Source organism: Podarcis cretensis (genome assembly GCF_951804945.1).
Source record: "Podarcis cretensis genome assembly, chromosome: 7".
In the NCBI taxonomy this organism is placed as follows: Eukaryota; Metazoa; Chordata; class Lepidosauria; order Squamata; family Lacertidae; genus Podarcis; species Podarcis cretensis.
In genome coordinates, this window is record NC_137176.1 from 14,268,112 (window position 1) to 14,412,290 (window position 144,179).

The 144,179-nt window shown below is 43.1% G+C and overlaps 1 protein-coding gene and 4 long non-coding RNA genes across 7 annotated transcripts in view; 3 read left to right on the forward strand and 2 right to left on the reverse strand.

Moving 5' to 3' along the window:
* Positions 1–3,225: 3,225 nt before the first annotated feature.
* On the reverse strand, positions 3,226–96,789 carry LOC307220929 (uncharacterized protein). The gene is made up of 5 exons (XM_079985126.1): positions 96,449–96,789; positions 72,673–72,728; positions 54,963–55,110; positions 8,457–8,635; positions 3,226–3,475 (listed from the first exon to the last, which is right to left on the reverse strand). Exons 1-4 carry the CDS (start codon positions 96,506–96,508, stop codon positions 8,594–8,596), a joined length of 306 nt encoding a protein of 101 aa, XP_079841252.1. The 5' UTR covers positions 96,509–96,789; the 3' UTR covers positions 3,226–3,475; positions 8,457–8,593.
* On the forward strand, positions 30,219–34,644 carry LOC307220994. Its single transcript, XR_013841260.1, has 2 exons — positions 30,219–30,459; positions 31,358–34,644. It is a non-coding gene; the product is annotated as an uncharacterized lncRNA (long non-coding RNA).
* LOC307220947 lies at positions 39,967–52,030 on the forward strand. The gene is made up of 3 exons (XR_013841187.1): positions 39,967–40,683; positions 45,069–45,385; positions 51,335–52,030. It is a non-coding gene; the product is annotated as an uncharacterized lncRNA (long non-coding RNA).
* A 23,297-nt stretch (positions 96,790–120,086) lies between the features above and the next one.
* LOC307220948 lies at positions 120,087–137,191 on the reverse strand. 3 transcript variants are annotated; one of them, XR_013841188.1, is made up of 4 exons: positions 137,102–137,190; positions 135,395–135,934; positions 131,710–131,802; positions 120,087–120,107 (listed from the first exon to the last, which is right to left on the reverse strand). It is a non-coding gene; the product is annotated as an uncharacterized lncRNA (long non-coding RNA). The 3 variants fall into 3 exon arrangements; XR_013841189.1 differs by lacking the exon at positions 120,087–120,107 and adding an exon at positions 128,777–129,071 and having other exon boundaries at positions 131,710–131,831; positions 135,423–135,934; positions 137,102–137,191; XR_013841190.1 differs by lacking the exon at positions 120,087–120,107 and adding an exon at positions 128,779–129,071.
* Positions 137,192–137,274: 83 nt separating this feature from the next.
* The window catches only part of LOC307220941, a 6,999-nt gene continuing 94 nt past the window's right edge, over positions 137,275–144,179 (forward strand). The window contains exons 1-3 of the long non-coding RNA XR_013841174.1: positions 137,275–137,417; positions 142,777–142,978; positions 143,938–144,179. The exon at positions 143,938–144,179 is cut by the window's right edge and continues 94 nt beyond it. This is a non-coding gene — a long non-coding RNA (uncharacterized lncRNA). The remainder of the gene's footprint in view (positions 137,418–142,776; positions 142,979–143,937) is intronic.

Genomic DNA, 144,179 nt, shown 5'->3' on the forward strand with positions numbered 1-144,179 from the left:
GCATGCTAATTTTAAATGCTGTTTGTAATATCTTATGAAATAGATTTTCTAGGGTGTTTTTCCCTCTCCATACACCATACCGACTATGCCAAAGCCTCAGTGCTAAATCCCTTAACAATTTCATTGGCATATCTAATCGAGTTACATAAAGATTTAAGTCATTTGGGGAGCCGCGGTGCCTCATCCGCAGCTTTACAGTAGACGGTAATTCCATTTATTGAAGGCTTGAAAGTATTTAGGTTTAAAATGCAGAAGACAAGAAATGACTCAAGCTACCAAGGCAACACATCTTATGAACTGGTCCAGCGAACATCCAGGCCTCAGGGCAATAGGGGTGGCAGTGGGTGAGTGGCTGCATAGAGCCAACAGATGTCCAACAGCAGGGGGAAAACTAATGGCAAAGAAATGCCCCACAGCTTGGAGGGAGGGTTGCTGAGGAGGTTTAAGGTGTGCAGGAAAGGGAATGGCAATGGAGAAGGCATAGGTGTGTGTGTGTGTGTGTGTGTGTGTGTGTGTGTGTGTCAGAGACATGGCCAGCAGAGAGGAATCTGCAGAGGGGGAGGAAGAGGCAGAGGAAAATAGAAACTTGATTCTTTCACGCAATGAAAGTGAGATACAGTGGTACCTCAGGTTCGTTCCGGAGGTCCATACTTAACTTGAAACTGTTCTTAACCTGAAGCACCACTTTAGCTAATGGGGCCTCCTGCTGCCGCCATGCCACCGTTGCACGATTTCTGTTCTCATCCTGAAACAAAGTTCTTAACTTGAAGCATTATTCTGTTGCTTGGTCCCTGCTCCTGCCAACCTAGCAGTTTGAAAGCATGTCAAGTGCAAGTAGATAAATAGGTACCACTCCAGAGGGAAGGTAAATGGCGTTTTTGTGCGCTGCTCTGGTTTGCCAGGAGCAGCTTAGTCATGCTGGCCACATGATCCGGAAGCTGTATGCTGGCTCCCTCGGCCAATAAAGCGAGATGAGTGCCGCAACCCCAGAGTCGGCCACGACTGGACCTAATGGTCAGTTGTCCCTTTACCTTTACCTTTAGTTAAACTGCCAGAATGTTGTGTCTTGTGTGAGAGAAGTGCTAAACCTGACAGTGTGTGTACACTTTCTCTTTAAAGGTAGACTTTTTGTTATTGGAATTTTTATTGGCTAAGTCAAGCAAACAACGAGAAATGGAGCAACAGAGAAGAACCATAAAACTATATACAGTGGTACCTCAGTTTTCAAATGTAAGCCATTCCGTTCAAGTTGTGAAATGTTCAAAAACTGAAAACTCAATAGCTGACAGCTAGGCCTCAGGATCTTGCACTCAGTGGAAGCCACGTGGCATGTTCGACTTCTGAGTTGTGTTTGAAAACCAAAACATTTACTTCTGGGTTTATGGCATTCAAAAACCAAAATGTTCGTCAACAGAGACGGTCGAAAACCGAAGTACCACTGTACTAAGTCTATTTTTCGGCACTATGTGTACCCTAAATTATGAGATGATTTAGGGAAGCTTCCCATGTTCCTGAGCCCTTCCCGACTCAACTCTGCCCCCTGTTTGGTCTGGTGTGAGTGACCTTCTTCATATTTCATTTTTTCCTGTCATTGCTTAATATCACTATTACTTGTTAACACTATACTTTGCAGTCATCATCACCATCATTTGTTGTAATTACAAGTTGGAAAATAGTACAGCTACAATTCAACGTTTCCCCCTCCTACTTGCAATCTTGTCCTGTATGGCTTGGTGTGAACAGGACGCAGCATACAGAAATCCTTCTCACTGAGCCTCAATATTTTCCCAATATTATCATCAGTGTTATTTACATTTCCTCTACTGTTAATCTGCAAGTTAAAAAGATGCACTCTCTCTCTCAATGTTCTTTCCTTGCTGCTGGGTCTGGCTTTCTGATGTTTCAGCTAGAGAGGTCCTCTTTGCTGTGACTCAATAATTTCCCATCATTCTGATGGCAAACAGGATTGGGAGAGAGTGATTATTCACATTCCAGATTGTGTTTCCTTTTGTTAAAAGATAAATAAATCTGCATGAAAATTCATAGGGAATTTCCATGTGCATCTCTCCTAAAAGACACATTTCCTCTCATATAATGCATTTTGTTCATTGTTTTCATGAATATCAGCACTTGTATCTGTATGTGTTCTTTTCCCTAATATACACATTTTTTTGTACATTGCATTGCAAAAATTCAGCCAAAGACATAATGACTTTTAAAAGAGGCCTTTTTGGACTGTAAAAATATTTTAGCAATATGAAATCATGCACAGAATTTGAGAAATGAGCAGCGTGGGTGGGATGAAATGATGATAAGATGGACTTAGGGGGGTTAGTAACAAGTATAATGCAGCAACTAAGGATAAGAATAAAAACACCAGTGCAGAAGGGGTGGGGAGTCAAAAAGAAAAAGAAAATATAAGTGAATGATACATTGTCTGCGTAGTGATTTTTTTAAAAAGTTTTGAAAAACCCATTCAAAATTAATAATAACAAAATTTGGTCAAGGGTGAATTTTGTGATTCACATCCTGCATTGGTTCAGAAAGTCCAAATTAGGTTGGTTCACGTTAACTCCAGAGTTTACTCCCATCCCTCGAGTGAGCAATCTGCTCCTGCTTTCAGAGCTCTTGAACTTGGCTGCAACATCAAGGGGTTGCTTCAGCTCAGCAATAGCTTTCACCTCAGCCTGTCTTGAAGAATACATTTCCCTATGCATATATATATATATATATATATATATATATATATAACTTTGCATTCCTGACTGAACACTGCTGTCTTGTTTTATAAAACATCTTTGGGGAGAAGAAATGTGCCAGACTTGTTACAAGGCCTGCAAATGAATGTCACCTGAAGGCGTGTCGCCCTCCCTGCTGTCTTTTTTTCTTCTGTTTCAATGCGGCTGCCTTCATGCGTTTGAACCCTTTCACATTACTTTTTCCAATAAATTAATAAGCAAGAATGAGAGAAAACATGATACGCAATCCGTGTGCATCTCACACAGAGAGCTCTTGTTTGGTTACCTCTGCCTTCTTGTGCGAAAAACAAGGAGAGTGTGAAGCCAAACCAGAGAGAATAGCGTAACGAATGTTTCTATGGCTACAAGGGGAGTTGCTGTGCACTGAGCCTTTTCAATGAAGACATTAAGACAGTTTGACAAAGTACCAGTAAAGAGGGGAGAAAGGAAAGCTAAAGAACTGAGAAAGGTCAAACGTGGACTCGACACTTGTACAAAGCATGTCACTTTTATTTGATTACGAAAAGGCCTGCAAATTAATATGCCATTGTGGCAATAGTAACATTTCCAGTTTTAATACTATTCCTTCTCTGAGTTCATGGGAGTCATGGTTAAGAAAAATATGCAAATCTGTGCTTTTTGTTTCTTTCTTTGATATCATACATGATGTCACTTAACAAAAAATTTTACTGACAGTGGCAGATCTTCAGCAAACTGGAAACCCAGAGTTGTGAATCCTATAGGCAAAGAGGAACAGTTGAGAGATCATTTACCAAGCAAAAGGAGACTGGTGAGTAGAATTAAAGTATGTTCTTACTGCTAAGCCGGGTGGGCTTGGGGAGGGGAGAGTATGACAGGCAGCACATTTTCCCCCAGACGCTTCTTCCACAAGTGGCCAAATTTCTTAAGCTTTTTTGTTGCAAAGCCTTCATAAGGCCAAGAGACATGACACACCACGTTCCTTAACATCTCTGTATAATGCCTTCTAACCCTCCTTTCCCCCTTCCAGCACACTTCTTTCCAACCAGTGGCATGAGGTACGGGGTGGTTGCCCCAGCCACAAAATTTCAACCCCTGGTGCTGCCTCAATATAGCTGTGTGCTTCCGTCGCTGGGCTCCATTGAAAATGGTTTCTCGATGCGAACCAGGAAGTGACCTCTCTAGACAATGAAACTACTCTTTTTTAAAAAAATCTCTGTGGCTGCGATCTCCTGGGTGATATGATAGCCATGTTCAAATATATAAAAGGATGTCACATAGAGGAGGGAGAAAGGTTTTTTCTGCTGCTCCAGAGAAGTGGACATGGAGCAATGGTTCCAAACTACAAGAAAAAAGATTCCACCTAAACATTAGGAAGAACTTCCTGACAGTAAGAGCTGTTCGACAGTGGAATTTGCTGCCAAGGAGTGTGGAGGAGTCTCCTTCTTTGGAGGTCTTTAAGCAGAGGCTTGACAACCATATGTCAGGAGTGCTCTGATGGTGTTTCCTGCTTGGCAGGGGGTTGGACTCGATGGCCCTTGTGGTCTCTTCCAACTCTATGATTCTATGATTCTATGATTCTATGACTTCCAAGCCAACTATTGATGTTGCAGAACTCTCTGTTGCCTGGTTTAGAATGTAAGTCTAGCCAGCTTGCCATTCTTTTTTTTTTTTTAAATGATATTTATTAAAGTTTCCAAAAAATCCAGAATAAAAAAGAAAAAAAAGAAAAAAGAAAAAGATAAAATTTACACTTAAAACCTTAATTTCATTAACATCTTTCCAGGACTTCCCCCCCTCCCCCTCTTGTATTCCATTTCCATTGAGTTAGTTCCACAAATTCTTACCCCAAATTTTAAAACCTTATTATAATTATAATTAGCCCATTTATTCAAAATTAATTTATCTTATTTACCCATTTCTCTTTATATTTTTTATACTTCCCTAAGATCGACCCCAGTTCCCTTCCATGAATTCCCCTATTTTTGTCACACAAAGTAAAACAAGAGAAAATAAAAAGATATAATTTTACAGCCTTTGGGTTCCAAATCTCCCTCCCCCCTTTCCCGGTTTTGATCCCCAAAATCCATCCATCTGTCTACTGCCGGCCTGGAGATCCCACATCCATGTCTAAATCTCTCTCGATTCCACTTTGCTGTCTTTTTAGTAGTCTTTAATTTCAGAAGGCCCAATCTTGGAGAAACTCTCAGAAAAGATCATTCTTCTTCCATCCAGACCTCTATATTTAAGGGTATAACTCAAATTCTGTTTCATGATCCTTTTAAAGTCTGGATGTCCCAAATGTTCCAACTTTGAGCTTAGTCCAGTTCTTGTTCCTCAGGTTTCTTTTCCTGTTCCGCTGCAAAACCTTCTAATTCAAAAACTTCTAGTTCCTCTACAGAGGCTTTATTTGTTCAGGAACACAAACTTACGTCAAGTCCCTTCCTTTCTTCAATAGATAAATCCATTGTCTCCTTTAGTGTAAAAACCTCTGTAGACAAAATAATGCTTCGTTTTTGCAGCTTTCCCAGGAGATAACAAGTCCTGTTCAATTCCATGAGTATTTTTCCACTTGCTGCCACTCTTGCAATGTTCCAGAACTCCCTCTAGAGGGAATATGGTAACTTAGTTTCTTTCCAAATCACACCCAAAAGTCAAATAACTTGTTGCCCTTGTTTTCAATAATTTATATCCAAATTGTAACGAATCTCACCAGCAAAGTCATCGTAACAAAGTGCTCTTATTGTTCTCCTACTTTGACAGCTACTTTGACAGCTGTCAAAATTTCTATATCTCTTCACCAGTCTCTCATAACGGATCGCTCCCGGTTCTCGGTGGGTTACATTTTAGTTCTCACAAACCAATCTTCTCCTCCAGCACAATTGCTTGTAATTTCCCTTCGTGAAATTAACTTTTTTCGAATAAACAAATTCTTCTCTCGATCTTAGTTGTCAAATCCTTGCGTTAAAACATCTACAACAGGGGGGTGGACTTCCTTTTTGCACCTCCCCCGCTCGTTCCGAATTCGTAAAACAAATTTTTCCTTTTAAGTCCGATAAATTTACTCACGGGTTGTTCTTTTTAATCCAAATTTTCAAAAGAAGAAGTCGGTGCTCTCCGTCGAATGGCATGCGGCTTCGCTAGGCAGGGGAAGCAGTGGACTCATAGCACCACACACCCCCGTCACCCGCTCCGCAGCCTTTAAAAAGGCTCCTTCACGGGTCGGGGGGCGCAAACGGTGCCCGCCGAGTCACCAAGTCCATGGGCATCACCGCCCATGGTTTTTGAGGGTCCCCGCGTCGCCGGCGCGGCGGGACCCAACCCCTGCCCAGCAGGCTCCCTCCGGAGCTCGGAGGGAGTCCGCCATTCGGCGATGGCGCCGACCCGGACAGCTTGCCATTCTTACATATACAACAAATTGAATGGCTTCCCTCAGAAATTCTTCTACGGCTTAGAAGGATTCCATACAAAGACTTTTCTCTTCATTTTCCTTTTTCTCCAAGACATAGGCAGTATTCGTATCTCAGGCAAAGCCCCACATAAAGCTCCAAGTGAGGAGAGGAGATTAAGCCTAAAGGAACTGTAGACAAACCCAAGAAGAAACAGAACCTTGTGAGGGAAGTAGCTCTACTACTCATGCGTCTCTCCAATCAAGCTCCATGAAGCTTTCCCAGTGGGTGTGGTGCAGATAAAAAGAAACATGACTTTAGAAACTTTCACTGGTGGCCTGATGGATTGACCAAATAAGGAAAAGACAGAAACTGCAGAGTTGAAAATACTGTTAAGCAAGGCAAACAGCACCAAGCATTGCAAAACCTAAGGAATTATTTACAATACAAGAGTAAACAGCTGTGGGCAGTGCAGAAAAACATTCATCCACAACAAGCAGGGATTTCCTGTTGTGTCAAACCCAGGGCCAGGTTCAGTATCTGCAGGTTATTTTCCTTTGTGCATATCCAGTTTTAGCTCAAGCCATCTTCAAAAATCTGGGACTCCAGTTTGGATGTCTTAGTACATATTTATTTAAACCCCACCATTTTCCCTCAAGATGACTTACGTCCCTCAGGAGTGCGCCCACCATGGGCGGCATGAGAGGGTGAAATACTTTGCTAGAAAAATGAAGCTGATATGAGTTGCTCAGTCTAAAGCCAGGAAACCGTTCTAATAACATAATAACCTGTCTCATCCAGCATCCTGTTCTCACAGTGGCCAAGCAGATACCTGTGGGAAACGAGCAATCAGGATTTGAGCATAAGAGCTCTCTCTCTTCCTGTGGTTTCTAGCAACTAGTATTCAGAAGCATTGAAACCAGTACGTTTCCAAGCACAATTCAAAGTGTTGGTGCTGACCTTAAAGGCCCTAGACGGCCTCAGTCCTGTATACCTGAAGGAGCGTCTCCACCCCCATCGTTCTGCCTGGATGCTGAGGTCCAGCGCCGAGGGCCTTCTGGCGGTTCCCTCATTGCAAGAAGTGAGGTTACAGGGAACCAGACAGAGGGCCTTCTCGGTAGTTGCGCCTGCCCTGTGGAACATCCGCCCTTCAGATGTGAAGGAAATAAGCAGCTATTCTATCTTTAAAAGACATCTGAAGGCAGCCCTGTTTAGGGAAGTTTTTAATATTTAATGCTGTACAGTGGAACCTCAGGTTAAGTACTTAATTCGTTCCAGAGGTCCATACTTAACCTGAAACTGTTCTTAACCTGAAGCACCACTTTAGCTAATGGGGCCTCCTCCTGCTGCTGCTGCACCACCGGAGCCTGATTTCTGTTCTTATCCTGAAGCAAAGTTCGTAACCTGAAGCACTATTTCTGGGTTAGTGGAGTCTGTAACCTGAAGCGTATGTAACCTGAAGCGTATGTAACCCGAGGTACCACTGTACTGTTTTTTATCATTTGATTGGGAGCCGCCCAGAGTGGCTGGGGAAACTTAGCCAGGTGGGCGGGGTATAAATAAATAAATTATTATTATTATTATTATTATTATTATTATTATTATTGCTGCTGCTGCTGCAGCCAACTGTGGAGGCAGAGCATCAATACCGCTCTCTTACATGAATGTGTGTGGTCCTTTTTTAAAGCCTTCCAAGTTGGGAGCCATCCCTGCCTCCTGTGGGAAGTGAGTTCCTTAGTTTTATTTTGGGTTTGCGGAAAGTAATAGTCAGCGATGATTTTTATTACATTTAAGAAACCAAAACAAAACAGGAGTGCAATTTCATATAACTTTCTAATGTGAGTGGCTAGATGCTGGAAACTAAGGCAGATGGGCTACATTTTACTAAGAATAATAGTACATCCATCATCTGCAAGTTAGATGTTTAAGGCTTAATGAAATATTCCAGCCAAGGCAAGCAGATTTGTTCATATGTCAATAACTGGAAAACTGATTATTTTGCAAGGAAAATAAAGCAAAGAAATAAAATGACTCAGCCATTAAGACAATCTACGGGAAATTTATGAGTCTGCAAAAAAACCCAGCTTGCTGAGTATTGGAACAAATTGGAAAAATTGAAGAGAAAACTGGATGTGAACCTTTAAATGTGCTTCTGACCTATGCAAAGTGACTTTGCAAACAAAAGAAATAAATGGCATCATATAGTTAATTATTAAATCAGTATACATATGGGGGGAAAAATCTGTTTGCAAACTCACCAGGAGCCCCTACACGCAGTCTGATTTTTTTCTCATGTTAATCTTTCAGTCCCAATTTCATTCCTTTATTCATAAGTCTGAAAGCCCATTACCTTAAAGGGTTTTTTAATGCTCTCAAATTTGTCTTAAGTAACACGGTGCAAGTTAAAGCCAGTCAAGTCAGGTGTGAAAGTCTAGCTGAATGCCATACTAAACGTTTCCTGAGAATATTTTGTCTTTGGAAGACAGGTCAAAATTTCATCAAGCGCTGCTTCAACTGGAAACACACTACCTGTGGGGAGGAGGGAGAATAAGAAACAACAGTTGACTAAAAACATAGCACAAGGCAGTAAGACAACATGTACACCAAACATGGAGAAGACGAGATAGAGACAAAGAACTGAAGAAGCAATAGAAAGTTGGACTGGGAAGAGATGGAAGGGGCTGTGCCTTATTGGGATACAAGAAGCAGACAGGCTAAGGATGGGGCAGAAAATTTAGGATTCATTTTCCCTGTTGATGTTCAGTTCCAGGTCCCCCCCCCCCAACACACACACACACACACACACACACACACACACACACAAATTCCCTCCCATTGAAACAAACATCAGTGGTTCTGGACTTGGCGTAGAGACCATCTTGTCCTGGAAAACCTGTTCCCTGCCTTGCAGTCCTTTCCCCACCTCGCCTGGGAGGACTGACTCCACCTACAAAACCTGAGGCTGCTGAACAGACTCTTCGGCTGAGGTGTTGTTTGGGGCTTTTTGGTGTAGGGGTGGTTGTTGTTGCTGTGGTTGGTGGGTTGTTGTTGTTTTTTGTATCTTTATTTTAGTTCTTGTGATTCATGTGGAAATTGTTTAGTTTGGTTGTGTATTTTTTTGGATGTTTTCCTTATTGGTTTATGACTACTATTGCAATGATCTACAGTACCTTGATCTACCACTGTGATCTACCCTCCCACCAGATGTCAAGGAGATTTATTTATTTATTTATTCTATTCTATTCTATTCTATTCTATTTATACCCTGCCCTCCCCAGCCAAGACTGGGCTCGGGGCAGCCTACCAGTGGCGTAGCGTGGGTTGTCAGCACCCGGGGCAAGGCAAGTAATTTGCACCCCCTAACCCATGGATTTGCGCCCCTAACCCTAACCCCCAGATGTTGCGCCCGGTGCAGCTGGGCCCCCCCTGCACCCCCCACGCTACGCCACTGCAGCCTACATCAAGTATAAAAACAACTGATTAAAATACAACTTAAAAACAGGAATAAAATGCAACTTAAAATGCAGGCTCATTTCAGTGGAAGTCCAGATCAAAAACTGTTTGGGGGGGAGTAAACATCAAATCTTTACCAATGCCAACTAGCCAGACTGGTCCTACGTGGGCCAGAAAAAAGCCAAGGAAGTCCCCAAATAGGGGTTCCATCACAGCAGGAAAAGGAAAGAGGGGGAAGGGATAATAATTATATGACCATCCATAAACATCTGAAGGTGGCCCTGTACAGTGGTACCTCTGGTTACGAACTTAATTCATTCTGGAGGTCTGTTCTTAACCTGAGGTACCACTTTAGCTAATGGGGCCTCCCGCTGCCACCGCCGCTGCGCGATTTCTGTTCTCATCCTGAGGTAAAGTTCTTAACCCGAAGTACTACTTCTGGGTTAGTGGAGTGTGTAACCTGAAGTGTTTGTAAACCTAGGTGTTTGTAACCCAAGGTGCCACTATATTGGGAAGATTTTAATGTGTGGTGTTCTGTTGTGCTTTTGTATATTCTTTTGGAAGCTGCCCAGAGTGACTGGGGCAACCCAAGCAGATGGGTGGGGGTATGAAAAAATATTGTTGTTGTTGTTGTTTTATGTTGTAAGCTGCCTTGAGCATGGTTTGAACTCTGGAAAGGCAGCATGCAATCAAATTACATATGTATATACGTGCCTCTCCTGACATGTCCCCCAGAATGCCTCTTGTTTTCCCTCCAACATGGTAGAGGACTTTACCTCTCTCTCTCTCTCTCTCTCTCTCTGATGGACCTCTTTCTATGCACTGAGAGAGGCAGATCCCATGCACCCTTTGATGCCCTCCCAGGGACCACAAAACTGCACCCTAATACATTTTTGGACAGAATTCTTATGGGAGTTTTACTATCTCATACTATAATCGTCATGGGATATCTTGCTTTATAGTGTTTAAACTGCCTGATTCTAATGATGTGTAATAGAGACCCACAATACCCACACATACATATATATTGAATTCCTCCCCCCAGTCACTGATTCACTTAGTTCTTCCCTAGGCATTCAGAGCTGCTTAGGAATCTAATTGCCCACATCACACCCAGATGAGTTGCTTTTCAAAGTGGCAGCAAAGTCTGAAAATCAGAACCCGAACTTACAAGATTTCAGGCTGTTCCTGTGGCAGATAGAATTCATATTTCAGACCTTAGTTCATCTAATTTAAGGATTTCAGTCACATTACCCACATATATCTCACAAGGAACTCTGTTTTCCTTTTCCTTTTTACAGCTTTCCTTTTGATTTGGGATCTTATTATTTTGAGCTATTGGTCAAAGAAGAACAGTCTGCCTTTCATTGTGAAACATAGCATTTTGAAAGCCACTATAGTATTAAAGACGGTCCTTTTTATTATTGCAATAGAAATAATAGGTCTGGAAACTCTTCTTCTTAAGACTGTGAGATGGTTTCATTTGACATCAAATCAGACTCATTTGGATTCAATAGTAAGAGTTCAAGAGTGAGCTCAACTGCCTATTATGGAAATTAAGACTCCGCCTTCCATGAAGACTGAAGAGTATTATCATATTATAGCATAAAAGCCATAACACTTATGGACTGGTGCAAGCGAACTCTCATGATAGTCTACTACAGGTGCAAGGTTAGGAAACACTGAAGATTTTATTACTTACCATGAGTTTAATAAGAGAAGCAAGGAGAAATGACAAGCATAGCTACAGAAGAGATTGTATTTCTCAGACTTTTTCAAGAATATACAGGATACATATAAACTATATACTGTTGTTGTTTAGTCGTATCCGACTCTTCGTGACCCCATGGACACCAGACACTCCTGTCTTCCACTGCCTCCCTCAGCTTGCTCAAACTCATGCTGGTAGCTTCGAGAACACTATCCAACCATCTCGTCCTCTGTCGTCCCCTTCTCCTTGTGTCCTCCATCTTTCCCAACATCAGGGTCTTTTCCAGGGAGTCTTCTCTTCTCATGAGTTGGCCAAAGTATTGGAGCCTCAGCTTCACGATCTGTCCTTCCAGTGAGCACTCAGGGCTGATTTCCTTCAGAATAGATAGGTTTGATCTTCTTGCAGTCCATGGGACTCTCAAGAGTCTCCTCCAGCACCATAATTCAAAAGCATCAATTCTTCGGCAATCAGCCTTCTTTATGGTCCAGCTCTCACTTCCATACATCACTGCTGGGAAAACCATAGCTTTTACTATACCTGGAGGGGGAACTGGCAAGCCACTCCAGTATCCCTGCCAAGAAAACTCCATGGACAAAGACAACAGGCAACTGTATACTAGGCTTCAGATATTAATAGTGCAAGCACATTGGAGCCAGAGCAAATGGTGATGTGCACTGAGACCTGAGCATGCACTGTTGCCGGGATAATTAGTTGGCATGATGTCACAACTGATAAAAGAGTTCTGCAGTTGCCATGGACTCTTTACTTAGTGCATCTTAGTACTTGAACCTGTCATGTTCACTCAGGAGCATAGGCACATAGTAAACTGTCATATGAGCTCGGACTTTGGTAGCAAAGGGGTGGAAGGAAGAAGTCCCGACAACAACGGATTGGCATAACAAGCTACAAGAATTTGCTGAAATGGTGCAGTTGACAAATAGTCTGAGAGGCAATTCAAAACAAAAATTTATGGCAAAAATATACCATTTGTCTGATAACAAATGTTGGAAATGTAAAGAAAATGAAGGAACGTTCTTTCACCTCTGGTGGACCTGCCCTAGAGTGAAGGCTTTCTGGGAAATGATATATAATGAGCTGAAAAAGGTATTTAAGTATACCTTTCCTAAGAAACCAGAGGCCTTCCTTTTGGGTATTGTCGGCCAGAGGGTGTTAAAGAAGGACCGAACATTTTTTATGTATGCAACAACAGCAGCAAGGATACTCATTGCCAAGCACCGGAAATCCCAAGATTTACCCACACTGGAAGAATGGCAGATGCAACTGATAGACTATATGGAACTGGCCGAGATGACCGGCAGAATCCGAGACCTGGGAGAGGAGACGGTAGAAGACTGGAAGAAATTCAAGATTTATTTACAAAAATATTGTAAATTGTATGAATGTTAAGAAGGATGCTAGATTATAAACAACTTGGCACCATTAAGCTAGATGAAGTGAAGTATGAAGATAAGTTAAACTTAAGAAAAGACAAATTTTGGATAACTATCAGGCTAAATTTAAATTTTTAAGATTGAACAAACGATATCTAAAATTAGAGAGACAACATTGGAAAATTAGATAATAAGATTGGAATTAAGGTGATAAATTGCTGGTTAAATATTCATAAATTAGGAATGCAGGAGCGGGAGATGTGAGGAAGTCCAAAGAAGTTAAGAAAATATGCCTATGATATGTGTTACCTGGTTTCTTTATTTGTATTGTAATTAAAAAAAAACTTTCAATAAATATTTATAAAAAAAACCAAAACAAAACAAAAATTTATGGAAAAGTGGGATAGATATAATATATATGTTCAAAAATACAGTAAAGGTTCGTTACCTATGCTAGCATTCGATTGACGTTGGAGAGAGACTGAGTTGAGAAATAAGACCAAGGGTACAAATTGATATAGGAATGTATTAGATAAAATGTAAAGAAACATACAAGAATAAGAGTACATTCAGTCGTAAAAAAGAATAGAAAAAAGGAATATATAACGGGATAGACAGGAAGTCCAAAGTGTTGGTATATACCTATATGATTTGGGAGTAGTTTTTTGTCCTTTTTTCTTTTTTTCTTTCTTCTTTAAGTATATAAACTTTGTATACATGCTGAAAATTATAGTATAATAAGTTTTGTTATGTAATATGATAATGTTTACCGATGTAACATAAGCATTTTAATAAATAAAACTGCAAAAAAAGAAAAGAAAAAACTGCCATATGAATATCTAGCTCACTAATTATTCACCTGCAGCTGCTCTACAGGACCTCAGATGAGTTTCTTGAAGACCTACCTAGAGATGCTGGGGACTGAAGCTTGGACCTTCACAATGCAAAGCAGTTGTTGTTTAACTGACAGCTAAATTGGTCCTTCCTCAGCTAAGTCCCATTCCCTCACTGGGGGTTACTGTCAAGTAAGTGGCCCCATGATTATAGCATTAGTGTCCTCTGAATTTTATTATTGTGTTGTGTGGTGCTGCCTGCTGAGGACAGGACACTTGTGTTAAGTTGTGGGTGAACATATCAGACAACACAGCGATTCTTCAAACAGTTCTTCTTTATTCCGAGGCCACAACAGAACTGAACTGAAGGGCTGTCATCCTGCTTATATAGAGCTCCAGTACCACGTTACTGTAGCAACTTTCTAATACTATCCAATCACTGAATGTCACTTTCGATCCTTCATTTGCATAACTATCTACAGTATCCCCCTGCTGGCCCAGAGTGAGAACTTCAGTACGTAACACCTTGACCTAGCTTCTGCAAAGGAAGGCACAGCCAGCAGCCATTTTATTCCTAAAACCAGAACACCATTTTTCATAGCAATCTGGTAAAAAGTGTTAGGTTTTCTTAATATTAATGTGGTCAATGGTGCTACTCAGAGAGGTGTGTGTGTTTGTAATCTTAGCCTGCATGGCAGCACACCTGTGAGCTATCGACAATTCAGCACACCTGTGGTATGTTAGCAATTTGCCTAACTAGCAGGGGGAGTTTACCTGCTGCAATGAATGCAGCGATGTGGTAGGATAATGGATTGTTTTGAACACTGTATTTAAGTTGACCAAATGCTTTGTATCATATCTTGCTATCTTACTCTCTTATTTTGTACTCTGTTTGACTTACTAATCAACTAGTGTAGTATTAAAGAATTTGGTTAATGACTGGGGGAGTGTGTAGTGGTGAGAAGGGGTTTTTGCAGCTGTTTGATTATTACTTAAAATAAAGCTAAGCAGAGATATTGTGGGCAAGTTTTTATTCCCTCGTCCCAGCCGCTGTGCAAACTTGGTTGGCAAAGAAAAGTCCAGTGTAAGAGGACAGATAGTTGGATTAAATCACTAGAGATAGCTGGGTTGAAATCCTTCCTCAGCTATGGTGTTTATTGGGTGACCTTTGCCCAGTGCCTAACTCTCACCCCAACCTATCCCACAGGATGTCTTGTATGGATGTTTCAGGGCCGGCCTGCTCATAAGGTGGGCTGAAGCAGCTGCCTCAGGTGGCAAAAGCCCAAGAGGTAGCAGCCACCCTGCTCAGCCACCCTGCTGCCTCCACCACCAGTGGAGAAGCAGTGCTGGCTTCTGGCAATATCTTGCCCAAATCTTTTAATAATAATAATAATATTTATACCCTGCCCATCTGGCTGGGTTTTCCCCAGCCACTCTGGGTGGCTTCCAAAGACTCTCCTCCCTGAAAGAGAGGGGAGTGGTTGTGGGCGGGAGCCTGAACACCGCCCCTAGTGGCTGTCCAACCAGGTGCCGTGGGGGGGCGTGTCCTGCAGCCTTGATGCTGCAGCGTCAGCCTCTCCCCAGCCTCATTTCTCGTTTATATTTCCACTTCATTTTGGCTCACTGTAAAGGACAGCTATTTTCCTTTTCTTCTAAACTTTTCCTTGCCCGGCAGGTTCATTTTACCCCCTCCTCCCTCCCAGCACCCCCCACCCTTTCAGAGTTCCCTTTGCTTCTGGCCTGAGTCATCACAGTTACCAGACAAGTTTTTCAACTTGCTTGCCTGCAGGCTTGATTGCTTTCTGAGTGACCAGCAGTTTGTTAGGCATTGTCTTTAAGCACCTGGCAGTTCAGCAGCTCTAGTTGCATTGTCACTTTAACAAACCAGCAGTTTGACCATTTGCAGTCTTTTGTCTGTTTAAGCACTCTCATGGAGCTGACCAAAAATTTACTTTTCTTTTACAGATAGGTAGCCGTGTTGGTCTGCCATAGTCAAAACAAAAAAAAAAAATTCCTTCCAGTAGCACCTTAAAGACCAACTAAGTTAGTTCTTGGTATGAGCTTTCGTGTGCATGCACACTTCTTCAGATACAACTTCTTCAGTGTATCTGAAGAAGTGTGCATGCACACGAAAGCTCATACCAAGAACTAACTTAGTTGGTCTTTAAGGTGCTACTGGAAGGAATTTTTTTTTGTTTTTACTTTTCTTTGTTTGGCAAAGTTTCCTTTGTTTGGTAGACATTTTCCCAGTAGTGAAATATTCCCCTTAAGAGCAACCTCACCCCTCCTTTTCAGAGGGCCATTGGTGTGGGCCTGGAATCTTGTTGATTTCCTTTTCTCTTAATTTGGCTGCAGCTTCTGGGCATTTCCTAGTAAGCAGTTATTTTCAATTCTGATTACTTGGTGTTGCTATGCACCTAGATTTGCCTATCATTTAAAAGGGGCAACATTTAATTGTAGGCAATTATCTTCCAATTCTGTCTGACTGCAGTTGAGGTTTCTTTGTGTATGGGTCTGTTCCTTGGAGCCAGGTGCTAACAACTAGCTGAGCGCTGCTGCTTGAACTCTTGCTGGGTTGTGATTTAATAAATATAAATAAATACAAGCGGTGCATTTAAGTGACGTATAGCTTATTCTGTATGGGACACCGTGCATATTCCTGCATTGCAGAGGATTGAATGAGATTTTATTTACTGATTGATTTAAAAGGCTCACTGTTCTGCCGAAATGCTGGTAGAAGGACCATCTCCTTAAGTGTATTTTTCCTACATTTTCATTTGATAGCAGTTCCTGTGTCTGTTGTTCTCTGATTGTTCTATGGTACCATCCCTCTAAATCACTAGGAGTTTTACCTGAGGAAGCAGCTCTATATAATTGATTGTGTGCATCTGCCTGAATTGTATATTGACTAACAGATACATAAATTAATAAGGAAGTACGTTCTGAGCATACTATTGCATGGAATTTGCACAGTGTAGTTAATTCAGCTGATGTTAAGAATTTATATAGCCAAGCGTTAATAATCAACTCAAGGAAACATTATATAGCCAAGCGTTAATAATCAACTCAAGGAAGCATTGTTTTTGGCAGCATTTTCCTTCTGCTGGGCCTCCAGCATTACCTTTTGTTTTGCAAAGTGTTAGTTAAAGGACATTTCCCTGAGAGCGATTTTCTTTGATTCCATTTGATTGCAGTATGGGGGCTGCGTTGCTCTGCTGTTCCTATTGTTTCATCACTACATGCTTGTGAGTTGCTCCTCAGGAGGCAGGTCTATCCACCTGACCCATTTGTTTGGTGTCAAATAAATTTATAGACATATACAAACAAAACAGTCAAGTGATGAATAATTATTTCATATCATCGTCACTTACGGTACACAATTGATAGTATCAGTAATTAATTCTACTTACAGTGGTAATTGATTGAACAAATAATTGGATTAGATTCTAGTAAATAACAATAATAATAAATAATAAGAACAATAAATAAATAAATAATAGATAAATAATAATAGAATGATAATAATAATAATATTAAAATAAAACATTAAAATAAAGAATATTAATAATAATATATAATAAAAAATAAATAAAGAGAATAAGTGGAATGGCATCACATACCAAGATTAAATTGATTGATTAATTAAGTAAATCTAAAGATAAATATATAAATAGACAAATAAAACTAATAAAAATAAAAATAAAATTAATAATAAATAATTGACATATATTTCGGAACCCTCAGTTGCTTAGATCATGGTGACAATAATGCCAAGGTTGCAGGTTCGATCCCTGTATGGAAAACTGCATATTCCTGCATTCCAAGGGGTTGGACTAAATGACCCATGGGGTCCCACACAATTCTAGAGAGCCTGGATAGCTCAACTGGTTAGAGAATGGGGCTGATAATGCTTGGGGATCATTGTTTATTATAAGTAAAACAATCATTAATTAGTATATTTGTTCCAGAATCAATAACATGTCCCTGTACAACTGCTTGTAAGCGGTAGCTCATGTCTGTGGCAGTAGCTTTAGCATGTTATCCATGGCGCCTAAGAGGAAGCGCTCTACAACGGAATCAGCTCACACCTCAGGCTGCATGGGTGCCAATAGCCGTAATTCATCGGGGGTGCCACATGGACGGGATAATAACCTATTTCACACTGCCTAAATGCATTTAGATCATTCATTGATGATTATGAGCAGCTTTTTTCCAATCAATCCCCTAACCCCATGCCCTCCACTGCTATCCCTGATATGCTCTTGGACAGTAACTGCAGCAGTGCAAACTAGGTCTCGGGCTCACTCGGCATCATCTGGTCCTCAGAACTGCATTGGGTCGCCTGCGAGGAGGCCGCCGGCCTGTGTCAATAACCCTGTTGTGTCCAGTTCTTCTAGTCCTTCGCAGAATAAGCAGCCCTGGGTCCAGCTTCCAGAATTGGGCACCTCGTCAGCCGGTGAGGAGGAACAGCAGCTGGAGGGGGAACTTCAGACAGCTGAGGGGGACAAACTGTCAGGCAAAAGACGCACCAAGAAGAAGCACGTTTGTAAGAAGAGCAAGTTGAAAATGGGCAACACGGAAGAAGAGTCAGAACAGCCTATGTGCCTTATGGGGGGGCCGCCACCGTTAGCTATGATAAAAGTTCTGAAGGAAGGCTTCCAGGATCCCGCTAGCACGCTGGGATCAATTTGAAAAGGGCATCTGGTCGGTGGCGGTCATCCCGTATGTTGAGAAGAAACCATTAGATTCTCATCGCATGGGTAAGCCGGACTTAAGAAGGGAGCCAAAGCACAAGGTGTGTTGGAAATTCAATAAGGGGTCATGCCAAGGCAGTCTGGTAAGTATCCGCACGAATGCGAGAGGTGTGCAGGGGTACACCCAGCTTCAGCGTGTTACAAAGAGAAGCAGCCCTTTCGGGGAGGTCGGGGGTTCCATCATTCTAGCTCCAGAGGAGCCCCCGCAGCAGGGAACAGACGATAGGGACCCTCCGGGTCTAGCATTTTCACTGATCCAGCTCCCTCCTCTCCGCAACCTCTTGTCTAGCTATCCAGATGGAAGCGCAGCATCCTTTCGTTGGAAGGGTTTTGTCGGAGGGTTTCAGAATACCAGTAACCGACTCTTTAATTCCAAAGGATTTCCCCTAACCAGATGTCAGTAAGGGAAAGGCTTGAGGTTGCAGAAAAAGAAAATAGCTAAGGAAGTGGCCGCAGGGAGGGTGGCTGGTCCATTCGTACACCCCCCTATCCCAAACCTGCATATCTCGCCCCTTGGTATTGTACCCAAAAAGACCCATGGTGAGTTTAGATTAATCCACAACCTTTCTTACCCTAAGGGTCTCGCTCTCAGATGTCTCGCTTCCGGTGGCTAGCACCTGGAGCTCATGGGCTTCAGGTCAGGGATATTGGGGCTTTTGCCTAGCGTGCCACTCACCACGGATTACATTCTGCAATACCTTTCCCATCTTGACGATTTGGGATGGGACCCCAAAACTTTAAAGATACACGTAGTCGCCATCAGCTTCTTTGTTAGAGCCATGTTTTCCTCTGACCTGTGCAGTGACTTCCTGATCCAAAGAGCTATTGAGGTTTGGGGCAGGCTACAACCCCCCCTAGAGCCGTAAGCCAATTTCTTACGGGCTGCTATCTCAGATACGCACAAAGCTTAGGTCAATCTGCTGGGCCAAGTTCGAGGCCCGCCTCTTTTCCACAGCATATGTGATCGCCTTCTTTGGTGCCTTGAGGGTTGGTGAAGTGGTAGCCGAGGTTAACGCAAGTGGGAGGAACTGCAGTTGACTGAAGCTAGCATGACTGTGCGCATACGTCAATCCCAAATGGACCAGGCAGGTAGGGGTTCCCTCGTAAAACTTACAGCTTCAGCGCAGCGGGGCCCATGCCTGGTCAAAGACACTAGATGGTACCTTTACCTCAGACTGCCCGGTCCTGGCCCAGTCCTGGTTCACGAGGATGGGTCACCTTTGTTGAGACACCAATTCACAAGGGCACTCCGCAAAGTTATTGATGCCTGTGGTTCATCTTCCCAGGATTATGCAGCACACTCATTTAGGATTGGCGCCGCCTCAACAGCGGCACGCTTGGGCCTGCCAGTGGATAAGATTAAGGAAATGGGCCAGTGGAATCCGACGCTTATAAAGGCTACATTCGTTAGAATGCGCCCTGCTCCTTTACCTCTACTTATCCGTAATTTTCTTTTCTTTTTCTTCTCCTTTATTTTCAGCCATTCTCAGAAGTGTCTGGATTTGTGGCCATGGTATAGTCCATTGGCCCACGTACGGTCAGTTAGCTGTGGCCTCACCCCTAACCTCGGATTGCTACCTGGAGTGCGAGTTTCCTGGTTTTCGAGACGAGGCATTGCTTATGCCATTGCTGAGAGGGAGAGTTGCCACGTTTGGCCCTCTTGGCAGCCACCTGGAGTGTGAGTTTCCTGGTTTTCGTGACGAGGCATTGCTTATGCCATTGCTGAGAGGGAGAGTTGCCACGTTTGGCCCTCCTGACAGCCACCTGGAGTGCGAGTTTCCTGGTTTTCGTGACGAGGCATTGCTTATGCCATTGCTGAGAGGGAGAGTTGCCACGTTTGGCCCTCTTGGCAGCCACCTGGAGTGCGAGTTTCCTGGTTTTCGTGATGAGGCATTGCTTATGCCATTGCTGAGAGGGAGAGTTGCCACGTTTGGCCCTCCTGACATCCTTATCAGCAGAAGAAGTGTGGACTTGTCGTGGCACATAAAGAGAGATTTGGATGAGGTGGCTGCCTTGTGTCCCGGAACAACGGTGTTCTGGTCCTCCTTCCTGAAGGGAATTGTGTGACGCAGTGTGCAGAACTGTATGGCCATTGAAAAATCCAGGAAACTCTTAAATCGTGCAATAGCCCGTTGGGTGCACTTTTTGTATGGCCGAGTCATTTATCATGACCGTATCCGGATCGGCGACCAAGCTTTATACCGGAATGACGGTGTCCACCTATCGGATCTGGGGAAAGACAGTTGGTTAGCTAGTGTCAGCAAATGCATCTGGGATTGGTTACAGCTTTGAGGGTATTGGCGGCGAGCCTTTCGGCTCGGGTGGCGGTTAGGCATTGGAATAATGTGCTGTGGTGTGTCGAAGTGCTAGGTGTGGCCATCGCCTCTGCCTTCAATGTTTAGGGGTATTCCGTTAAAGGAATCTGGCGGTCGTGTATTCTGTCCGATGCCTGCTTGGCGGGAGGCCATGGCACGACCCTCGGTGACAGCAGGGGTGAGCCTATAGTTGGATTAGCATCAACAGGTGATGAACCCCTGGTGAATAAACCCACTTGTTTCGCGATCCAATGCCTAAGCCAATACCTTTTCATTGCTGTAATCAATAAAGTTGTGGCCTTTTCTAGCCCATTAACCTTATATCACGTGTCCCTGTGTCTTCTTTTCACGTCGCGGTGGTCGGGTCCTCGAACCACAACACAATATTAAAATACAATACTCTATTAAACATTCAAAGCTTCCCTAAACAGGGCTGCCTTCAGATGTCTTCTAAAAGTCTGGTAGTTGTTTTTCTCTTTGACATCTGGTGGGAGGGAGTTCCACAGGGCGGGTGCCACTACCGAGAAGGCCCTCTGCCTGGTTCCCTGTAACTTGACTTCTCGCGGGGAGGGAACCGCCAAAAGGCCCTCGACACTGGACCTCAGTGTCCAGGCAGAACGATGGGGGTGGAGATGCTCCTTCAGATATACTGGACCGAGGCCATTTATGGCTTTAAAGGTCAGCACCAACACTTCAAATTGTGCTCAGAAACATACTCAAGATCTTGCTGAAATCTTGCAAGATCTCGTGGAGTGCATGAGACCAAGCTATATCTCACCGGAGCCTGCCACCACTTCATGTGTGCTGCCACGCAACCCAGGTAAGGGAGGGGTGACACAAAAGTGGCAGGGCAGTTACCGTTTGCCTCAGGTGGCAAAATGGGACACTCCACCCCCATCCATTTATAACAAATGTGATGGAAACTTGAATATATGATTTGGAAACATTATAAACATGCGTCTCAGAAATACGTTGTAATACATGAAATTTAATTGCTCCAGAGTAGGACAAGGGATGCGGGTGGCGCTGTGGGTTAAACCATAGAGCCTAGGACTTGCCGATCAGAAGGTCGGCGGTTCGAATCCCCATGACGGGGTGAGCTCCCGTTGCTCGGTCCCTGCTCCTGCCAACCTAGCAGTTCGAAAGCACATCAAAGTGCAAGTTGATAAATAGGTACCACTCCAGCAGGAAGGTAAACGGCGTTTCCATGTGCTGCTCTGATTCGCCGGAAGCGGCTTAGTCATGCTGGCCACATAACCCAGAAGCTGTACGCCGGCTCCCTCGCCAATAAAGCAAGATGAGCGCCGCAACCCCAGAGTCGGCCATGACTGGACCTAATGGTCAGGGGTCCCTTTACCTTTAATGATAGGACAACATTTCAGAGGGAACAGGTTGAGCACGGTTTGCTTTGGGTTTTTTTGAAAAAGAACTGCACTATGCCTTCATGTCTTTTTGGATTCTTCAAACATTTAACAGAAACTTAGGGGAAGAATCATTCTAGGTTTTGAAACGGTCTCTTTTCACTTTGCCTGAAGATGCCTTCAAGAAGCTGAAATTTAAGATATTCATCTTGGCTCACATTACCAACCTTTCAGAACAGATTATATCCCCAACCAAAAAAAACCTCCATTATTAGGCTTTTTTGTTTGAAGGCTTCTTTTCTTTGGCCCCAAGCTTGTTGAAAATACTAGCCATTCATTTCCTCGTGACATGCTGCAGCATAAGAATTGTTCTTCCCTTCAAGTAGAAAAATTTGATTACCAGTATTTATCACAAAAAGAAATGGAAGAGAGAAATATGTTTTCTGATTTTCAAGAGAAGACCAGTGTTGCCACCATTTTTAAAAAAGGGGGGGGGAATACACTGGATGGCAAGTAGATTTTAATAATTTGGCTTGGAATCTTAAAATGAGGTCTTGTTCCCTGTTCAAAAATTCTCTTCTTGGCTCCCTGAAATAACAAGACTAGCAACGAAAGGGAACTTTAGACTAGTCAGTTCATTGCAATCATTCGGAGAAAGCTTCCTAAATGTTCCACGGTTTAGATTCTACCCATACTATAGCTTTTAGCATAGTGTCACCAGTAGGGAACTAGACAGAGGGCCTTTTCAGTAGTGGCACCCATCCCAGCAGATGTCAAATAGATAAATAGCTAGGTGATTTTTAAAAGACACCTGAAAACAAAGTTTAGGGAAGTTTTGATGCTGTATTGTGTTTTTACTATTATTATTTTTGTTGGGAGCCACCCAGAATGGCTTGGACAACCCAGTCAGATGGGCAGCATATAAATATTAAATTATTATTATTATTATTATTATTATTATTATTATTATTACTATTACTCCTGTTATTAGTTTGGAATGCTGCTCCTACTGAAATAAGACAGTTCTGATATTTCATCATCTGCTGAAAATCTTCTGTTTAGAGAATTATTTTGAATAGGTTTTGGTCTGCTGTGTATTTTAAGTTTTTATACAATTACGAAGTGTTAATAATCTTATTGAACACTGTTCATGAATTGGTGATTCATAAATACTTTTATAAATCAATAAAAACAGGGGATTAGACAAATTCATGGGGGATAGAACCATTACTCAGAATGAGGCAATCACCTCAAGTAGCATATGCTGGTGGGCAGTCTCAATGACTGTGCCTTGGGATGGAAGGGATGAACTTCTCCTTCTAGCATGCTGTGGTCCTGACAATTAGGCCACCCATGCCTGTGATTAATTAACAAACCCACCCCTGAAGCTGATTGTGAAGCTGAGGCCCCAATACTTTGGCCACCTCATGAGAAGACTCCCTGGAAAAGACCCTGATGTTGGGAAAGGTGGAGGGCACAAGGAGAAGGGGGCGACAGAGGACGAGATGGTTGGATAGTGTTCTCGAAGCTACCAGCATGAGTTTGACCAAACTGCGGGAGGCAGTGGAAGACAGGAGTGCCTGGTGTGCTCTGGTCCATGGGGTCACGAAGAGTCGGACACGACTAAATAACTAAACAACAACACACATTTAGCACAACACAAGGCCAATTTATCCCTGAGCTATATGGCTCAACTCTGCAAAGTATTGCTCGCGCATGTGCACACACAGAGACTCCAACTCCTCCAGGACCTGTAGGTCCCCCTCCTATGCATATACACACATTGCCTGTCATAGAGAACATTAAGAAAGTTATGGTATGGACTCTGTTTCTACACTGCTAAACCCATTGCCTGTCAGCTCCATCTTAACTCTCAAAACACTGATTGTTTTATTTATTTATTGAATTTATATACCACCCTATACCCAGAGGTCTCAGGGCGGTTCACAGAAAAGATCACAATATATAAAATCAAAATAAGAACAACATCCCAATAACACCCTCCCAGAAAAAAGCCACATTTTAAAAGGGTATAGGATGTCAACCAGGGCAACCAAAGGCCTGGTTAAAAAGGAACGTTTTTGCCTGGCACCTAAAGGTGTATAATGAAGGCGCCAAGTGAACTTACCTGGGGAGAGCATTTCACAGATGGGGAGCTATTGCAGAGAAGGCCCGTTCTCGTGTTGCCACCCTCCGGACCTCTCGAGGGGGCACATAAAGGAGGGCCTCAGAAGATTATCTCAGGGTCCGGGTAGGTTCATATGGAAAGAGGGGGTCCCTTGAGGTACTGCGGTCCTGAGCCGTTTAAGGCTTTATAGGTCAAAACCAGCACTTTGAATTGGGCCCAGAAACTAATTTGTGGCCAGTGCAGTCAGACCAGGATCACTATATTATATGCTCAAACCATCCTGTTCCAGTGAGCAAGCTGACAGCTGAATTCTGCACTAGCTGAAGTTTCTGAGCTGTCTTCAGAGGCAGCCCTACGTATAACGCATTGCAGTAATCAATTAAATCCCAACACCCAGGAATCAAAGGTGAGGAAGACACCCAGAAACCCAAGGGAGTCAGGGCATCCACAGATCCATTAAACTTCTATTTCCAGTATTTAGGCATGAGTGCCAATGCTTCTGTAAGCAAAACACAAGGGGGAGCTTCGGAGAACCTAATTTTCTTCAGAAGTATGAATGAATGATTTTTTTTTATTTCAGTCACAGACCAGTTCCAGCCCACATACAATATCAAGGAAGTCATAAAACACCATAGGGATTCATTTGAATTTGCAATTAGGTATAATGGGCAATACAGATATAGCAACAGTTAAAAATATATAAATTAAAACTTAGTCACTAACATATAACCTAAAATTACCATTTAAGGCCTTAATCATTATGATAGCACAGCTTGTTCCGTAAGTTTTATGGCAATTGCACAGAATTTGGCTACCCTTAACGTGATCTCAGGATCCTTGTCCTCTACCAGGGATTTTAGACATTGAAGTTCAGATTCATTTGGAGATTTTTGCATAGCAGGGGTAATAAATATTGAGCGCATATCCCCGTAGAAATGGCAGCGTAACAAGGAATGAGAGACAGTTTCTACCTCCATCAAGCTGCAGGGGCAGACTTGTTCCATGTAGAAGTTTGAATATACTGTCCATAGAATGCTGATGGACTATTGTAGATGTGTGAGTCAGGAAAACCAGGTGGAGAAGGGGAATAGTATCATGAAGGAAGTCAAGACTATCTGGCTGGGTGACTGGATACAAGAGAACTCCACATTGCAGCATTTAGTTGCTGGACCCACATGTGTTGTCCAAAGCTGGCAGAATTGGAAGCTTCTATTGAGGAGCGTCATTCAAGAACTATTAACAGAAATGAAAAGATTTTGGAAAAGACTAATGGCATAATTCAGAAAGGATGCTACACCATTTTCCATTTTGGAAAATGGAAAGAAACAGAAGTCCCAGCAATGGATACAAAAACTTATGGAACATGCAGAAATGAAATCAAGACAACAAACTTTTTACAAAAGAATGGAAATGGTTTATTGAATATTTACAGATAAATTGTAAACAGATAAGAACATTGGCAGGAATATTGAAATAACATGCAGTTTTATAAGAGTATGTATTTATAGTAGATGAATAAATGAGCAAATTAAGTTAATTTGGATATGCAGAAGATCTTAAAAACAAATTTAAGGAACCTCAGAAAGAGGGGGAAGGAAGTCAAGTTTGGAAATGTTAACATGATAGTAAAATTAGTGAAACGTATAAGTCTGAAAAGCATAAATAAAATGGAAAGAAAGAAAGAAAGAAAGAAAGAAAGAAAGAAAGAAAGAAAGAGTGGGTCCTACACATTGCTCCCTAAGATATTCAAACCACGGCGGGACAACTGAAGGACGTTTTCATTCCATTTGAATATACGCTTTACATCTCCTTTGTTCCATTTTGTAATTTGCAGAACTGAATGTATGTATATCAAGTAATTTAAGCTTTTCTTTCTTTTATATTTAAGCAATCCAAGCCAGGCCAAAATATAAAATGAGAGATTCATTTTCCGCAAGGGGGAAAAGGGCAATTTAACGAAATTGACCTAAATATTTATCCATGCTCCACTTAAGGATTAGAAGGAAGGATTCAACCACTTCTTATGTTATGAAAGAGCAGTCTTCCACCCCCACTTTTAAGTCCCCTTTAAGCTCCTCTCAGAGATCAAATGAAGTTTGTTTGCCAAATCTCTGTGTAAGGAAACCTGTTCTGTATTAGACTTTTAAAAGAGAGAGTGAGAGAGCAGAAAGTGTACTAAGCTCAGTAAATCCGGTTAGCAGAATAAACCTCCTTAAATCATTTTGCCCCCTCCTCGGATATTCTGGAAGCAGCATCAGCAGCAGTTTTTTTGTAACTTGATCCTATTTTCTTTGTGGTACAGCTTGCAAGCCCTCAGTTGAACAAGGTAATTCAAAGTAGCCGCATTCGCCCAGCACAATGTCCTCTTGCTCGTTGGCACATATTTGGGTTGGGGTTGGGAGTGGGGGCAGCAAACTTCTAGATGTAACAATTTTAGGAATCGGGAAGGAAGGCTGAGCATTTAATACAGCCTTTTGGGTGCACAATCTATAATCGCTGAAACCCTATAGACGGTTAGGCTGTTGAAATCCCAGTGGCTTCGGCGGAATTTAAACAATCCAGCTGTTCAGAGGATTGTTGCAGCCAATCTGGATAAGCTGAAAGCACAATGCAAAAATGCCTTTGGAAATTGTTAAAGTTCTTCCCCCCCCCCCCCCGGCTCCCGATTGCCCAGGCAAACCTTCCCTCCCGCTCTCTCACTCGGCATTAAAACTGGAGGCACGCTTTGCTCTTACATTTGAAAATAGCTTTTTATTTTTACCCTTATTCATGTGTAAGAGTGAATTGCGCTGGCACTCGCTGCACAAGCTGTGTGCAGATGCCTCAAACAGACAGAGGCAACCCCAGCAGAAGGGAAAAAACGCTTGCTCAAGGCTTGTGAACGGAGCAAAATCCATATGTTTACATGCTTGGCTCCAGCAGATGTTCTTTGAAACCATCCTGTTTTTAAAATGAGTAATGACCAAACTAGGATGCGGGTGGCACTGTGGTTTAAACCACTGTGCTGCTTGGACTTACCGATCAGAAGTTTTGCTGTTTGAGGCCCCGCGATGGGGCAATCTCCTGTTTTTCAGTCCCAGCTCCTGCCAACCTAGCAGTTCGAAAGCACGCAGTACAAGTAGATAAATAGGTACTGCTCCAGCAGGAAGGTAAACAGTGTTTCTGTGCACTGCTATGGCTTCGCCAGAAGCGGCTTAGTCATGCTGGCCACATGACGCGGAAAAACTGTCTGCAGAAGCAGACAAACGCCGGCTCCCTTGGCCTGTAGAGAAAGATGAGTGCCGCAACCCCAGGGTTGTTCACGACTGGACTTAACTGTCAAGGGTACCTTTACCTTTAATGGCCAAACTGCATGTGTGTGCTGCCAAATACAGCAGTTCTTTTGAAGGATATCAGGACAAAAGGAATGAGGAGGTGGAAGCAGAACCAAAACAGTTTTATTTACAAATAAATAGCAGGCATGCAAAGCATAAAATAAAACGTACCCGACAGGGGCTACCCAATCTCCCCTTCAGCTGCCCGGAGCCCTAGGTAGAGCAGCAGGAGAAAGATCCTGACTGTCTGTCTCCCAGCATCAGGTCCTTTGAACTGGGTAAAAGCTCACAGGGCCCCTCCCACCTATGGCTTTTATAGCCTGCCTTGATGTAATCAAGTGCACTTGGCATTACTCATGATTAGCCCAGGACCCTGAGATGGAACTAATACAGAGCAGCTGAGAAACTCCCACTACCTGCAGCCGGGCATCCAGCCAGCGCTTGCAACACAGAAGAACCCAAGAAACTCCCGACAGGTGTGTGAAACACAAGAATCCAGCAGACCGCAAACTGGGGATGTTAAAGGGAAAGGGGCGTGCCACCTAACTCCTCAAAATACAATTGTCTTCCACATTCCCACTACAATATTTCCCTAAAGTAACAATGCAATAGACAAGAAGCTGGTGTGAAGCAAGGGTGGCATAAGTTAAGCTAGTGTAAAGTTATCCATACTCCATTCAGCAGAGGAATTGCTGCTGGCTGAGCTAGCCTATTTGACCAAACTGCAGGAGGCAGTGGAAGACAGGAGTGCCTGGCATGCTCTGGTCCATGGGGTCATGACGAGTCGGACATGACATAACGACTAAACAACAACAACAAGAGCTAGCCTAAGCATGGCAGAGGTGAAACAAGCCTTTGAAATAGACTTTGAGTTATGCCATCCATTTTTCCAGTCTAATTTGCAGTGTGCTGTCAGGTCACATGACCGAGTAGAATGGGCTTAATATCCAGAATACGTCCACCACCCTCTGATCTGACCACCCCCACTATGCCTCTCCCTGTCATCTTACAACCAGTCCAGTGGGTAGCACTGCTGTCAGCTTCTTCCTCTTTAGCCTCATTTTTGCCTCTGAAGCTCAGCAGGAAAGAGGGTGTCCTTTGTTCTGGCTCCCTTGGTCTCCTTGCCTTCTGCCCACCAGTCCTAATGGGCACCAACCACCACTAGTTTGGGGATGCTCTATTTCTGAATTTCTGCACTAAGCAGAAGGGATGGCTTAAGCAACCTACAAGACCTCCTCCGACTCTATGATTCTCTGATTCCATGAACTGTGCAAAGGCACAGCAGGCAGACCCTAGATGGGTAGATAATTTGGACTCATAGATGCCTTAGCACACAGTTTGGGGATTGCTGATATATACTTTATACTGCCAGAACTGCATCAGCTTCCCCATAACATATCTACAGCAGGAGTCTTCAGGTTATAAAATTGGCCACTGAAGAAGATTTATTCCCCTAATTGTTCATGAAAACGCAGATAATGAACATAAAGTAGGCAATAACACAGGACCAGGTGTGTTTCTTGGCCAATATATGCCCTCACTTGTCTGAGCCAAGAAGCAAGTTGCAGATGGATAGATGCTTTAACGTGCCCAAAGTGGTTATACAGTGATGGACAAACATACAGCTACTGTCCATATGCAAGCCTACTGAAATAGCCATTTAAAAAGAGGAAATATCATGCAAATTGTGATTTGCCAAGTCTGATAGCTCCTGGGGTGTAGTTATTCCGTGCCATTATGGAAGACGTGCCTGGGCATTTTCTGGATCGTGCAATCATCATTAAAGCAACATTTGAGGATTCTGCAATCATTCTGATCTCTAGAGCAAATGAGACAACACTAACTGCAAAATTAAAAATCTGCCCAGTGTGTCTCTTATTCTGCCTGCTGCATGTTCTAGGTTTCCTCCTTAGCTAGTCCCTCCTTCTACACCCCTCCCATTCTCCATTGATGCTAACTGTCAGTACAGTAAATGGTTTCCCAAGATGAGTACCCAATTACTGTTCTACTATGCACATAGATTTTCCTGTGACAAAGATAAAGAAATTGATGCTTCATTCTCTCCCATAGCCATGATGAAGTGGGCTAGTTTTTATTACAACCGTAGCCCGACATCTCTCCCCCCTGCATGTATGGTGGTTCCTTCACTTCTGGATATCAATAATACAAGAAAAGTTTGTGTGTCTGCTTGTGTGTCGGGTGGGAGTGCTGTTTCTGTCAGCCAGGACTAAGCCACCCAGTCTCAGTTGAGGTGGGCAGGCTGTTCCTTCACTAGAAGTGTCCGTAAGCATTGTCCCTCCCTATCAGTAAAGTAATCTACAAGTCATTAACACTATGAAAGTTCAAGAACTCCCACCCAGGATTTACACACAAAACCGCAGTAATAGTTCAGGAAGAAGCTCTGCTGACCTTTCTCCCCTGTTTAATTCTACCGACAGAACCCACCTCCAACTTTTTACCCCACATCAAAAGCCACAGAACTTGTGTCCACCAGCTTCCATGGTGGGATAATGACTCCAGATCACTTTCCTGCTAAATCACTCTCCCTTTGTCAAGGGTACACGTCTTGGCCAAGGAAGCAGGAGAGTTGTGGTGTTCGTATGGAGCCCCCGATCGTTTCACAGACTATTGACCCGTACACCACTAGTCCGCTGCCACCAACCAGGTTCTCCCCGATAAAACACTTAGTCTCAGTCGGTTTCTCAAGTTAACAACAAAGATTGTAGTTTACTGCAAACACAAATAAACTTTAAATGCATTCGAAACGCTCTTACCCTTTACCCTTTTAGTCTTATTTTATCCTGTCTCTAACTCACTCTAACTCCTCTACCTCCCCTCACACAAGAACCAACTGTCTCTCTAATTCCAACTGTCTTCCAACTGCTTTTTCCCAGCTGTCTAAACCTCTGGCTAAGCCTTTTAAAAACAGGTAGGCTCCACCTCTGGGCTTTTCTATTGGTCTACCTATTAAACCTTTCTCTCCCCCTGTACAGACATTTCCAAAAGAACAGGCAAATGCCACAGTCCTCTCCCCATGAACCCCACAATTCAGTCTTCATGAGATCTCTCCTGGGACAGATATTTCCAGCCCAAGTTAGTTTGGCTCCCCTTTCTACCCAAGCCAGCATTTCCTATTGTCCTTCCATGTTTGTTACTCTGTGTTTTGTCTAGTTAGGAGCCTATGGAAAGGCACCTTGTGTTCTTCCCTTGAACCACTCCCACCAGTTAGGAGGTTCCGGTTGCCTTGTTTTGGACAATGCACTGGGTGGAGTTCAAGGGAAACTCTGGCTGGATGGGAATGAAAACAATCCACAATGGCCCTGCTTCTTGCATTCTTTGAATGTTTTTTTGTCTGGCAGAGATGTGTCCTCAGACTCTGCTCATGGCTCTTAACTTGCCTGGGTAGAGGACAGAGAGGGGTGTCTGAGTATACAGAAACTATCCTACCGTACAATGATAACATTTACATTCATGGATCTGTCCACTTTGCCTCTAACCCATTCTTGACACAAGCCCCCACCCTCCCCAGAAGGCTATTCAGAAGTAAATGTGTCCCTCCGGCTAAAAAAATTCCCTACCGCAGACTTAAATTGGGGAGATATAGCAAATGGGATATTTTCTTGAGCTAGTGCTTTTGCAGACATATTTGCAAGGCTGTGGTAAGTCACCATGCTCAAAGTACTCTTGTGCGGACTTTTTAAAATAAGAAAAACTATTAAAGTTGCTGCTGAAGATTGAATTGAAAATACTACAGTCAGGTAAATATCACCTATATTTGGGATATATGGAGTTTCAATGGAAAAGAATACCAAGAAGGATCAGATTGTCTACTTAGATCAGCCAGTTATCTCACTAGTCTTCTTTTTTTGGTGGGGGAAGAAGGGGGCTTTTAATTTTAAAGAAGACGTTCTTAAGGCAGATGAGTTACATAAGCATACAGAGTAGAGTGGGGTGACAATCCTAACCATATTTTCTTTATTTACTTCCCCAGACATTCTGGGACACAAAGGTGTAAGAAAACCATGGGAGAAGAAAGAAGATGAAATCAAATTTGAAATATAAGTTACAAAGAGAGAAATCTATGGAAATCCCTTCCCCCTCCAACCCTTGCCGATACCTGCATAAGGCAGATAGTGAAGGGAGAAAAGCACTATGTCGTCTTTAGAAGCCAGGCTCCACTCAGTCACTCGTCCTTTCTTATCTATATTCATGGGTTTTTCAGGGGCCCAGCAGTTACATGTCAGAATGATGAGTCTCAACCTTGTTTCAGGATAAAGCATCAATCTGCGGTGCATACTGAGTCTGACCTGATAGAATTTAAGAGGAACTGTAGGCTCTGTGATTCCTCTACAGAATGTAATTTTTGAACTCAGTCCTCAGTGATAGACAAGATATTCTATCAAAGCTGCCTCTCTGAATTGAGGAAAGAGCTGTCCCAGGAGTACATCTCGAAGGTTTTGCCAATCTGTGTTCACGTGGAGACTAACAACCATCTTACAAGTGACTTTTCTCCCTTCTGCTTAGCATGGACCTAGTACGCTCTGTCCTCCCACCTTTCACTTTACTTCCAGACAGATGCAATATATTATTTGTCTGCTATGTGCACTTATTTCCCTGCTGATCTAGGAGCAGCTGTGGAAAAGGGGAATTTCATGTTGGGGGTCGTTTGATAGCAGGAGCTGAAGCGCTTCCTCTGAAGTGTGAGATCAGAAAGAAAGTTAATGATAATGACTGTTAAATCTTATGTAAGCACAGCAGATTTAATGCTTGCTGGGGAGGGTGGGGATGAGTAAGTGTTAATTAAATACCATATTTTTCGCTCTATAGGATGCACTTTTCCCCCTCCAAAAATTAAGGGGAAATGTGTGTGCATCCTATGGAGCAAATGAAGGCTCCTTGGCTTCAGTGATAGCAACGCGAAGCCTCTGAAGCGCAGAGGGAGTGCTCCCTCTGCGTTCTGGGGGCTTTGCGTTGCTTTCGCTGAAGCCTGGAGAGCGAGAGGGGTCGGTGCGCACCAACCCCTCTCGCTCTCCAGGCTTCAGGGATAGCTGCCTGAAGCCTTCAGAGCACAGCAGGAACTTGCGCTGCGCTCCGAAGCCTTCGGGTTCCTTTTGTTGAAGCCAGGAGAGCAAGACTCTCCTGGCTTCAGCAGAGAGGGAGAGCTGCGCAGCGCCCCTTCAGCCAAGCGGGAGGAGAAATAGAAGGGGCTCCGTTTCTCCTGCCACTTCACTGAAGGGGTGCTGAGCAGAGAGGGGAGATTTTTTTTTCTTGTTCTCTCCCTCTAAAACAAGGTGCGCCCTATGGTCGGGTGCGTCCTATAGAGCGAAAAATACAGTATATCTGGGCGCCAGCCACAGGAAAATCCTAATCTATGGTGGCTACCTGTCTGTTTACTAAAGCAGGGGTGCTTGGAGAAAGGTCTCTAGTGACCAATGGTACCATCTCTAAGGGGCTGTGGGTTTCTCAGCCTCCTCAATATTTGTAGGCAGGGGGCCAAGCCCCCAAAATTTTGAGGGGGTAGGGGAGGTCTCATCCCAAAGATATGCACTTGGCTGGCTGCACCACCCCCACCGCTGCCACAGCAACCAGGCCAGGGCCTCTACAGCCCTCACCTCTGCTGCCTCTTTGGCAACGAGGCCAAGACCTCCAGCGCGAGGCCTCCACCGAGTCCCACCACAGCCACAGCCGGACCCCAGGAAGCCAGGCTGCACTTCCAGGAGTGCAACCACATCTGCAGAGGGCCCCAACAGAGGCCACGTGGCGGAGGTGGATGCCCTGGCTCAGTTGCCACCACAGCAGCAAGCCAGCGGAGGCAAGGCAGTGGGCAGCAGCCGAGCATGGAGCCCAGCGTCATGAGCACATGATGCATGAGTAATGTTATGACGTCACGTTGCACGTGCGCCGCTGGACACCCACAGTCTGGGGCGCAGGTCGGTGCCTCTGCTAATGGCTATCACAGCAAATGGCTAAGTTCATACAGGAGAAGCTGGTCCTTCAGAAACATAAGCCATGTACCACCTTAATGAGAACAAGTCCCTAGTCCATTGAATTGTGACATTTATTCCACAAGTTGGACCTGCATCAAAGTTTACGGTTCAGGGTTCCAGACATTATCTTTTTGAGGATAACCCATTGCATTTCCCTCTTTGCTTAGTTTTTCTATCCTCTGCATAACAGTCACCATACTGGGACCACTCGTCATGTTCAGCCCCCTCTAGACTGGACATTTGGGCAGAACCCTTTGTTTGTAAAACCGTTATCCTGCCACCCCCCCCCTTTTATGCATGGATGGTACCACTTCGACTACATAAGGATCCAATTCTATTGGTATATATATCATATCAGCCTTTGCCAACCAGATGTCCTACAAATGGTTTGGATTACAACTCCCATCAGCACCAGCCAATTGTGCTGGCAATCTAGAATTGGACTGGTATTTCTGGTCCGGTGAGTTTGTTTATTTAATTAATTCCATTTAAGAATCACTTCCCATAAAATGAGAGGAAATTTAGGATGGGAAAGAAGGGGGGAATAGTTTTGTTGAACGGCAGTATATAGATGAAATGGGTATATTTATACTATTCCATTCCCCCCACCTTTTAAAAAAATAGTATATGGGTGAATATGTGGACACACACACACACCATTTTACATAATTAAAAAACAAACAGCTTCCAAAATTATTCAGCGCATGAATGTGCCCACTTCGCAAACTTTAGGCAATAGTGCTAATTACAGCTCCTTATGTTCCAAACGATAAACAAGGACTCATCAGTAGGTATGGGGTTAGCTGTTCTGTACCTGTTCATCTTTTGACCGAGTGATCGTTACTCAAACTTGGAAGCTTAACGAAATGGGAATCACAACACACCATGATTGGTGGTTTGCAAAAATAGCATTTTTGGATCTGAACCTTCTTGCAGCATTGCAGCATTTATGCAGTTCTTCACAGTACTGCTGCTGTTATTCATTGCTCGTCATCAAGCAGTAATTTGCATGCCTCTAGGTGTATTGTAATCTGTCTGTCTTGTGGTGTCACATTAGGTTTGATGTGACCCCTTCTTCTGTCCTTATTTTCTTTGGGAGTTTAATGTATCTGCAAACACAGCTGAACAAAGTACTTCATTTTACTATTTTGCTATTTTTCAAGTTGACTCCATCATCGATCTTCAGTTGTGCCATTGACCCATTGTTTTGCAGGAGGGATCTGTATTGTTTATTTTAAGCCTTGTTTGTAAAAATCATTTTCTTTAGAAATAAAAGCCTTTTTTTGACAAATATGCATTTGCTTGATCAATATAAGTAAGCAACATTCACATTTATTATTTTTAGAAAAAATGATACTTTAAATAGGGTTGCCACTAAGCTAGTTTTAAGGAAATTTGGCAAAATCTAGACATCCAATATGGGTTGATATCTGTCCAAATTTTCCCAGACATTTTAGCGATTTCTGCCCAGACACTGGTACTGACAAAAGTATTCCACTATGACAACCCTAACTTTAAACATAAGCATTCAAACATTTCACACATTTAAACATTCGGTTGGGTGTGGAATGGTAGGGGTGGAATTATAATGCAATTATATAGTGGAATTATAACTTTCTCTTTGGAGAAAGTTGTGTGTATTGTTTCCTCATCTGTATGAGAAATAAATGAAAAACATGGTCTTAATATATGATGAACTGAGGATGACAGCTGAAGAGATGAAATCAAATTTATGTAATTCAGAATGACCTAAGTTTTGTACGGCAGCGTATGAGACTAAGTATGTGACTCTGAGAGAGAAACTCAAAAAATCATTCTTTCTTTTAAAGAAAGCTACTGGTACCATTAGGCATTACTAATGTCTACATACATGTAACAGAAAGCTATATAAGTAGGGAGACAGGATAAGAAACATTAACAGTGAATGTTAAGCTACCTTCATTTCATACCCTTCAACTGCCCCGATTAAATTGGGGCATCCCGTTTATGGGTGCTGTTTTCTCAAGAGCAGGATGCCCAAAACCACACATGTAGGGGCACCATGATCTCATGCAGTTCATGTGATTCATGTAGCAGTGTGTCCTGGTTTTCCACAGCAATGTGTTTGTCAGGGACTGGACTGAGGAGGAATGGTGGGAGTCGCCCCACTCCCTTCTCCTGAACCTTCCCAAGGGCAGGAGGACAGTATTGATTTAGAACAGTGGTTTGCAGAGGGGCATAGTCCAGAGGAGGAAAGCTGGGAAATACTGGGTGAGGAACAGCTAGAAGAGGGCACACCAGGAGAGAGACGGCTGACAGATTCAGTATCCTTGGACAGCATTTCTGAGCCCCCTTCACCTAGAACTAGACGGGCTCTGAGAGTGATAGAACAGAAAGCGCAGAGGCAACAAACTCAGATTACCCGGCATAGAAGTTACGTAGATTAATGGGGACGGAGGGGGTGAACCTTAACTGGGAGCAATGTCATTTTTAGAGAGAGATGCATTCCTTTGTCTCTCGCTGTGATTATTAAAGAAACTATCTGGTAAGAATGTTCCTTTCATTTGATCTTCTTAATTACTGCCACCAGGGGAGGGATTCGATTCCCCGAAGCCTGACAGTGTTGGAGGATATATCATTGCCTCACTACACATTTTAGCACATTGGATCCGACGTAAATTCCAAAACAATGACAACAAACAGAGTATTGTTTGTATAATGGCCTGAGTTTGAAAACATTGTTGTTAAGTTGGTGCTATTTTTTAAAAAATCAGTATCGTCCAATAAAGCTAGTGGTCATATGGAAACTAATTGGCTCACATGGTTGGCAAATGAATGGAAAGCACAGAGCCCACATTAAAGTTCAATTACCATTGCACATAGCACATAGAAGAAGACACAAGCTCCTCTTTATTCTGTTGTAAGGACTGTCACAACTGTGATAACCACACCCAAGGCTTTTTTCCCCAGTCAGAACTCACTGGAACTCAGTTCCGGCACCTCTCAGGTACCATTATAATTGCCATTATAAGAGAACAAATGAGGTATTCATGGTGAGTTCAGGCATCTTTTTTTTCTAGAAAAATAGCACTGACCACACTAGGTAAAGGAAAAGGGACCCCTGACCATTAGGTCCAGTCACGGATGACTCTGGGCTTGCGGCGCTCATCTTGCTTTACTGGCTGAGGGAGCGGGCGTACAGCTTCCAGGTCATGTGGCCAGCATGACTAAGCTGCTTCTGGCGAACCAGAGCAGCGCACAGAAATGCCATTTACTTTCCCGCCAGAGCAGTGCCTATTTATCTACGTGCACTTCATGCTTTCGAACTGCTAGGTTGGCAGGAGCAGGGACCGAGTGACAGGAGCTCACCCCATCGCAGGGATTCAAACCACTGACCTTCTGAACGGCAAGCCCTAGGCTCTGTGGTTTAACCCACAGTGCCACCCGTGACCACACCAGACAGTGTATTAAAAAAAAAACCCTCCAAATCTAGGGTACCTGTCTAGTATATTACAATTTTAAACCAGAACCCCAAAGATATGTGACTGATGAACTGAAAGATTCAAAAGCACCCTGAAGAAAACAGGGAAGGTTTTTGAGAAGTGTTTCACTTAAACACTTCATCTGATGTTCATAAAGTATTCATGCTGCACATCATTAACTCCAGACCCAAGTCCATCAGCTGTGAAATTCAATGTTTGCATGCAGAAAACCAAGGCTCTGGCTGGCTTTTATTCATAATATGAATCTGCAGATGCACCATCCTTCTTAAGATGACATAGTGATTCAGAAAATAAAGGATTGTAAAGATTAAGGGAACTTTGAAGAGAAGAATGTCATTCTTTACAGAGTGCACAGCGCCATTGTCCCCAATTATGCTTCTGAAGGAATGTGTTGGGTTTTGGTGTCTCACTCTCCCCCCCCCCCCCCCCGTCCATCTCTGAGGACAAAAGCTGAAGGACAGTTTTAAATGAAAGTCTCCTTTAGGAATACAAAATCATGAGCTAGACAGATCCAGCACTGACTGTGCCATGCGAGTGGTGACAAAGAGAGACGGAATACATGCCAATAAAGGATTGAGAAACATGAAGAGGCCATGAAAACAACCCAAAATTGTAGCAGCAGAAGAAAAGGAGGTAGAATACAGCGAGGAGAAAGAGGTTTGTTTCATGTATTCAGAAATGGACAATAAAATTCTCAACAGAGAACACATTATTCCTGCCATTACAAATACATCTGTAGGCATTGCCATCACATTTTGCATAAGGCAACTTTTTAATGAATGCTTAGGGCCACTATATGCCATGTTACTCACACTTTGGAAGAAAAAAAGGGTGTGCTTAAAGCAGCCACTTTTATTTTTAAAGAAAAAGCCACGGGGAACAATGTCTGCAATCCGGATTGAGGCCTGCACCTAATTCTTACCCAAAATCACCATATCCAGGTGTGATTGCTCAGTCGGTAGAGACTGAGCAGCAGAATTTTAATCTGAGGGTCATGGGTTCAAGCCCCATCTTGGGCAAAATATTCCTGTATGGCGGGGGGTTGGACTAGATGACCCTGGTGGTTCCCTTCCAACTCTGTGAATGGTTCTGTTATTCTGTTGTATCTGCAGGGCTGTTCACAGCGAAGATGGAGCAAATTTGTTTTGTGAGAGATGTTTGTGCTATGATTCCTGCACTGGAGGTGGTTGGTCTACAGGGGGTTGTTCTAGAATTCTCTGATTCTCTCTGATTCTAGGTAAAGGTAAAGGTAAAGGAACCCCTGACCATTAGGTCCAGTTGTGGCCGACTCTGGGGTTGCAGCGCTCATCTCACTTTGTTGGCTGAGGGAGCCGGCGTACAGTTTCTGGGTCATGTGGCCAGCATGACTAAGCTGCTTCTGGTGAACCAGAGCAGTGCACGGAAACACCGTTTACGTTCCTGCCGAAATGGCAATTTTTGATAGAAGACGGCTCTGGGCCAGGATCAGGACCATATTTCAGATCAGGACTATATTTCTCAATCTGGATCAGGACCATATTTCAGACCAGTGCCCCAATGCTGCTTTTTCTTAAAGCAGACCCCCTGAAATCAACTGCACTTAAGTCAGTCCTATTGATTTCTATGGGTCTACTTGAAGTATGACTAAGCCTCGATCTAATGTAGTGAGTTTGACCTAATGTGAAATGTCAAGATGAGCTTCCTGCTTGGGCAAAACAGCCAACCGATTTCAGTAGACCCAGAAGAGCTCTGAGAAGGCTTGGCACATTCCTCCATGGGTCTTGAGATATCCCTGCTCAGAATACTACTTAATGGCGTCTGTGATGTTACATGGAACTGATTGAGCATAGTGACTCTTGAGTGTGAGCTGGAGAGTCCTTCGTTCAAATCTTACTGCGTGGTTTTGGGCAAGCCAAAAATTTCAGCTTAAGACCCTCTATATGCAACACTAGAAAAGTAGTGACTGGCTTACCTTTCAGGGCTATTAAAAGGATTTGTGAGGTAATGTACATGAACTGATTTTAAGACACAAAGTAAGTGCTAAACATCACTGCCATTTGAGCATTAGAAGTGACAACATTTTATGTGAATGCTTTATAGCTAAATTTAAGAACAATAAAACTGGAAAGACACCAATGGATAACCTAGTTCCCCCCCGCCACAGAATGTTTCCATTATATTATATATTTAGCCAATTCCAATCCATCTTTATTCAGCTTTCAGTGTGTACATTTGTCCTACAGTTCATGTAAATAATAATAATAATAATAATAATAATAATAATAATAATAATAATTTTTATTTATACCCCACCCATCTGGCTAGATTTGCCTAGCAGTTAAATAAAAAAAAGGAGGTATATCTTGGGTGTAATCTCCAGATTATGATGGAAAACAAGATGGGACCCAGTTCTCAGCTATAGTTTAGCTTCGTCCTTATGTTCCCTACACATAAATCTGCAGTGCTATATATAATGAATTGAAAAAGATATTTAAGTATAATTTCAGCAAAAAACCAAAGGCTTTCCTGTTGGGGTTAATTGAGGAAATCTAAATGAAAGATGTAAATTTGTTCATGTATGCAACAACGGCCACAAGAATACTCCTGGCCCAGAAATGCAAGCAACATGCATTCCCCACATTGGAAGATTGGCAAGTAAAGATGGTCGAATACGTGGAGCTGGCGAAGCGGACGGGAAAGATTCAGAATCGCTGTGATGATTTGTTCCAAAAGGACTGGGGCAAATTTATACTCTATATGAAAGAAAATTGCAAACAGTTGAATACGTTTGTAGGTTTAAGTTGAAATGTTTGGTAATGGGAAATTAAGGAGCTGATTTACTTATAAGTAGGTGATTGTTAAAATATTGATTTAAGGTAAAAAAGTGAATTTAGGAATGTGGAGAAATTGGTAATGAGATATGGAAGTCTGTTAGAGGGAAGGAAGGAGGTCGATGCTTTATTTAAGCAATGTCTTAAGTTATTTTTTGATACTGAAATGTAATAAAATAGGAAAACTTAATAAAAATTATATTTAAAAAAATAAAAATAAATCTGCAGTGCTTTTCTTCTAGAAAAAAAGATGACAATACCGTGTACCTTTGAGTACCCCCAGGAAAAAGCACGGTTAGGTAGTCCATATTAAAGATCATTGGCAGTGTAATGCTATACATAGGATAGAAGTCTACTCAGAAGCAAGTACCTCCAAGTACAAGAGCCTTACTGTCAGGTAAGTGAGTTTAGGATTGTAGCCTTACTGTGGTTTAGCTTTCTCTTAGCCTCTTTTATGCTGTACTTCCCATTCTCAGCCATCAGAACTGCTGGTTTGCACAGCACACCGAGCAAAGACAATAGAAAATGTCTATGTAAGGTCATCATGGGCTGAACAAGTTCTGGTAGTTCAGCCCCACTCCTTTGCCTTCGCGGTCCTCAGTGAGAATTGTTGCCAGGCAACGGCCAGTTGCCAGCAAGGAAAGACTTGCCTCCATTATGAGCTGAGTGAACTCAAGCTGCTCAGTTCCCACTCCTTTGTCCTCCAAGATTCTCAGTAGGCTTTGCTGCCTCTACGGTTTGAGGGTGAAGGTCAAAATCAGGGCAGACCCAAGAATGAGGGCAGGAAATGTCACCTGAGTTCCTCTGCTTGAAACCAGACTTGCCGTTTTTCATCTGGGAATCTTTTATAAGCCGCTCTGAGAAGTTCTCATAAGGCTATAAAGTGAGCTTCCTAGGGTTGATGGGAGTTGTTGAGTTGAGAGAGCTGGCATCCATCTGCCTTGGGAGATGATGGAAGAAAGTGCCTTCGGGGGTAAAGTCAAACCATTAGAGAGTTACTGTCAGGATTCTGTCAGCAGCTCTCAGCTGGTTGTCCAGGTAAGTATAAAGACAAGGGGAAGTTTCTTACCGTCCTTTTTTAGGACCCTCGTACCTACGAGACCGCCTCTCCCGGTATGCCCCACGGAGAGCCTAAAGGTCCATAAATAGCAACACCCTAGTGGTCCCGGGCCCTAAGGAAGTTAGATTAACTTCAACCAGAGCCAGGGCCTTTTCAACACTGGCTCCAGCCTGGTGGAATGCTCTGCCTCATGAGACCAGGGCCCTGCACGATCTGATTTCTTTCCACAGGGCCTGTAAGATAGAATTGTTCCACCTGGCCTTTGGCTTGGAGACAATTTGTTTTTTTGTGTGTTTTTTTTTATAAAATTTTTATTAGATTTTCACATTTTATACACACACAACAAAAACAAAAACAAAAACAAAACATACAAAAACAAAAACAAGACAAAACATAATTTCATACTCTTACTTTCTTTCCTTGACTTCCCCCCACCCCCTCTTCATACATCCCAATTCCGATAATTAATTCAACAAGTTCTTATCTCTCTTCTTTAACATATTATTATTATTTTTTTAAAAAAACTTAATTCTTTTTACTTATCCACATTTAACTTATCCAGTTCTCTTATAAACATTAAATCTTTTTTTCTAAGGTCGACCTAATTTCCCTCTCACGAATTTCTCCCTTTATATTTTGATTAGTTATATGTCATAATGGCCACATACAAAAATCATAAAATTTTAAGATTCTGTTCTCCCCTCCCTCCCTACCCCGGTTTCCATCCCTCATGTCCACAAAAACAGTTCCTAGCCCGGGTTCCTCACATCCGAGGCCTTTAAGTCTCTGTCAGTCTCTCTCTGCCGATTTTGTTGGTAACCCTTTTTGTTGGTTCTCAGGTCTCGAAGGAGTTCAATCGCGGTCACACCAAATTTTCTTCCATCCAAAATACTTAAAAGCAGTTGCTGCAAAAGGTCGGCTGATCTCCCATACTCAAAGAGGGAGTCCCACTCATATTTCTTTATTCTTTTAAATTCCAGTATTCCAAGTACTCCAGGGGCTTCCTCCTTCATCTTTCTCATCTTTCGCAGATTTGTAATCCAAAGATCTTCTTCTTTATTTCCTGACAATATAGGCTTCTGGTTGGTATTTTCCTGTAATTTTTCCACTCCTTCTTTCCTCCCCACCGATTCCAAAAAAGTCTCTTCTGATTCAGCTGCAGATTTCTTATTAGTCAGATCCTTTGTGCATTCAGCAGAGTTGTTTGTTTTAGAATTCAAGGTCAAAAGTTCTTTGTTCATTGCCGTACTCCGCTCTTGCAAGATTCCCACGAGAAAGAACATTTTTTCTATCTCTGCCAGTAATTTTCCCTCTGCAGCCATTGTAATGTCTCTAGTCCCCCCTAGGGGGATTCCAATTACTTGATAGTCCTTTTCCAACAGATCGTTACTTTCTTATTTAAAGCTACGTTATTTCCAACCACTTCAATTCAAATGCAACACTTTTAATTCAGAGAGTTATTAAGTAACAAAGTTCTTAACTTTAACCACCCGTTTGACAGCTCCTTTGACAGCTGTCAAACTCCTTATTCTTTTTCCTCCGGCTTACACACAAAACGCTCCAGGGTTCGGGGGGGGGGGTTTACACAAAAACTTCCAAAATTCCTCACTTTCTCTCCAGCACAAAGACTTCTTCTGTCAAATTCGTGGAAATATCTTTTCTCTGACACCAAAAACAATACTCTCCACCTTAGTTCTCCAATCCTTGCTTTAGATCGTTTGTAGGTAGGGGGGTGCGGACTTCCCTTTAGCACATCCCCCGATTGTACCGAATTCAAGAGTATAAATTTTAAAGTCCAGATTCCATTCTACTCACGGGTTGTTTGTTTTCCAGTCCGAATTTAGGGAAAAAAGTCAGCGCTCTCCGGCCATGGCTCGCGGCTACGCTCCACTGAAGTAGCGGTCTACTCACAGCACCACGCCGCTCCCCGTACCCTCTCCGTAGCCTTTAAAAAGGCTCTTCGTGGGTCGGGGAAGGCGCTTAAAGGTGCCCGCCGAGTCACCAAGTCCGCAGGCTTCCGCGCCTGCGGTTTCTAAGGGTCCCCGCGTCGCCGGCGCGGTAAGACCCGTCTTCAGCGGAGCCGATTCCCTCCGGAGCTCGGAGGGAATCCGCCATTAATCCGATCGCGCTGACCCGGAAGTCCTGGCTTGGAGACAATTTGATTCTCTCCCCCTCTTTCTTTTTTCTTTTCCTTTCTCCTCTTGTGATGAGGCTACATTTTAATATTTTAATGTTTCAATATTTTAATGTTGTATTTTAATTTTGTTTTTAAGTTGTATTCATTCAACTTGTTTTTATTATTGCTTGTTAGCCACCCTGAGCCCGGCCTTGGTTGGGGAGGGGAGGGTATAAATAAAAATTATTATTATTATTATTATTATTATTATTATTATTTCAATTTTTACAGAGAGATGCTATAGAACACAGCCTCTAGGATAATGGCATCCCGAGTGAATCTCCACCCCCCATCTCTCCCACTTCCTCATTCGTCATTCTCATCACTTCCTCTACGGGTGCTGCTATGTGCCCTCTGTCTTTGAGCTCTTTGCTCTCCTACTTTTAAGGCTCGCCAGGTTCTGGCAAATGGATCGTTTGGAATGCTTTCTAATGACAACATGTCAGCTGGGTGTTGTTCCAGCCCTCCCACGATTTCCCAGTTTTCCCCTCATCTGCCTCTGAGCTGCTACCTCCCTCAACGCCCTGTTCTAAATCTATAGTGTCTTCCTCTTCCTCCTCCTTGGAAGGGTCAGGATGGGGAGGGGGTCTCCACCATTCTCCTCTGCTCAGTCCCTGACAGTCACAGCGCCTGCTGTAGCTGTAGAGACCGATATGGGAGGGACATGTTTTGTTGCAGAGGGTAGATAAATGTGTCCATGTTCTGCTGCTACAGGTGCACCATGGTGTTTTATCTCTTGAAGCTCCTCCCAGGAGTCACTCCTCCTCTGGTCACTGTTGTGGATGCATAAACTGACTATTTGTCTCCAGTGATGGGTACTGAAGTTCAACAACACCTAGGGAGCCAATGTTTCCTCACTCCTGCTCTAAAGAAATAAATAAAATTAAAACTGCTGCCTGTCCCAGCTTCTCTAGGAACCTACCATGCAGAATATGTAGTTTGATAGTTAATAGTTTGTCTCTATCTCTGTCTCTCTGCTATACAGTGGTACCTCAGGTTAAGTACTTAATTCGTTCCGGAGGTCCGTACTTAACCTGAAACTGTTCTTAACCTGAAGCACCACTTTAGCTAATGGGGCCTCCTGCTGCTGCCGCACCGCCAGAACATGATTTCTGTTCTCATCCTCAAGGAAAGTTCTTAACCTGAAGCACTATTTCTGGGTTAGCAGAGTCTGTAACCTGAAGCATATGTAACCTGAAGTGTATGTAACCTGAGGTACCACTGTAATGCTTTACAGCAACTGGACAGACATTGTTTACCCATTGTGCCTCTTTCTTTCTTTCTTTCTTTCTTTCTTTCTTTCATTCATCCCCAACCCTCTTTCTTTCCTTTTCTCATTCCCTTACTTATATGGACCTTACTTACATCACATTCAGACATTATCCAACAAAATAAACTCATCTCCCAGTTCCAGTCTCAATTCCTGACAGGGTGTTTCAAGCTGCCATTCCTGTTTGCCCTTTTAGCTCACTCCCTGGTAGATGGAGATATTCTCTTTTGGTTGACACACAGCCACTGCTAGCCTTGTCTGTCTGACTGCATCCTTATCCTGCCTTAGCTCTGCCTAATTTCTATTCATGCTCCCATATGAATACTGCAAACAGTTATTTGGGCCTGCCAAAGCTTCCTGTGACCGGTGGCTGAAAAGGTGCTGAATAAAATTCAAAACATGAAGTCAGTAATAATGAGGTTTTGACAGTGCTACTGATAGTAGCCGGGCTTGAGAAATGATTTTAAACAGATTGCTCCTTGGGGGAAATAAAACATTTTATTTCAACCTGAGTTGCATAGGAGCAGCGCTAAAAATAACTTCTATTAACTGTTCCATTCAAAGGAAAATGAATCAAGGAGTAATTACAATGCCTTAAGAAAAAAGTCAAGGATCTCCATCAGTTGGATGCATGGGGATTGTATTTCATTTATATTGTGCTAAAGAGAAGTTGAGTTCCGTATGAGGAGTCCAAAATTCATCGGGTGATTATTGGTCTGTGTTAAATTTAAAATCACGAAACAGTCTAGCAGTCAAGTTTGCAAAGATTGAAAGATCCGAAAGTCACAATGCCTAGTGCAAGTAAGAAGTAATAGGAACAGATTGTCAAACAATGTTATTCTCTGGCACTTTCAAGTACAGTTTCTTTTGCAAATGTGGTTCACCACTGACAAGAGCAATTTTCTTTGTTTCTGCAGCTTCTAAGGACATTCCTTACAGCCCACTCCTGGTCATAGGCTTCAGCTGCTGAACTGCAAGCACAAAGGATAATATGTGAAACAACAAACAGCCTTGAGATACCTTAGATGACCAAATTTTGGATGGCAAACACTTTCGTGGAGCACAGTCCATTTCATCATCCGATTCATATTCCTGAAAAAGCAGCCAGGTGGCTTACAAACAAGGCAAGGAAAGGGTTTTTCCCTGGTATGTTTTGGAGGTTCTGAAAGCATTGCATCCATTCTTTCTTTTTCTGTAGCACCACCAGTGTCCTTCACACAGTACAAGTAGTCAGGTCCCAGGACTTCCGGTCGGCGCCAGCGCTTAATGGCGGTCCGAGCCTCGAGCTCCGAGGCAGGACTGCTTCACTAGTTCGGGTCTTACCCGCTACGGCAAGCGGGGGACCCCTAAAATCACAGGCGCGGAGCCTGTGAACAAAGGAGATTCGGTGGGCACCTTTTGCGCCCCCCGGTACTGTGAGGGAGCCTTTTTAAAGGCTTCTGAGCGGCATCGGGGTAAGCGCGGTGCTGAGAGTCGTCACCCAGCTAGCGGAGTGAAGCCGCGTCGCCATGAGCGGAGAGCGCCGATTCCTTCCTGCAATTGGAATTTGACTACAACACCCGTGAGTAAGACTGGAAAAGTAACGGGACTTTTAAAAAAAAAAAAAAATTGGCTGAAAACGGGAAAGGCAAAAATTAAGGAAGTCTGCCTCCCCGGAACTGCAGAAAAGATAAAGCAACGAAAATCAAGCTGCACTTAAAGGGAATCCTTCTAATTTTTTTAAGCTGTCAAACTGACATCGGACTTAAAACCTCCCCCCCAGATTGGCAGGAGAAGGGGGGAAGGGATTGGAACGTTGTTAACCTGCTGGAAAATTAATGGAAAATTAAGACCTTCCATTGCCAAATCCCCCGGGGTCGGGCTGCCCAAACAAGACACCGGGACGTGGACTGTCAAATTTTGAGAAGTGGGGATCTGTTTGCAACAAAGTTATCGGACCTTAGATGTACTTTGCTGCATTTTGGCCACACAGAAAATAGAGACATTACAATTTGGATATTGGAAACTTTTGGCTACTGTTATACTTCCTTGCCTCTTTGTTTCTTCTATCTTTGCCATTTGGATACAATTGAATGCTCCCTCTAGAGGGTTCTACCTGAAATTGTTGCACTTGAAAAAGTAACAGTGGGATTTTCCACTTGGGAATCAACTCTGTGAAAACGACCTTGAGGATATGAGTGCCCCTACAGAAGAGATAGTAACAAGGCAGAAAGCAAAACAATCTCACAAGAAAAGGGCCTCCATATCAGGAACTGCAGCTGTGCAGGAAAAAACACCAGCTTCTATGGATCCTATGACTCAGGCTCTACTTAAAATAAATCAATCCCTGGAAGCATTGACAAAACTATCGACAGAGAATTCTAAAAAATTAACAGAGTTGACAACAAGGTTGGATGTGAATACGGCTAGTGTTGCATCGAACACAGATTCTATAAATAGATTAATTCAGGAAAGTTCAGAAACACGAAAGATTGCAGAAAGTGCAATAACAACGGCTGAAGAGACAAGGGAAAAATTTGGGCCTATTATTAAAAAAGTGAATGAGCATGATGCAGCCCTCTCCTTACTGGAACTTCAACGTAAAGAGAAGAATTTAAAATTTAGATTGGTGCCTGAAGGGGAAGGGGACAACCTTGTGAAATTTCTTACAGAGAACATCATAACTTTTTGGCAGGAGGAATGGGAGGAAGATGAGGAACTTGAGATAATATCAGCCTTTCGACTGGGTAGAAGGCAGGACAAAAAACCAAGGGACTGCCTAATTACATTGAGATCAAAAGAAGAAAGAGATAGAATATTGAATTTGCATTATCAAAAGGCATTGGTGATCCAAAATTGTCAGATACAGATTTTTAAGGACATTCCTAAATACATTTTAGAGGTGAGAACATATTACAAGAGCTTAGTAGACCTGCTGAAGAAAAATACTATACCATTCAGATGGGAGTTCCCACAAGGTCTGTCCTTTAACTTCAATGGAAGGAAGATTAAAATAAAAACAATTCAGGACAAAGAACAATTTCTGGAGAAGTACCTGGAGGATCTGCAGAAAGGAACCGTGGAGGAGAGGGAACCACCTGATATAGCAAATTTGTCATTTGGACTTTCACTACCACCATCGGAGGAAGAGCAGAAGCTTGGAGCAGTAGGAGGAACAGCTACCTAAATACAAAATGTCTCTGCAACTCCTTAGCTGGAACTGTAACGGTTTGAACCTTCCTCGGAAAAGAAGACAGGTTTTTCACATTTTGAAGAAAGAACAATTAGACATAATATGTTTGCAAGAAACCCATATTGCCAGGATACACAGGAAATTATTAATAAATAAGAGACTTGGTCAAGAATTTATCTCATCAGACAAAGTAAAGAAAAGAGGTGTGGTGATCTATGCAAAGGAAAAGTTGGCTCCAAAATTGATTTTTAAAGATGAACAAGGAAGATACCTGGCAATTGAAATACAAATTCAAGGAGAAAAGATATTAATTGTGGGAGTTTATGCCCCAAATGAAGGGAAGGCTGAATTTTTTAGGAAGTTGCATGAGACATTAGTTGACTTTTTAGATTATAAAATCCTAATGATGGGAGATATGAATGGAGTTGTCTCAACAAACATGGATAAAGCACAGAGACAAGTTATCTCGAAAGAAGGGAGACTACCAAAGATCTTTTTTGAAATGACTGAAACAATGGACTTGATTGACATTTGGAGAACAAAGAATCCTTTAGAGAGAGAGGGAACTTTCTTCTCAGAAGCAAAAATGACATGGACAAGAATAGACCAAATTTGGATTTCTAGTAGTCTGGCGTCAAGAACAAAAAAAGTAGAAATCTGCCCAAAAACGTGCTCCGACCATAACGCGGTCAAGATGGAGATGAAACTAACAACAACTGGTTCCTTTAGATGGAGAATGAATGACACCCTATTCAAGGATGAAGAGATCCATAAGAAGGCCCTTAAAACATTAAAAGATTACTTTGAGATCAACAGGAAAACAGATGTGGAAAAAAGAATAATTTGGGACGCAAGTAAAGCCGTGATGCGAGGTTTCCTAATTCAACAAAACTCTATTAAGAGGAAGCAACAAAATGAAAAGAAGGAAAAAATTTTAGGAAAAATAAAAGAAGGAGAGAAGAAGTTGAGGTCCAAACCAAAGTCCCATGAGATTTTGAGAGAAATAAAGTTTCATCAGATGCAATACATGGAACTCATGAACCAACAAATAGAATGGAAGATAAAGCAAATGAGACAAAAAACTTTTGAATCAGCAGATAAATGTGGGAAACTTCTGTCATGGCAATTGAAAAAAAGGCAGAAAATGAATACGGTAACAAGTTTAGAAATGGATGGAAAGATTATCCACAAACCCAACGAGATCAACAATTGTTTTCAAAGCTTTTTTAAGAAATTGTATGCACAAGGGCCAACCAACGAGCAAGAAATAGAAGAATTCATTAGAAAATACGGCTTACCAAAAATCTCAGAACAAAGTAAAAGGATCTTAAACGAAGAAATAACAGAACAAGAAATAGAGGGTGCCATTCAAAATATGAAATTGGGAAAATCACCAGGACCAGATGGCCTGACGGCCAAATACTACAAAATGCTGAAAGAATGGCTGATACAACCATTGAAGGAAGTTTGCAATGAAATTTTGAAGGGGAAAAAGGCACCTGAATCGTGGAAAGAGGCTTTCATCTCACTTATACCGAAAACAGAGACTGAGAAGAACCAGGTCAAAAACTACCGCCCTATATCTTTACTCAATGTGGATTATAAAATTTTTGCAGACATTTTGGCAAAAAGATTGAAAAGAGTGCTGGCAGAAGAGATTCATAAGGACCAAACAGGCTTTCTCCCAGGTAGACATATGTCAGACAATGTGAGGAACATTATAGACATTTTGGAGCTGCTGGACGTTGACATTAACAGGAAAGCAGTTTTGATTTTTGTGGACGCGGAGAAAGCCTTTGACAACATTTGTTGGACTTTTATGAAAAAGAATCTCCAAGGGATGGGGGTAGGACATGGTTTTGAAAATGGTATAGGTGCAATATACTCTCAACAAAAGGCCAAATTAATTGTAAATAACGTAGTAACAGAAGAAATACCTATAGAAAAAGGTACACGACAGGGTTGCCCAATATCCCCTTTGCTTTTTATATCAGTCCTGGAGGTTTTGTTAAACATGATCAGAAAGGACCAGTTGGTCAAAGGAGTTCAGGTCGGAGTTAGACATTATAAATTAAGAGCATTTGCAGATGACCTAGTATTGACTTTGCAACAGCCAGACACTAGCACTAAAAGAGTATTAGAACTAATTGAAACATTTGGTCGAGTAGCAGGTTTTAAATTGAATAGACAAAAAACGAAAGTGTTGGAAAAAAATTTAACAATGGAAGAAAGAGAGAGTTTTCAGAATGAAACAGGCTTGGAAATAACAAAAAGGGTAAAATACCTGGGGGTAAACTTAACATCCAAGAATGTGAACTTATTTAAGGATAATTATGAAAAATGTTGGTCAGAAGTTAAAAAGGATTTGGAAATATGGTCAAGGCTGAAACTTTCCTTGTTAGGCCGAATCGCTACTATTAAGATGAATGTATTGCCTAGAATGCTGTTTTTATTCCAGACATTGCAGATTGTGGACAAGATGGATTGTTTCAAGAAGTGGCAGAAAGATATATCAAAATTTGTCTGGCAGGGCAAAAAGCCCAGAATAAAATTTAAGATTTTAACTGATGCAAAGGATAGAGGGGGGTTTGCCCTGCCGGACTTAAGACTTTATTATGAATCAGCAGCTTTCTGCTGGTTGAAACACTGGCTACTTCTTGAGAATACTGACATTTTGGATCTGGAAGGGTATGACAATAGTTTTGGTTGGCATGCATATTTATGGTATGACAAGGTAAAGGTGTATAAAAGTTTTAAAAACCATATTGTAAGGAAAGCATTGTATAACGTTTGGACTAGATACAAAGATTTGTTGGAAAGTAAAACCCCCAGGTGGGTGTCACCAATGGAAGCTAGGGAAGTAAAAAAGCTTAATATGGACTCTAAATGGCCAAAATATCATGAGATTTTAGAATATGATGGTGAAAGGGTGAAACTTCAGAGTTATGAGAAATTAAAGCCTAAGGTTCGAGATTGGCTGCATTACCATCAGATAAATGAGACATTTAAACAGGACAGGAAAGTAGGATTTCAGAAAGAGAGGTCAAAACTAGAAACAGAATTGCTGGAACCCAATACTAAGAATTTATCAAGAATGTATAACTTGCTGTTAAAATGGAATACACAGGATGAAACAGTGAAATCAGCTATGATCAAATGGGCACAAGATATAGGTCATGATATCATGTTTGCTGACTGGGAACAATTATGGACCACCGGTATTAAATTTACTGCATGTAATGCTTTAAAAGAAAATATTATGAAAATGATCTACCGGTGGTACATGACCCCAGTCAAGCTAGCAAAGATTTATCATTTGCCTAATAATAAGTGTTGGAAATGTAATGAGACTGAAGGCACTTTCTACCACCTTTGGTGGACCTGCCCAAAGGTTAAAGCTTTCTGGGAAATGATCTATAATGAAATTAAGAAGGTCCTTAAGTGGACTTTTCCTAAGAAACCAGAGGCTTTCCTTTTGGGTATGGTGGGCCAAGTGGTGTTAAGGAAGGATAGGACTTTCTTTATGTATGCCACTACAGCAGCAAGAATTCTACTGGCAAAGTATTGGAAGACGCAAGAACTACCTACTCTGGAAGAATGGCAAACAAAGGTGATTGACTTTATGGGACTGGCCGAGATGACGGGCAGAATCCGGGACCAGGGGAAAGAGACAGTGGAAGAGGATTGGAAGAATTTTAAAATATATCTTAAAAATAACTGTAAAATTGAGGAATGTTAAGATGTCAGGGGGTAAGAAGTAAAGAATTGCAGCAGTAAACAAAAAAAAAAAACCTAAGAAATATTTACGAAAAGGAATTAAGACAACGGACTTAAGGGTTGCTAAAGAATTATTAAACAAGGATGCAGGGATGGGGAGGTATGGGGAAGTCAAAGAAAAAAGGCTATGAACCGATGAGTATGAAGTTATATTGTGTTACATTGTTCTTTATTATATGTGTGGAAAATTAATAAAAATTATTATTAAAAAAAAAAAAAAAAACAAGTAGTCAGGTCCCAGCTCTGAGGACTATGTTTGCACTGAAAATATACCTCGGTACAAATATTGTGCAACTCTAAATAAAATCAGGGGGCCAGATGCTACCAGCCAGCTTCATTTGACGACAATTTCACTGAAGGCAATTTAATGAATAAACATTTTTTTTGCAGAGGCAGGACAGTGTGGAAATGCTATCCTAGCTTTGGGTCACTGTTGCTTAACAGGAGAAAGAGGGCAGGCAGGTCAGCATGGTGCAAACCCCTGGCAAGGTCACCAAATTGGTCAGCATGGTGCAAACCACTGGCAGGATCACCAAATTGATTCCACTATTGTATTTGCACTGACTTCACCGTCTCACCCCTCTCTCTCCTCGCATAGCTGCTCCACCCCATCTGGTAAGCTGCTTCCCCCTTTTTGCAAGCAGAAACTGTAGGTGCAAACATTACAAACAGGCTTTTTTATCATTTCTGGCATTGTTTGCAAAAAAAAAAGAAAAGGAAAAGTGATTCTGCTCCTGCACTAGGTTTGAACAGGACACAACAAAGTTTTAAGAAAAATCGAGAATGGATCTCTTTAATCCATAGTAGATGCTGCTATGACAGTTGCAATGAAAAGGCTAATATGAAGTGCACATCCCTGTATGTCCTTGCCTTTGGTCAGCAGTACCCAAAAGCTAAGGAGAAAATTATTAAAAGCTTGCTTTTCTGATATCTCTTTGTCTCGGTTGTTGTATGGAAAAGAAATGTTACCAATAGGATTGTTCAGGATATAGATTGTCTTGTTCCACACTTCTGACCTACACTGCAATGTTAACATAGATTAACAACTCACGACCTAAGAGGATTATTACAGTTTCTCAGATAAAGCAGGTAATTAATTCCCCGAGGGGACTAATGAAGCCATGTTTTGCTATAATCATGTTTAGTTTTCTGACTGTTTGAAAGGCAGCGCTAAAAACTGGACAAGCGGGGCAACAGCAAAGCATCAGGATGATATTTTACAGCAGGCTCATACCGTTAATCATTTGGTGAATTTCACACTCGACACCGCTGCGTATGAAGTAATCATATTATTGTGTCGCTTCTGGACTATATTTCATGCAGTTTTGTGAGGCAGGCGCCAGCACCCACATAGCACAAAGCCCACAAGAGAGGCTATTGCTCTTTCAAAGTGGGCTGGCCATTGAAAACACAAGGCACTGATCACTTTACAGAGATGGAAATAAGCATTTCCTCCCTTCTCCAGATGCCAGAGCTTTCAGGAGGCTGGAAGAAGGTATTTGTCCTCACTGTAAACAGTTTTAGGAGTCCCTGAAGGAAATTCTAAGGGGCTTGAAATGTATTGGATTTTTTTCTTTAACGGGTTTTTAACTGGTTGTTTCACAATAAAGGACTATTTTTTATCTATGTCAGCAAACACTGGCCAATAAGGTTCATGGCAGATTTTTACAGCCGTAAAGACTAGGAATTGCCACTGAAGCTCGTGGAATCAGACCAAGATATGGAGTCCAGAGGTCAAAGAAGAGAGAAGTGTAAACAACTGGAATTGTTCTCTGGCTCAGATTAAAATCTGAGCTGGAGACAAATTCTTAGATGGCTGGGAGGCCCTCATAACCACTCAGCACCAAAACAGACCCCAGCCACCAACCCTGCCCCACTTCCCTTAAATTCAACTGGGCCAGCCATCGCAGGCAGCTGAACTAAGAGGCTTCGGTTTTGAAAACAACTGGAAAGGAGGCAGGGAATATCCTCCATCAGTAAATACCCATTAGAACAAGGGCATCCCTGGAGGGAGCTGGGACTTCCTCTTCCACAATACACACCTGTGGTTTGGAGGAGACTTTTTTGTCTGTGCAACCTCCAAAACTCAATGATGTGTCTGTGCATAGTAATTGTGTCCCTCCATAGGGGTGATATGGGAGTTTGATGTGCATCCTCTCTGTCTCTTTCCCTTACCTGTGTTTGCTTGTCATCGTTAGCCACAGCAACCAAGTTTATGAGGTTTGAGGATCGTTCAGCCCAGACACTGAGGTCCAGCGCCAAGGGCCTTCGGGTGGTTCCCTCACTACGAGAAGCCAAGTTACAAGGAAGCAGGCAGAGGGCCTTCTCGGTAGTGGCAGCCACCCTGTGGAATGCCCTCCCATCAGATGTCAAAGAGAAAAATAACTACTAAACTTTTAGAAGACATCTGAAGGCAGCCCTGTTTGGGGAAGCTTTTAATGTTTAATAGGTTATTGTATTTCAGTGTTTTGTTGGAAGCCGCCCAGAGTGGCTGGGGAAACCCAGCCAGATGGGTGGGGTATAAATAAATTATTATTATTATTATAGTGGGATGGAAGAAGGCTGGCTGGGGTGAAAGGGGCTTGGAGCCTCATGGTGGGAAAAATCAGACTGACCTTTAATTAGTTCAGGAAAAACTCCCAGGCAATTTCCTGAATTTTGAAATAATTTGGTTTATTTCTGAGCAACTGAATGGAAAGGACAGGTGGCTTACTTCATTCTTCACTGGGACCAGAAACTTGGCTTCTTTAAATAAATTAAAGCTGAGATCCTCAGAGATCTCAATTCTGCTTCCAGGACCACATTCTATACTTTCCCCATGCTCTCAGGACCCAGTGTTGGTCCAGAAATCAGGGGTACACTATCTCTAAACATGGAGGGTCTATTTAAACTTTTCATAACTAAACAAAACCCTAACAATACAGTGGTACCTCGTTTTACAGACGCTTCAGGTTACAGACTCTGCTAACCCAGAAATAGTACCTTGGGTTAAGAACTTTGCTTCAGGATGAGAACAGAAATCGCGCAGCAGCAGCAGCGGGAAGCCCTATTATCTAAAGTGGTACCTCAGGTTAAGAACAGTTTCAGGTGAGGAACGGACCTCCAGAACGAATTAAGTTCTTAACCCAAGGTACCACTGTACAGGGAATAAGATGAAAGTGTTTGGGAGGAGAACGAATTGGCTCATGGAAGAGTATTACCTGTATTATGCATTAGTTTTGCGTGCTGAAGAACTTTAATAAATAATTACTAGGGGTAATAGTAACCAGTTGGCAGTGGTGGATCAACATGCTGCAGCCCTGGAGAAGGGAACAGGCAGGGGCGTGGCTGGGGCATGTCCCAGGGGTGTGGAATGCGTCCTGGGGGTGTGGTTTGTTGCCTGTGGGGGCATGGTGAGCGGTGCGGGGGCATGGCGCGTTGCCTACGGGAGCGTGGCACACGTCCAGGGTTGTGCGGTGTGTGTCCTGGGAGGGGGCAGCCGTGATGGCACCCTTTCCCCCAAATGGTGCCTGGGGGGGGGGTCCGCCGCCCCCCCGTACACCAGTGACCAGAGGTTCAAAGAATATGTGACCTTTCTGACTGGGGCGTTGATTTTAAGAAGAGAAGCTCTCAATTTCAGAATTTCTGGCAGCGTGCCTGCCACCCCCCCCCCCAAAAAAAAGCAGGAGTGGGTTTGTCCATTTCTTCTGTTTTCCCACTCACTGTCCAAGCAAAACATTCTGGGAACAAAAGAATGAGGACAATGAGGAGAATGGATATGCACAAACGAGCCTCTCCTTTTTTGACATACAGAATGGAATTGGCATCAGGGCAGCTACAAAATCAGTTTTGACATCTGCTCCTATGTCAACACATTAATTACCTGCTTCTGTTCCTTTGCCTGCAGGCACTTCAGCTGAGGCTTGCCCATTCCAACATTTCTTTCTTTCTTTCTTTCTTTCCTTTCATTAGCCAGCCTTAGTTTTGTAGGAGATCTGTGGCAGAAATGGACCAAGTACAAGGAACAGAGGCTGGGGGTGGAGAGAAAGACGCTATTCAGACCTCAGTTTGTTTACTTGCCTTCCTTGTAAAAAAAATAATGGGGTGTGTTCTGGAATTTCTAAAGCAATTTTCTCACTCTGGTTTTTTCTTTTTTCTTTTTAGGTAGTTGATTCAAACTTCTTTTGAGAGCCAGTGTGGTGTAGTGGTTAAGAGTGGTAGACTCGTAATCTGGTGAACTGGGTTCGCGTCTCCACTCCTCCACATGCAGCTCCTGGGTGACCTTGGGCCAGTCACACTTCTCTGAAGTCTCTCAGCTTCACTAACCTCACAGAGTGTTTGATGTGGGTGAGGAAGGGAAAGGAGAATGTTAGCCACTTTGAGACTCCTTCGGGTAGTGATAAAGCGGGATATCAAATCCAAACTACTACTCCTCCTCCTCCTCCTCTTCTTCTTCTTCTTCAATTTTCTGATACTATTAGCTAGCAGAAGTGGCTCCTCTAGTGCGGCAGAGTCACAGTGCATGCTTTGCAGCAGGACAGTTGCCATCAATTACTGGGATGGTGAGGGGTGAGGAAGTAAGGGGGCAGGCGCTTCCCTCCCCATTATTTCTCCCCTCTCCCTATCAGTAAGTGGTGATGACATCACTAATGGAAAGTTAGCTTTGTGTCTCCCCTACCCCACTGTCAGGGACTAGGCAGAGGAGGAATGGTGGAGACCGCCTCCCCAGCCTGTCCCTTCCAGAGAAGAAGGAGACAGTTCAGAATTACAACAAGGGTTTGAGGGAGATCACAGCTCAGAGGCAGATGAGGGGGAAAGCTGGGGAATAATGGGAGAGGAGGAGGAGGAAGACGAAGCACCAGGGGAGTGACAGCTGATGGATTCAGTGTCTTTAGAGAGCATTCCAGACCTCCCTCCACTCCCAAAACATGGTGGGCCTTGAAGGTAGGAGAGCAAAGAGCTCAAAGGCAGAAGGCACGTCCCAGCACCTGTAGTGATGACTCATGAGGAAGTGGGAGGGGTAGAGATTCACTCGGAGCAATGCCATTATTCTGAGAGGCCACATCTCCAAGCTTCTCTCTGTGAATATTGAATAAAAGCAGGTGGTAAGGACTTTCCCTTGTCTTGTCCATTCCTGGCAACCTGTCGTGGGAGTTGGTTCCTCTGCACTTCTGTTAGTCGTCAGTGCTAAGAACTGAAGCCAGACATTCATTCAGCAAAACCTTCAGTGCCATTATTTTTTTCAATGCTAGAAAAATGCAACCTGTGCTGTTGATAGAAGTAGTACAACTCATGCAACACATTGGCGACTAATATACATACAGTAATTGTGGATATACATACAGTAATTGGTAATTGTAATATACATACAGTAATAGGTGGCGCTGTGGGTTAAAGCCTCAGCGCCTAGGGCTTGCCGATCGAAAGGTCGGCGGTTCGAATCCCTGCGGCGGGGTGCGCTCCCGCTGCTCGGTCCCAGCGCCTGCCAACCTAGCAGTTCGAAAGCACCTCCGGGTGCAAGTAGATAAATAGGGACCGCTTACCAGCGGGAAGGTAAACGGCGTTTCCGTGTGCGGCTCTGGCTCTGGCTCTGGCTCTGGCCAGAGCAGCGATGTCACGCTGGCCACATGACCCGGAAGTGTCTCCGGACAGCGCTGGCCCCTGGCCTCTTAAGTGAGATGGGCGCACAACCCCAGAGTCTGTCAAGACTAGCCCGTACGGGCAGGGGTACCTTTACCTTTACCTTAATTGTGGAGTTTGGAGCTTACAGGGTTAAAACTCCTTGGTGTCCTGTATCTGGGAGGGGCCTGATGCAGGGCCATACGTCACAGGCTTTGTCCACAGGCTTTGTCCGTCTTTGTCTGTGAGAGTTGGTTTCACTTTAGACTGAGAGACGCTGCAAAGAAGCTGCGTGTGCTCTAAGCACTGGAGAGATGCCGGAAAGTTCTGATGGATTTATTGCTGTGTAGATAAACACTTTTAGAGATAGCAACAAACTGTCTCTGGCCTGATTTATCCCTCTATCTCACACGGACTGCAGGACCGCTGCAACTCTGTTTTCTTGCCCAGGTCAGCCCCAGCAGAGCTACGCAGGGGAGCGCTGACTGGACGGCAGGATTTAATTGCCAAAATAATTACCAAAATGATTATGCTTTCTTTATCAATCTTCTGAGAAAAATACAAAACCTTATGCAAAGCCACAGAGACTTGCGAACTACCCAACCTAAGGTGAACTTATAATGTCTGATTTCAATGGATTTTTCAAGTGCTTAACTCAGTCTTTTGTTTTCTTTATCTTTTTAGGTAAGTTCATGAAGACACCAACCAAAGGTAAATTTGGTGTTCACAATACCGAGAGATGCTAGTGAAGTTGTAGATGGATGTTAATGAAGTTGTAGACAGGCGTTTTGCACCTGTTTCGCCCTGGCAGTCCAAGTAATCAAGAGGCCGCTGTTCACCCCCGATGGGGCCCTTTTACTGGGGCTTGCAGGTTAGCACACTCCCAAGGTAGTTTTCCGGACTTCTTCAGTGGTCTAATCTCAAAGCCTTGATACGTATATTGATATTCAATTTCATAGAGAATACTATTTCTTGGCTTAAGCTTAAGAGACTAATTTGCTTAATTTTTTCAAAGCTGGGGTACACCTTCCACCCTAACTTGCAATATCACACCCACCTTTACATTTTCCCCATCTATCCCTCTACCTCCCATTCTCTCTTCACCAGCTCTCTGCAAATGCAGACATTCACATGCGTTCCATCTCTTTAAAAAGTAGAAACCTTAGAAACCTTTTTTAAAAATTGTGCTAGTAGTGTTAGCATGGTCCATTTTAGGTTGGACCACAAATCACCAGCTGAAGACCAACAGAGTGCCCTAGATCATATCAGCTCCCACATTCCTGTTCTCTTATTCCTTTGACTAATTTTTCCTCCTGTGACAGATGCTGCTAGATGGTTCATTTCTGCAGAGTAATAACCCACAACTCATGTAGAAAACCAAGGAGCCAAGGGCATCTTAATTTAACATTTATGTTCTCCACTATATTATATAGTAGCAATAATATGCTGTTCTATTGACTTTTTCATCATTATTTATTTGTATTGGCAGGACATTCTACCCAATGGAATTGAGGGAGGCTTTTTGTTCTCCAAAGCTGAGAAGCTGAGAAGGGAGATACATTTCAGCGTCTCAAAGCGAAAAGGGATATGCACGTATTTCGACTTCTGGTTGAGTACATTGGGGGGAAATTATTCTACGAGGGTCAATACAACATCAGTAGTTTAGTCATGTTTTAAGATGAAAAGAAACAATGAATTCATACATAAAATTAAATAAGTCAGCCCAGCCTGCTGTAGCAGCATATATATACTAGAAAATATAAGAAAATATCCAAGCTAAAAACTGGTTGATATAAAAGATGCCTTTAAGAATTGGCAGCGATGGGGGTGTCATTGCAAAACCACACAGTCCTTCAGAAGACCCAATATGACCATCCCACTTAAAAGATAAGTCAAGCAGAGTTGGCAAAGCTGACAAATAAGTTACGGGAGAAGGACAATCGGGACTTCAAAGAAGATTGGGAACTTTTTACATACTATTTAAAAAAAAACAGCAAAATGATTTGGACTCCGTGGCAGGTTTTGAATAAACATCCACAAATTTATTAATAGAATATAGACAGATAACGGAATGATATGTACAGTGTTTTTACATGCAGAGAACAATATGTGCAAATAAATCAGAGAGGGGAACTGAGGGAAGTCTTGGGGGGAGGGAGGGATGGGGGGAAAGGGGGGGAATGTAATTGATTATTTGAATAATTTGTTTTGTTGAAATTGTTTAATAAAAATATTTTTTAAAAAAAAGGTAACTCAAGCACATGCTTCTCATACAAAAAGTCCTAAGTTAAGTCCCACATTGGACAAAAGCAGGGCTTTTTTCAGGGGGAACTCACAGGAACTCCATTCTGGCACCTCCCAAGTGGATGCCATTGCCAGAGAACAAGGGAGATGTTCATAGTGAGTTACGGCACTGTTTTCTAGAAAAATAGCACTGGGCGAAAGATTCCTGTATTGCACAGGGTTGAACTAAAGGACCCTTGTGGTCCCTTCTATCTCTACAATTGTATGATTCTTTAAGCCCTTGGCATCTCCAGATATGACAGGAAAATGCAAAACTAAGGTAGATCAACCAATGGTTTGACTCAGTAGAAGAACACTTCCTTTACTCCTAGAAGCAATGGCTGCCCCAATAAACAGATTGCTTCATGGGACTTTAGGATTTTAGCAAATCTAATTAATGTATAGATCATCATCATCATCATTTTTAATTTGTATACCGCTTTTCTATCTTACAATACTCAAGGCAGTTTACAAGCTGAAGAAACAAAAAATGATCAAGGTGTCTCCCCTGCCAGGTAAGTCTTTTTTTCTTTGTTGTATTAACAAAATTATTGATAAAAAATTTATAAAAAAATAAGAATGAAGAAACAAAAAATGTACATCTTACAACAATCTAATGCAATACAAAAATGTGATAATAAAACATAACTTTAAAATAGGCAACCTCCATCAAAAAAGTAACATTCAACAATCATTAGAATAGTATAAAATAATAATATCAACATATAAAAGTTAAACAGAAATCCACTCAACAGTTACAATAATATCTAAACTATAATCAATAAAACAACGGCAAGCCACAGTACATAAAACAATACAATACCCATTGAGAAGCGGAGGGTAGAGCAAGGCAGGTGGAAAGAGGCCTTGCCTGATGGAGTCTCTCCCCTCACAGTTCTTCCTCCAGGACCAGCTCCCTTATGAGGACTCCTAGGGCCGGAGGGTGGGGCAAGGCAGGTGGAAGGAGGCCTTGCCTGATGGAGTCTCTCCCCTCACATGAGGGGATGAGGAACGTGTGCCCCCCCCCCAATATATTGTTGGAGTGTAACTCCCACAAGCCCCAGCTAGCATTGCCAATGGACAGAGAAAATGGGAGTTGTAGTCAAACTACATCTGTAGGGCCACAGATTGCTCATCCCTAGACTATGAAGCTGGGATGAAAAGTCACATGCATTCAAACAATTGCTAGACCAGGGGTCAGCAACCTTTTTCATCCGTGGGCCGGTCCACCATCACTCAGACCATGTGGTGGGCTGGACTATATTTTTTTTTTGGGGGGGATGAACAAATTCCTTTGCCCCACAAATAACCCAGAAATGCATTTTAAACAACACATTCTACTCATGTAAAAACATGCTGATTCACAGATCATCCGTGGGCCGGACTGAGAAGGCGATTGGCCCCTGGGCCTTAGGTTGCCTACCCCTGTGCTAGACTCTTGCTAACAAAGGCCATTGAAAGAGTTGCTGAACTTTCAGAAGACAAGGCTGAGATTTCCCTGAAGGTCAGTCAGGATTCTCAGCAATTGCAAACATGTGGTCTTTAATTCAAAATCAGGGAGGGGGAATGACATGCATTTTTAGAGCGTTTCATAAAATGGAATTACATAAGGAAAGAAATATATTTAGAGGGTTGGTGGGCTTTTTTAAAATTCAGTCTTTGAGAATTCCCATACAAACTGACATGATCCACACTTCCCAGGCTATGTGCATCAGAAATTGAACAGAACTAATGGGGCTACCCACCTAGCAGTTCGAAAGCACTCTTAAGTGCAAGTAGATAAATAGGTACCGCTTTATAGCGGGAAGGTAACGGCGTTTCCGTGTGTTGCGCTGGTGCTGGCTTGCCAGCTGCAGCTTCGTCATGCTGGCCACATGACCCGGAAGTGTCTTCAGACAGCGCCGGCTCACGGCCTATAGAGCGAGATGAGCACGCAACCCTAGAGTCGGACACGACTGGCCCGTACAGGCAGGGGTACCTTTACCTTTACCTTTAATGGGGCTACAGTGGTACCTCAGGTTACATACGCTTCAGGTTACAGACTCCGCTAACCCAGAAATAGTGCTTCAGGTTAAGAACTTTGCTTCAGGATGAGAACAGAAATTGTGCCCCGGCGGTGTGGGGGCAGCAGGAGGCCCCATTAGCTAAAGTGGTGCTTCAGGTTAAGAACAGTTTTAGGTTACGTATGGACCTCCGGAACGAATTAAGTACTTAACCTGAGGTACCACTGTATTTAAGTAAGTAAGTAAAATGGAGTGGGATAGAGCCCCCAAACCATTCCAAAATGTCTAATCTTTCCTAGAATATTTTTGCTTTACCTTCTTCTAATTAATCAAAATCCCATATGTTTTGGATATTAATTCTATAAGCTTTATTGTTCATTTTAGAATTCGTTCAAAAGGAGAAAATTCCCGTGACCCTTGATTCATGCAAAAGATTTTAATAAAATGAGCTAAGCCGTATTATTTAGAAAAGCTCTTTCCCCTCCAGAATGAAAACTCTACATCTTTTCTTATTCAATCATATTGTGGGTAATATAATCCAAAGATCAAAGGAGGCAGATCAGGAGATATTGTGTATGCCAAATGTTCAATAGAACTAGGACTTGCAATTTGGGTTTTTACACATGAAAGTCTATCTCTTGCACCTCGCTAGCACAAAGTAGATAATGGTATATCTAACTGATCTTGTTCAGTATTGTATCAAGCAGGAGTTAGTTCATTTTGGCATTATGAAAACACTTTTAGTTGGCTTCTTCGGCATTGTGCTCCTCTTTAACAAAAAGCAGTATATTTTAAGAGCAACTGTTAAGGATATATATATATATATATATATATATATATATATATATATATATCCTTAACACAATAACTATTTCAAAGTTATCAATATGGTTCAGATAGTTGTTTTAAAGCAAAAAGGGATACGTGCTAAAGCTATACATTTGTCCTGGACTCATACTTCATTCAAGATTAGGGTCCCTGCCTCAGAGATACTAAGACAACTTTGGAATCAATAGAGAAGACATTACATGCTTTGCAAATTAAGTCAAGGTGACCCTCTGCCTTGGATCAGAAGGGAAGCCTGGTGTTATTCTGAGACACCAAACAGAAGACCCCCCCTCCCCTCCATCAGAGCCGAGGAGGCTGGTTCAAGTGCGATTCCTTCTGCCCCACTGTGTACAGCCTTAATGTGTGACTTTGGCATGCATGCCTAATGTTTGTTGTTTATTATGGATAGTAACTCCAAGTGCAGAGGTAAAAGGGTAAAGGTAAAGGACCGCTGGACGGTCAAGTCCAGTCAAAGGCGACTATGGGGTTGCGGTGCTCATCTCGCTTTCAGGCCGAGGGAGCCAGCATTTATCCACAGACAGCATAACTAAACCACTTCTGGCACAACGGGACACCAGAAACCAGAGCACACGGAAGTGCTGTTTACCTTCCTGCCACAGCAGTACCTATTTATCTACTTGCACTGGTGTGCTTTTGAACTGCTAGGTTGGCAGGAGCTGGGAGAGAGCAACGGGAGCTCACTCCGTCACAGGGATTCGCATCACTGACCTTCCGATCAGCAAGCCGAAGAGGCTCAGTGGTTTAGACCACACCACCACCCATATCCCTCCAAGTGCAGAACCAGTTGGTTAGCCAGTAACAGATATTTTCCATGGAAATACTCACATACAATCTGATGCCCTCCCTAAATGGTACCTCTGCAAAATTGTTAAGATAATCGGGGAATAAGCATATTTAAATCTTACAAGTCTCTATGGGTGCAAGGGAGTCCTCAACATACTAAGGGGACTACTTTAATCAAAATAAGAATCCCATGTCCTCAAAAACAAACCCCCTCAAGTTCCGATTTGTACCCATCCTTCCATTTTGACTGCCTAATGGCTTTCATTCATAATTGCCTAATATATGATAATGGCAACTTTATCAATCCCTTTGCCAGGGATTTATGATAAAAAGCATTTTGGGGTTTTGTTGACCTTGTCTTTTTCTCAGTGCCTTCACACAGTTACCAATAAAGAAGTAACCTGATAATGAAAAACATCAACTCTCTTCCCAGAATTTTTGGTGTCACTGGACAATATGACAAAGAAATGTAGAATTAGACAAAAATGCATGCAATTGATATTTTTAAGGGGAGGAAATATACAATTATACCATGGTCTTTGTGTATGTGTGTTCTTGTTATTTATACTTAATTATAATCTGCACGTTTTCACCAAATGATCCCAGGACAAGTTACATAAAATAACACAATTGGTGATGCATGATAACCATTAAATTAAAAGCACAAAACTAAATGAAACAAAAAGGGCAACAAAATAGGATTGCAACAAAAGGTTAAAGGTAAAGGACCCCTGGATGGTTAAGTCCAGTCAAATGTGACTATGGGGTTACAGTGCTCATCTTGCTTTCAGGCTGAGGGAGCCAGCATTTGTCCACAAACAGCTTTCTGGGTCATGACTAAATGCATGACTGGCGCAACGGAACACCGTGATGGAAACCAGAGTGCATGGAAATGCTGTTTACCTTCCTGATGCAGTGGTACCTATTTATCTACTTGCACTGGTGTGCTTTTGAACTGCTAGGTTGGCAGGAGCTGGGGCAGAGCAACGTGAGCTCACCCTGTCATGGGGATTTGAACTGCCGACCTTCTGATTGGCAAGCCCAAGAGGCTCAGTGGTTTAGACCACAGAGCCACCTGTGTTCCATATAACACAACAATACAGCAGCAGGAACAATGTCCACTCATCTAAAAGCCGAAAATTGTAACAATGGTGCAAGACTCACCCTCAGGATGAGTGCTGGGTAGCATGGACACTATTTAGGGTGCCTTGTTGATAGAATCTCCTTCACTTATTCCCACAACAGAGGTTTTGGTATTGACTGTTCATGGTAGTGTATTTGTTTACCAGCGGCAAGATATTATAAGCAGGTTAAGGGGAACTTGTCATCATTCAGCCCTGTCCCGGAAGAACTAAGCAATGATTATTCATTTTAAAAGCAAAATAACAACTTCATTTGCTTACACTCAGTGTGGTCTAAACCCCCCTTTAAATCCATATCAACAAAAAGAAAAGAACTCACTCTGAAACTCACCTACAGGTGGTACCTACCACCAAGAAAACTAGTGCTAATACGCCGAGGAACCTCACCAAAATGCTGGAGAGGGCGCACCTCCACAGGCACATACCTCCACATGTGGTGGGAGTGCCCCAAAATCCAACTATTCTGGACCACAGCCATACGAGAAATATGTAAAATAACTAAGCAAGTATTAGACATCACCCAGAATTGGCCCTACTAAACATCTTCCAAGACAACAATGCCCATTCACACCACAACTCATAACCCACCTACTTTCAGCAGCCAGAAACACCATAACCAGACACTGGAGAGACCTGTCAGGAGTAAGAATGGACCAATGGCACCAAATAGTACGGGAAACAGCCCTGCTAGAAAAATTAACCAATAAGCCCAACAAGACAATGACAAAAATCCACCAACAGCATACAAATCAATATGGCTAACCTGATCCAAAACACCCACCCACCCCACTCACACATGAAAACAAAGACCACCACAGCCAACCACAAATGAACAGCCACACCCTAGGCCAACCCCAACCTCTCTCACCACCAAAGGAACACAAGTGAGCAGCAGAGAACCTGCACAAGCAACGCTGACACCAAAACCTACATACTGTATTTTTCGTCCTATAGGGCACACCAGCCCATAGGATGCACCTCGGTTTTTTGGGGGGGGAAATAAATAAAAAAATATATCCCCCCCCCGCCGCGGCTGCTGCCCCAAGCCTTGCGGACACCCGCCCAAAGCACGGGGAGCCCTCCGGAGGTGCGTACCGATGCCTCTCGCTCTCCAGGCTTCAGCAAAAGCCTGCATTCGCCCCATAGGATGCACACACATTTCCCCTTCATTTTTGGAGGGGGAAAAGTGCGTCCTATGGGGCGAAAAATACGATACATTAAGCAAAATAGAAACATTGTCACCCAACCCCCACCAAACCCATCTTCCCCCCCCCTCCACCCCTTATTTCCCCCTAATGTCTCAACAAACGAAACTGACTTATAAAAATGTTACATGGAAAAAATGCAAGAGACATTACACACACTTCTGTAAAACAAGAAAATCTTTAAAAACAACAACAACAACAACAACAACAACAACAACAACAACAAAAGTGGCTGTAGCTTAGTGGTTACTTTTCCAAGGCATGACACTTTGTTTCAAATAGACATTCCTAACAGTGATGATTTACGAGTAACCATTTTAACTCAACACTTTAAATCTGCCACTGGACAGAGAAACTATTTATAGGATGGCTGTTGTTTTAACCTACCCATAAAATACTTCCACCCCTCTTGCAGGTCTAGACTTTCCATCAGACACATAGATAATACGTTGCCAAGCCAAAAACTATTCCTAACTCTAACTGAGATCCGCTTTGCAATCTGTTCCCTCCAACAGAGAACCCTACCTGAGTCTGCTCAAATAGCCAGTGACCCCCTGCTGCCCACTCAGATATAGAGTCCCTAATTCTAAAACTCAGGTCCCTAACTCACAGACAAACCCTGCCTGCTCCTTTCACACCTCCATTTGCTCCACTGTTTTCTCTCAGGGGAAACCCGATCTTTCATGCTGAATAGGAACAAATAGCAAAGGACATCCACTGAAAGTTCCTCCAAATTGACTACTATATCAATTCAGTCTCAAGAGGAAAGTTTTGATAGATAAATTGAATCAGACCAGGATAATTAGCTGTGCCAAGAGTAATTAATTCACATATTTTCCTTTGATTAAAAAGGGAGGGAGATTATTTTGTACAGGAATTCCAACATTTAAGGAAATTTAATAGCCGGATTCTTGATTGCCTATTACCTATTGTGCACAAGTTCATTCTACTGTCAATAATCAAAAACATACCTTTTATCATACTAGTTTGCAGTGGGGAGAGTCAAAGCCTGTAATAATCAGGATTATGCAAAATGCATTTGAGTATTTTCTAGCCACTTGAAGGCAGAACATAAATTATATGTTAATAAAGTGAAAATACAGTTAGCTCTGGGGTGAGAAAGTTTCTCATGGAGTTAAATGAAATCATTCTATTTGCAAGAGGAATCTAAGGCTCTCAATTTCCCCAAAGAAGAAAAAAAGTATTTCAAATGTCAGTTAATCTGTTCAATGAACAAAATACTTGAGATGGGAATTATTATCTAGAACATTATCAAATTCTGCTGCTAATCCCCAACTTTATCAGAAAAAAAATGAAGCACTACATACTTTCTTTCTTCAGCAAATAGAGGTTTTAATAATTACTGTTATATAATCAGTAATATTTTTCTAGAAAAAGATGTGCCAGAACTCACCACGAACACCCTCCTTGTTCTCTTAGAATGGCAATAGCACCCACCTAGGAGGTGCAAGAACTGAATTCTAGTAAGTTCCGGCCAGGGCCATAGCTAGGGGGTAGGGGGATGGGCCCCTGTTAGGGGTGCAGGCGAGGGTGTGTGTGTATAAAATCAGCTTAAAATATGTCCATAAATACATTTATAAATAAAAATATGGGTTATTGTCTCATAAGAAAATGTTTTAAATAGAGGGTGAATTGAAGGGGGGGAGGCAGAAAGAAGAGCTAATTTGTCCATGGCTAGGGGGCGCAATCTAGACAGTTCTGCCAGGGACGCAAGATCACCTAATTACAACTCTGGTCCGGCTGAAAAAAAGCCCTGTACATAATGTTTAAAAGATTAGAAAACCTTAGAATAAAAACAGATAAGGAAGCAAATTTGTTTTCCAGTAGGTTTAGCTAAGAATATTGAAGGCAACAATGCCAACTTTCAGTTACAGATAGGTAGCCGTGTTGGTCTGCCATAGTCAAAACAATATAAAAAAAATCCTTCCAGTAGCACCTTAAAGACCAACTAAGTTAGTTCTTGGTATGAGCTTTCGTGTGCATGCACACTTCTTCAGGTATCTTCAGGTATCTGAAGAAGTGTGCATGCACACGAAAGCTCATACCAAGAACTAACTTAGTTGGTCTTTAAGGTGCTACTGGAAGGAATGCCAACTTTGTAAGCATCACCTTCTGTTTCCACTAGAACAAAAATAATTCATCACATATAATAGCCCTCTGGGGCAGAAGTCAAACCACTTCTTAAGCAGCACCAACGCGATCTCCCCAGGACACAAGCCTGGGCAGTGTCTATGGACATCCTGGGCTGCCCAATTGACAAGACCCCCCCCCCCCACTCAGCCTCACTGATGTGGTACTAAGGAAAGCAGAGCAATACATCTGGCACCAGCTTGGCTGCAGGAGTCGCTGGAAGAAGGTTGTACAATATGCCATCCAAACAATTTAGGGACTCATTGAACTCAGCAAGGGAAGAGAATCCCTGTGACAGGGTGAGCTCCCGTTGTTCTGTCCCAGTTCCTGCCAACCTAGCAGTTCGAAAGCATGCCTGTGCAAGTAGAGAAATAGGTGCTGCTGTGGCAGGAAGGAAAACAATGCTTCCATTCTGTTCACGCTCAAAATCAGAATGAAAGGGAGAATCATGCTAAGAGGGAGACACGCTTGGCAAACCCTCACCATGATCAACTCCCACCCGGAAACCTGTGGAAGGACGTGTGGATCCAGAACTGGCCTCCACAGTCACTTACGGACTCACCGTTAAGACCGTTTTCATGGAAGACAATCTTACTTGGCTATGAGTGATCGCAAAAGAAGAAGAAGAAGAAGGAGAGAGAGAGAGAGAGAGAGAGAGAGAGAGAGAGAGAGAAGCGTTAAATTAAGGGAGTCCTACCCATATTCTGTAGTAGCACAGCCCAAGCTCGTTTTATCACTGCAAATTAGAACAGCTGGGTGGTGCTGTGGGTAAAACCTCAGTGCCTAGGACTTGCCGATCGCATGGTCGGCGGTTCGAATCCCCACGGCGGGGTGAGCTCCCGTCTTTCGGTCCCAGCTCCTGCCCACCTAGCAGTTCGAAAGCACCCCCAAGTGCAAGTAGATAAATAGGTACCGCTTTATAGCGGGAAGATAAACGGCGTTCCGTGTGCTGCGCTGGTGCTGGCTCGCCAGAGCAGTTTAGTCACGCTGGCCACGTGACCCGGAAGTGTCTCCGGACAGCACTGGCCCCCGGCCTCTTAAGTGAGATGGGGGCACAACTCTAGAGTCGGACACGACTGGCCCATACGGGCAGGGGTACCTTTACATTTACCTTTTTACCCATATTCTGTAGTAGCACAGCCCAAGCTCGTTTTATCACTGCAAATTAGGACAGCACCTCAGGCAGGGAATCATTTAATTCAGTGAGGAGAGAGGGTGCAACTCAAAATCCCTCATCCTCAGAATCCCAGATAGAAAATAGAAATGACAACAACCAGTCTCAAAAGAGCACAGGATGGAGTAAGAGAAAGCGTGTTCTCCTTCATGGAGAGCACGTGTTGCGGTGGGGGCCGCCAGGACACTCCAAAGTTGGGGGGCGGGCTAATTGATCGTTGGCCACTGATGCGATTGGAGCTTCCCTTGTTGTTGGGAAGAAGTTAATGTTGCCATTTATTGATTGACAGCCAGAAATAGTAAAACTCCTTGCACGAGGCTAGGGCTTCCTCTTTTCGCCCGTGCATTGGATTGCCCGTCCCTCCCTCCCTAGAATAGGGTTGTTCGCTTTGACCTTGCTATGCCTGTCATGGGGTTGTCTGCTTTGGAGCGGGGGCCTGGTAGGAATTTTGTCCATCTGGCTGATTGGCTGGGGACATTTGATTTTTGCCTACTGCGTAGCAAATCGTCACAACTTGTAAGGTTCGTGGTTAGGCATTGGTTTATGGTTTGGTTGGTTGAGGGGCATGGATTGGCTGTGCCTGCCCCTCTAATGCTGCTGCTGCAAGGGATTCCGTTAAAGGAATTGGGAGCTAACTATTGCTTGTCCACTCTGTCAAGGGGGCTCGGGCCATAGCAATGAGCTCCTGGTTGCATTTGGGGTGAGGGCAGGTTCCCTGTTCCACGTAACCCCCAAGTGTATTCCCCCATTCTGACTTTCGCATTGTGCGGAATGTCTGTCCCCCATGGTGGGGGCAGATAGTTGCAACCAATGCCTACGCAACCACTCACAAATTTGTATTTTAATAAAGCTGTGGCCAAAATTATGCCAAAAATCTTAAACAAAAATTTCTGTGTGATGTGTGAGTTATTGGGGTGGACCTGGGGACCTCGACACGCAACACTTTGAAAGCGCTGTTTAAAAAAGGAGGCATTTGCGTCTGCCAATGCCCCATTTTTTACATTTAGACAAGTGTGCCTTAAAAAGAGCTGAACACCACTGCGGCGTATTACTGTCTTCCACATGGGGGCTTTGCTTATACAGATATGTAATTCATAACAATGTTTAGAGGCCTTCGCACAGTAGCCAGCTGACACCTGTCTCACTGCAGGGGATATAACTTCATTGTACCCCATAGCACGGTAGTCTTACAAGTAAAGGGGAAAGTATCGATCTTGTTTTACAGATGATATATCAAGGCACAGAAAGAAGAGCATGCACTTTCCACAAAGCGTTGAACTATCAGAAGCCCCATTTGTTTCCATGAGGATCAGGGTTATGGTATTGATCTACTCCATTGATCCTCCAAAAAGACCTGGTCATTAAGTGCCTGTTATGATGTAGCAATATCTGTGTTTATTTTGTAAGAGAGATTTTGTCCATCTTTCTAAACTCACTTAGCCCTGTTTATTCTCTTCAATCTGAAATGGGCTTTCAGCTGTAAACAGTTGCTTTTTGTGTGTGCATGGGGAACGTTCGATTCAGTTAGCAATCACCTGGCAGAAAATGTTATAGTTCCAACATTCTTGATTGTAACTGTTTTCCCAAATAGCTTCTACCCATGGAGCAAAATGCATATCATTACCCCCCCCCTCGTTTCTTGGAAAAATAATTAGTCCCTGATTTGAAATCAAAGCCACCCCATTCTGCCAGGCTGTAAGGGTTGGAGTTGATAGAAATCTTCCTCTTCTCAGCTATCCTGGATCTCCTGTGGCCATCAAATTCCATTCCCTTCCACCTGCAAAATGGGTGTGTGGCAGACTTTGTACTGGCAGTAGACATCAGAAGGCCCTGAAGTGACATATTGCAGGGGGTTGGACTGGATTACTATAGGGACCCCTGACCATTAGGTCAAGTCGTGACCGACTCTGGGGTTGCGGCGCTCATCTCGCTTTATTGGCCGAGGGAGCCGGCGTACAGCTTCCGGGTCATGTGGCCAGCATGACTAAGCCACTTCTGGCGAACCGGAGCAGCACACGGAAATGCCGTTTACCTTCTCGCCGGAGTGGTACCTATTTACCTACTTGCACTTTGACATGCTTTCAAACTGCTAGGTTGGCAAGAGCAGGGACTGAGCAATGGGAGCTCACCCCATCATGGGGATTCGAACCCCCGACCTTCTGATTGGCAAGTCCTAGACCCTGTGGTTTAACCCACAGCGCCACCTGCTTCCCTCTACCATATATATACATCTCACTAATTTTAGATGTATTCAGTATTTTTACAATTTTTACAATTTTAAACTTCACTAATTTTACAATCATTTTAACCTTTCAAAACTTGACTTCCTCCCCCCTCCTTCTGCGGTTCCTTAATTTTATTTTTAGTATCTTCTGCATATCCAACACTTTGGCCACCTCATGAGAAGAGAAAACTCCCTGGAAAAGACCCTGATGTTGGGAAAGATGGAGGGCACAAGGAGAAGGGGACTACAGAGGACGAGATGGTTGGACAGTGTTCTCCAAGCTACCAGCATGAGTTTGACTAAACTACGGGAGGCAGTGGAAGACAGGAGTGTGTGGTGTGCTCTGATCCATGGGGTCACAAAGAGTCGGACACAACTAAACAACAAGCATATCCAAATTACTTAATTTGCTCATTTATTCATCTACTTTAAATATATACTGCTATCAAACTGCAGGTTATTTCAATCATCTTGCCAATGTTCTTATCTGTTTACAATTTGTCTGTACATATTCAATAAATCATTTCCATTCTTTTATAAAACGTTTGTTATCTTGATTTCTTATTCTTCCAGTAAGTTTTGCCATTTCTGCATATTCCATAAGTTTTTGTATCCATTCTTCCTTTCCTGGGACTTCTGCTTCTTTCCATTTTGGGGCAAGTGACGTTCTTGCCGCTGCAGTAGCATACATGAATAGGTTTCTATACAGTTTGAGTAGTTCTGTCCCCATAATTCGCAAAAGAAAAGCTTCTGGTTTTTGTTGTACAAACATTATTTCAAACATCCTTTTCAGTTCATTATATATCATTTCTCAATAAGCTTTAACCTTACTCCAAGACCACCTTGCCAATGTGTCTGCTGCTCCTGTGTATCTGAAGAAGTGTGCATGCACACGAAAGCTCATACCAAGAACTGACTTAGTTGGTCTTTAAGGTGCTACTGGAAGGAATTTTTTTTGTTTTGACTATGGCAGACCAACACGGCTACCTATCTGTAACCAAGACCACCATATATGATAAAAAGAACCTTCTTTCTCTTTACATTTCCAACACTTATTTGATTTAGATTTATACATTTTTGCCATTTTGGACTCGAGTACCCTTGGGTCCCTTCCAATTCTACAATTCTATGATTCTATGAAAACACTCTTAGCTTCCTTTGACATCTTTAAGATGTTTCTCCTGAGGCCCAAAATCTGAATTTCCTTTACATTTCATTTTTGGAGAAATGTCAATGTGAATTTCACACACAATATTTCTTAGGCCTGCCACCCCAGTTATATTTGGTTTTTTGAACTGTGTGAAAATATTACAGCAATCCTTTTCTCTGCCCCATTTCCCATCATTTCCCAGTGCCTGCTCCAGAATATTCCCTCCTCATTGACCTAAAAATCTAAGATCTATGGAGCTGGCCTGATACAGACCAAAACTAGTGGTCCAGCTATCCCTACCTATTCAGCTGGCAGAAACAGAGGCCATGGGAAATTGTTGTTGTTTAGTCATTTAGTCGTGTCCAACTCTTCATGACCCCATGGACCAGAGCACGCCAGGCACTCCTGTCTTCCACTGCCTCCCGCAGTTTATTCAAACTCATGCTGGTAGCTTCGAGAACACTGTTCAACACTGTCGTCCCCTTCTCCTTGTGCCCTCCATCTTTCCCAACATCAGGGTCTTTTCCAGGGGGTCTTCTCTTCTCATGAGGTGGCCAAAGTATTGGAGCCTCAGCTTCACAATCTGTTCTTCCAGTGAGCACTCAGAGCTGATTTCCTTAAGAATGGATAGGTTTGATCTTCTTGCAGTCCATGGGACTCTCAAGAGTCTCCTCCAGCACTATAACTCAAAAGCATCAATTCTTCGGTGATCAGCCTTCTTTATAGTCCAGCTCTCACTTCCGTACATCACTACTGGGAAAAAGCCATCCCAGAAGAGAAGCTGAGACTGGGACTGTTCACTCGATCATCTATAGCTATTTGGTAGCAGCATAAATATGCAGATTGTTTCTTTTAGGTATGGAGATTCTAAAGCCAAATTATCTCCAACTTCTATCTTTTCTCCTCTCTCTTTTTTAATGAAAAGTCAAAGGAAAGAAGAAGTTCTCTGGGAGAATCAAACTGTTTTTAGAAGGCAAATTGTTGCATGCACACACCAAAGCATCGCTCACCTTTGTGGAGCCTGGCAGAGTTTCTGCAGAACCCCAGGGCAGCAAGCAGAGCTAGTCTGTAAAAACAGTTGACAAGGAGAGAGGCTTGAGGTTAATAAGTATTATCTGATGGACAGCAATTGGCCAGAGCTGCCTCCTCAGATAGGAAGGTTTTGATCTTAAGCATCCCAATGTCACAGCAATGCAAAACAAAGCAGCAAACATATTTCTTAACACAGTCGGAGGAAGAGGGTGGGGGAAGCCTTCTGCCTGGAAACCTGCAAAAGCAGTAGAGACGACATCTGACATCCTCCTTGAGAGCATCAGGAGCAAAGTGTCATCTATTTGCCTGCCTGCTGACTGGCATGATGCGACCTGAGCTCATTTGTAAGAAATATGAAATGTACAGCTCCGGTTGCTTCTGCCTGCTTCAGTTTTTACTCCCCCTCCGGATTAATTACACAAGCGAAGCATTCCTGGGCCCAAAATAAACAGCGGGGCTGGGGTCTGAAGAGTAATTAAGTGAACTAAATTTTCTTCAAGAGTCCAAGGCTGTAATTACTTGTGATGACTAATTGGTTGATCAATACTTTGATGACTATCTCTTGTAATTTACACAGCTTAGGGGGAGGACTGGAATATGTCAGCAAATAACCCCATTGATTTTGCCATTCCAAAAGCATTTCTGCAAATGCAACTCCTTATTTAGTCTGCTCTTGGATATGTTCACAGGGCAGGCTTGTTAGCTTCTCACATGTCTTGGGGTTGAAAGGGCCCTTGCCCCTCTGCTCAGTCGTTCTTAAGGATTTAAAGGAAATTAATCCATTTAAAACCTACTGCCAAATCCAACCAGGCAGACAGACTCCGGTTGCCTCCAATGAGCAAACTGCAACAACAACCCTCTTTCCTATGACAAGTCTGTTACAAGGCAACTGTCTCTCGCCAAAGTGACTCTGAACTTCTAATCAGGAATAGCCATGGAAGAACACAGCCTTTTGACTCCTTCTAAAAGTCCTGTGAACTCTTAAAACCATCCCATCTTAAAGACCTATTTCATTTTGCAAAGGAGGCAGTGGGAGAACTACATGTGAATGCTTGTGGGGCGGATAAGGGAGACTTAAGAACATTTAAGCAACTGCCTTGCTGAATCACAGCAAAAGGTCACCTAGTTCAGTATCCTGTTTCTAATAGGTTGCCTCTAGAAGGTAACAAGGATGGCACAAAATTCATAGCCCTTCCCAGAACATGGCACCCACCAGCTCTGGAAATGGAGGCTTGCTTTTACCATGATAGCTGGCCCTTTGCTCCTGGTTCATCAACTACAAAATTGCCACTTAAAAAGCAACTCCAGATAACTGGCACTATGCAATGATGTTATCTACCATATTTTTTGCTGTATAAGATGCACTTTCCCCCCTCCAAAAATTAAGGGGAAATGTGTGTGCATCTTATGGAGCGAATGCAGGCTCCATGGCTTTAGCGAAAGCAATGCAAAGCCTCCGAAGCTCCCGTCGTGCTCCGGAGGCTTCACATTGCTTTCGCTGAAGCCAGGAGAGCAAGACTCTCCTGGCTTCAGGGATCACCACCCGAAGCCTGGAGAGCGAGAGGGGTTGGTGCCACCTCTCCTGGCTTCAAGACTCTCCTGGCTTCAGGGATCACCACCCGAAGCCTCGTGTTGCTTTCGCTGAAGCCTGGAGAGCAAGAGGGATCCCTCTTGCTCTCCTGGCTTCACTTCGCTGGAGAGGTGCTGCACAGCTTTCCCTCTCTGTGCAGCGCCCCTTCAGCGAAGCAGGAGGAGAAATGGAATGGGCTCCGTTTCTCCTGCTGCTTCGCTGAAGGGGCACTGCGCAGAGAGGGAGAGCTGCACACCGCCCCTTCAGCGAAGTGGGAGGAGAAATGGAAGGGGCTCCATTTCTTCTGCCACTTCGCTGAAGGGGCACTGCGCAGAAAGGGAGAGATTTTTTTCCCTTGTTCTCCCCCTTTAAAACTAGGTGTGTCCTATGGTCAGGTGCATCCTATAGAGCGAAAAATACAGTGCATGATGATGTCGCCAAGTTTTTGGAAATTAGAGGGATACTGAACGAAGTCCTCCCTAAAGTAATAAATATAATACTAAGAAGTCTTGCCAGAGTAGTGCATGCTCTAGTTATCTCCTTCTTGGACTACTGCAATGCGATCTACGTGGGGCTACCTTTGAAGGTGACCAGATAACTACAACTAATCCAGAATGCGGCAGCAAGACTGATAACTGGGAGTGGCCACCGAGACCACATAACACCGGTCTTGAAAGACTTACATTGGCCCCCAGTCTGTTTCTGAGCACAATTCAAAGTGTTGGTGCTGACCTTTAAAGCCCTAAATGGCCTCAGTCCAGTATACCTGAAGGAGCGTCTCCACTCTCATCGTCCAGCCTGGACACTGAGGTCCAGTGCCAAGGGCCTTCTGCTGGTTCCCTCACTGCGAGAAGTGAGGTTACAGGGAACCAGGCAGAGGGCCTTCTCGGTGGTGGCACCTGCCCTGTGGAATGCCCTCCCTTCAGATGTGAAGGAAATAAGCAGCTACCTTATCTTTAAAAGACATCTGAAGGCAGCCCTGTTTAGGGAAGTTTTTAATGTTTGATGCTGTATTGTTTTTAATATTCGGTTGGAAGCCACCCAGAGTGGCTGGGGAAACCCAGCCAGATGGGTGGGTTATAAATAAATTATTATTATTATTATTATTATTATTATTATTATTATTATTACTACTACTACTACTACTGAGCTAAGCAAAGCAATATGGAATTCTCTTAATAAATGTATATCAGGGCTATTGCTACTGACTGGAATTATTAAAGTCTGGATTTTTGGTAAAATGAGCACACTGAAATTTCATCAAAGGATTCTGAATACAGTGACATGCATTGTGCTGTGCAATACGGTCAAGGACACTTTCAGTTTCTTGTCAATTTACAACCATTCCTTCTGGCAAAGGGTATTCAAGGAAAATCAATACCGGATTCAGTTTTCATCTGCATTTATTTAAATGATTTGTGTAATTGTTTACCAACAGGCAATCTATAGCATAGCAGCTGCAGATGGCAGTATCATTTTCCAAAGGGGAAACTTGCCAAACCATTTTGTGAGGAACGAAAAGCTGGAAAACATTTTATTTCAGATTGATCTACAGAGAAATAAATTGGCTCTCTCTTTCAGATTTCCAATATATCATACTGCAAATTTGTTTATACAAAAAAAACACCCCACCCCACTATACAGTTGAATTGGCTGTCAAATTCACAAGGATATTGGAAAACCCATTGTTACCTTCATTAAACAAAAAAATGAAATGCAAGAATCAACTAACTCTTATTGTTAAACCTTTTAATTGAAGAATTTATTTCCCCAATACCTGGGCTGTGATCCAAGAAGCATACGGAGAGAGCCGTGTGTGCAATGGGGCCTTTTCTCTTTCTTTTAAAAAGCATTTCCCACCCCCTCCGAGTTATCCTGCCAGCTGCTTTTAGAACTCAGGAGTTTTTAAAGAGAGATGTTGCTGCTGAGAAAGGGCCAGTAGTGGAACCCTGCTGCAAAAACAGTCATTTTAAAGAAAAGAGGAACGCAGAGCAAAAGTCAGTTAACAAGGAAAAAAAATGCCATTCTTTATAGGCTTAGGCTCCCTTTCAGAAGGAAACTGAGACAAACGTGATGTGAAAACAGAACTTGGAGCAAATTCTGAAGCTACCCCACACCCCTGCCCCCTCTTCAGCTTCAGAGCATGAGTGACACATCCCTCAGCTCTAGAAAAGCAAGAAGGATTCTTATTGGTTGAGAGCAGACAACAATTTGCATTCTGATTTGCTGTCCAGGCTGCAGAGCTAGGCTGAAGGCCTATCAGCCAATGAGGAAACTGAAGAAAGGTGGGTCCTGCAGTGGAATACCATCAAAGGAGCCAGTCAAGACAACCAGATGGAGAAAAATTGTGTGTTGTCCTTTCTCTGTGTGGCCTCAGCAGGTGCCTCCTGCTCTCTCATGAGCCCATTGCCAGCTCTGCCTCTCTTCTGCTTCCCTCCTTTCTTTCCTGACTCTACTGCTCATGTGGGAATTCTTGACCTGGATAAAAGTGGATGGATGGTCCATAGCTGCACGGCACCTGAGGTGCCAAATGTTTCCTATGTCAATGAATTCCATTGGATGGGAGGCAACCATGGGCAAGAGGCTATGACCTTTATGTCCAACTTTGTGGATTTCACAGAAGCTGACCACTTTGGGAAGGAGAATGCGGGACTAGATCAACCGTTCACAGAGCTCTTCATGTGTCCTTATAAAGCTTACATTAGTCTAAGTAGCCAATATTTATCAGATGCCAGCAGAATCCAAAGACTATGCTTCCACCTAAACCAGGTCTACCTTTGAATACTGCACACAAAACTGACCCTCCCCTCCAAGGCCTTCAGATAACTTGTCCCCATGCCCATCCATTCTTCAGCCTACACGCATCAGTCCTTTTCTCAACCCCATGACCCAAACCCAATTTTCTACTTCTTCCACATTCCATGTGTCATCCTTATACAGTGGTGCCTCGCAAGACGAAATTAATTCATTCCGCAAGTTTTTTCTTCTTGCGAGTTTTTTCGTCTTGCGAAGCACGGTTTCCCATAGGAATGCATTGAAAATCAATCAATGCGTTCCTATGGAGACTGTCCGGGGACAGAGGGGAAGCGCCGCGCGCCTTCCCCTCTGTCCCCAGACCTGTTTAAAGCAAGGGGCAGCGGGGAGAAGATTGCTTCTCCCCGTTGCCTGCCCCGCAATCTCCGGGGACAGAGGGGAAGCGCCACGCGCCTTCCCCTCTGTCCCCAGACCTGTTTTAAAGCAAGGGAAGGGGCAGGCAGGGAGAGTCGCTTCTCCCCGTTGCCGCCCCTTGGTTCAAAAGGGGTCTGCGGACAGAGGGGAAGGCGCGCGTGCCTTCCCCTCTGTCCCCGGAGATTGCGGGGCTGGCAACGGGGAGAAGCGATCTTCTCCCCGCCGCCCCTTGCTTCAAAAGAGGTCTGGGGACAGCGGGGAAGACGCGCTGCGCTTCCCCGCTATCCCCGGAGCTTGCGTCTTGCGAAGCGGCTAAGAAAACGAAAAACTCCTTCGTCTAGCGAGTTTTTCATCTTCCGAGGCGTTCGTCTTGCGGGGCACCACTGTAGTTTTTGAAACACCAGAGGCTAGCAAGCGTGGTAGCATTAGACATGATGGCCAACATACCTGTTTTCTTCTGCCTCTCGCCATGACAAGCTCTTTTCTAGCAGTGCAGGCCAGGGCAGACAATATGGTTGCTGAGTCATTTCACCATGGAAACCTATCTTGAGGTCACAAGGGCTGCCTTTGTGAAATATTGCCAAGGATACAGATCAGCCATGAGGGTGGTCTCATATTTTGAGTATCAAACCAAGTATTAAGATACTCAAATCTCTGGGCACATAGATGAAGACCCTGGTCAAACAGTTGGGAATAGCAGCTTTGGGGCTTGATTTAGACTGAGGAAATGTCACAGGACTACAGCCAGGACTGCCCCTTCAATTCATTTTAAAGAGTAAAGGTCAGTGTCTTTCCAGTTTGGCTACCAGGATAGTTGTTCACAGAAAAAATAATTCCTCAATGTCTGCTTGAAGGCCACATAGTACCGAAATAGAAATAGACTTTATTAAGTCATCTGTTTTACAGGTATAGTCCTCTGTAACTTTCTGCACTCATTGGCCAGAGTTGATACCATTTCTGGTGGGTAATGTTTGTCTATAGCCAATGTGGGTCTCTGACTGCTATATCCTGATAATCCCAGACACCAGATCACCTATGCAAATGGATAAAATATCATGTCCTGGAGAATTCTGGGCTGAACCCGCCTCCTTAATGTGCTAGCTTAGTGAACAAATGCATTTGTTTCCTTGGAATAGAAGAAGATTTGGCTTTGATAAGCTGCTTTATCACTACCCCCTAAGGAGTTTCAAAGCAGCTAACAATCTCTTTTTCCCTTCCTCCCCCACAACAAACACTCTGTAAGGTGAGTGAGGCTGAGCGACTTCAAAGAAGTGTGACTAGCCCAAGATCACCCAGCAGCTGCATGTGGAGGAGCAGGGAATCGAACCCGGTTCACCAGATTACGAGTCCACTGCTCTTAACCACTACACCACACTGGCTCAAATATGCCACACACTGTCAGGTGGCAGAGGATCCCACCCCCACAGCAGGTTGCCAGGAACGGATAAGACAAGGGAAAGTTCTTACCAACTGCTTTTTATTCAATATTCACAGTGAGATGCTTGGAAATGCAACCTCTTGGAATAATGGCATTACCCCGAGTGGGTCTCCACCCCATCCCTCTCTCCCTTCATGCATCATCACTATGGGTGCTGAGAAGTGCCCTCTGCCTCTGAGCTCTTTGCTCTCCTTCTTTCAATGCTCACCGGGTTCTAGGAGAGAGGGACCTGGAATGCTTTTGAAAGACATTGTGTCCATCAGCTGTGGACCCTCTGGTACGTCTTCTTCCTCCTCTCCCATTATTTCCCAGCTTTTCCCCTCATCTGCCTCTGGGCTGTAACCTCCCTCAAACCCCTGTTGTAATTCTGAACTGTCTCTTTCTCTGGAAGGGTCAGGTTGGGGAGGCTGTCTCCACCATTCCTCCTCTGCCCAGTCCCTGACACACACTACCCAAAAATTGTACAGGAAAGTATTCAGCATGGAATTCTGCAAAAGCTATAAATGAACACCAGGCGCATTCAAGTAACGCAAGCCAGGATCCAAAGGTGTATTTTATGCTCCCTGAGAACATTTAAATCAGGGGTCAGCAAACTTTTTCAGCAGGGGGCCGGTCCACCGTCCCTCAGACCTTGTGGGGGCCCAGGCTATATATTTTTTTGGGGGGTGAACGAATTCCTATGCTCCACAATAACCCAGAGATGCATTTTAAATAAAAGGACACATTCTACTCATGTAAAAACACACTCATTCCCAGACCGTCCACGGGCCAGATTGAGAAGGCTATTGGGCCAGATCCGGCCCCCAGACCTTAGTTTGCCTACCTATGATTTAAATAAACAAACAGCTGAGTGTAGTGTCATATCGTAAACAGTTTCTCTCCTCACGCCCAACAGGCCCCCAGTTTCACAAACAACAATATGGCATTGTGGGGTGATACACTCTCTGAAAGAAATGAAATGTATTTAGGAAGGAAAGAATGAAGACAGTCAAAAGCTTGCTCAAGTTCGTAAATTTACAGTAGTTCCGCAGTTCTTTGAATCCTGCCTAAGGAGTGCGGATCATTCATAAAATACAATTTTGTAAGGTAATTTGGGAGAAAGGTTCTTGTTAAACTAAGTACTTGTTATATCATGTTTTTGAAGAATGATCATACAGTGCTCAAAAACTCCTATATTTTGACAATTTTGTAGTTAATTGCACTTGCTGCTAGCAAACGGCGACCTTTAGCTGACATATTAATACTCTCAGTAATCAGCTAAAGGTCACATCTTGTTTAGAGCCGCCGCTTTTTCCTTGCCACATACTCCAAACACCAGGAAAACGTCTTCTGTGCCAATTAGAGGTGTTAATGTGGCAGTCAAAGATCACCAACTCGTCCAATGAATAAGCTGGTTCAGTGGTTTAATCCCAGCAGTAGGAAGAGCTATGATGAAAATCTGATCCTCCAAAAGCTTGTCTCAAAAACACTAATAGGGTGACGTAAATTGTTACCAACTGGCCTAAGATTTAATGGGATTGATTTTTTTTATGACAGAGCTGCTTCTGTGAAATCATTTACTTATGAGTAGCAGGACTGCCAGCTAATTAAAGAGCTAATTTATCATCTCCTTAAACATTAATCCATGCTTAAATTTTTAATAAATTTTAATATTACCAAAACCCCAGTATAAGGGCATTTCTGAAGGAAGTGAAAGATAATCAATAAACCTTTTATTTGGTTAATCTACTGATTATATTAGATTCACTAGAGCGGGCAATACGGAGCAGTACCAACTGAAGTAATGATCCTGCGATGCAATGATTCAAGCATGTATTAGGTTTATGTTATTGAACCATGTGATTCCAGATGAATTTGGTGCACAGAATTAGAGACTTGTATTACATTTAGTGTAGTGCAGTTTATTTGTACTGGATGTCTCTATACCAGACATATACAGATATAGAGAAGTTTGGGAGCCACATATGACTACATAATCTTGTGCATGTGGTTCTGCATGGGGATGTATATGGGATAACATCCTAGACCCCTTTAAAATATGGTTTTTTTGTGAGGAGGGGCTATTGGGTTGCTGTTTTTATTTTGATTATATCTTTTCTGGTTTTATAATTTGATTTTGTTCTGTGAACCACCCTGAGACCCCAGGTATAGGGCCGTATATAAATTCAATAAATACTACAAAACAACAACAACAACAACAACAGCAACAGCAACAGCAACAGCAACAACAACAACAACAGCAACAAATGAGGCAAGGCATTATGTACCAGATTCCAATCTATGGACTGGGGTGAGAGACTGACATTTCTCTCTCTCTCTCTCTCTCTCTCTCTCTCACACACACACACACACACACACACACACACACACACCACCTTCATTATACACCTTTAGGCACCAGGCAAAAACATTCCTTTTTAACCAGGCCTTTGGTTGATCTTATTGCCATCCAACACCCTTTTAGAATGTAGCTTTTTTTTGGGGGGGGGGGTTACTGGGTTACTGTTTTTGGTTTGAGTTTATATGCTGTGATCTTGTTGTGAACAGCCCTGAGACCTCCGGGTATAGAGTGGTGTATAAGTTGAATTATTATTATTATTATTATTATTATTATTATTATTATTAACAACAAACAAACAACATCACTTTATTACGGTCATAGATGTGCACGCGCGCACACACACACACACATTATCAGAACATTCATGTGGTACAACTTTTACTGGACTCTTATAATTTTAGATAGCAGGCAGGGTTTGCATATTTAAATGCACACGAAACACATGAACATTATATCTCAGGCTTAACTATTCTACTTTATCCACCTCTCAGACGTGTTGCTTTGTTTCTTGAAGGAGCATTGGGAGGGGGAGTTGGATGTATTTGAACGCTGACAGCCTGTAACGATACAGCCCAGCAGAAGTGGCACCATGTGCGATTTCTGCTCTTAGCGCTCCCAACTAAGCTGACCCACCCCTGCACCAGAAGAAAATGGTTTGCACCACAGGCCAGTAGCAAGGTTCATTTATAATGGCAAATAGTGTGGTTGCTGTAAAAAATGTGCGAGGAGACACTTCTGTGGTTGTTGGCATCCATCTTTATCGGAATACAGTGGAAGAGTACACCTTCAAGAATAACGTCAAACCATTGGGAAGTTACAGTGCCTGCTGTGGCTGTGGAGACCAATATGGGAGAGACATGTTTTATTGCAGAGGCAGGGGTCAAAGGAAAGCATCCGGTTTTGCTGCTACAGGTACACCATGGTATTTCTTCCTTCTGTGCTCCTCCCAGTGGTCATTCCTCCCCTGGCCACTACTGTAGATACACAATCTTACTGTCTGTCTCCAGGCACTGTGGTTATCTCAAGGGATGCCCATATGGTTGCTTGGTTTCGCATCTTGTTTGCCAACATCTTTGTAACACAGAGTTGGTCTGCCAATGGGCCTGTTGCCTGAAGCCAACTCTCCATAGAGCACGTCCTTGGGGATCCTGCCAGCCTTCATTCTGTATGCATGACCAAGCCAGGATAGACGTCGTTGAGACAGGAGTGAAAACATGCTGGAGATGTGGGGTTGGGAGAGCACATTTTTGTTTGAGACTCTGTCCTGCCATGCGATGCCCAAAATCTTCCTGATGCAACACATATGGAAGGCATTGAGGCATCCCACTTGGCTGGTGAATGTTGCCCACAACTCACTTCCATAAAGCAGCATGCTCAACAACCAAGCCTGGTAGACCTTCCCCTTGATATTGGACATTAGCATTGGTTTTGGAAACAACATCTCATTCTCCTATGGCCTTTTGGAGAGGCGAGCCATTGCCATAGCTGCCTAGCCAGTACATTTGTCCAGCCCAGTGTAGATGAAGAGGTTGCTGGTTATGGTGGGGCCTGGTAGACAAAACAGTCCACCACATCAAGTGTGTGGTCACCAATGCTGATGCATGGAGTGCTGGCGATGTCCTGATCTAGGGTATTGGTCTTCGTCAGGCTGATGGTGAGGCCAAACTACATGCAGGCTTGGACAAAGTAGTTGATGAGTCTCTGTAGTGTTTCCTTGGAGTGTACTGTCAAGGCTGCGCCATCCACAAAGAGCATTTATCGGATGAGAACCCACCACACTTTTGGCTTGGTGTGGAGACCTGCCAGGTTGAACAGACTCCTGTCACTCCTTGGAGGAATGTACACACTGTCTTCAGTTGAACTAAAGGCATAGGTGAGAAACAAGGAAAAGAATATGCTGAGAAGGGCTGGGGTGAGAACACACCCCTGTTTCACATTCCCCTTTATAGGGAAGGCATCTGAGGATGAACCATCATACTGGACGGTGCCATTTGTGTTCTTGTGGAAGGGCAAGATACTCTTATAGACTTTAGGTTGGTATCTGAAGAAGTGTGCATGCACATGAAAGTTCATACCAGTAACAAACTTAGTTGGTTTCTAAGGTGCTACTAAGGGACGCGGGTGGCGCTGTGGGTTAAACCACAGAGCCTAGGACTTGCCAATCAGAAGGTCGGCGGTTCAAATCCCCGCAACGGAGTGAGCTCCTGTTGTCCGGTCCCTGCTCCTGCCAACCTAGCAGTTCAAAAGCACATCAAAGTGCAAGTAGATAAATAGGTACTGCTCCGGTGGGAAGGTAAACAGCGTTTCCGTGCACTGCTCTGGTTCACCAGAAGTGGCTTAGTCATGCTGGCCACATGACCTGGAAGCTGTACGCCAGCTCCCTTGGCCGATAAAGCGAGATGAGTGCTGCAACCCCAGAGTTGGTCACAACTGGATGTAATGGTCAGGGGTCCCTTTACCTTTACCTTAAGGTGCTACTGGAAGGAATTTTTTTGTCTTGTTGAGCAGCATGAAGAGTCCTTTTTGGCTGATGAGGTCAAAGGGCTTTGTCAGGTCTATGAAGATGATGTAAAAGCGGCATCTCTGCTCTCAGCGTTTCTCTTGCAGCTGGTGCAGTGAGAAAATAATGTCAACTTATGACCTCTGCACCTCTGTGACTTGAGATAGACCCTGTCAGTGAGTGACTGTAATCTGCAGAGAACTAAATGGGCAAAGGCTTCCCCCACAGTACTCAAGAAGGAGATTCCACAGTAGTTGTTACAAACGTGTTGGTCACCTTTGTTTTTATAGAGGGTCACAATGCTGGGGTTGCACATATATTATGGCATGGATCCTTTTCCCCAACAGTGGAAGAGAAGGCCATGGAGGTGCATTATGAGGGAGGAATGAGGCTGGCTTTCAGCACTTCTGTTGGGATTCTGTCCTGTCCTGGGGCTTTACAACATATCTGAGAGTTGTTGACATTCTTCAGATCATCAAGGGAGAGAGAGACAACTAGCTTTTCCAAGTCAGGCTAAGTCTGTATGCTGTCAATTGATGTGTCAGAAGCCATGTTTCCCCACAAGTACAGTTTTCGATAGTGCTCTGTCCATTGCTCCATCTGCTTGCTGCGATCTGTAATGAGCTCTCCAGACAAGGTTTTCAGTGGTGCAGTTTTCCTGACTGTTGATCCAAAGGCTGTATTCATGCCTATGTACATTACGCAAGGGTTGCCACTACCAGCAATGAGTTGAATGCTCTGACACAGCTTTAGCCAGTAGTCATTGGCACATCATTTGGCAATCTGCTGGGCACCACTCCTTACCTTTCTCTGTGCAGCAAGCATATTCTCATAGAGTGAACACTTGTAGTTCATAGGAGCCTTGTGCATTGCAGTGATAACAGGCTCCATGTCCTTAATGCCAGCCTCAAACCAGTCAGAGACCTGCTTATCTCTTTTATGAAAAGAGGGCAAACCTGTGTTGTATTTGCCTTTTTGATGTTGTTCCACTGGGCTTTGATGTTGCCTCTGGGGCAGTGTTTGTTTGATGGAATCAGAGCACCACTGAGCACAGTATTCTTAATGCAAGCCATGACACCAACACCTTATGATGTTGTTATTTATCAAATGTATTAGTCACTTTCCACATATAGTCCCAAAGCGACTGACCCAGATGAGAAATGTATTGCATTGTGACAAGTGAAGAGACCATTCTCAGAACTTATAGCTGGATGATTGCTGAATGCCTTGAGAGCTGGTGGCTTCTAGCTGTTGACCATACTTCACCTGCTTGGGTGCAGAAGAAAACAGTGGCTCCTAGAATGTTGCTATAAAAGTCTGAGTTTATGAGGTTAAAAAAAAAAGGCAAAGGACCCCTGGACAGTTAAGTCCAGTCAAAGGAGACTACGAGGTTGTGGCGCTCATCTCGCTTTCAGGCCGAGGGAGCTGGCATTTGTCCACAGACAGCTTTCCGGGTCATGTGGTCAGCTTCTGACACAACAGGACACCTCCCCACTGCAGTGGTACCTATTTATCTACTTGCACTGGCATGCTTTCAAACTGCTAGGTAGGCAGGAGCTGGGACCGAGCAACAGGAGCTCACCCCGTCGCAGGGATTCCAACCGCTGATCTTCTGATCGACAAGCCCAAGAGGCTCAGTGCTTTAGACCACAGCGCCACCTGCATCCTTTGAGTTCATGAACTAGCTGCCAACAGGGAGGCTTGAGTGACAGGTCAAATGTATACCTTTTAATAACTGTTCATAGGTGCCAACTCTATGGGGCTGAGGATAGCTCACCCCCCCCCAAGTATGTGGTGATGGGGCTGAATCCCCCCAGTCTTGAGGAACCATGGCCCACAGTGGCAGAAGGCCTCGTTGGGCCTACCTGTGGTGGTGGCAAGACTCCCCTGGCCTCCCAGCCTCCTACCAATGTGTGTGATGCCACACAAACACAGTGAGCCCTCCCCCCAACGTTACATGGAAATCAGCCCCTCTGTGTTCATTGCCATCCACCTACCAGATCCACATCTTACTCAGTCATAAAGCCCACTGAGGTAAGGTTACCAGATATTTTCCAAAGAATCCAGGAACACCCCCTTTCTTTTAAAAAAGAGGAATAAAATATTTTTAAAAAATATTTTTTTAAAATAAAAAAGTAATATCATCTCTTCTGTGGTCTCTGTCACACAGCCTTCCTCTGCTCCTCAGCCTGCTCTCTTGGAGTGCTAGCTGCCATGTAGTAGGCTCAGGTCGGGCCTGGGCTCAGCCACGTGTCCTTGCCATCCCAGTGCTCTCCTACCTCTCCTCCTCAGTGGCAGCAGCGGCAGGGGCAGGCCAGGTCAGAGTTCCCCTCTTTTTTCTCCTTCCTCTTCCTCTCTCTTCCTTCTCCTTCTCCTCTCCTCCTTCTCACTGCATCAGCTCCGGGGGTTTTACTGGCCCCAGAGCGCCGTTGGGCAGTTGGCAGGGTGGCCAGGCGCTCTCGCTCCCAGCTTGATTTGGGTTGCGTGGGGGGGTCAGCGGTTCCCCCCATTGACGTGTGGGGTGTCCCCGGTTCCCCCTTGGCAGTGGTGGCAGTAGCGGCAGTCTCATAAGCCCGGAGCCAGCCTGGTAGTGCAGTTGGCTCTGGCTGGCTTCAGGAGCTGCTCAGTGCTGTGATGCCCACCATTTTGCCTCGCCGGAACTCCCCATACAGTGGCATAGCGTGGGAGGTGCAGGGGGGGCTGGCCGCACCGGGCGCAACATCTGGGGGGGCGCGCTCGCCGCCTCCGGAGTCGCCAAAGAGCCTCGGGCGCAGGCTGTAGCAGAGCCCCATGTCTCGCAGAACCGACGAGCTGTGCGCGCGTCCGGGCTGAAGGCGTCTGGCAGGCAGCGGCTCTCAGCGCTCGCCGTGGTCCCCGCGCATCAGGGCCGCGGAGGGCGCGCCAGGCAGCCCCTCCTCACAGCCCCGCCGCCGCCGCTGCTGCTGCTGGGCCATGTTGCATTTTCCTCACCTCTCTGCCCTCCTCCTCCGGGCAAGCGGCGTCGTTTGGGTGGCAGTGCCAGCGGCAACTCGCCTCAGATCACCTGACACGGACCCACCGCCGCCGCCGTGGCTACCTTACCGTAAATACCCCAGCCCAGGCAGCAGCAAGAAGAAGCTGGAAGCAGCGGCAGGTCAGGGGTTAGGGGCGCAAATTACTTGCCTTGCCCCGGGTTAGGGGACGCAAATTACTTGCCTTGCCCTGGGTGCTGACAACCCACCCACGCTACGCCGCTGTCCCCATATGATGTGTCTTGTGCCGTTGAACCAATCACACAACATTCATTCTCTACTAATAAATCTACAATACTTAAAATATAAATCCCAGGACATTAAATGAAATCCGGGGACATTCCAGGGATGGATTTTGTCCAGGGACAGATTTGTAAATCCATTGACTGTCCCCGGGAAACAGGGACGTCTGGTAACCATACACTGAGGTGCTTTAGTCTAGTCATATTCTTTCAGCCTAAACATACTTCACAGGGTTGCTATAAGGCAGCTGTGAGGTCACCAGCTATATGCTGCCTTGAGCTCCTTTGGTAGAAATGCAAAATGTGTGTAGTTGTATTGTACAGTTTCATTTTTGCCATTGATCGAGTCTTGAATTGGCCATTTTGACAAATTAGACTTCTAAGTTGAGTAAATATGGTTCTGGAGTACATATGCAAATGCTGTACAATCTAGAAGAAGATACATAATATTCAGAGTATCATTATTTCAATATAAAGAGGCAGGAACATTTGGAAGGGCATGAATTTGTTTTGCAGTGTTAATGGGAATTTTCATGTGACCTTTTTGTTCATAGCCTTAGACAGTTCTGTTACTGGCCTACAAGCTGAAGAATGAGATCTCAGGAAATTGTTTTCATTAAAATCCATTTGTAAGAATCAGGTATTTAATACTGCAACTCCACAGGCTTTGGGAAATTTGGAAAATGGTTCACACATTAAAATAAATCAGAGGTTTAAGAGCCTGTAAAGTTTGCTATAAATTCTTATAGCGATAATGGTAAAAGGCAATTGTGTGCAGTAATAAACTACTTGAAATAGATGATGATTAAGCAACTTTAGATTGAATAACTACACTTCGTACTTAACTTTACTTTATCCACACACATTTTTACTTTGTCATGTATTTATCTGAATTTTTATGGCAATGCAGAAGAAATTGTAGTAGTACTATATATAGTGCACATATATTTTACTCCAAGTTAAAAAATACAAATTGCATGGAGACAAGCTTTATAGAAAACCCCATAAATTGTAATTATACTTGATTTTCTGACTCAGAAAACTTAATCCAGTATAAACTGTCAATACATTTATTGTAGTTATAGTATTGCAGGCTATTTGAATATGTGCACTGTGTGTGTGTGTGTGTGTGTGTGTGTGTGCATGTTACAATGTGTGCATTGAATTTTGAGTAACCCCAGGCTGATTTTGAAATTTTCCGGACTTGACAAAACCAAAGTGGTCTCCCTCTGAATCAGCCCAAACCAAAGGAAGAACCTCCATAGCAATTCAGCCAAAAAGTTATAAATTATGTATTTTAAAAAATAATAATAATCAAATTTTAAAAGTGCCCAGCACAAAACACCAGGACCTATTTTTTAATTTGACAAGTTTTATCCACAAACATTACCCATTTCTGTCAAAAGGAATAAAGGTTATGGCCCTTTCTTTAAATTTCCCCATAATAACGAATGAGACGGTACAAGTCTGCTGGTTTCCTGAACTGGGGTTCTGATTTGGACCCATGTTCTATAGTATATTAATAGTCCAGTGCCCCATCAGCAAGGAAGAAGATGATGAGAGATTTCCTCTTCTGACTTTCTTACTGTTTTCATTAGACAATATCATCTCCAGAAGATGGTGGCTTCTACAGCAGTCCCAGCCCATTGGACTGCGTCTAATTTAGGAACAGACAATTCCTGCTTGAGAAATTGTGCTTTGGAGGGGATGCCAGGAAACCGAGAATTATGTTCACATGTGGTGGGGGTGTAAATATGTGCAATTTTTCTGGCAAAGGGTGTTTAAGGAGATAACAGAAATCACCTGGTTAAAGCTGACTAAAAGTCCAGAGGTTATCAATTTACAGCTGCACAAATTATGATAGCTAGGAAGAGGAGGGGGCAAGCAGAATATAAAACGGAAGAATGGTATAAAGAGCTGTGGGATATAGCTATTAATGATAAATTAACATGTGCCATTAAGACAGGGAATATCCAGGAGCAATGATTATGGGGAGATATGGAGGGTGTTTATAGAATTTGTACTGTTAAAACAGAAAGGGGTCAGACCATCACAAGAGGTGTTGAAAATTTGGGAGGTTGGATAGTTATAATGGAATGGTCTCGGTGGTAGGGTGCACATTTTTATTCTTATTTATGTATGATTATTACTTTGTCAAATAAATGAATAAATAAATAAATGAGAGAGAGAAAGGGGGGAAGCATTGTTGTAGCTCAAGCACTCCGGTGCCATTTCACTTGGGACCAACAAATCACGCAATAAAAAAGAAAAAGGGGAAAAAAAGAAATTATGCTAGTCTTGTTCATACTGTTTGTGCATCTTCTGAGGAAGTGCCCAATTCACTCGAACTTTGCTTCCAATGGAACAGTAACTTTTTCTTCTATGAACATCACACTTTTGCTTCCATGCAGCCATTTCCCACACCTTGGCCTTTCAGATATGTTTGGGTTGTTTTGTGCTATGCTGAGCAAAAGTATCTGTGCTATCAACAAGGATGAATTCTAGATAAGCACGCATAGGAAAAGACCCTTCCCCACCACAAATTAACAGTTTACATTTTCAGAACAGACAGAAGTAAATGCATGGTTTCAATATGTTGAGTCACCAACCCTTGCAAAAGATCTCAGGTTAATTACCTCAGGAGCTGATGATTTGATAGGAGGATGACGGAGAAAGGCCAAATTCTATAATTAAAAAAACTCCTACTTCAAAAATCCTGATGGAAAAACCACTAGTTCCCCACTGCTATGCCAATTACGACCCAAATTATGGCAGTTTAGGTGTGTGAGAGGCTGAATGAATCAGTACATTGAAAATGCACTTGGGGTATTCTTGACCTTTGGTGCTGACTTGCCTTATCTTCCACCTAGGGCAAGTGGAATTCACCAATGCTTTGATTTCCTTATCCAGAAGGATTTGTTTATAAGCTTAAAGATGTGGTGTATATCTTCAATAGTAGCTTATACAACAAGAAAACTCCAGTTTTCATGTCATTTTTTGGTACCATTTTAACTCTTGCAACTCCTGCGTGGGTACCATTGCCATTATAGTCAAACCTTGGGTTGAAGTAGCTTTCGGATAAATATTTTCGGGTTGCACTCCACGCGACCTGGAAGTAACAGAGCACGTTACTTCCGGGTTTCGCCGCTCGCGCATGCGCAGACGCTCAAAATGACGTCACACGAATGCGCAGAAGCAGCGAAACGCAACCCACACACGCGCAGACGCATCTTACATTTACTTCAGGATGCGAACGGGGCTCCAGAATGGATCCCGTTCGTATCCAGAGGTACCACTGTATAAGAAAATAAGAGAGTTCCACAACCTCTTTTTCTAGAAAAATAGGACTGCGTGCTCATATTACTGGACAACTCTTCTGCAAGGGTGTTAGATGATCTTTATAATATTAAAAGAACTCTATAAGTGTGTAGGGGATTGTGGGATATAGGTAAAAAGGTAAAGGACCCCTGGACAGTTATATCCAGTCAAAGGCGACTGTGGGGTTGCAGCGCTCATCTCGCTTTCAGGCCAATGGAGCTGGAGTTTGTCCACAGACAGGTTTCTGGGTCATGTGGCCAGCATGACTAAACTGCTTTCTGGCACAACAGAACACTGTGATGGAAACCAGAGCACATGGAAGCGCTGTTTACCTTCCTGCCACAGTGGTACCTATTTATCTACTTACACTGGTGTGCTTTCAAACTGCTAGGTTAGCAGGAGCTGGGACAGGGCAAAGGGAGCTCACCCCGTCATGGGAATTCGAACTGCCAACCTTCTGATCGGCACCCCAAGAGGCTCAGTGGTTTAGACCACAACGCCACCCGCATCCCTATTCTGGGATATGGACTAGGATACACAGTAAATTCACACAGACTGCTGGACATCTGTTGATTCAGCCTTATTGTTTCCCTGTTCATAAGTGAGAGAACCCTCTAGAGTAGCCTTCCCTGATCTTGCATCTCCATATGTTATTGGAATACAGTCTTCATCATGCACAATCTGCATGGCTAAAGGTTGCAGCCCAACAACATCTGAGGCTCCAGAGTTGAGGAAGTCTGCTCTAGAGCATGACCTGCCCACTTCTATGGCAGCATATTGTAGGATCTGCAATCATGGCAAGCTTGCCCACCATCATGACTTTCTCATTGAGGAATCCCAATAAGCTTTTGCAGAGCACAGTTTCAAAACCATGGCTCTTTAGAATAATCAGCAATCTAACTACACCTGGTCTATGTTGCACCACAGAGTGGAAGGCCATAAACATGAGAGAGAAAAAATGGAATCCATTACAGAAGAAGCTATGAAAACTCATTCCATTTTCCAACACACTACAGTTTATTTTCATGGTATCATAAGAGGAAGCTGATAAAGGCAGCTTTAAAACAATAGGAGCACCTCTATGTTTCCAAAGCGCTTTCATTTAATTGCTACTCTTAAAAATCAGAGTTTAAAATCAAAGCAATTATACACATTTTATCTAGGTTGTATTTTATTTTATTTTTGCATTGATATAGGATATATTCCTTGTTCCGTTTTCTTTAAACATAAAAATGGCTCTCTCCTTTAATGTAATGGAAGTCAAATTAATATTTCATTAGGCCAGTTGGATAACTTTTACAAACCTCACTGATAAACAATGAAATGAAAAATTCAGCATCTCCCAATGAATTCAAAAACTTATTTAAATTCTTCACAAGAGCCGATTTTCTTTTTCTCTTGGGATTTACATAACCATTTGGTATAATTATCTCCTCTCCTTTTTATGAGCTCCTATAAAGGAAATAAAACATCTTTTATCTTTGCAGCTAAAGAACAAGTAGACAAAGCATTTTTCTTATTCCTTTCAAATTCCAGAGGTGATGATAAGGAGCCATTAGATAACATTGTAATCAATTGTCACGTCTTATAATTGAAAAATAAAGATGTAGAGCAGAGGAAGCTGGAGTCTGTCCCCATAACATTTATCATTTGGGATATGTTTTCCTGTTTTGTCTTATCAGGTTTTCAGTCATGAATACACATTTCTATTTTATGAGCTACCCTGGCAGTTTGCAATTACTCCATCCCATTTAATGCAACTAGAAAATGAATTAATGGCTCCTTCTTGCTCTACCATGGCTCTAAATGTCCACCGCAGTCTATAGCAGTAGTTGAGGCAAAGAAGCAGCAGCAGAAAAGCAAAGTAGTAAAGAAAATTTCTATTTATGCACTGTTACATGCATTGGCGAGTGGTGGTAGCGGCGGGGGGGGCATGTGTGCATCTATGGACGTGTGCCTTGAATAATGGAGTAAGTTCTCCAACGGTTTGTGCATATCAGAGGCAAAAGAAGAACGACATCTTCTCATGCAAGGCGCGATCAAATAAAGCCAGTTGAACAGAAGAGGGAAGGGAAGGGAAGCAATAGCTAGTTGAGCAGCTGTTTGCATTGGGAATTGGGAGACGAATGGCAAGTCCGACAAGAATTTGCATGAGCAGCTAGATGAAGAATAGTATGCTCATCACCACTTTGTATGGGGAAATTTGATAAGCAAGAGCAAAGCAGGAGCAAATTTTAAAAATAACAACAGCTAGGCTCCCAGGCTGAATGATGCACAATTAGCCACTCTGAACCCTTCTTTAAATGAGGACAATATGCGCTAACACTAGGGGCTGAACTGGTATATTACACCTGTCAAGTTAGCGAAAATGTATAAAGTCAGTAATAAAGGTTGGAAATGTGAAGAAAAAGAGGGAACATTTTATCACATGTGGTGGGAATGTAAAAAGGTGAAATGCTTCTGGGAGATGATATATAATGAGTTGAAAAAAATGTTGAAATATACATTTATAAAGAAACTAGAAGCATTTTTATTGGGCATTGTGGGGAGTGACATAAATAGAAAGGAATGTAAGCTCTTTTTATATGCAATAACAGCAGCAAGAATATTATTGGCCCAAAAATGGAAGCAAGGAGAGTTACCGACGATTGAAAAATGTGGGATGAAGTTAATGGACTATGCAGAATTAGATAAACTAACAGGAAGGATTCGAAACCGGCGAGACCAGAAATTCACGGAAGACTGGAGTAAATTTACGGACTATTTGAAAAGTAATTGTGAAGAACAGACGACGTTTGTAGGGTTGCAAGAAGTTTTGTGAGGAGTATTATTAGAAGTATTGTAAAAATGGACAAGGGGGAGGATGATTTGTTAAGAGATGTAAAGGCAATATAAAGTTAAGAAATGCATAAGAAGTGGTTAAAACGGCGGATCATCAGAGATGCTGATGGAAGTCTAAAAAGATTGTATAAGTGATAAGTTTTGTGGTAAAGGTAAAGGTAAAGGTACCCCTGCCCGTACGGGCCAGTCTTGACAGACTCTGGGGTTGTGCACCCATCTCACTCAAGAGGCCAGGGGCCAGCGCTGTCCGGAGACACTTCCGGGTCACGTGGCCAGCGTGACAAAGCTGCATCTGGCGAGCCAGAGCCGCACATGGAAACGCCGTTTACCTTCCCGCTGGTAAGCGGTCCCTATTTATCTATTTGCACCCGGAGGTGCTTTCGAACTGCTAGGTTGGCAGGCGCTGGGACCGAGCAGCGGGAGCGCACCCCGCCGCAGGGATTCGAACCGCCGACCTTTCGATCGGCAAGTCCTAGGCGCTGAGGCTTTAACCCACAGTACATTTTATAATTTATATGTTAAAATTAATAATATATATATATTAAAAAAACACTAAATCACAATTTAGTATTTCATACCCCATGATTCCAAACTTACATTGGCTAGAATATACAACCACATTCCTTCTAGATTCTCTCCTATATTAATAGCCCCTGTGGTCGCAGTTATCCATCCTCTGGGCATATCCCATGTGCGCTGCTGCCTAAATCCAGATGACAAGCAGGGCAGAGATGGAACCAGGTGTGTTTATATAGTAAAAAGCATCCTTCAAATAGCCATTTAGCCCTATGACCTGCAGGCTGAATTATTCCTGAAAGAGGAATGGCAGTGTTGTTGTTTAAGCACTGGGAAAATATGTTCGCCATTGCCAGTCTCCAGCCTGGCAGGTGCATTTTGTGCTAATGGAAGCCTCCAAGAAGTCTTCAAGGGTAGTCCCACGTGCAAGGCATGGCAGCAGTCATCTTAGGAATCACCAGAATGTGAATAAGAAGGCACAGCTGGTCCAACAGTCTTAGCTGCTGAAAGGTATTACATACCACAGACACCGCTTGGATATCCAGTGAAAATGTTGGCTCTGTCATCACCTGAGACGCTGAACCTGGTCCTTTAGAGGGAGTGATCTACAATAGCCTGAACACCATCTCATTGGTCACACAAATCACCTACCAACAGAACCTGTCAATTTATTTAGACAGAGTTTCATTTCATTGACCCTCATGCAGGTCATTACTGACCTCAGACATCGATTTAGTAGCTCCCCTGCCACACATGCTAATAATTAAACCATTTAGGCTTCATCACACTTTGATTGGGTAGAATATTGCCTGCCTATTTTCCTTCTTGGTTACCCTACTGGCAAGCGTCTCCTTGTGTTTATACATTTAAAAATCAGCACATTAGAGAATCTGGAGACCCTTTAAAAAACAAAACGAAAAAACCCCTCTCTGTCACTATTGAAGGTGTTCTAATCCATCAAATGATGCAGCGAAGACCCTGTGTACCTCCTGTCACAATTCCTGTTACCTTCCATGGGTGAAAGGGATAGCTTCTGAAGTTGAGAGCCTTTTTCACTCATGTAAACTCCCAGTGTGATTTAGACCCTGGGGAATGAAATCATGTGAGGAGCCAACAAAAATACAGTAATGCTGCGGATGTTTAGCTGTCAATGCCTGAAGGGTGGCAGGAGTGGTGGTGTTGAGGCAACATAAATATTATATATATATATGAAATATAAATTCAATAAATAAATAAACAAACGAGGGGGTGGAGCCAGAGAACCCTCTCTGCTCCCTCACAGGATGAGGAGAATGATGGAAAGGGCTTTTTGTCGAACTGGAATATGCAGTGTGAAACTTCACCCATGCTGAGATGTGTTATATATAGCTGAAGGTCAGAGCTTAAGTCACCTTTGATTATACAAACACATTGTTATGAGTGGACACAACTGTGAACAGATTTACAAAGTTGGGAATCTCAAGAGAGAAAATAAAGCAGTCCTGAAAAGGAAATGTTATCTGCAATTGACATGTTGCTTGTTATCGCTGCAGCCTGCAGAAGCTCTCATGAGAGATAAAGTCTCCTGTTAATGTTATCCCTTATGCTATGAAGATGGTTCTGATAAATTTGACAGTGGCAACACGTACATATATAGTAGCTGCTTGAGACATGAAAGGATGTCCACTCTTACCAGAGCAATAAATTTACTTGATTGGCAGCATCCCAAACAATCCAACATTAACAGTTCCTTTTTAAATCGTAATTTGAAATAGATCTGTTCTCAGCCTCACCTAAGCTTTAGTGGAAAGGTTATCCCAGTTTTTAATCAAGAAACATTAACCATGTTCCTTCATAATGAGTTTCCTTAAAACAAATTGGAAACCATATCTATCGTGCAGCTGCTCTCATTTTTTTATCTTGGATTCCCCATCCCCCCATGGCTGTTATTCACTGTATTTGTGGTTTTCAGGCTCAGACCTTACTTTCCCATTCATTCATGATGACTTTCCCCTCTCTTTTTCAGTGATGAGTATTTTTTTCAGAACACGACCCACCACATGGCAATCTGATATTTGGCACATCCTGGAGAGCCAATTCATGCATTTCTAAGATCACACTTCTCCCATCAAATTGTAGCACTAGCATCCCACTCTTCACATCTGTCCCCACTTCCTCTTCATTCTAACATCTGCTCCCGCTTTCTTCTGCCCCAACACACTGTGAACATTCATGAGTCCCTACTTACAGCAGCATAGTTTTCAATGAAAAATGCACCAGACCAGACTTGAGCGCATAACTGTCACCATAGCAAGATGTGTGACAGAGCTGCCTCCTCTCTGTGAAATCATAGTGACAGGGAATGGGAAGGTGGAGCCCGCCTCCCCATCCTGACCTTTCCAGGGAGGAGGAAGAGGAAGACAGTATAGATTTACAACAGGGGTTTGATGGCAGAGTTAGATGAGGGGGAAAGTTGGGAAATCATGGGAGAGCCTTCCAGACCCACCATCTCCCAGAACCTGGCAAGCCTTAAAAGTAGGAGAGCAAAGAGCTCAAAGACAGAGGGCACTTAGTGGCACTTGTAGATGAGGTGATGAGGTTGACGAATGAAGAAGTGGGAGAGACAGGTGGTGGAGATTCACTCAGGACAACACCATTATCCAAGAGGCTGGGTTCTATAGCCTCTCTCTGTAAAGTTTTAAATAAAAAAAGACTGTATGAAACTTTTCCTTGCCTTTATGCTCTTCTGGGCAACCAGCCAGGAGCCACGGACAGCATCCTGACAGCAGGGAGCAGGGAGCAGAGAGCAATAGACATTCAAACTACCTACCTTCCAACCTTTCTTGAGAAAGGAAATGTGGTTGTATGAATCCATCCCAAAGTCACACATAAAGTTGATTATTTGATGGATACAGGGCTGTGAATGCGTATCTATTGGCCTCAACTTGATGGGTTACAAACTGGCAAACCAATCTAAAACTTTTTCCCAATAGTAAAAGTTAATATATCCCCCAAATAAAATTATTCACCACCTGTTATGGAGATCCATCTTGACAGGGCTGAGATGCAGTCTGACTGTTAACTGTCTCTGGCTTTACCAAGACTTAAAGCAGATCCTCTTTGTGACATCACACATGACATCAGAATGCCATGTTTGCATTCAACCTAGACTATCTCCATGCCAACAGCAATGGCCAGTAAACTTCTGGAACCAAGTAACCATCAGCCTGGCTACCCAGTTGCTTCAATCTAGACTATTGGATGGGGTTTTTTTGCTCTCATAATCAAAGCCTGAAGAAGAGCTGTGTATAATCTGAAAACCTGTTTCCACTGCTAAAGAAAACTAATTGTCAGAGACTGGGCAGAGGAGGAATGGTGGAGACCTCCTTCCCATCCTGACCCTTCCAGGGAGGAGGAAAAGGAAGAAAGTTTAGATTTGCAACAGGGGTTTGAGGGAGGTAGTAGTTCAGAGGCAGATGGGGGGGGGGATTGGGAAATCATGGCAGAGTCAGAACAACACCTGGCTGACACATTGACACTAGAAAGCATTCCAGACCCTCCATCTCCCAGAACCCGGCGAGCCTTAAAAGTAGGAGAGCAAAGAGCTCAAAGACAGAGGGCACGTAGCAGCACCCATAGGTGATGAGAAAGATGAATGAGGTGGAAATTCCCAGATGTCAAAAAACGGCTATTTATGTATGCCACTACTGCGGCCTGTGTTTTGTTAGCCCCAAAATGGAAAATGAGGACGGTCCCAACTAAATAAGAATGGCAACTTAAACTGATGGAATGTGCGCCGCTTGCGGACCTAACACAGAGAATAAGAGAACAAGAAGAGCATATGTTTAAAGAAGATTGGAAAATGTTTGTTGAATATATGGGGGGGGGGATTGTGTACACTTGAAAGCGTTGGCAGCATTAAGATAATTTCAACAGCGTAAATAAGTTTTGGTGGATGTAATAATGGGATACTGAATGGTTTAGTTTATATAAAATATACACAATGTTATGCAAAATGAACCATGGAAAGAGATGAAAGGAAGTTTTTGATATTTTAAGGTTGTTTAAATGAATATTCTAAATTGTATATATATAGTGGTACCTCAGGTTAAGTACTTAATTCGTTCCAGAGGTCCATTCTTAACCTGAAACTCTTCTTAACCTGAAGCACCACTTTAGCTAATGAGGCCTCCTGCTGCCGCCGCGCCGCCATAGCTTGATTTCTGTTCTCATCCTGAAGCAAGGTTCTTAACCCGAGGTATTATTTCTGGGTTAGCAGAGTCTGTAACCTGAAGCGTATGTAACATGAGGTACCACTGTGTGTGTGTGTGTGTGTGTGTGTGTGTGTGTGTGTGTGTAAACGAATGAGGAAGTGGGAGAGATGGGGGTGGAGATTCACTCAGGACAATGGCATTATCCAAGAGGCTGTAAAGATTGAAATAGAAAAGTACTGTAAGTAACTTTTCCTCGTCTTTATACTTTCCTGGGCAACCAGCTGGGAGCCGCTGAAAGCATCCTGACACATAGACAACTGTGTCCATGATACTGTGTTATGTATGTTCATTATGTGTCCTCTGCTCTGAGCATGAGCCTGAACTAGGATTCCGAGCCTTGATTCGATGCATGATATCCAAAAACGTAGCATTGTCAGGGTTTGGGCTACTGGCATGGGCTCTTAAGCTCCAGGTTACGATTCACAGCTTGTGGGTTTAGACAACTAATCATGTTGAGAGTGTGAGTGGTCCAGCTCTTCAGAAATACATATCAGCAGTTGTTGTTCTCTTCCTAATGCCTCAATATAGCCTGTAAACTGATTCCCTGCCTTGGGTATTGCTTGAACCCATATATACTTCATCCTGCACACAGAGCTTAAGCACATTTATAGATGGCATCTGCATATGGTCTTTCTGACATTTTACTGAAGGTACATGACGGTGCAGCTAGGGGATATGATGTTGCTTCCTTGTCTACAAACATTCAGGATACATTCAGGGGTGGGGAATATTGTGCTAGTTTTCCAGATTAGCCTTGTTCTGTGTCTAAGAAACCCTTATGTTTCCCTCCCCTTATGGTTTTGATGAGGCTGCATTTTAAATTGCATTTTAACCTGTATTTTAAATTGGTTTTTTCCCCCCTATTATGTTTTTACTGTAATTTTACTGCTGTTAGCCACCCTGAGCCCAGCTCTGTCTGGGGATGGTGGGGTATAAATAATTTATTATTAATAATAATAATAATAATAATAATAAGCACAATAAGCCTTCGCACAACAGTGCTGGGGCTCATAGAATGCAGCAAAATACTGGCTATTTTGTCCATGCGCTGGGCTCATGGGAAAAAGCTGTCTTGGCTAATTGTCAAAACAGGGGGAACAAAAATATATGTTTGATGTTTCAGCTATTTGCCTGCATATATTTAATAGCTAAGATTGTTGTAACATGTAAATAAAAAATGTGTAATGCTCCCTCTATAATAGATTAGTTGTTAAAGTGGATTAGTTATTAAAATCACTCTGGCTTTTACATACCAACAGAGAAACTGCCCTGAAATCTTTTATAGGCCCTTTTAAAACAGAAGCCTTTATGAAAGAGGGAAAGAGAAATCTATGCATGTACGGTAGTTATCCTTTCATTTAAAAATTAAAGCGTCCCCCCCCCATAGCAGAATGGTTCTCTGCCAAAGACGTCAGAAATTTGGAAATCGAAGTAGACACCTTACAAATAAATAAAAAACAGAAGGGATGGTGAAGATATTTATGCCGCCACACTTTCAGCAAGTACTGTTTATGGACTCCTAGTAATAGGTGAGAGGTTCCAGTGAGGCATCTAATCATAGCCTGCATTTTTATTAAGGCTTGATTAGGGCCTGTATTTTAAAATGAGCTTAAAGATTTTCAAATGTTCATGCCAGGCAGAAGACCAGCTGCCTAAGAACCTTGGCAAGATGTTTATTCTCCTGGACAAGGGGGCCCCCTGATTTATAGCAGAAAACAATTCTCAAAGTCAAAGGGAATTACAGGCTGACAGCCAAGGTTACAATGACCCTACATATTACAGAAGATAAAAAAAGAGATAAACATAATTAAGAGTTGATAAATAGTAAAATAAAACCATGTGCCTCCCATTAAACTTGAGCCATATTTTCCTAAGGTTGAAAGGTCAAGAGCAGTGAAAAAGGCAACTGGCTTGGCTGGAGAAGAGGTTTTCTTTCTATCTTATTTTGAGGCTGGAAACTGTTCCTTCCTTTTTTACTTTGAAAAGGTTTATTCTTCTAAAAAGCTATCTATGTTATGTATTAAATATATTGGCTTAAATGTAATTATGCAAAGGAATTAGAAGTTAAGAAATGTTAAATCCTTATGCTAGATTCTTATTTCATATATTTGGAAGAGATCACAGGGGCCATCAGCCACCAGCCCAGCCCCCCTTGCCAAGCAGGAAACATCATTAGAGCACACATATGGTTGTCAGGCCTTTGTTTAAAGACCTTCAAGAGAAGGAGATCTTTCAATAATGATGTGAACTCAAGATCCTTGACATCTGTTTAAGATAAAAATTTAAGATTAAACCATCTGTTTTGGAGGGCAATAGGGCGAGGTGAGCTGGTAATTAAGGTTCCTTGTTGAGACACATGTAAGATATATTACTACTTATTTGTCATTTATAGATAGAAGAATATATAGCTTTTTGTTTCCCAAAAAAGGGCAAGAGGAAATGGGTGTATCTTTTGTGATTGGTTCTAGCAAACAGCCAATAGGAATTTCAACCAGGCTGATTGGACAGAGGCAGCCACAGGAGGAGCAAGGGGGCTGGATTAAGGAAATATAAGTGCTGGCCAGAATGGCAGGAGGCCAGGCCAGAGCTTGGTAACCATATACCACTGTGCCTCATATTTATTTGTCTGACAAATAAATTATTATTTTAATTTCTCTATTGCTGTGTTGAATATTTCATTTCAGCTAAGCGTTAACCACAAGCAGGGTGCTACACCAGTATTTTGATATTTCTTTGTATAAAGAATTCCAAGGGCAGTGCTGGGAAATAATGAAATAGTGATTCATGAATTGCCAGCCTCTTTTATCAAATCTGTTTAGACACTTGTTCTGTTAATAAAACCTAAATGTAAAACAGTCCTGCTATTCATATTTCATATTTATTATTGACGATCCCATTACGGCAAGTGATTTATCCCAGTATTCTTCGGTTATTAGTTGCTTTAAGTCTTTTTGCCATTTACTTATTAAATTCTCTTTTTTGGAGAGGTTTCATTTTATTCATAACATTATAAATCCATATATATATATATATATATATATATCTCACAGCGGGTAGTTAGTTTCTCCTTGCCTCTCATTATTATCTACCAGAGGTTCCCTTTATCACATACATCATTTACAACTTACTGCAGTGAATCCATGAAGGCAGTGAGACTTGAGTTTAAGAGAAGAATAAATACTCTGCCAGTTGCTGGACACACAAGCCCTCCAGTCAATTGGGGATCCTGTTTGATCAAGGTTCCTGACTGCATGGAGGTGGGGGAAGGTACGAATAGAAAACCAGGTGGAAAGATGACTAGAATGGAATCATCTGACTGACTGCAACACTATTTATTGATTCATTTACTGAATTTATATACTGCTCTATACCTGGAGGTCTCAGGGCAGTTCACAGAACAAAATCAGAATATAAAACCACAAAATATACAATCAAAATAAAAACAACAACCCAATAGCCCCTCCTCACAAAAAAATGTATTTTTAAAAGGGTATAGGATGTGAATCAGATCAACCAAAGGCCTGGTTAAAAGGGAATGTTTTTGCCTGGGGCCTAAAGGTGCATAATGAAGGCGCCAGGTGAACTTCCCTGGGGAGAGCATTCCATAGATGGGGGGCCACTGCAGAGAAGGCCCGCTGTCATGTTGCTACGCTATGGACCTCTCGAGGAGTGGGCAAACGAAGGAGGTCCTCAGAAGATGATCTCAGGGTCCGGGTAGGTTCATATGGAAAGAGGCGGTCCTTGAGGTATTGTGGTCCTGAGCCATTTAAGGCATTATATGTCAAAGCCAGCACTTTGAATTGGGCCCAGAAATTAATTGGTAGCTACTAAGCACTCTAAGAAGGGACGCAGGTGGCGCTAAGGGACGCAGGTGGCGCTGTGGGTTAAAGCCTCAGCGCCTAGGGCTTGCCGATCGAAAGGTCGGCGGTTCGAATCCCTGCGGCGGGGTGCGCTCCCGCTGCTCGGTCCCAGCGCCTGCCAACCTAGCAGTTCGAAAGCACCTCCGGGTGCAAGTAGATAAATAGGGACCGCTTACCAGCGGGAAGGTAAACGGCGTTTCCGTGTGCGGCTCTGGCTCGCCAGAGCAGCGATGTCATGCTGGCCACGTGATCCGGAAGTGTCTCCGGACAGCGCTGGCCCCTGGCCTCTTAAGTGAGATGGGCGCACAACCCCAGAGTCTGTCAAGACTGGCCCGTACGGGCAGGGGTACCTTTACCTTTACCTTTAAGCACTCTAAGAGGGACGCGGGTGGCGCTGTGGGTTCAACCACAGAGCCTAGGGCTTGCCAATCAGAAGGTCGGCGGTTTGAATCCCAGCGACGGGGCGAGCTCCCATTGCTTGGTCTCTGCTCCTGCCAACCTAGCAATTCGAAAGCACATCAAAGTGCAAGTAGATAAATAGGTAAACTGGCAGGAACGCCCTCCCATCAGATGTAAAAGCAATAAACAACTACCAGACTTTTAAAAGACATCTGAAGGCAGCCCTGTTTAGGGAAGTTTTTAATATTTAATGCTGTACTGTTTTTAACGCTTGATTGGAAGCCGCCCAGAGTGGCTGGGGAAACTCAGCCAGATGGGCGGGGTATAAATAATAAATTATTTATTTATTTATTTATTATTGTTATTATTATTATTATTATTATTATTACTTTGAACCCTTTGTTGTTCACTCCAATTATTTACTCATCCTGTCTCCCAACTCTTCCTCCCAAAGTTCCCCAGAGCCATCTGCCAAAAGCCCTTGCAATCCAACGATACAGCTGACTACTCCTGAATTTTAACATGTCCTGCTAAATCTAAAAGCAAAATTGGGCACTCAAAAGCATTTTACAAGGATTATTATTATTATTATTTTAAACTATAAGGGAGGTGACATGTGGCCAATCTCTCTTTAAAATCAGTGATATTTAGAAATGTTTCACTTTGGCAGAATTGGCTGAGAAGCAAGGTAAAAATACAAGGAACAGATGGCCATATCTAAGCCATATAGACCAGCAAAGGTTAATATTAAAAACATGAGCAGCCATGGAGTCACCAAAAGCTGCCTTAATTAATCCAACTTTCAAATCGCCTTCTCTCCGTGATGTCTAAATCCAATCCATAATAATCAACTGCACAGTAAACACCTCATATTTCACGTCGTTAACACACAGCACAATGATGTGCATCTTATGTATTGAACAAATAGAGCTGTTAGAGTCATCAATACACATCTCGGAGAAGAAAAATCTGCAGCAGAAATAATGGTGATGGAAAATGAGCAGAGGGTGCCTTTATTGTTAGTGAAACTGATGCAGTAAAATTCTCCCTTCAGACCTTTATGCTCAATCTGGGAAGGACGGAAGTGGAGCCAATGGCATGTGAGGATGCTGAGAGAGCGACTTGTGAACTTGACCCTGACTCCCCACTTTAAGCCATCTCAGTGTAGGGCTTTAAAACTCACAAGGGGGAACTCATCGCTAGAGATCATCCTATTAGTACCAAACACCTTTCCCACTGCAGAAGATCTGAAAATCCAGATGTAAAGGTTGTTGAGCTTTCTTGGACAAAGTTCTTGAGCTTTGGGGGCAATTATTATTTATTATTATTATTATTATTATTATTATTATTAGTTTCATTACTGTCAATTATCTGAAATTTTTTAAAAAACGATTGGATTGGATTGATCTTTATTACGGCCATTGGCCCATCACACGACAGTTTCCCATACCAACAAAAAAAACAATAAAAAGAAAGATTTGTGACGGAGACTTCCAGATTTGAATCCAACTTAGTAAACTCTAAGTAAACTCTACGGGACGTGGGTGGCACTGTGGGTTAAACCACAGAGCCTAGGACTTGCTGATCAGAAGGTTGGCGGTTCGAATCCCCGCGACGGGGTGAGCTCCCATTGCTCGGTTCCTGCTCCTGCCAACCTAGCAGTTCAAAAGCACATCAAAGTGCAAGTAGATAAACAGGTATCCGGCAGGAAGGTAAATGGCATTTCCGTGCACTGCTCCGGTACGCCAGAAGCAGCTTAGTCATGCTGGCCACATGACCCGGAAGCTGTACACCGGCTCCCTTGGTTAATAAAGTGAGATGAGCGCCACAACCCCAGAGTCGGCCACGACTGGACCTAATGGTCAGGGGTCCCTTTACCTTTACCTTTACCTTTACCTAGTAAACTTTAAGACCAAAACTCTTTCTAAAACATACCAGCTCCTCCTTGACTGGGAAGTCAAGGAGGAGGAGGTTAAATCGGCAATGATAAAATGGGCCCAAGACATCGGCCATAATATAGAGATGAGACAATGGGAACATCTATGGAAAGTCAATTGGAAATTTACAGCATGTGTTACGTTAAAGGAGAACCTTCAAAAGATGCTATACCGATGTATTTAACCCCAAGCAAACCCTCCAAAATGTATAAAAGTGTTTCTAATATATGCTGGAGATGCAGAGAATCAGATGGAACACTTTTCCATATGTGGTGGGTATGTAAAAAGATTAAAACCTTTTGGAATGATATATATATAGAGAGAGCTTAAAACAATGTTACATGTAACTTTCTTGAAAAAAACTAGACTATTTTTATTAGGTATCACAGGTCCAGATGTCAATAAGAAAATAAGAAAAGTATTTTTGTATGCCACCACTGCCACAAGGATACTCATAGCAAAGTATTAGAAGAGTGATAATGTTCCCACCAGATCAGAATGGTTATCAAAGCTGGTAGAATATGCTGAATTAGACAGTCTATCAGAAAGGATTAAGGATAAGTCAAAACAGGAGTTCATTTCAAACTGGGAACCTCTAAGAAAGTATTTAAAGAACAATTGTTGCAATTTGAATACGGTAGTAGCCTTTGAGTAATCTCTGTGAATAATCTAAATTAAAAGGAAAAAAATAGGAATATATAGGTATGAATATTATATTTGATTAGTAAGATAAAGATAAGTTGAGGCAATAGGTTTATTAGATTGGGAAAGGATGGGAAATCAAATGAATGTGCCAAAGTGTTGCAGGAAGACTTATATTCTTTTGTTGGATTTGTGTTTTTTTGGGGAAAAGGATCTATGTAAAATAAGGAAGATTTGTTTTTAATGTATGAATGTGTGTATGGACAATAAAGCATTTTAAAAAAAAAAAATACTTATTTATTTTGAAATTTTAGAGCTATTTTTAAAGAAAATTGCCAAAAAACCCAGCACTGCCAAGATGGGTTGCCATACATTTGGATTTTCCCTGACATTTCACCTATTTCTGCCAAGACACTGTTTCTGATGGCTATGTCTGGGAAATTTCTGGACATATGGCAACCCTATGATAGAGTCCAGTCTTGTCCAAGGTATTTGCTAAACAACCAATCTGTACTCTAAATCCATATCAGTGTTATATATTAGTTTAATTGCCATGAGATTCAAAGAATCTCAGAACTGACATTTGGTGCGGGTGCTAATAATTCATTGTTAGCTATGGCAAGCAGGACTGCTGTGCTGGTCCCAGGGGGTTACTGTGCAGCATGGTCCGAGTCCAGTCCGAGGTCGAGGGTGCAGTAGGGAGGCTGTCCGTCAAGGCTGAAGCAGGGTCCAAGGCGGGGAGTCAGGTGGGGTCAGGAACTCTGGCAGAAGAGCAGGACAGGGCGCAGGCAAGAACAGGCTACCAACCTGGGGCTGGTTGGCTTTTATCTGCCAAGAGGCATAGGGCGGCCCCGGTCCACAAGTGACTTGTGTCTCCTGGCCTGCAGGTGAGCACTCCTCCTGCAGGAACTTAGTTCCCTCCGCCTCTCTGCCCTGAGCCTCTGCAACTCAGGAGATGCTGGAGCGTTACCAGACCCAGAGGCAACCTCCTCTTCCCCTGACGGGGCTGAGAGTGGAGCACCTGCAGGCAATGGGTGCTCCATCACCTCCGGAGCCAGAGCAGACTCAGCTGGTGTCTGCTCCTGAGGATCCGGCACAGGTGAGGACCCTTCAGGTTCAAGCCCAACCCCAGCTCAGCTGGTCCTGGAGGCGGGGACTCCTGTGCAGGCTGGGATTACTCAGGTTCAGCCTCGATTCCCAGGCCATCAGAACTGCATTTCCCAGAGTTCCTTGGGGTGAGGTCATTATTATTAAACCAGTTTGTGGTATGGTCTTCAAATGCTGTCTAAACAAGAGGTCTCAATTCTTTTCTTGTCAGAGGTGCTGCTGCAAATCTGTATTAGCAGAAACTTTTCAAACACAGACAGTGCTTGAGAAATTATTTTAACTGGCATGGTTTCTTCAAACTTTGTTTTTACTGTTTCTTGCAAGCTTTAGCCTCTTAGCATTAAATTCCCAAGTTGTGGTAAATCAAATAATCTTATGTTTTACTTTCAGCTTGGAGCTTTTACAAGCTCATCTCTTTTTCAGAAGAACATTGTCAAAACCTATTATTGTACAGATTCTTTGGAACCACCTCAGGTGCCCCCCCCCCCCTTTAGCTACAATATAACCTATCTATGAGTACCACAAGGAAAGATTTAATTACATTACCACCATGGTTTGGCCTCAGCTTCTCATTCACTTTACATCTTTCTTAAGGGTCAATTGAGCTGTTAGCATTTTAAATCCTTATTGCCATTTCAGAGCTAGTCTTCCTGTTGACATCAGAGGACTGGAGCAGGTCATAAGGGTGTCATTTTTACATAATTAAAAGTATTACGAACAAACAGTAAGCAACACATTTGGTTGTGAATTATAACAAGGTTCCAATTCAGATTAATCGGATGCCAACGTGTGCAAACTTCTCCATCTACTTTCTTTCCTCGTGGAATTTTTCCAAAGTATTGTGCTGGCATTTTGCCTTAACGAAATGTAAACTAATCATGACACAGAATTTGGCAAAGATTAAGTAAGAAATGGGGGTGGGGAAGCCATTGGGAATGTTGTGGAGTGAAAAGGCAAACCTGCTGGTTAAGTAATACATAAATTAATAGTGAAAGCACCAATTAAAATAGCAGTTCAGTGGCAACTGCTTCATTTATATAGAATTAGCATTCTAGCTGAGATATGGAAGGTATAGTTGATCCTAATGCGTCCAGTCAGTTTCTCAGGGAATCATGTAGGGACCTCAATTAAAAAAAAATAAAAATTAAAAATTAACTGCTGTATTCTGATATAATTCAACCATGCTGCCTAGAGCATATGGAATTTCACAACCTAGCTACGAACCTTGGATAGACAGTTACCGGTACGCAGTGTTTTATTTCTGAATATACATCCTCGAACTAATTCTGTTTTCATAGAGGGTAACTCTCAGAACCAGCCATCTCTTTTGTAATGTCAGTTTAGAGGCCTTAGAGAGATGCAACGAGCCTCTAAAGAACCTTTTCATTTGCCAAATCGATGCCTGATGTCAACACGACAGGAGGTCAGTCAAGAAAATATGGTAAGAATTTGTTCCCATTCTTCTTGTTGTTTAACTATACAAAAAATATGTAATTAATTACCTTTATAAACATTATTTTGATGCTTCCTTTACATTTAAATGAGCATATTTTATATATATAGTTAAATAACTTAGATACGTTACATTAAATAGTGACTAGCGGTACAAATAGTCGAAACAAAATTAAAAAATTCCTTCCAATAGCACCTTAGAGGCCAACTAAGTTTGTTCTTGGTATGAGCTTTTGTGTGCATGCACAACTTCTTCAGATACACTGAAACAGAAGTCACCAGACCAATTGCAGTCGTTAACAGTCTTCAACAGGGTGGTGGGAATGGGTGATAGGCTGATAGGTGTGGTAAACGCCAAAGGATAAATGGACATAAATCTGATATCAGGAATCACAAGACAGAGAAACCAGTAGGAGAACACTTCAATCTCCCAGGATATTCTATACAAGATCTCAAAGTAGCTGTCTTATTACAAAAGAATTTCAGAAATAGACTGGAAAGAGAAGTTGCTGAATTGCAACTTATTACCAAACTTAAAACCATGGAGAGACCTGGTCTGAACAGAGACATTGGATTCTTATCTCATTATACATGATAAAACTATTTTTAGCCATCTCACTCCTTGCTTTTTCCTGTAAGACCAATGGCAGTCTTAACAGCCCTCAACAGGTTTACCACACCTATCAGCCAATTACCCATTCCCACCACCCTTCTGAGTAATACCCCTCCCCACCCTCTCACTATATATAAGGGTCTGGTGACTTCTGTTTCAGTGTATCTGAAGAAGTGTGCATGCACACGAAAGCTCATACCAAGAACAAACTTAGCTGGTCTCTAAGGTGCTACTGGAAGGAATTTTTTTTATTTTGTTTCGACTGCAGCAGACCAACACGGCTACCTACCGGTAACTGGTACAAATAGTGTTTGGAGTCAAGCAAACTGCAGTAGAATAGAGACACCGCTCACTGTCAGCTACAGATTGGAACAGAAATCACGGTCTTGTTACATCCCTAAATTCACCACAGCCTACATTATGCATCCACGTTTCAAACATCCATAATAACTTGGACCAGAGCCATAAGCACGCATCATTGTACCTGTGTGATCTTTTGTCCAATGGTTTGTTGTTGTTGTTGCTGCTGCTGCTGCTGTTGTTGTTCTTTGCAGTGGTGGTACAACATTGCCAATTCTGGTTATGATACTGTGGGACTAATGTGAATGACCCAGTGCATATTTTCTGTGTATGTGCCTGGATTTGTGCATGTACATGTAATAATATCATTCTCAAATATAAATACTACAGTCATACTGAAAATTTGTATGGGCAGGATATTGATAAAGTTACCTGCCTCCTGTCCAGACATGTATAGCAGGTTGACACAGGAAATCGAATGCACGACTCTATTATGGCAAATTGGAATAGAAATCAATTGAATGGTGAGCATGAAAAGGAAATTCAATATTATAATTAAAAACCAATTTAAAGAGCGAAATGTCAATAGAAAGATTGGCTACTATGAAAACATTTACATGAAATTACCGAGGTAATCCCCCACTGTGGGAAAGCCATGATTACAACTAATGAATTCATTCCGAGATCAATTTTATATTAAAAGCAGCTTTTAATTCCTATCTGCTTTGCTGACAGTTCCTAATACTATTCAACGTGAGGAAGCAGAGCTTCAAGAGTGGGATGGAGGAGAGAAGGAGAGAAAATTTAAGGGGAAAGTGGTGGTGAATAGAGGACAGCCCCTGTTGTGCTCTCCCCTCCAAAGGAACACGAGGTATGGCTGTATGTGTCACAGGCAGAATGTCTCCAAATAACACACACAGCTTTATTGCGGTCCGCTTCTCGGCCTTTTGGCTAAGATCAAGTGTGTATCTGAATAACAGTTTCTGGGGATCACGGAATATATACAGTGGTACCTCGGATTAAGTACTTAATTTGTTCCGGAGGTCCATTCTTAACCTGAAACTGTTCTTAACCTGAAGCACCACTTTAGCTAATGGGGCCTCCTGTTGCTGCCGCGCCACTGGAGCACGATTTCTGTTCTCATCCTGAAGCAAAGTTCTTAACCCAAGCTAATATTTCTGGGTTAGCGGAGTCTGTAACCTAAAGCATATGTAACCTGAAGCGTATGTAACCCGAGGTACTATTGTAGTCCCATTTTGCTTGTGGGCATCCCAAATGCATCTGGTTGTCCACTGTGGGAAAAGGATGTTGGACTATGTTTAGTTGTATCCTGCAGGCCTGCTCTTATGAGCATCTGGAAGGCTCCCCAGAACTCCTTTAGCATGTTCCCCAGATGCCCAATTGCGTCCTCCACACCACTCCAATGAGGATTATGGGAATGCTTTGTGTCATAGTGCTTCAAAGGGTTGTCCTCTGAGGCAAACCAACTCTGGAAAGGCTGCACTGAGTTTCTCCCTGCTCCAAGGGAGAGGGAACGAAACAACACCCCCTTCCCCCACAACTGTCTTTATATTAGAAAACATGCTTCAGTGTTTCTAAAATAATCCCTGTGTAATCTCTTTATAGCTTTCTAATGTTCGTATTCCCTTTTGTTCTCTTGGATACATACATTTTCATGAAGTTTAGTGATCTATTCAGGCCTCAACACAATATGCATTCGAAACTCCCTCTCAATGACAAGGAGAGCTACTAAGGGATTTGTCTGGTGGTGCCATTCCACCGCCGACTTTGTCTACAGTAATTTATTAGCATTAGCAGAATTCAATTACAGATGACACATAACAATAAGCAGACATTAATTAACGCTAAATACCCAAATTACTATGCGATGTTACTTCTATACTAATTTGTCCATTTATTAGTTCTGTGTTGCCTCTTAAGAAATTAAATTGAAGATATATGTGTTACTACATTTCCATATTAATTTGTAGATTGCATTCTAAGATTCATTGTTATGTCCTGTCTTTTATGGTCTTTCTGCTCTATAGTTTTAACGAAAGCCACGTTGCTAGCCCGGCACCAAGATTAGTGGGGGGAAAGCTGGTTTTGACACTGAATGTCAGCAGTAAACCTCCAACATTGAAATGAACTTGATGCATAGTACATTTAGTTATATGCAGATCGTACATTTAGTTATATGCAGATCCTGCAAATGTTGAGTAGAAGTGAAGCATAGTGATTTAGTGAGGACTGTAATTTCATATCAGGGATTCACTGTCATTCAACATGCTTTAAGCAAGTCCTTCAAAGAACCTTTCAGCACCTGAATGAACTGCATAGACAACAGAACCAGCCCACAGGCATCTTGTTGAAATATGGAAACTATCTTATACATTCTTCAAACACTACTTTGTGTGTAAATAACGCAGACCTTAGTTTAATAGAATTGAGACTATTGTTGATTTAGGGTATTCAAGCAGTACCAAAAATGCAAATACTGTATGTATTCCACACCCCCCCCCCAAGTTATATACAAACTCTCTTCCATGGTGCATTGAGCTCCTGGTTCTACAAAACGAATTTTCTAATTCTAAAAAGCACTTCTAACTCATTGCTTAATATCGGTGCCTAAACTAAGGTTACCAGATTTTTTTCAAAGAATACAGGGACACTTTTTTTTTTTTTTAAAAGAGAAGTCAGTTGACCGGGTGGCCGGGTGCTCTCGCATCAGCTCAATTTGGGTCGTGGTGTGTGTGAGTGTGTGTCAGCGGTTCCCCCTCAGCAGTGGCGGTGGCAGCAGCCCAGACCCAGCCTGGTAGTGTAGTTGGCTCTGGCTGGCTCCAGGAGCTGTTTGCTGCTGTGGTGTCTGCCATTTTGCCTCGTCGGAGATCCCCAGATGATGTGTCTTGTGCCATTGAACCAATCACACAACATTCATTCCCTACTAATAAATCTACAACACTTAAAATATAAATCTGGGGACATTAAATGAAATCCAGGGACATTCCAGGGATGGATTTTGTCCAGGGACAGATTTGTAAATCTGGGGACCATCCACGGGAAACGGGGACGTCTGGTAACCATAGCCTAAACAGCCTAGTTGAGAGATATACTGAATGACGTCTTTCAAACACAACAAATGGCTACAGTGGGACCTAACTGTGACTAACTTCTCAGGACTGGTGCAAAAGAGCTGGAGAGGAGTAACCAGCAATTTTCCACATCGGTGTGGGCAACATTTTTGCCCCCAACGACTTCAAGCAACAGTGGGTTGGTGGTGGCATGGCAAGAGTGGGTGATGGTCATGTCTGCCAGTGGAAGTTACTTGAGTCAGTGGCAGGCATGGGCATCCACAAGATCATTCATATTCATACCCAAAAATATGCACATTCCTTTCTTTCCTTAGCCTCCTTCTTTAGAAGTAGAATTAGTTTGCATCTTCCTCCTCCTTTTAAAGCTCTGTTTTCCTTCCCCTTCTTAGAAGCAAGATCTGACCAGAGAACTTCAGATGCATTGCTTTCCCATCACTGAGTGCAATAGGTAGATGTCCGTTTCCCTGGTTGGAAACAGAAATAATAATAATAATAATAATAATAATAATAATAATAATACACCCATCTGACTGGGTTTCCCCAGCCACTCTGGGCAGCTCCCAACAGTACATTAAAAACAAAATAAAACATCAAACAAAAAACTTCCCTAAACTGGGCTGCCTTCAGAGCGCTGGCTCAATTGTCTAGGCCACCAGGATTGTATTTAGCACAATCTCTGTAGCTAAGTACAGTGGTACCTCGGGTTACATATGCTTCAGGTTACAGACTCCACTAACCCAGAAATAGTACCTCGGGTTAAGAACTTTGCTTCAGGATGAGAACAGAAATCGTGCTTCGGCGACGTGGCGGCAGCAGGAGGCCCCATTAGCTAAAGTGGTGCTTCAGGTTAAGAACAGTTTCAGGTTAAGAACGGACCTCCGGAACGAATTAAGTACTTAATCCGAGGTACCACTGTATATAGGCCAGGTAACACAAGGTGGGCTCTCTGTGGGTTCACCAAAGCTTTCATTTTCACTCCTAAACAATTTTCTTTGCTTGTAAATGAGCAGTACAATTGCAGCCTCGGTGTTGTCGTTGCTGGCTTTCGGCACAATAACTTTGACGTCAGGTGTGGGGCCAGTGGGTGTGGCTTCCCCCAAATGGCCTGGCAGGCAAAATGGGGAGGCTTGACAGGCCACATTTGGTCTGTGGGCCAAAGGTTCACCCCCCCCATTTAAACCCACAACAAACAAGAACACCAATCTTAGGAGAAGGGGTTGCACTGCAACATAATGCTGCAACTTGTAGGCCTCACTGTAGCATTCCTGAAGAAAGGCACAGGGTTTAATATTGTGTGGCAGAAAAGCTGAGGAGTTCAGCTTTGCTTCCTTCCTTCCTGTCTTCACAGTGTCAATCACACTTTTTGTTCATCTACTTGTTTTTCTCTAATAATGCTAAATGTATCTACAGCTATCTGGGAGGTTTTGACCAAGTATAAATTAGAAATTATGTCAAATGGTGAGGAGGGGAACCCCCTAAGCTGCAGTGAGCATCAGCAAAGGCTTTCTAATTAAAACAAAAAAGATTAAAATTAAACTGTTACACAAACATAAATGAGATCTTCCAAGAGGCTGCAGAGCAGAATTTTTTTCCCCAGCCAGAAAAAATAAACCATTTTTGATTCATTAGTTTCTGTGCAGAACCAACAAGTGTTTGCATTGTTCTGAGTTGTATGGATTGTTTGTTAACCAGAACCCCAATTCTCATATTATCAGTGGTGTAATGCTGTCATTGTGGAGGAAATAATTGCCAAAACCCAGACTGGAATCTTCTTAGCAGGGGTATCTGTGGTATCCCCAGGGCTGGAAACCAGAAACGGAGACATGGGGTTGTTACATTAGTGGTTATTGGGAGATAACCACTAAGCAACTAAGGGGTGAATCCATTTTTCCCAAGTAATGCAACTTTCTGGGTTTTGGTTTCAGGGTTTGCCTGATTGTATACTGACTTCCATTGATCCCAAGCCATGCTGGGGTCTGTTTTTGGTCTTCTTTCTTGTCCTATTCTGGTTCCAGGCATGAGTTGATCCTGACACCCAGTATGTGGAGTAGAAGTAAGCATTTTCCCCATCAGAATACTTTGGTTTTCCCCATAGGACATTGAGACAATCAAGCTAACTTCTATCACAGAACTAACACCAATATCCCGAGTGCTGTGGAATACAAGAATTTAGTTCGAGAAAAGGAGAGTTGTGAATGTAAAAGATAAGGAAAAAAATATGCAATTGGTGTTTGAAAGGTATGTGAGATCAACTTATTCCATTATAAAAATGATGATTCCCAGTGGTTTTTTCAGGGGGGGCAGGGGTACGCATACCCCTAAATATTTTGCAAATCTTTGTACTTTGGTCCATTTGCTGTATTTATTTCCCCCAATTTGAACTATAAAATCGTGGTTCTCTTGAGTTAATGAGAGTATCCCTAAACATTTTTGTTTAGAAAAAACGCACTGATGATTCCCCCCTTATAATTGTTTATATTTTCCTTAGTAAGTGTTTTTTTTATAAAAAAATAATAAAGGAATGTGATAGAACACTGAGAGCTTCTTTAACAACACTATTAGTAGAAATATGCACTGACCACAAGATTTACTTTGGTTCCCAATTTGGTACTTTGGAAAACAGGCCAACACATTCCAAGATGCTTTGCAGGCTGCCCACTTCAGATAAAGGTTTGTGTTTGATTAAGTTCTGAGCGGCAGTGCAAAAGTTATCAGGAGTTTGCTGCCCCATAAAGGCTAAGACAGCAACTATTGGCAAACTACTGTGCATGCGCATTTTAAATTTTGAAGTGACAATTTACCAGGACTTCGGCGTTTGCTGAGGCAGCCATCTAGTGGAAGCTACGTACAGTGATTTTTCCATTAGTTATGACAGTATGGTGTGAAGTAGCTCGATGAGCATTCGCCCACCTTTTTTTGGCCTATAAGCACATATGGAAATCTGAGGAACTGTCATGGAAGACCACACCCCAGAGTCATTTGAGCATCCTCCGGGCAAACCCCACCAAACATGCTGTCCTAGCCTACATTGCAACCCCCTCACCAGCTCATAACACAACGCCACTCCAATACATGCACACCACAAACACATACACCCTGACATACACACACAATCCCCCATGCAAGACAACTGCCAGTCGTGTCTGCTTCTGTATTCAGAAATGAGTGGCGCTGTGGTCTAATCCACTGAGCCCCTTGAGCTTGTCAATTGGAAGGTCAGCGGTTCGAATCCCCATGATGGGGTGAGCTCCCATTGCTCTGTCCCAGCTCCTGCCAACCTAGCAGTTCAAAAGCTCACCAGTGTAAGTAGATAAATAGGTACTACCCGGTGGGAAGGTAAATGGCGTTTCCGTGTGCTCCTCTGGTTTCGCCAGAAGCAGCTTAGTCATGCTGGCCACATGACCCATAAAAACTATCTGTGGACAAACACCGCCTCCCTCGGCCGGTAAAGCGAGATGAGCGCTGCAACCCCAGAGTCGTCCACGACTGGACTTAACTGTCAGGGGTCCTTTACCTTTACCTTTTTCTTCTCTGCCTCAGGCAGCAAAATAACCATGGGGAGCATGGAGGATAAATTGTGAGCTAGCAAACTTTGTAACATCGTGCAACATCATTACTGACTCAATTGAGGCATCTACCATAGCTTGCATCCCAGCATTGTGGAACTTGAGCCAACATGAGATAGCCTTAACTCTCACCTTACACTGGCAAGGTTTTTTCGATCATTGAATTGTACTTGGGTATTGCTTGGCTTGCTGAACCCGTGCATGCAAATTAATGCTTGATAAAGATTTTCTGAACTGGGTTAAGGGACCACCGACCTGTAATGTCCCTGTGATTTTTTCCTGTTTTTTATTGGATTCCTCTGGTCTTTCATCCGTCAGTCTACAGAATCTGAGCCTTCATCTACAGATTTGGAATTGATTGCTGTATTTTTGGTAATTTGGACAGAGTCTTCTTCTGGTTTGGCAACAGAGCCCAAAGGAAAGTGGGGCATGGTGGGCAGGGCAAGTGTTGTTGCCCCAGCATGTAGTGAGAACTTGCTCTAGCAAAAGCTAGAGGTAGACTGATGTATTTAGAACTTATGCTTCCAGTCTATGGATCATAGGATCCACCCACTTTTTAAGAACCTCAGTCCTTAAAGGGGAAACGCTTGGGACTACAGGCCATTAGGCAAACTTGTCAAGGATTTCACTGGTCAACAACAAATTTGTTGTCTGCGTTTTTTCAGATGATTTAGGATGAATCTGATGCGCTGAATCCAAAAATCACATTGGTTTTGCTCAATCAGGTCAAGTTTTTGAGTTATGGCCACATGTCATTTTTTTACATTTTTGTTCACATGTGCGCTTGTGTGGAGCATTTTAGAAGAAGTTGGTGGGGATAAAATGCCATGTCGAATAATTGTTTTGATTGGAAATGATTATTTTAATGACAAGAAGTATTCAGGTCTGATAGTTCTGGGTGATTATGTCGAAAAGGGATCAGTTTGAAGTCATAAAACCTCGAAATCTTCCATAAATTGGTGCGGCAAAGCATAAAGTTATTTTGGTATTAAACTTGGTGACCAGGATAAAGCTTGGGTGCCACACATGGTGTGCAAGGCATGCACCGAGACTCTACATGGGTGGACCAATGGCAAGAGGAGTCTGAACTTTGGAATTCCCATGGTTTGGAGGGAGCCAACAAACCATGTCACTGACTGCTACTTCTGCGCTGTTGATGTGACTGGGATCAACAGAATGAACCGGAGCAGCCTCAAGTATCCTGATCAGCACGTCATCCTGTAGCTCATTGTGATGAAATTCCAGCGCCTATCTTTGGAGAACTTCCTGACATTAGTGACGAAGATGCCTCCAGTGTTGAAGGACATGAAGAAGAAGAAGTGGTTCTTGAAGATGATGCTCCACATCCATTTTCCCAAAAGGAGTTGAATGATCTAGTTCGTGACCTCAGCTTGTCAAAGGACTCTGCCGAACTGCTGGCATCCAGATTGAAGGAAAAAAACCTCCTCTCTGACAGTGCTCGCATCAGCTTCTTCCACAACAGGCATCAAGAGTACCTCCGTTTTTTCTCGGAAGGGAAGGACTTGGTGTACTGTGCAGATATCGCGGAGCTTCTGCTCAAGCTTGGAGTGCCACAGTACAAACACAAAGATTGGAGACTGTTCACTGACAGCAGCAAGCGATCACTGAAATGTGTTCTGCTACACAACGGCAACCTGTTTGCCTCTATACCCCTGGCTCACTCGAGTACACTGAAGTAGAACTATGAAGCAGTGAAATATGTGCTGGAGAAAATTGGTTATGATCAGCATAAGTGGTTTATTTGTGTTGACCTGAAGATGGTGAACTTTTTGTTGGGACAACAATCTGGCTTCACCAAGTACCCATGTTTTCTGTGCATGTGGGATAGTAGGGACCGTGCTCAGCATTACACGAAGAAGGACTGGCCTGTGCAGGAGGAATTGGTGCCTTGCAGAAAAAGGAACATCATCAATGACCCTCTGGTGGACAGAGACAGAATACTCTTCCCACCGCTGCACATCAAGCTCGGCTTAATCAAGCAGTTCACCTAGGCTCTGGACAAGGATGGTGACTGCTTCACTTACTTGTGCCAGGCTTTTCCAGGATTGACCATGGAGAAGTTGAAAGCTGGCATCTTTGACGGTCCTCAGATCCGTCAGCTCATCAGAGATCCAGAGTTCGGAAACTTAATGAACGAAGTGGAACTGGAAGTGTGGAGGGCATTTGTTCTGGTAGTGAAGAACTTTCTTGGCAACAATAAGGCCAGAAACTACGCAGAACCTGTCAACAACATGCTGACTGCTTTCAGAAACCTGGGCTGCAACATGAGCGTCAAGATGCACTGCCTATTTTCACATCTGGACCGGTTTCCTGAGAACCTGGGTTCAATGAGTGACAAGCAGGGGGGGAGATTCCATCAGGACATGAAAGAGATGGAGACCAGGTATCAGGGTCACTGGGATGCAGTCATGATGGCTGACTACTGTTGGACTCTGAAGAGAGACCTCCCTGCCGCTGAGCATTCCAGGAGTTCCAAGAAACGGAAGTTCAAGCCCTGAAGTTTGAAAAATGGTGAAGCAACATGCATTTTACGTGCACTTACCTTTATCAATGCCCACCATTCAGTTTACAGTAATCGATGTTTCTATCAGGTAATCAATATATGTTGTTGGAAAAACATTTTTTTTCTCTTAAAAACATATTTAGGATGATATGTGTTGACAAAAATCAGCTGATAATGCCACAAAAATGTAATCGATTTTGTCACAAGATCTGATTTTTTTCAAATCAACATAGCACAAAAACCTTACCTGATGGAGAGAAACGGATGCCATTTCCTGATTCAGCAGTGCAAAAATACCCTAAATCAGTTGTAGAAATCTAGACAACATTCAAAAAGTAAAAAAATGTTGCCCAGTGTTTTCAATACATTCACCAGGAACATACATACATAGACATTTTGTATGCATCTTTTATGTAAAATATGTGTTTTGGTGTGCATTTTTGTGCACTAAAATACATTGCATGCATCCAAAGAAGTACATTATCGGAATGAGAAATGCATTCCAATCTGTAAGCAACTTCAGAAGCAAGATCGGGTTGGTGCATTGCAAAAAGTGGACCAAACAAACTCCTTCCCCACCTTCCCCTGGCACCCTGAGCACGGTGATGGCAGTGTTACAGGCACCAGGGATCCTGGAAGCTATAATTTTCCCAGGACACATGTCATTACTATGGATTCCTGGCACCAGGGCAGCATTCATTCTACACACCGAGGGAGGGGAGAGTGAAAAGGGAAACAACTCATTTCCAACGCAACACTCAGAGTGTTTGGGTATCAGATTGCCTGTTCCAAGCCAAACTAAGCCTAAAAGAGCTCACCCATCACTAATCAAAACACAGCGTCCTTTTGAAAAATGATAATAAAACTGGAGAACAACAGATATTTCATAAGCTGCACAAGAAGCTCATGTGAATTCTACTGTGGCTCCAGGATACCGAGACTGGTGAAAACAAAGAAGAGTCACTTCTGCTAGGGATTTTTCCACCATCTTGCCTTCTGCTCGTAACAGGTTAGTGCTATTGCAATGGATCACCAGGATCCTAGTGGGCTCTTACAGTTGCACCCAAAGACTTCTTCATAGCAATTGCTTTGTTTTTAGCTATGCATGTATAAGATATATTTTCATCCAGATCTGTATAATCTCTGTTTTGTTATTTCAACCATTGAATAAAGAAATTATTGATTTCCTACCGCCAAGGGCAGAGGATTTCATTACATGGCATCTTGAATGCAGCAATTGCTTCCAGCAGATATTCACTGGGTTGATTCTCAATGCTTTATACAAGGAAATGAAATGTCTTTTCAAAATGGCATTTTAGATGGATTGTCCAGTCTCACTGGCAGCTTTGCTACGTGACTGGCCTGCAGAGATCTCTTGGAGACACTTAAAATGGCATTAACAGAATACAAAGCTTATTTACATAATAGTGACCATAAAGGTTCCTTTTTAGAAACACCGCGCAATGTGCTTTTGTTCTGAAGGGTTCCTCAGCAAATTGCTATTACTTTTCCTAACACTTTTCAAGAATAGTAATTTTAAATACAAACATCACTGTTCTATTCGAGATTTCCCCATTTATAAAAAATATATTCACAAAGTGATCACGAGGAGAGACTTTTCTGTTTAAGGACTTCAGATTACAAGTGGCAAAGAGACTCATCTGGTATACAAATTTGTGTTAAGCATGACAAGAGTTCCATCCCTACCAATGTTCCTCCATCTCACTCTTATGCTTCTGTGTAGAGTGGGACTCATCTAGCAATATCTTTGGCAGGGATGGGGAACCAATTCCCTCCAGATTTTGTTGGAATCTAACTGCCATCAACCCCAGCTAGCATGATGATGGGATAATGGGAGCTCTAGGGACGCAGGTGGCACTGTGGGTTAAACCACAGAGCCTAGGGCTTGCCGATCAGAAGGTCGGTGGTTCAAATCCCTGCGATGGGGTGAGCTCCCGTTGCTCGGTCCCTGCTCTCGCCAACCTAGCAGTTCGAAAGCACATCAAAGTGCAAGTAGATAAATAGGTACCGCTCTGGCGGGAAGGTAAATGGCATTTCCGTGCTCTGCTCTGGTTTTACAAGAAGCGGCTTAGTCATGCTGGCCACATGACCTGGAAGCTGTACGCTGGCTCCCTCAGCCAATAAAGCGAGATGAGCGCCGCAACCCCAGAGTCTGCCACAACAGGACCTAATGGTCAGGGGTCCCTTTACCTTTACCTAGTCAAACAACATCTGAAGAACCACAGGTTCTTCATCCCTAGCCTATTTGATATAGGGCCCCTCATTCTGCCAATCCACTAATGGGGGAAGGAGCCTCTGGTCGGCGCTCATGTTCCCATTTTCCCACTTTCTTTCCTACCTTACAGCTATTTGAGGCCCGAGCTCTTCTGCCACCTTCTTCTCTCTATTGCAGATGTTAATAATGTGCAGCTTAAAGTGACTGGATGCATAAAAACTGGTTCGTTTTGGGAAATAAAACATTGCCAAAGCCCATAAGTTTAATTAAAGCTTTACTTTCTCCAAAACAGAACATAAAACAGTAAATCCAAAATATCCAGAAGATCATGTGCAAGTCCAGTAATGACTCAGCTGAATATGAAATATGAAATATGAAATACTCCAAACAGATCTAAAATCAAAGGTCTGTCTCTCCTTACTGTCTCCATTTTGCCTGTATTCACTCACTGGAGATGGTCATTTACACGTCTTTACTTCCACAGAGCCTGGGAACAAAGAATTAAGGCAACTCTCTTTCAAAATGGAGATTTGCAACCAAATACCTTTGTCACCTGATTTAAGGTTAAACACTCACGTTAGCTAGCAGAAAAAAAAACAGTAGTTAATAATCAACCCATCAAGGAGTTCAGAGACCACTTAGTATACTCCAGTGGCATTTTCTGATGTTAAACTTTCTCAGCAATACACACAGCCATTCACTATTTCAGTGTCAATTAAACAATGATACTAAACACTTCCATGGTCTTCAGGCTTAGCACCTTAATTCAGTACTTGCCACAGCACAACCCTAATGCACTACCCACACTAATCTACTCCAAAGGAGGAATCCTGCACAGACCAACCAACCCACAGTCCCAACAATCCATTAGGTTTTGAATGTGCAAAACAGCCGGGCTTGCTTTAACATTTATTATATTCTGATTGCACCTATAAATAATTCCAGCACTTTTTTGTCTGATGATAAAAACTATCTCAAAATACTTCTTGTAGTTGACAGGCATGTACAATAATTACTGTTCAGCAAGACCTCTATTAGAGTACTGGGAGCTACAGCCTGAGACAGTAATCCTGACTAAATTAGCTGTAGCTGCAGCTCTTGCAGTCAATTATTTCGGCTAATAACAATGCACAGTCTGTTCCACTGGATATATGCTGGTGAATACAGCCAGGAGTGTGTCTCTGGTTTCAGAAAGCGTTAAGTAAACTTCAGCCAGCCTCTCCAACTTCTGCACTCGTGTTCCAATAAGACCTCCAACACCTAACAATACTGACTCTTGGGTGTGATTGTTCAGCTTAGCGGTTTATCCATCACCTGTCCATATGCTGACCTTTAAGGCAGCCAACTCCTATTCAGAAGGAAGTGTGCATCTGGTGGGGCAAGTTTTACAGCAATACTTTTTGTTCTGCACAAGCAAAACACAGAGACAGAAGCATATGGTATTGAAACCTTGGCAATCCCCTATTTTATGCTTTTCCTCCTTGCTACCGTTTTTTTCACGCTGTGCTATCTCCTGCCAAGGGTGTTTCTCGAGGTCATCCTTTGCCAGTTCATGCTGCATCTTTGGATAGCCCGTGATATGGTGTGTCCTTATCCTTCCTGCTGCAACCTACATTTTAAGATAACAGGGATGAGCCAAGCGCACAGCAATTATTGTTAACAGGAGCTGGAAATCCCTCAGACAATTGTGGTAAAGGCAGCCCTTGTGATCTTTTCACCCCGGTTTTCTCCTTTCTATATAAGCAGGAAAAAATGACTCTACCAGGACTTTTGTCAGTCTTCCAGTGTCCCCCCCCTCCCTTTCTCCATACTCATCAAACCTCTTTATTTTTCGGTGCAGTGCTAATGCATTCCGCTTGGTCATCAGAATCGCTATACTAAACTGTTCTCTGTCTTCAGTTTCCAGGTTGAGTTGCAGCTCTATTTAACACTCCATTTTGGATTGCTTTGCTGCTGAGTCAACATTTGAGCAGGCGTGGATTGGGTAATATGGTACCTTCAGCAAGTACAGCATTTGGCACCCCCACTAACTTTGATTAGGTACCCATATAAATAATACCGTATTTTTTGCTCTATAAGATGCACCTTTTCCCTCCTAAAAAGTAATGGGAAATGTGTGTGCGGCTTATGAAGCGAATGCAGGCTGCGCAGCTATCCCAGAAGCCAGAACAGTGAGAGGGATCACTGTCCAGCACTCCCTCTTGCTGTTCTAGCTTCTGGCTTAGCCTCTCTGTCCCTTCCCCCACCTCCCAGAAAAGCCCGCAAGAGCCGCGTGGAGTGTGTGGGGAGGCTTTTCCCCCAGGAGGGAGAAGGGCAATCCATCAGTGACGGGCTGCCCTTGTCCCTCCGTGGGGAAAAGCCTGCAAGCGCCGCACACGCGGCTCGTGAAAGGGAGCGCTGAGCAGAGCCTGGGATGTATACAGGCTCTGCTCAGCACTCCCTTTAAATATTTCTTTTCTTGCATTCCTCCTCTAAAAACTAGGTGTGTCTTATGGTCAGGTGTGTCTTATGGAGCGAAAAATACGGTAGATTATGAAGATGCACCCCTTCAGCTTTGTGCTCTGTGCCCACACCATCCTAAATCTGAATCATTTGAGCTTTATTCCTATGAGCTTCCAGCTTTGGCTATCCAATGAATTCTGTGCATCCTGAACTTCTTCCAAGCCATGCCATAACTCCCGCTTTGCCTTACTTTGTCCTGCTTGGGTAACAAATACCAAAACTACAGAGAGACCTGTTGGAATGTAAAAGTGCTGTCTAAAGTGTATAAAATATTACTGGAACGGGAGACAAAGGATGAGCAAGTAAAATCCTCAATGATACACTGGGCAATAGATATTGGTCATAATATAGATAAGAAGCATGGGAACAATTGTGGAATATTGTTATAAAATTTACAGCATGTTATGGTCTAAGAGAAAATTATATGAAAATGATATACCAATGGTATCAAACACTGAGTAAATTGGCAAAAATGTATAAATCTAAATCAAATAAGTTTGGAAATGTCAAGAAAAAGAAGGTTCTTTTTATCATATGTGGTGGTCTTGTAGTAAGGTTAAAGCTTACTGGGAAATGATATATAATAAATTGAAAAAGATGTTTAAAGTAACGTTTGTAAAAAAAAAACACAACCCAGAAGCTTTCCTTTGGGAAATTATAGGGACAGAACTACCCAAATTGTTGTACAGAAACTTCTTCATCTATGCTACTATAGTAGCAAGAATGGTACTTGCCAAAAAATTGGAAAGAAGTAGAAGTTCCAGCAAATGAGGAATGGATACAAAAACTTATGGAATGTGAAGAAATGGCAAAACTTACCGGAAAAATAAGAAATCAAGATAACAAACTTTTTATAAAAGAATGGAAATGGGTTATTGAATATTTATAGACAAATTGTAAACAGATAAGAACATTGGCAGGATTATTGTAATAACCTGCAGTTTCACAAGAGTATGTATTTAAAGTAGATGAATAAATGAACAAATTAAGTTAATTTGGATATGCAGAAGATATTAAAATTAAATTCAAAGAACTGCAGAAAGAGGGGAAAGGAAGTCAAGTTTTGAAATGTTAAAATGACTGTAAAATTATTGAAATGTATAAACCTGAAAATAATTTTTTATAAAAAAAATTGCCCTGCTTTGCCTTGCTAAAACCTGGAATCTGCCCTACTTAGCCTCATTTGAATCAGCTTTGCTAGAGCTCGAATGGTTGCAGAGAACTCTTGTTGGAATCTTCACACTGTTCCGACCATTGCTTTCAACAGAAAAGAAAATAAGACAAGGGATGAAATTACACCTTCAAATATGAAGCTTTCACATCCTATCACTGTAATCACATCCATTGTTATTTCACATTAATTAGTGGGAGGCATTTTTCAGCTGGAACTCACTGGAACTCAGTTCCGGCACCACTCAGGTGGGCGCCATTGCCCTTATAAGAGAACAAGGGAGGCATTCATGGTGAGTTCCAGCACATCTTTTTCTAGAAACATTTGTTGTTGTTTAGTTGTTTAGTCGTGTCCGACTCTTCGTGACCCCATGGACCAGAGCATGCCAGGCACTCCTGTCTTCCACTGCCTCCCGCTGTTTGGTCAAACTCATGCTGGTAGCTTCGAGAACACTATCCAACCATCTCGTCCTCTGTCGTCCCCTTCTCCTTGTGCCCTCCATCTTTCCCAACATCAGGGTCTTTTCCAGGGAGTCTTCTCTTCTCATGAGGTGGCCAAAGTATTGGAGCGTCAGCTTCATGATCTGACCTTCCAGTGAGCACTCAGGGCTGATTTCCTTCAGAATGGAGAGGTTTGATCTTCTCGCAGTCCATGGGACTCTCAAGAGTCTCCTCCAGCACCATAATTTGAAAGCATCAATTCTTCGGCGATCAGCCTTCTTTATGGTCCAGCTTTCACTTTCATACATCACTACTGGGAAAACCATAGCTTTAACTATACGGACCTTTGTTGGCAAGGTGATGTCTCTGCTTTTTAAGATGTTATCTAGGTTTGTCATTGCTTTTCTCCCAAGAAGCAGGCGTCTTTTAATTTCGTGGCTGCTGTCACCATCTGCAGTGATCATGGAGCCCAAGAAGGTAAAATCTCTCACTGCCTCCATTTCTTCCCTTTCTATTTGCCAGGAGGTGATGGGACCAGTGGCCATGATCTTAGTTTTTTTGATGTTGAGCTTCAAACCATATTTTGCGCTTTCTTCTTTCACCTCTTTAATTCCTCCTCACTTTCTGCCATCAGTGTTGTGTCATCTGCATATCTGAGCTTGTTGATATTTCTTCCAGCAATCTTAATTCCGGCTAGGGATTCATCCAGCCCTCTTCATGGATCACTGCCTTGCTGTGGTGAAGGGGCTTGAATAACTCAGAGAAGCTATGAACTATGCCAAGCAGGGCACCCAAGATGGACAGGTCATAGTGGAGAGTTTTGACCAAACGTGATCCACCTGGAACAGGAACCGGCAAGCCACTCCAGTATCCCTGCCAAGAAAACTCTGGAAACATAACACTGGGTAAATCTCAGTAGTTTCAGCAACCTTGGAGGTCCATTCCCTACCGTTAGCTTTCACCGCTCTGAAAAGCTCAGATTTTATAACCAGGTTATCATATAAGTCTTGTCTTGTTAAAAACTCTTCAGTGCAGCTGATCTTAATCACTTAGAACTTAACCTTCATTTGGATGCTATAGAGCACTTAAATATTTAATTGAATAAGAAAATCAGGATTACAGTCTCCATTCAGACACATAAATCATCTTTTATAAAAGTCTGGGTGCATGGTTGTTCAATTGCCACTGACTTTAATTAGATATGTGCCATTGTGAGGATAGTTCTACCGTGGGTTTGATGGGGAGGAAATCACAGTAGGAAGAAGTCAAAGCAGTTGTATGACCTTGCATAACCTTGGCTCTCTTGGCACTGCTACCATTTCCCTTTTGTGGTATTTCAAAAATGCCTACCACCAAAGGCTGCAAACCGGCACACATTTAGTTTGCCTGAATCCAGCTGAAGTCAATAGAACTGAAGTGTGCTGATCCCAAGGGTTAACCATGCGGCAAGGTCTGAGTCCAGTCCGAGGTCGAGGGTGCGGTATGGAGGCTGTCCGTCAAGGCTGAAGCTGGGTCCAAGGCAGGGAGTCGGGTGAGGTCAGGAACTCTGGCAGAAGAGCAGGACAGGGTGCAGGCAGGAACAGGCTACCAGCAATGTTGCTCCCACAACCTGGGACTGGGGCTGGCTGGTTTTTATCTGCCCCGAGGCATAGGGCAGCCCCGGTCCACAGGTGACTTGCATCTCCTGGCCTAGAGGTGAACACTCCTCCTGCAGGAACTTAGTTCCCTCTGCCTATCTGCCCTGAGCCTCTGCAGCTCAGGAGAGGCTGGAGGGTTACCAGACCCAGAGGCAACCTCAGCTTCCCCTGACAGGGCTGAGAGTGGAGCACCTGCAGGCAATGGGTCCTCCATCATCTCAGGAGCCAGAGCAGACTCAGCTGGTGCCTGCACCTGAGGATCCAGCACAGGTGAGGACCCTTCAGGCTCATGCCACAACCCCGGCTCAGCTGGTTCTGGAGGCGGGGAATCCTGTGCAGGTTGGGATCCCTCAGGTTCAGCCTCCTAGTCTGAATCCCAGGCCATCACATGAAGTAGCTTACATGCAGTTTTCCATAAAGGTAAAGGTAAAGGTACCCCTGCCTGTACAGGCCAGTCGTGTCCGACTCTGGGGTCACGCGCCCATCTCGCTTAAGAGGCCGGGGGCCAGCGCTGTCCAAAGACACTTCCGGGTCACGTGGCCAGCGTGACAAGCTGCATCTGGTGAGCCAGCGCAGCACACAGAAACGCTGTTTACCTTCCCGCTAGTAAGCGGTCCCTATTTATCTACTTGCACCCGGGGGTGCTTTTGAACTGCTAGGTTGGCAGGCGCTGGGACCGAGCAGCGGGAGCGCACCCCGCCGCAGGGATTTGAACCGCCGACCTGACGATCGGCAAGTCCTAGGCGCTGAGGTTTTACCCACAGCGCCACCCACGTCCCGCAGTTTTCCATACCCATTGCTAAAGGGGAATTAACATGTAGTTTAGCAAAACTGCCAGGCTCCAGTGAAACTAGGGTTCTGTATTTTTGAATGTTGCATTCAATACCAAAACAGTGAACAATTTTTAGGAAGCACTGCGGGTACCACGCTGCCTTAAACTTTTTATAATGGTCTCCTTAGATACCATTTTAATATGGCTACAGAGTAGGGAAAGAAATGGCATAATCTGGAGGGAGTAAGGTGATGAAGCTGTTGGGTTTCACTAAGGGCCCTCCTGTCTTCCTCACAGCCCCCAACCCAATAATTCAAGCACTGATCCAGACCTTTAGGACAACTCACAGTTATTAAAAACAAAAAAACAGCACCACATAAACATTATCCAGCTCCTAACAGTTTTTACTGAAGGCTTTGGAGTTGTGATGAAACCTTTGGAGTTACATGATCAATTTTGTTAAGCTGTTTATTATAGTAAGCAATTTTTAAAAAAAGGAAAGATTGTTACGTTATACAGTAGTTGACACTTACAGCCCCATCCCTATAATTACTATTTTGGAAATTTCATTATAATATATATTATAGATGCACCATCTCATTAGTAAGAGAAGTCTTGCTATTATGCTCCCCTTTGCTCAAAGACTCTTGCTCAGCTAAGTAGATCACATTTGCTTCATTTATTCCTGTACTCATCTCTACATGCCTTCTCTTAGGGCCTTTGTTGTCTATCAAATGATCTTCTGTAATCCCAACTTATGCTTTTTATTTTGTGCATTTGTTCATAGGTGGATGCACTTGAGTTCCAGGACAACAAAATCTCCCATGCAGGCACACACATACTTCCTTTCCTTTGCAGAATATTACCATGCAATTGACAGTCAAGAAGGCTATCAGTCAAGAAAGGTGGGAAAACATAAATGATGCATTACACCACTTTGCAAACTTATGCGCAAAGTCAGACAGGGCGTTGGAAAATGAAAACATCACTGAATGAATAACAGGTTGTAGTGCAAGGATGCAGAGTGATTCAGCTTCATGAATTCATAAGAGAGGGAAATTGTTCTCTAAACAAAACAAATATAGGAAGGCAAATTTACAGTTCTGTAATTAGCACTCTGTGTAATGAACAGCCCCTTCACTTAGGCAATGCTCTCCTCATCGTGTTGATTTGGGTCTTTCCCTAGAAATTCCCATCCACCCAAACCCACACTGTCAAGATTTCCAACTTTTGACTTCCAAATATTGCCCAGCCCCCAGCGGAACAAGGCATAACAAAGAGGGCAAGGAATGGGACCTAGAAAAATGTGAGCCAACCTAGGGAAAACACACAGAGGGTTATGGCAGTCCTTATATCCAATTATTAGGGATGCGGGTGGTGCTGTGGGTTAAACCACAGAGCCTAGGACTTGCTGATCAGAAGGTCGACGGCTCGAATCCCTGTGGCGGGGTGAGCTCCTGTTGCTTGGTCCCTGCTCCTGCCAACCTAGCAGTTCGAAAGCACGTCAAAGTGCAAGTAGATACCTTCCTGCAGCGGGAAGGTAAACGGCGTTTCCGTGCGCTGCTCTGGTTCACCAGAAGTGGCTTAGTCATGCTGGCCACATGACTCGGAAGCTGTACGCCAGCTCCCTCGGCCAATAAAGCAAGAGGAGTGCCGCAACCCCAGAGTCGGTCACGACTGGACCTAATGGTCAGGGGTCCCTTTACCTTTACCCCATTATTACCTGACTGACAGAACAGTGTTTATTTGTTGAAGCTGTGAACAAAATACTGGTTAGTAGGCAGTCTTTTCATTTGTGCTCAGGCAGCTTTTTGACGAATCCAGTAGAATTATTCATGATAAAAAGATGAAGGATTAATTTGCCCTTTTGCACCAGTTCTAGGATGCAAGTTCCAGCCCCAACACTGATGGGACCACTTCCTCTGCTTGGGCCAGGAATATCATACAGTTACACAATGCAGGAGTAACTGCATCACTCTCTTGGGAGAGAATGGCAAGATCTATGTGGGGTTTTTTACCTTACAGGGTGCCACACAAGATCAATGCACTGCAAAAAGTGCTTTTTTCCAGGACAGTGATCTTGCATGGCACCCCAAAACGTGTGTTATGGGGCACCATGCCAGACAAAGTGTATTCCAAAATTGTGTGAGATGGTTGCGACCATTTTGGCCACTGCCCTCTCGCGGGAAAAAACAGGGTGTCCCATTTTTCCCAGGCAGTGGACAGGTTATTTGTCCTGATTTTAACATAGTTTATATAAAGCTTGTACAGTGGAACCTCGGGTTGCGAACGTGATCTGTGCGGGAGGCACGTTCGCAACCCGCAGCATTCGCAACCCGCTTCTGCACACGCGCAGCTCATGATTCAGCACTCCTGCGTATGCACAAAGCACAATTTAGCAGTTCTGCACATGCGCGAGTGCCGAAACCCAGAAGTAACCCGTTCTGGTACTTTCGGGTGCGGTGCGGTGCACAACCTGAAATTGCGTAACCTGAAGCATCTGTAAGCAGAGGTACCACTGTACTTGAAACTCTTCACTTGACTTAAAGTGAAGTATCAGCTATTGCCAGCCTCAGTCTCTGTCTACATGAGGCTTAGGCAGAAAGACTTTAAAATGAAAAAGTAACAAATAATTTTCTTGTTTGTTTGTTTGTTTTTAATGACCATTTTGCTTGCTACAGGAGTTCTGTTTACAAGTCGTGACCATAACTGCATCTTTGAAGTCGCTCTCATAAATGGAAGTGTCACTGTTTTCGAGTCTGATCTCCACCCAGGAGAACAGAAGTGTGTTTGCAATGTGTTCTTATTCACTAGCTTGCATCTCTTCAGAAGTTACTGAAGGACTGCCTGCTCAAAGGCCTGTTAGCTTCAATAAAGTGTGGGGTTTGTGGGACTGGTTTAAAAATTTGGATTCACCCAAACTTCATTCCTTAAAAAAAGAAGAGAGTTATTGTGGCAGTTTAGAGACTTAATAGATTTACTGTAGAACTCAGCTCCAACAAAGTTTATGCTATAATAAATCTATTTGTCTTCAGGGCATCACAAGGCACTGTTATTTTTGTTGCAGCAGATTGGTGTACCTACTAACACTTTGCAAAGCTCGGCCATTGTTACATTTAAAGTTTAAGCTGCATTTTAATATATTTAAAATTACCATTCTCCTGTTATTGACAAAGCTGGTTTTCAAATTGACTTCTTTTTTTATATTGAGTACAAATATCATACATATATAGTGTGCAAAGGCAGTCTTGTGTAGGAAGCCTAGGCTGTTTCTTGTCAGAAGGTTGGAAGACCAGAACAGAATATAGGGAGTTGTTCTCTACCTAATCTACACATTTTGCTGTGTATTCACATTTTCTGTGAATAATACATGTACGCCAAAGGATCTTTTAATCTGCCGATCCAATTGGAGAAAATCCATAGTATTGTTACTAACCATTGCTAGTATTCTGGCTATCTTGTTTATTCAAAAACAGCACTACCTTTTTCCATGTTCTATTTATTAGTGCTTAATGAATAAGCAAGGCAGCATAACAATGCTTTATATTCATACAAGATGGGCTTATTGGGGGGGGGGGAGAGAGACATGCCTTGCGCAATGCAATGACCACCAGTATAAAATCTGTTGGCTCTTCACGGTATCCATAAAGAGGGTATTGAAAAAACTTAAGATAATTAAGGCCATTGGAGATCGAAATCCCAAAATATACATTTTTAATGACCAGCTTGGATTGCCCAGAATGCTATTTGCCATGTAGCACATAGGAGAGCAGCTTGTTGCTGATTATGGTGACAAAGTAATGCACAACCTTACATTAGGCATGCAAAGACCAATTCATGCATTTTTAAACAAGCAATGCTAGGAACTGTATACTGTCTAAGGCGATATTTCCAACGGATCATTTAAAGCAGGACTCATATGCCTTTTAATAGTGAAATGTATCCATTTTCCTGGCCATTCTGACTGAAGCTAGATGTTTGGTGGCAAACATGGGTCTAGAGATCCAGGCTGTTAGTGCATAAGCACCAACTCTTGGGGTTTATTTTCTCTGTCTCAGCAGAGTTAAGCAGAAAGTCTTTCTGCATCTCCACAGCCATGGCAGTCTCTTGGCAATTCTCTTGGCAAATTACCAAGGAATAACCACCTCACCCATCCAGTTCTTCTCTAAAGTCTTTATTATTTACATTACAAGTTGCATAGCACTCCTGGTCTACATATAAAACTAGAAACAAAACTATTTACAGATCTCTGCTTCATCCAGACTTCCACATATTCTGGCAACCACAGGGACCAACACTGAGTGCCTCAAATTCAGCTCCATCTCTCCAGACATGCCTTGATGAAGACACCTGTTGCTCAAGAGAATCCTCGTTGCTAAGCAGATGTTTCAGGCGAGCCTCGAGGATGCGCTTCAAGCCGGTGCTTCCAGGCTCGTTTCAAGTTGATTTTGGCAACACACCAACACAGGTTGATAGACCTAACTGCAAAGCTGTGTGGCTCTTCCATTTGCACCCGAGAATTGGAGAGAGAAAATGTTGGAATGGCCTCTTCTTCGGCACAATTCCCCCCCCCCCCGGATGCTTGTCCCCTGCAGATCACACTTCTCTTCACAGCAGAAAAGAATCAGTCCAAGTTCCTAGCTTCATGGAGGCTGCCAAGCTCCTAGTTTTACATTTAAGCGTGTTCTCCTTCATGGAGAGTACGTGTTGCGGTGGGGGCCGACAGGACACTCCAAAGTTGTGGGGCGGGCTAATTGATCGTTGTGATTGGGCTTCCCTTGTTGTTGGGAAGAAGTTGCCATTTGTTGATTGACAACCAGAAATGCTATAACTCCCTGCACGAGACATAGAGCTTCCTCTTTTCACCCCGTGCATCGGATTGCCCGTCCCCCCTCCCTATATTTAGGGTTGTTCACTTTGACCTTGCTATGCCTGTCATGGGGTCATCTGCTTTTGGGGCAGGGGTCCGGTAGGAATTTTGTCCATCTGGCTGATTGGCTGGGGCCATTTGGTTTTTTCCTACTGCATAGCAAATTGTCACAACTTGTAAGGTTGCGGTTAGGCATTGGTTTATGGTTTGGTTGGTTGAGGGGCATGGATTGGCTGTGCCTGCCCCTCTAATGCTGCTGCTGCAAGGGATTCCGTTAAAGGAATACAGGGGCTCACTATTGCTTTTGTCCACCCTGTTAAGGGGCTCGGGCCATGCAAGAGCCCCTGGTTGCATTTGGGGAGGGCTGAGGGCAGGTTCCATGCTCCGTCGCAACCCCCAAGTGTATCCCCCTTTTCTGACTTTCGCAGGTGTACGGAATGTCAGTCTGTCCCCCACGGGGGAGCAGTTAGTTGCAACCAATGCCTAAGCAACCACTCACATTTTTGTATTTTAATAAAGTTGTGGCCAAAATTATGCCAAAAACCTTAAACAAAAATTTCTGTGTGATGTGTGAGTTATTGGGGTGGCCCTGGGGACCTCGACATGCAACTGCTTTGGGTGCTTCAGATATGAGGCTAAGATCAGTTTTGTTTGGGACTGGTTCCTAGTGCAAAAGCAAAGCCTATATTATTCCTACCGTACATCCAGTTTCCCTTCTGAATGCATTTTTCGGGAATCTGAAGTGCCATTCTCTTTGATCATGACTTCTTTAATAATGTGCAGCATCTTTCTCTGCACAAGACAGTGGCATTATCATTCCTAAGATTATTTTTGAAAAAAGCATAAACATTATCGTCCCTAAGATGGAAGAAGGGCATTTCAAAGTGGTCTACAGCAAAGACCAGAGAACAGTACATATTATGTCAATAGCTGTGGCAGGTTTAATTAATTAAATAAATTCCTTTCTACAGACCGAAGGCATTTTCTTTTCCTGGATTCCTGATTTTTTCAGAGACAATTTACAAATGTAGATTTGTTCCGTTACCTGCAAGCACAGCGTATCAGCCACATTTTTTTGTTGTTTTTAAATACCCCATGCATTTTTCATGCCTCTAATGATCCAGCTGTCAAGCTGGCTTACCAAATCATTTTTAAAATAAAATTAAAAAAAAAACACACCCAGGCATTTCATCTCAATTGTTGGGGGGAAAATAGTTCTTCATAGCATGATCTCAGTGGTAGCAGTCAGCCCGTCACCAGGTACTGAGTCAGGTACTAATGATGAAGAATAAAAGGAAGGAGAGCTACATGCAGCAAATCAATGCCCTACTGCGCAACACACATTGACCCTCAGCATGAGGAATCATGGCTGGGGAGAAGATGAATTAGACAGCCTTGCTTTGGCTCTCTGCCTAACTAAGGAAGAAAGAAAAAGTGTCCATGAGGGGGGAGGAATAGAACCCCTTTCTGTCCACATTATGAAAGAGAAAAGGAGCATGTGTTTAATGCATTTAGGGAGAATGAAAAAAATTGCATGCTCAATCCAGGAAAATCAGAGTTTTCAGTAAAGAAAAAAGTATACGTAACAACAACAAAAAGCCAAGATTTTTATCCTTAATTAAATTTGTATTTTTATTTGTAATCCATATTCCTAAGTAATTCACTTTATTTTCTATTTTTAGTCCTGTTGTTTCCTCTAATTCCTTTTTCCTTTTCTCGCCTATATTTTTAGTTATCAATTTCGATTTATCTTTGTTCAATTTGAATCCTGCTACTTCGCCAAATTCTTTCATTCTTTCCAATGCTTTTTTATACTTTCTTTTGGTGTTTTGGTTGTAATGATCACATCGTCTGCAGATGCTCTTACTTTGTAACACTGTGTACCAAGACATATGCCCTTTATTTCTGTGTCCTTTTGAGGCTGCTTTAACTGGAAGAGCAATGTAGCTCCTGGGAGGAAGAAGTCTAATTCAGTTTGCAATTAAAGGAGAACCTACCTAGATGTCAGGGACGTGGGTGGCACTGTGGGTTGAACCACAGAGCCTAGGACTTGCTGATCAGAAGGTCAGTGGTTCGAATCCCCGCCACCGGGTGAGCTCCCGTTGCTCGGTCCCTGCTCCTGCCAACCTAGCAGTTTGAAAGCACGTCAAAGTGCAAGTAGATAAATAGGTACCGCTCTGGCGGGAAGGTAAATGGCTTTTTCCGTGCGTTGCTCTGGTTCGCCAGAAGCGGCTTAGTCATGCTGGCCACATGACCTGGCAGCTGTATGCCGGCTCCCTCGGTCAATAAAGCAAGATGAGCGCTGCAACCCCAGAGTCGGTCACGACTGGACAGGGGTCCCTTTACCTTTACCTAGATGTCAGGGACTGACCAGATGAGGAGGAGTGTTGGAGTGTTGGAGACCTCCACCCCAAGAGGCTCCTGGGCAGGAGGAAGATGAAGATAGTTTGGACCCAGGTTCGTGGTGGTGATAAACGGGACACACCCCAGAAGCAGCAGCAAAGATCTGGGAAATAATGGAGGATGAGGAACAGCTAACAGATGCTCTAATTCTGAACAGAGACAGGACTCAGAAGTGGCAGAAGCAGTACAGAAGACAGTTGACACCATGTCACTTGAAAGCTTGGTAGAGCCTCCTCCTTCTCCTAGAACCAGACACTTTCTTTGTGTCTCAGAACATAAAGCCAAACAGAGACAGAAAGATTCATTTGCCTGGCACTGTAGGCAGCAGGAAGGGTTTGGAAGCTAGGAAGCACCCGAAAGGGTGTGTGTGGAGTAAGCACTCTGAGCAACGTCTTGAGACTGAGAGAGCATAATTCATGATCTCTCTGTGTATCCTGATGATTTAAATAAAAGAACGGGAAGAAGCTCTCCTCATCTCTGATTTCACTAGGCAGTTAGCCTGTGAGTCGTGGCACTAATACACAGCTTCCAGAGCAGTGTGTGAACCAAAACCCAGCCATCCTTTGAAATTCTCGCTTCTCTGAATTTTCGCGAGCTGGTTCTGCAGTCATGTAATGTGTACAAAAACATATGTTAGTAAAGTGTACATAAAATGTGTATATTTGTGAAAATAAGAAACAAAAATGGGGAAATTGCTGTGGAGAAAAATGTGTTTATTAGAAGTTTCCACTAAAATGTTGGTGAATTTTCATGGATTATTTATTTATTTATTATTTAAACGAGCAAACCGACCAAAATGGAAATGTAGAAAACTGAATACTGGAAAATGAGAAACTGAGAAAAACAAATCTGACAAGATTTGGCCATCGCTAGCATTCCCTATATGAAACATAAAAAGGTTATTGTAGAGCCAGTCTCACTTTGCCTATGTGACTGTGGGTGGGATCTGGGGCAGAAGCTACTGATAATCGCATGAGTTGCAAGATGTGTTTACATGGGATTATATATAGCAGGAATGGGGGAATGGCTGAACTACAACTCCCATCATCCCTGATCACTGGCCACACTGCTTGGGGCTGATGGGAGGTGTAGTTCTACAACAGCTGCAGAGCCACAGGTTCCTCATTCCTCAATAAAGAGAATCCTGGTTTAGTTCTTGTCACTAGAGCCAGAGAGCTACTGTAAGCTGACCATTGACAATGCTAGCTGGTGCAGATAGGAGTTGTATTCCAAAATATCTGGAGGGCACCAGGTTGGAAAAGGCAGCCTTAGACACTGCTGGTATGTCTTATAACAAGAGTAGGCTATTATAAGTTATTAAATATGAATTCCTTGCAGATGACCACAGTGCCTGGAGACTGGCAATCATGTCATGTATTCATAGCAGTGACCAGAGGAGGAATGACCACCAGGAGGAGCGCAGAGAGAGGAAACACCATAGTGTACCTGCAGCAGCAAAACCAGACGCCTTCTTCTGCCCCAGCTGCAACAAAACATGTATCTCCCATATCATTCTCTACAGCCACAACCTTCCAACAGTTTGAATTCACCCCCAAAAGGTGCACTCCTCCATTGTCTCTTGAGACACAGGGATGCCAACCATAGCAATTTTACAGTTAGAATAAAGAACAAATCGTTTTGAATTTGATGGCTGTCTAGAACATGTATTGTATTGTATTGTATTGTATTGTATTGTATTGTATTGTATTGTATTGTATTGTATTGTATTATCGTATCGTATCGTATCGTATCGTATTGTATTGTATCGTATTGTATTGCAAGATTGTTTGGGAATATTATTCCAATCCTTGTCCAATCATTGGCTGCCAGTTAGTTTCCAGGCCATTTCAAAGTGCTGGTTTTGACCTATAATGCCTTAAACAGCTCAGGACCACAATACCTCAAGGGCCTTTTATAAATAAATATTGTTTATTTATAAAACACGTTATTTAGAAAGGCACTGTACAACATGATATCACCGAGCTCTCATGTGTTCCATTATCTTACCCTGATGTATTTCTTCCCCTTTTGGTGGTGCTTGTTACTCAACTGCTCTGTCTCCCGCCAGTGAGAAACTTGTGCTCCACTTCACATTCTATCTGGTCTTGCATCTCTGCACCTTTCCAAGACTGATCTCCCACTGTAACTTCACCTCCGGCTCCCTGCATTCTGGCTGCCACACTCCACTGCTTGGCAAGGAACAACTAACAAGAAGGGTGACTCGAAGTGACAGGTTTGTAATAAGTACAGCACCCGATCATGGCTGCTCTCCTCATTTTAACCCTGTTCTCAAATTTCTCTGCGCTCGCTTCTGTGCCTCCTGATCCTATAACTAAACGCTCTCGAGCCACAACAACGGTGGAAATAAAATGATTTATAATGATAAGCGTTGGCTCAGCTGACCTGTAATACTGGAGGAATGCAAGTAATCACAGATGCTCTTGTTTTTCAGCATTTTGTCTTTAGAAATGATAGAGGTCTGCTGAAGTGGAGCCTTTCAAAACTGCCAGAGCATCACACTGTATAATACAGATGAAAATTCCAACTTACTCTGACCCGGCCTTCGTATCCATTAATACAGATAAGCCCTCAGTTGTGATACAAGAGTGAGTCATACAAATCCCCCGTTCCAAATGTACCTGCCGAGTGGCACTGTCACAGACATCTAATGGTCCACCATCAAGGTGGCATTTTAAGCTTCCGCTCCTTCTGACATTGTCCCTCAAATGAACAACCAACAATCTCTACATATGACAGAAGGAGACCGGATGCCACTCATTGTTCTTGACAGAGCCGTGGACTGCAGGCATGCTGCTTTTGATATCTCAACCAAGGGATAGGTCTTTTATAACGTTTAAACAGAACAGAGCTGATCAAGCGATGATATGTAGTCCAGGTCAAAAAATTGGCCTCTTAGCTTTTGCCAGTGTTGCCAGGGAAGATTAAAGGAGGGATAGAATCCAGCTTCCCACTATAGCAGATTGGTGTATTATTTTGACTGTGTCAATTTACATCAGCACCTAGCAGCTAGTTTACAGAAGCAACCAGCGAGGAACTCATAGTTGGAAGCTTACATCTGCCTACAAATGCCCATTAGGTAAAGGTAAAGGGACCCCTGACCATTAGGTCCAGTTGTGGCCAACTCTGGGGTTGTGGCGCTCATCTCGCTTTATTGGCTGAGGGAGTCTGCGTACAGCTTCCGGGTCATGTGGCCAGCATGACTAAGCCACTTCTGGCGAACCAGAGCAGTGCACGGAAATGCCGTTTACCTTCCTGCCGGAGTGATACCTATTTATCTACTTGCAATTTGAGGTGCTTTCAAACTGCTAGGTTGGCAGGAGCAGGGACCGAGCAACAGGAGCTCACCCATGGCAGGGATTCAAACCACCGACCTTCTGATTGGCAAGTCCTAGGCTCTGTGGTTTAACCCACAACGCCACATTAGCTGAGTGTTTAAAGTTTCTGTAAGTGCATATAAGTCTGTTCTATCAAAATCACACGGACTAACTAAAGCAGTTGAATCTACATTGGTCTGCCACCTTTCTCAGAGACTTTCCCCTTTTAAAACAATGATTTCTGTGCCCCTTGGGCAGCCCACTGACTTGGCCCCAGCTGAGTCAGGTAAAATATCAGAGGTGACGCTTTCCTGTCAGTTTGGGAAATAATGTATAGCAATACTGACCCACCTTTGAAAGCTCAGAGAAAAGTGTTTTACAAGTGCCAAATGGCATCAACATTGCTGCATGTTGTTAAAAACTGTAGCTGTTGATTTTCCTCCTCTCTGCTAGGAAACCATGAACAGCATCATAATAGGTAACCCAGTGCTGTTATTACATCACGGGATTGCACTGTGAATGGTCTTAGATGCTTGATGAAGCCTCCAGGTAGGGTGGGAATGGAAAGAGTGCCCTGAACTGGAAGCTAACAACTGGCCAGCATTAACTCTTGAGGTCCATATACACCTTGACAAGATGTGACAAATGGTCCAGCTATTATTGCCAGGTATGTGGGCTGCCCAGGCAGAGCCTACTGCACTCCAGAATTGTTTAAAATATGGCAGTCCCAAAAACACCTTGAGGAAGTCTCTGGTTTATGAATTCCCTGGGAATGTGCAACTGCAGCTTGCATAGCCTGGTGCCCTCCACATGTACCACACCTCCCCTCAGCCCTGACCATTGGCCTTGTTGGTGGGATTTGTAAGAGAGAACCAGGCTGGGGAAAGCTGAGCTACTGCATGGGATGTCGTTTTTAAAATGGGGGGGGGGGATCTGGACCGTTTAGCAAGACTTCACCTTGCCTTCTCCAAAGACATGGGTGCTGTTCAGCTAAGTTCTCCTCAGAGCAGACCATGGCTTGCCCCACACCACACAGAGAAGCACACAACATAGGGACCTAGGGCAGCTTTGGGGCAGATCTACACTCATGGTTTTTAACATTAAGGAAGGGTTTAGGAATGGTTTTCATAACCTAGATGGACACATGGTGTCCTACTTTTTACATTAATAATGCGTTATTACCTTGTCTTATTTATCGCTTGATTTTTAACCATTTTATGCTGCTATATCAGTGAAGCACTGTTCATGTGTCCCTATGTAGCATTTTACCTTTCTTCACTGCTTTCAAATGCTGACCCCCACCCCCTCCGATGGTATATGAGGGGCGGTGTTCAATTTCATTTAAATTGAAAGGCTGACATGCGGAGATAACAAAGGACATGGAAGGAAGGAAGGAAGGAAGGAAGGAAGGAAGGAAGGAAGGAAGGAAGGAAGGAAGGAAGGCTTACATTTGACGGGAAAAACAAGGTAAAATATATTTTAACTAACAAGTATGCCCTGTGATGTTTTAGAACAACATATTTAATATCGTTCTAATGGGGGAAATAACGTTGAACAGGTCAGTGTAGATCCAGCCCTTGTGGCCCTCAGTAACACTGAGAGCCACATGTTCCCCACCAGTCAATACAGGGTCATGTTGCTTCTATGTATAGCAAATGTTTTAACAGCATATTAAGTCAGGATGGGGTTTCATAGCTAGAACAAACCATGTTCTGAGTCTGGAATCCAATGTTCACATCTTTTATTCATCGATTTCCTTCAACGTACCCAACAACACCCCCCTTTTGGAATCCTGATTATGGAAACATGTTTTGTGTGCTGCAGAACAAACATGAAAACTAAATTCAAGACACAGCCTTCACGACATGGTAGCTTTCAGGCACAGCTTCTGCGCCTTTGTAATAAATTCTGTTTGCTGATGTGGTGACGGTGGGGGGAACATAATGCATTGTAATTGGATATTCTGGAACTCCTGTGCACAAACACGAAATTGGCATAATTAGGCTTTCTGTCAGAAATAGCTCATTCATGTGTGGTTGCCTAAGAAAAGCCCTACTTTGGGAAAAACAAAATCCCTTCTTCGCCTCCTATCAAAGAATTCCTATGCTGATAGACGACAGCAAACACTGTTGGGACGTAACCCAGTAAGTTGCTGTAAGGGTGTGGTTTTATTAAAAGGACTTCAGTAGAAATAAGTATTTAGAGTCAGGCCTACCAGATTCTTTCATGGCTGCCTGAGGCAATCTGCCTTGTGGAGGGAGGAGAGAGAGAGAGAATTCATCAGTGAAACCTGGGATTGGAAGTACCCCAGTTTCTGAATTAATTTCTTAGAATCGTCAGAACGAACGTGGAGCTGATTTCTAAATATTGTAGTAACCTAGGCTGCATGTGCTCAGACCTAAGAGTCAGAGAACTGCTTAAGCACCAAAGCAAATAGGGTGGTGTAGTAGTGGCCCCTGCAGTTGGCAGAAAATATGAAATATGAAATATGGCTTGAAAGGCTTTGTATTAAATCCTAAGGGTCCTGGCTTTTTGCCTGTGCCTGGTCAACAGAGCAGTACTGATATCTGAAGCTGCATTGATTTCAGGCTTCAGCTTCACAAGCCCTCATGCCTTCAAGGCATGGACTTCAAGGACCTTGAGTTGCAAAGTAGGTCTAGATTTGAGTACTGCCACCTGTAGCCCTGGGTCTGCCAAACCCTTATTCTTCCTCTTTGCTCTTCTGTCAAGAGAGGCTCTGTTTTTCTGGCTAGAGTGAAGAAATTGAGATTGTATCCCAACAATGGAACGCCCTCCGATCAGATGTCAAAGAGATAAACAACTACCTGACATTCAGAAGACACCTTATGGGAAGTTTTTAATATGTAACGCTGTACTGTTTTTAACACTTGATTGGGAGCCGCCAAGAGTGGCTGGGGAAACTCAGCCAGATGGGCGGGGTATCAATAATAAATTATTATTATTATTATTATTATTATTATTATTACTACTACTACTACAAGACAGAAGTATTGGTGTGCAGCCTGGAAGTCATTTTGGACTCACAGTTGTCCATGAAGGCACAGGTTAATTCTGTGTCCAAGGCAGCTCCCATGGAAGGGACCATGAGGTCAGGAGCTCTCTGCATCAGTTCCATCCTCAGTAGCATCAGAGACAGACAGAGGCAAATATTAATCAGGACAATGAAGGTTTGGATTATAATAAATCACATCTGGACCTTCAACGAGAAGGCCAAGCTGTGGGGAGCCTCACTGTGACAAGCCACTCATGTCTTATCTAGTGCTTGCCTAACACAGGAGATTGACTACATAATCACAATTGCTTTTTAGTTTCATTTCAACCCACCCAGATCTCTGTTCCTCCCACCACATAGCTGATACATGACAACAACCTGTCTGAAACCAGGTAATGAAACTATAATTTCAAATTCAAACACTGTAAGGTCATTCAGACAGACACAAACCTTTAAAGAGGAAGATAAAAACAAGGCATTTCACTCAGTTTTAACCTTTAAATAAAAGATATGCTCCTCCCTGCATCTAGTCCCCCTCCCCCCCAACTCTACATCCATTTGATCCTTTCGGAGGGCCTAGATACTGAATGGCAAACAGAAAGAAATGAGCCAGTTTTATATACACAAATCAAACTCTAATTCAGCTGTCTGCTGCAACAAGGAAGCCTTCTATACTGTGTATTCCATGGAATATTTGGAACATAATGGGGCGGGACATTGTACGCATTTAGGTTTCTAGACCAACTATAATCAAGCAAAGCATTTAAATGTATATCATCCTAAAGTTCAAGGCTGCAGGATTTGTGACTCTCAAGTCATTGCTGGACTGCCTGTTCCCATCGGTCCCAAGCTGGATGGCCAATGGTCAGGGCTGATCAACGTCACAGAATCATAGAACTACAGTGGTACCTCGGGTTACAGACGCTTCAGGTTACAGACTCCACTAACCCAGAAATAGTACCTCAGGTTAAGAACTTTGCTTCAGGATGAGAACAGAAATTGCACAGCAGCAGCACGGTGGCAGTGGGAGGCCCCATTAGCTAAAGTGGTGCTTCAGGTTAAGAACAGTTTCAGGTTAAGAATGGACCTCCGGAACGAATTAAGTTCTTAACCCAAGGTACCACTGTATAGAGTTGGAAGGGATCCTGACCTTCTGCAATGTAGGAATCCCACCCTGGGTGGGCTCAACCACCAACCTTCTGGTTAAAAGCCAGACACACTGACCCATTGCGCCACCTGATACATAGTCCAGCAACATCTTGAGAGCCACAGACTCGTTGCCTCTGAATCAGATATTACAGCTGACACAGCATTGCTGGGGGGGGGGAGGACACCCAGCACCCCCATGTCAAGTTCTCCAACCTCCCATAATAAGGTAAAGGGACCCCTGACCATTAGGTCCAGTCGTGACCGACTCTGGGGTTGTGGCGCTCATCTCGCTCTATTGGCCGAGGGAGCCGGCGTACAGCTTCCGGGTCATGTGGCCAGCATGACTAAGCCACTTCTGGCGAACCAGAGTAGTGCACGGAAATGCCATTTGCCTTCCCGCCAGAGTGGTACCTATTTATCTACTTGCACTTTGATGGGCTTTCGAACTGCTAGGTTGGCAGGAGCAGGAATTGAGCAACGGGAGCTCACCCCGTCACGGGGATTCGAACCGCCGACCTTCTGATCGGCAAGTCCTAGGCTCTGTGGTTTAACCCACAGTGCCACCTCCCATAATACCTACATCTTATAGTGCATTCACTTATCTGCATTCCATTCCATTGGCAGCTGCTGGGATCGGGGAAACCCAAAGTATCACAAAACAGGTAATCTGCCTACATCCTAAGAGGAATGAGAGGTGAACTTGACAGGGGGCTGCTATATTTGCATATCAAATGCCCTTTTCTTCCCAGCCTGAGCCCATGCATACAATATTTGGCTATGGCAAATTCCTCTGACATCTTCAGGATGAAATCCAGTTCTGCTTCCTCTGTCCATATGTGATGAGCCATCTGCCTTTTCTCGAATACTGGAACCTGTCCACTCACTCTCTTGCATTCAGCCAAGGCAATCCATCTCTGGAAGACTCTGTCCACAGCAACGAGAAATTAAGGGGAGCGCTTGGGAAAGAAGTAGGCAGCAGGGAACCAAAACATGTTCCAGTGGACGTGGTGGGAAAGTTGACTCCGGTTAATTGGAGTCCAATTGTTGTTCTGCAATTAAGTAATTAGCCATACCAGCTAAATGATGGATGTGGTGAGCCCTTTAAATAAATTTTACTCCCTAGCAGAATGCCCATCATAATGGATGGTGTATACAAGAAATCAGAGGAGGAGAAAGAGAGTCTGGTGCATTTCCCTGTGCAGATATACATAACAACAATGTAGAACACTCTACTGTTGGATGGGAGACAGATTTTTCACTGCCAACATGTGTAGCAATTTCCTGTCCCCTCTGTGAATGAACAGCAACCATTTAACTGAATGCTCATCTTTACACACTCATTAAAATGATTATCAAGGGAAATCTGAGGTCTTCCCCAGTGCCCCAAAATCCTCTGAGCTCTCTCCCCCCCCAACTCATCTCCCCTCAGTCATGAAATAGTGAGGGTGGTTACAGTTTTCTATCTTGAAGAGTACAGAGAGCTGAAGGACAAAGTTGGAAGAGTAACCCTCTTTCCCACTTCCTCTTTCAGCTCTATGTGCTTCTCAAGGCTCAGTTCAATTCTTGTTTTTAGTCACATCCCTTGGAAAAGTTAAGTGTGTGTCTCTCTTTATGTCTTTTGGGTGGGGGCTGATCTTGTGAAGAGTTCAGAGGAATCCCTAACATGTGTCTTGTGTAGAAATAAGTGAGCTTTCCACTCTGATAATGAGTTTCAAAGCTTTACTGTTGAAAGGTCTTAAATCTAGTTACAATAAGTTACAAGAACAAAATAACAAATTAACACGCTGCAATCAAACAATGCAGTTCAGTCCTCTAAGTCCTTTATTCAGTTCAATTCAGTAAACTTTCCTCTCTCTGGTCCCAGAGAGAGATCCTCACCTTCTTCATCACTGCAATGCTTCTCTGCTACTGCTACTACTAGCCATCTCTGATTTATCAGATTTCTTCTTCTGCTGTGAGAGTTGCAGCTCAGTTTTCCGGATAACGAGTCATTCGTTGGTTTAATTCACCGAGGTGGAAAAACACCAGCCTTCCGCTTTCAACCAGAGTGGAACCTCTTTTTTAAGGTAAACTTCTCTTTACAGCATTCCAAATACAATGCTTTCAAACACAGCATTTTATGTACATTAAATTGTATAACTTTAACAAGTGACTATGGCATTCACTCAAAAATTAAAATGTATCAAGGGCCTAAAAAGATTGTCAAGCCCTGATATATATAGTGCTCAAAGAAGAAGAAAAGGGGGGAGGGAATGAGGGCTCTTTTGAAGGAAGTGGGATGGTTTCAATGGCTGGGGTTGGCAGAATTAGGAAGGTTGGGCCAGATTAAAAAATGTTCCCCTGAAAAGAATTAGGTGGTCATTGGCCTGCCTGATAAAAGTGATCAACAGAACAATGCAAATCCTTCCACAATAATATTGACCCAAACAATGTTGATGAAATTGTTAAAGGAAAGTAGTGTTGTCACCAACGCGATCAGCATTGAACAGCCTCTCCTTTCCCTTTTAGGCTCAACTCTCATTTGTTTTGCAACTTCCATGACACATTTGTGTCCAAAATGAATAATCTTGGAACTTAATAAATATTGTGGTGCACTGGGGTGGGGGGGTTCCTGTTTCTCCAGCTACCGCTGGAGGAGAGAACTCTGGGTTTCAATCATCTGAGATCTAATAAATATTTTATCGGGTTTGCCAATTCCAAGAATATACCTAAAATAATATTACACTTCCACAACTGAAGAATGAATGACATTCTAAATCTAACAGCTTTGCACACAGGAGAAAATAGAAAATCCATCAGCGGAATAAACAAATGAGTTATTTCTTTTCCAAAAATCTTCAGCTTCGATCTATTTTTCTTCACTTCTTATTAGTTTGTAGCAATGGATAGAAACCCTTGCACCCCCCTCAGATAGATATATAGATATATCATTCTAGATTGTTTTCAAGCTAGATTTCTGCATGTACAGCTGAACATATCAGTTGGAAGTTATTACTTCCTTTTCATTCTGTGTATTTCTTTTTAGGGCAGGATATAAAAACAGCAGGATGCTTAGAGTGCAGTCCCCACAGAAAGGAGAGAGTGAGAGGTTCCTAATGCTCTGAAAGCACCATATACAGGTACAAGCTCACAGAAAATCATCCCAGGGGCCTTGGTGCTACCCATTAGGACATCCAGCAATGCAGGCTCCGTGTATGCAGTTATCTATCCCCAAACAATTGGAGGAGATGGGGAAGAATGAGAAACAGGTCAGTCACTTCCTTCTCT

What these genes read in the sequence shown, in the direction of transcription:
- LOC307220929 (XM_079985126.1), bottom strand. Translation starts at nt 96,508, where the DNA reads ATGTGTGACTTTGGGATGGATTCATACAACCACATTTCCTTTCTCAAG. An exon ending in CTCTGCCAGGCTCCACAAAG is followed by an intron (nt 55,111 to 72,672) that starts GTGAGCGATGCT and finishes CTCCACCCCCAG; the next exon opens with CCTCTGTTCCTTGTACTTGG. An exon ending in AGGCAAAGGAACAGAAGCAG is followed by an intron (nt 8,636 to 54,962) that starts GTAATTAATGTG and finishes TCCTCCCCACAG; the next exon opens with GTAGTGTGTTTCCAGTTGAA.